The 143358-nt window shown below is 42.4% G+C and overlaps 1 protein-coding gene across 1 annotated transcript; it reads left to right on the forward strand.

Moving 5' to 3' along the window:
• The first annotated feature begins 64252 nt into the window (after nt 1-64252).
• On the forward strand, nt 64253-107732 carry SLF2 (SMC5-SMC6 complex localization factor 2). Its single transcript, XM_063433767.1, has 20 exons — nt 64253-64386; nt 70627-70670; nt 82490-83115; nt 85973-86018; nt 89041-89711; nt 91561-91649; nt 92237-92344; nt 93156-93323; nt 93567-93669; nt 94043-94118; nt 94475-94616; nt 96776-96878; nt 97239-97415; nt 97500-97597; nt 99819-99906; nt 100785-100889; nt 104516-104593; nt 105585-105671; nt 105854-105922; nt 107002-107732. The coding sequence occupies exons 1-20, from the start codon at nt 64310-64312 to the stop codon at nt 107059-107061; spliced, it is 3015 nt and encodes a 1004-aa protein (XP_063289837.1). The 5' UTR covers nt 64253-64309; the 3' UTR covers nt 107062-107732.
• The last annotated feature ends 35626 nt before the right edge of the window (nt 107733-143358 follow it).

Raw genomic sequence — 143358 nt, forward strand, 5'->3', positions numbered from 1 at the left:
ACATCCCTTTGGGGACAATCGGGGGTTTGGCGGGCTTTCTGTGCCTGGGAGCTCAGGAGACTTTCCCACGCTGGGACTCCCAAGTATAGAGGATCCTGGGAAGAAGACCCCCCTGTCCCGGGAAATGGGAAACCCTGTATTTGAGTGGAAGGAACTGGGGACAAAGGGACTGGAGTTCCTGTCACACGCAAAGGCCCCTAAAAGGGGGAGGACCCTGGCAGGGGACATTGTCTGTGTCTGGTGTCCTCCCCTTGCGTGGGGAAAAGTATAAAACAGAGGGTGGCCAATAAAGTTGTTATTGTATCCCTGGAACTGTATGTCGGCTAGTTACTGTGGGAAGACTGGGGTCTCTTCATTCTGTATTAGCTGAGGTAACCAGTCGGGTTACCATCGGCCCGCTACAGTATCTACTTCATTAACAATTTGTTAACAACGAATTTATGTTTTTACCTGATTCCAAGAAAAGTTAAATCACATTTTTTCTTTCAATTTAAAGATCACATTTTAGCCTTTGATAATTTCTTGGGAAGAAGATCACAGAAAGATGTTGTCAGGATGACCTTAGGATCCTACATGCAGAATATGAATCAGTACTTGCGGGTTGTTCACTAAAGTCTAAAGCAATCCGGCATACGCGGCCTAATGCTGGTGCAACTCTAGATTACTGGAACATTAACATGTACATGACTTTTGTAAATTTAGCTCAAGTGAATTGCTAGCACATTTCTTCCACAGTACACAGTTTCTTATATAGGACCAACCTGCAAGTAGTCCTAAAGACTTCTTAAAGGAACTCTAAAACAAGAATACAAACTAGATGGTTCTCTTCAGCACTTAGATTCAGCCCACCACCAATCTAATTTTAAAAAATGAAAAAAGGGTATTATTTACCTCTCTTCTCAGGGCCAACGCCGAGTCCTTGCAGCCACTCAATCCACCAGCAATTATGTCATGTCTACTCTTTGTCTTCTCATCCAATCCAATGCTCTTAATATTGGAGCATTGGGGATGAAAACTGGAAGTGACTTTAGTGGCAGTTGGGAAGCCAGCCACTAGAGGTGTGTTAAGCCCCGCAACTGAAATATTGCCGTATCTGCTAAATGACAATGTTTTAGATTACGGAGTTAAAACTCGGATGCACACAGACAACTTCCTTGAGATGACGTGGTGTTGGTACCTTTAATGGTCCTTTAAATTGGCGCACAGCTCCTTCCAAAAAGCTGCACAGCCAATCACATTGCTTTCAGTGAAGAGTTGAATAGTTAATAATAGTTTTTATGTTTTATTTTGTTTTCAGTTTGCATTTTTTTTCTGTTTTGTTTTAAGAATGTGTCATTAAACAAAGTTGGGCATTAAGAAAACTGCTATGTGTTTTTATTATAATATAATAGATAGAATATTTACTTACAATTAAAAAAAAAAACAGACAGACAATGTAGTAATAATTGCAATGAGCACATATCATTCTAAACTGACAAAGTGTTCCCAGTGGCATATGACAGCCAATTCCCAGGTCAAGGCGCACACACCAGCTCAAACAAAACAATCCCAGTCTCGGGAGATATGTCATTTGGAATCTTGTTAAAAATTGATTTTATTCCAAGAAGCAGAGTTTTATGTCATAATTAACTCATTCCTTACTATCTCTCATCAGCAAAGTATAGTGACATGCAATATGAACACACTTAATAAAATAATGATTAGTTTGAAAGCACAACCTTCCACGGTCAATCCACTTCTAGGACAGATGACCAATAATAACACCGGCATTGTGAATTCCTCTTTCTTTTTTGCTGCTTCAGATGGGTATATGTCTTTCCTTTGTGGTGATTTTTATTCCACCTTTATAGGCATACTTTTATTTGGTTTTACAGGTATTGCAGTTTCATGAATATTTAAACTTGTTTTCAAGTAGCACAGGAAAAATAAGATCACAAACCGAGCCCTAACATTGCTATGCAAAGGTTAAGGTGCTGATGTTGAAGAGTGGACTTCCTTGATGCGATCCTGAAAAGATTGCAGGGCCGATGTTCATGGAGACGCTGAACATTCCCAATACAGATGTATTGAGTTAATGCATTTCTAATGCACAGCTAGCCCCCTAATGCTCTTTGGGGAAGCATTGGATTGGCTGAGATCATCAGTTTTGATCATCTCAGCCAGGGGATGAGTGGCAGCCAGGGGAAAGAAGTTAAAAAATTATCTTAACTTCTGGTTGATGCTGAATCTAACTAACTAGCATAACAAGCACTCTAGAGTTAGGAATACATAGTTGCATATCTAACGTTTTAAATAATATTATAATTATAAATGTATGTTTTTTGTTATATATCTAATGGTTATATAGTTATCCTCTCACAAGTCTCTGTTGTGTAATTATTTTCCCCATTTTGGTTTTAATTTTTCTCTTTTTTACGGATCTCTATTTGTACTTTTTCAACTTCTAAATATGACCACCGAAGACAGCTGTCAGCCATTTTATCTGCTTCTCTTCTCCTCCTTCATATCCCATCTTTACCTTCTTTGTTACTATTATTTCATATTTTTTCATTGTATTAAACTGCTGCTAAATACAGTTGTCAGCCATATTAACTTAAGCAGTAATAAAGTTGCAGCAGTAAATTTAGTTTATTCCATTTAGAACACCCACTGGTCCACATCTTGTAGAATTCTTTATTTGAAAAACTGCTGCTAACTATAACTTCATTACTATGTTTGCAATTGCTGAGGACCAGAAGGAACATTTTGAAGTTTGCACACGGCCATCTTCACTGGAGTGCAGGCCATCCATACTGCTTCTACTTTCGTCACATTAAAGGACAATGACTTGTTTTATATAATAATAACCCTTACATTTTTTTTTTTAAATGAAGCATAAATGAAATATATATAAAACAAATGAGAAAAGCAAATCCTTACATTTGGTATATGACAGGATCCTTCAGCCATATACATACACCGTCGGCCAGAGTATGAAAACCGACAATTTATAACAACGCAGGACGATCATATTATGCATTAACTTTTTTTTTACTAAACTTCAGCAGCAAAGACATTTACAATAAAGTTTTAATAACAGAAAAAAGAGTCAATAACTGAAATGAAACACTCAATGCAGTGGCGTACACACAACCCATGGGGCCCCGGTGCGAAAACTGATCCGGGGCCCCCCCCTCCCCCCGCGCGAGCTCTTACTCTGCGCGGGCTGGGGCCGCAACACATGGCGGCGGGCACCTGGTCGCAGGGCTGCGACCCGTGCGACCGCGGTATGTATGCCAGTGCATGCATAAACACATACACTTAAAGGACCACTACAGACACCCAGATCACATCAGCTCAATTAAGTGGTCTGGGTGCCAGGTCTCTCTAGTTTTAACCCTGCAGCTGAAAACATAGCAGTTTCCGTTAACGGAGTCCGGCGCTGGAGAAAGGTAAGTGCTTAAGACACACACACACACTCTCATGAACAGACGCACACATTTACTGACAGACACACACTCAGTGACAGACACACACACACTAACACACACACTCTAACACTAACACACACACTAACACACACACACACACTAACACACACACACACTAACACACACTCTAACACTAACACACACACACTCACTAACACACACACTCTAACACTAACACACACACTCACTAACACACACACACTCACTAACACACACACTCTAACACTAACACACACTCTAACACACACACACTCTAACACTAACACACACACTCACTAACACTAACACACACACACACTCACTAACACACACACACTCACTAACACTAACACACTCACTAACACACACACTCTAACACTAACACACACACTCACTAACACTAACACACACACTCACTAACACTAACACACACTAACACACACTCTAACACTAACACACACACACACACTCACTAACACACACACTCTAACACTAACACACACACTCACTAACACTAACACACTCACTAACACACACACTCTAACACTAACACACACTCTAACACACACACTCTAACACTAACACACACACTCACTAACACTAACACACACACACACTCACTAACACACACACACTCACTAACACTAACACACTCACTAACACACACACACTCTAACACTAACACACACACTCACTAACACTAACACACACACTCACTAACACACACACTCTAACACTAACACACACACTCACTAACACTAACACACTCACGAACACTAACACACTCACTAACACACACACTCACTAACACACACACTCACTAACACTAACACACACACTCACTAACACACACACTCACTAACACACACACTCACTAACACACTCACTAACACTAACACACACACTCACTAACACACACACTCACTAACACACACACTCACTAACACACTCACTAACACTAACACACTCACTAACACACTCATTAACACACACACACACACACTCACTAACACACACACTCACTAACACTAACACACTCACTAACACTCACTAACACTAACACACTCACTAACACACACACTCACTAACACACACACTCACTAACACTAACACACACACTCACTAACACACTCAAACGTTTTTGTTTTTTTATTTAATCCCCCAGCCTCCTTACCTGTGGGAGAGCTGGGGGGGATTCCCTGGGGTCCAGTGGTGTTGCTGGCCAGGCTGTCACCCGGCTGGCTGGCGGGCGCGCGAGGGAGCACTGTCCCCTGGGTGCTCCCTCTTCAGCTCCCTCGCGCGCCGCGTACTGATGCCGGAGCCGGAAGATGACGTCATCTTCCAGCTCCGGTTTCAGTGCGGTGCGCGAGGGAGCTGAAGAGGGAGCACCCAGGGGACAGTGCTCCCTCGCGCGCCCGCCAGCCAGCCAGCCGGGTGACAGCAGGGCCAGCCTCGGGGGGCCCGGAGGTGGCCGGCTCCTGGGCCCCCAGCAGAAGAGGCTGGCCCTGTGGGTACATACCTGGGTCGCAGGAGCGGCCGGGCCCCCTGGTGGGCCGGGCCCGGTCGCAGCCGCGACCCCTGCGACCCTGGTATGTACGCCACTGACTCAATGGCCAATCAGTTTCCAGCGTAGACTATAGGTAGACTACCGAATGACCCCCCAAATCTCTTTCCTCTTTCTTTGTTGCTCCAGTAGAAATAAATATTTAACATATGCTACTGTATTTTTCTCTTTAGAAATTTATATAAGATTTTTTAAACTACTAATAGTATTATTTTCATTATTACCTATAATATGAGGTAATATCTGCAAAAGTATTTGGTTCTAGATATTTATCCATTTTGAGTTCGCTACTTCTAATGTTATCTAGATTTGTATCTGGTATTGTATTTGACCCCCTTTACCTAGTGTTGTGACAGTTGTCTGATTGATTCGTGGCACCATTTGCTGGTGGCGTCACGTGAATTTGGTCGTAATTCGATTGAAATTTGCTTGTTTTTTGGTCCATTTTCCTTCTCACTTATACATAAATTGGGTGGTTTTTGGTTTGCAGTGCACAAATTTTCAGTTAGTCGGCTATTTTAGGGATTTTCTTTTTCTCTTAATTCGGCTGGCATGAGTATCGCAAGATTTCGCAGTTAGCTGGTCCTCAGCTTACTTCACCCATTTTCACTTCAACAGAGTTTTTCTCTCAGACTCATGCAACACTGTTTTAGCATTGTTAGCATTCTGTTTCTTTTTATTAGCTGATTTCTGTCAATAGTTTTCCCCTGTATTATTTGCTCATTTAGTTTGAATTAGTTTATTTAGTTATTTAATTTTCAGTCGGGTTTTATTTTATGAATGATATGATGAGTTTTAAAGAGCACAAATAGCTCCTTCTCAGTCACCAATTGCTAATGATTGTGAAATCCTCACCGAGGACACTTTGCAAAATATTTTGGACCTATCTGTGAATAAGTTTGTTTCCATTGCAACATTCACTGCAATATCCTATATACAGGAAACAATTGCAAAGTCAGTGGCTAAAGCTTTAAGCCATTCTAATAAGTCTAGTAAAAAAAAAAAAAATCATATTGTTAATACTCCTTCAGACCAATTTCTGTCAGCTTTTCCTCAGTGCCCCTGGTTCAGCACTTTCTCGTTGGACAAATGGAACTGAACGCTAGCTCGCTGGCGACCATTGCTGGCGACCGCTGAGGACCGTTCATGGGTTTGTTCATGCGAACGGCCGCCAGGGAGCTAGCGTTCGGTTCCATTTGTCCAACGACAAAGTGCTGAACCAGGGGCACTGAGGAAAACCTGCTAATGGTGGCTGGGCAGGGTAACTACCGAGCAGAGTCACAGACCTGGACCACAGTTGGTGGGCAGGAGACCAGGTTTCACACTCCTCCAGGAGTTTGTCACAGCCACGTAGAGTCAGACAAAGAGCATTTGTCACAGCCACATAGCGGCCGGTCAGAACTTTGCCCCAGTGGCGTTTCCCATCCACTGCATGGATCTGAGCACTATTTTGGACAACTTGGGCTCTCAGATCAAGGCTGTTTAGGGATGTAGGGCATGTGGGGAATTATATTTTTTTATGATGTTTTGGGGTACTTTTATGTTTTTATGTTTGGCTTTCTGTTCCTGGGAGATAATTAGCTTACTGGTCTTTAACTCTCCAGTTATAATTTCCTAGGCCCAGAGATTCCAGAGAGGAGCTTGTATTGTATTGTTCGGAGCCCCCTGCTGGGATCTGTGCATAAATGGCTGAGTTTGGCTAATTAAAATCAGTTGTACTCCCAGAACTATGTGTCAACTAATTAGTTGGAGGGGAAAGGGCTATTCACTACTCAGCATTTGGTTCCAGCTCGTGGAGGATTCAGCGGGGAAAGTCCTTGTAAGGACTATAGCTCCCAGGATTGTGTGTCGTCCAGTACATGAGATGGAATAGAGCTAGACCCCTAGCTAGTCCCCTGTTCCAGGACTGATAGGCTCCAGGAGGACTTCAGTCGAGCCACGGCAACTGAGACAGAAGCGCTGAGGTTTTCCCCGGTTCCAGCTAGAAAGCAATCCTTTGCAGAGGTACCCAGCCAGGGAACAGGGAGCTCCAAAACAGTGGCAAACCATGGAGATCCAGAGGTCAACAAGGCATGTCCTGCTTCAGATTACAGTCTCCCCTTCTTCCCCCAAAAAAGTTAGAAGGCACACTTACACTTACACATTATTTCCATATTTGGAGTCAGATTATAAATGATGCTTGGGTACTAGACATAGTACTTGGATACAAAATACAATTCACATCAAATCACGTACAAATAAATTTACCTTTCCCAATAAAATTTTCCACTCAAAACCAGACTCTAGTACATCAAGAAATATCAGATATATATTCAAAAAATACCATCATTCGAGTTCTTGGTGTTTTGCCAAGCTGCTCAAACAGGTAATATCCCTTCCTCAGAGCAGCTAATCTATTTGGACAACATTTTCATTATGTCACAGAGACTAGATACTCTTCAACTTCTTTCTCAATGGATGTTAAATCTTTTAACAAGTCTTGGTTTCGTAATAAACTATGAAAAATCAATTTTAACACGGACTTTCATGGAGAAAGAGTTTCTGGGCTTTTTAGTAAATTCCAATTTGGTTACATCTACGCAATGGTCTTTGTTATTTCAGATGAGATCACTCTTACTCCAGATAGAACTCTGGTGGCTAGACTATGTACAGACATGGAATGGGAAGGCCATCTTTCACATGGTTCCCATATCTGATTATAGAGTCCAATCTGAGTTGTATTGGTTGGGGAGCTCATTGCAGGATAAATTTCACGGGAGGAAGATGGTCTCTAGAAGAGATCTGTATGCATATAAACTGACTAAAACTTGTGGCAGGATTTTTTTGCTCTACACCATTTTGCAAAATAAGAGTCCCATTTTTGTGTCTTCCTCAAGATTGACAATATTTCAGCAGTTCAATATGTGAAGCATTTAGGAGGATCAAAATCCAAATAACTGGCAGAATTGTGGCAGTTTTGATTAGATTGGGACATTAGTTTTAGAGCAGAATATCTTCCCAATCTATCCACTACTGTAGCAGACTGGAAGTCCTGATTTCTAGTGGATTACAGTGATTGGATGTTGGATTCTACCAAACCTCCTTCGAGTTCTTCTCAAAACATTACACAGAAAACCACCCAAGTGTTAGTGACACCTCTTTGGCCATCACAACCTTGGTACCCTTAACTTCTCAGCATGTTTATAGATTACCAGATGTGTCAGGATTCTCTTTGTGAGCTGGAGGTGAATTTTCATACTCTGGTAGTATCAGACCAATTATCTCTCACAGCATTACTTATTTCAGGTAACACAAATCTCATAGAGAGTTTTCAAATTCAACTAAGCATGGGAACCAAGTACCCCTGCAAATTACAGATCAACCTGGACAATTTAGCCCCTATTGACTTTGACCTCTAGTCTTCAGACTTATGAAAGATATTATATTTTAACACCCTCCATGCCCTTAATATCAATATACATTGGATGTTACTCTGGTCCTACAATTAATTAAACCCTGGAGCTACAGTGATTCAAGTGATTCATTATCCCTTAAATTCCTTTTGTTTAAACTTACAATTTTACTTTGCAGCATTTAATTTTTAAAGAGTTTCTTATGTTAAAGCTTTAGACCTAAATAATAGACAATATACTCCAGATGGTGGTCTTTTTCCTCAATTTTTAGATGTACTAAACTAATCTCCGATCTGTGTTCTATCCTTCTCTTCCTCCGTGTTCTATCCTTCTCTTCCTCAGTGTTCTATCCTTCTCTTCCTCCATGTTCTATCCTTCTATTCCTCAGTGTTCTATCCTTCTCTTCCTCAGTGTTCTATCCTTCTCTTCCTGGTCATTCTCTTTCATGTGTTGTCAATTGTTTACAAATGTAAGAGCTCAAAATCTCATCTGTTAGAAATTCTAATTTCTCTCAATTACTAATTTTTGTTGTAAAATTTTTCATCCTATCTCTTCTACATCTTTAACCAGATGGGTAAGACAAACTATGTGTAACAGAGCTCCGTGTACTCCGACCGAGTACCCTCAGTTGATGGACGCTTCCTAGCTTGCGCCGAGGACCACAAGCACCGCACCGGACACCACAGCCACCGCAGACTCCACAACTGCCGAAGCTTAACTGGAGCCTCGCCGTTTCCTTCCACCCTGGATTGGCTCAGCATACATCAAACATAAACACTTCAAAAAATCAGCCAAATCCCTCCAGTGGATCAAAAGTTAAGTGCAAGTCCTTTATGACCGACCGCAAGCACAATTTCCTGCCCAAAACAGTTCCATAGATTTGGGCTGTGCGGTCGGTCAATTTCATGCAGAAAAACGAACGAACGTCTTCGAACGGGACTTGGTCTCTGGAGCTGCAAGTTCAGTATGGAAGAAGGTAAGGGTCAGCGGTGTTCGTGTAGTTGCGCATCCGATTTTAGTTCCACAGAATCTTTAGCATACACCGCTGACCGCGTTCGAATGAACAAAGATGGCCACCGCCACGTGTTCGACTGTCGAATGGCGGCCACCCAGCGGTCGGCAATTAAACTGCAGTAACCTCACAGCCTGGGAGGTAAATTGCCTGCACACTTTAACTTCTGGGTGGTCTGCCTGTGTGGTACTTGGTTCAGGAAGCCCTATTTACTGAACCAAGAGGGAGAAAGCCAGTAACAAGTTATTTTACAGGTCTGGGGACATAGTCTTAAAGGGACATTGTTCACCAAAGTTACAAGATGTCCCCAGATGGTTCTTAAAGGGCCATACACACCCAATAAAAGTTCATAAGTTTGCAGGGGCACAATCTTCCAGGGGCCATAGTCATGAGGAAGGAGCCTGGCAAACAGGCTTCTCCACAATCCAGGAAAGCAGGGCAATTTATAATTTACAGGGCCAGTTACAAATAGCAATTTGTAACATATCTCCCCTTTGGGGGGAAGACTAACCAGGCACCTGACCTTCTGTCGGTCAGTGCCTCCATTAGTCGATCCACCAACCCACAATAACCAAATGCCAGAGTAGCCCACCCACAACAAACAGGTACAAGGGTGACCCACCCACAAGAAACAGTTACTGCACCTGGGTATTTTGCTGTGGTGATGAGGTAACATGCTGTGGGGACTTGAGGGAGGGCAGAGGCCGACTGCACTCTGCCCAGCTGCCAGCTCTTCTGCTGGGGTGCTGGGACCATAGTCCGGCTCAGTAGCCAGGGGAGCATTGGAGTCAGTGGGGGTTAATGTCGCCTCTGTTAACCTTGGTGCCACGCTAGGAGTTAGCTGGGGAGGGGAATTGGTACTTACCCCCTCCTCCTGTTGTCCCGGTTAGGGTAGTTGGGGATCTGGATAAGCTGTCCAGGTCAGGCACAGGTCAGGCACAGGTCAGGCACAGAGACCACGGTCCCATCTGCGCCATCTGGGAGATTGGTGTCTCCCCTTGTTATGGTAAGCTGCCGCTGGGGAGAGAGGTTGCTGCGCTCCTCTCCCTGAAACACAGGCTGCTGCTGGGGAGGAAGGATGACACCTTCAGCTCCCTGGGGTTCACACTGCCGCTGGGGGGGAAGGACGACACCTTCGGCCCCTTGGGGTACACACTGCCGCTGGGGAGGAAGGACGACACCTTCAGCTCCCTGTAACACACACTGCCGCTGGGGAGGAAGGACGACACCTTCAGCTCCCTGGGGTTCACACTGCCACTGGGGAGGAAGGACGACACCTTCAGCTCCCTGTAACACACACTGCCGCTGAGGAGGAAGGACGACACATTCAGCTCCCTGGGGTTCACACTGTCGCAGGGGGGGGAAGGACGACACCTTCGGCCCCCTGGGGTACACACTGCCGCTGGGGGGGAAGGACGACACCTTCGGCCCCCTGTAACTCACGCTGTTGCTGGGGCGCAGGGACGGAATACCTCTATCTCTGCCCGATATTCTGCTTCCTTCTGCAGATCATCCGCCAGTTCTCTCCTTATGTGCTGTACAAGTTCCTCTGTTAGGTAGGGCCCATAGAGAGCCAACCGCCTCTTCAGTATAGCGTCAAACCGTACGTGACTATACCAATACTCCAGGTTTGCTTGGTGTTCCCAGGATGCTGCTCCTCGCACTAGGGAAGCCATCCCGCCGCTGCCACCACTGTAACGGAGCTCCGTGTACTCCGACCGAGTACCCTCCGTTGATGGACGCTTCCTAGCTTGCGCCGAGGACCACAAGCACCGCACCGGACACCACAGCCACCGCAGACTCCACAACCGCCGAAGCTTAACTGGAGCCTCGCCGTCTTCCTTCCACCCTGGATCGGCTTCTGTCCTCCAGGACCGTGTGGAGAAGACCTCTCCTCCAGGAGAGCGTATCCGGAACAAGCTCTTAAAAGAGCTAAGTGATTAAAGCTCAGGGGAATATGCAGAGCATAGCAATCCCCAGTGTGATATAGCAGTTCCCTCCAATAACCAGACAAGGCTACGTATTGAGGGTCATAAGGGGTCTGAGGTGCTGGCACACCCAGTCTGGTTTTTATTACGGTTGTGCACATACAGAACACACCCAGGGGGAGGAACAAGTTATTTTACAGGTCTGGGGACATAGTCTTAAAGGGACATTGTTCACCAAAGTTACAAGATGTCCCTAGATGGTTCTTAAAGGGCCATACACACCCAATAAAAGTTCATAAGTTTTCAGGGGCACAATCTTCCAGGGGCCATAGTCATGAGGAAGGAGGCTGGCAAACAGGCTTCTCCACAATCCAGGAAAGCAGGGCAATTTATAATTTACAGGGCCAGTTACAAATAGCAATTTGTAACACTATGACTTTAGCAGGTATTGACATTTCTATTTTGGTGGCTCACTCTTCAATGGAGGATCTATCTACCAAAGTTTTTCAGGCTCATATTATTTTACAGTTAATTTGTATTCAGGGCTGGTGCAAGTATTTTTGGGTACACAGGTGAAGATGATTTTGCCCTCCCCCCCTCAAAAAAAATTAAGCATCTTCACCTGGGTGCCTCTTAAAGGGATACTCCAGGCACCCATACCACTTCTGCCCATTGGAGTGGTCTGGGTGCCAACTCCCACTACCCTTAACCCTGCAAATGTAATTATTGCAGTTTTTATAAACTGCAATATTTACATTGCAGGGTTAAGTACTCCTCTAGTGGCTGTCTGCTAGACAGCCACTAGAGGATACTTCCACGTTCTTAGAACACGAAAAGTGGTTTAAAACAACGATGGACGTCCTCACGCTATGTGAGGACCTTCAGCATCGCCGAAATCTTTCTCCCCACTAAGCCCCCCTCCCCCCCCCTCGCCTGTGTGCCACTCTCCCCTTTATGTCCCTTAGTGTTCCTCTCCCCTCCCCTCCATTTCCCCTACTGGTGCTCTCCCCTTCCTGTCCCTTAGTGGTTCCCTCCCTATCCCTTAGTGTTCATCTCCCATCCCCTTCCTGTCCCTTAGTGGTCCTCTCCACTCCCCATCCATTAGTTGTCCTCTCCCTCTCTTGCATGTCCCTTAGTGTTCCTCTCCTCTCCATGTCCCTTAAGTGTTCCTCTCCCCTCCCTTCCTTGTCCCTTAAGAGTTAATTTCCCTTCCCACCATGTCCCTTAGTGTTCATCTCCCCTCCTTCCCCTGTCCCTTAGTGTTCCTTCCCTCCCCCCCCCCCCTTAGTGGTCCTCTTCCCTGTCCCTTAGTGTTACTCTTCACTCCCCTCCATGTCCCTTTGTGTTCCTCTCCCCTCCCCTTCCTGTCTCTAAGTGATCTTTTTCCCTCGCCGTCCCTTAGTGTCCCTCTCCCCTCCCTTCTTTGTCCCAGAGTGTTTATCTCCCCTCCCTCCCCTGTCCCTTAGTGTTCCTTCCTTACCCCCTCCCTTAGTGGTCCTCTTCCCTCTTCCTTAGTGTTCCTCTTCCCTCCCCTCCATGTCCCTTAGTTGCCCCCCCCGTCCTCCTTAGTGTTCCTCCCCCCGCTTAGTGTTCCTCTCCTCTCCCTTCCTTTTACTGGTCTCCCTCCCCCCCTTAGTGTTCCCTGTCCCTTAGTGTTTCTCCCCCCCCCCCTTTAGTGGTCCTGTCCCCTCTCTTCCCTATCTCTTAGTGTCCACCCATCCCCCCTTAGTGCTCATTTTAGTGGTCCACCCCCCTTAGTGTTCCTTTTCCCTTCCCTCTTCTGTCTTTTAGTGTTCCCCCACTTAGTGTTCCTATATCCCCAACCCCCCTCCCCCACTTTGGGGTCCACTCCCCTCCCGACTTATGGACGCACCGGCCCTGGGTGTAGTCTGCATTGTTATTCAGATTTTAACATGCATAATATGAGCCTCCTGTCTTGTTTTAAAATTCAAGATTTGCCTATTCTTGAAGTCAGAAACTATAGATTTTTACAGGAGGCATGTATTATCCCTTTCATTAATCCAACCTTATTCTTTATTTTTCAGTTTAATCCTGGTTGGAGATCAAAGTTCGGAATGGTTCTTATCCTTGGAGTTTTCAGTTGGGTCCCCCTTCAGCCACTTACCTTAATTCAGGGCCGGGCTCCCTCGGCACTAGTGACCTCTCTTCCACCGTCAACGTCAGCTCCCGAGTGGAGCCGAATGCGCATGCGCGGCAAGAGCCGTGCGCGCGCATTCAAAAGTCGACAGGCAAGCATTTCTCAATGCTTTCCTATGGACGTTCTGCACGCTGGATGCGATTTTCGCATCCAGCGTCGCAGAAGCGCCTCTAGCGGCTGTCAGGAAGACAGCCACTAGAGCTTGTATTAACCCTAAAGTAAACATAGCAGTTTATCTGAAACTGCTATGTTTTCAGCTGCAGTGTTAAAACCTGGGGGACCTTACACCCAGACCACTTCATTGAGCTGAAGTGGTCTGGGTGACTATAGTATCCCTTTAACCCCTTAAGGACCAAACTTCTGGAATAAAAGGGAATCATGACATGTCACACATGTCATCTGTCCTTAAGGGGTTAAGTCTTGCTTTGGCCCCTATTCTTTGCCTTTTTGTGGTTTCTAAATAGATCATCGCTTCGTGCTCCTAGTGATTCCCATGTGATTTTCTATGTTATTGCTTTGTATTGACTTCATGATTTCTGGTATTCTGACCCGGCTTCGAAATGACCTTGTGCTTGACTTATCTTGACCTTGTTTCTTGTTGTATAGTTGTGTTAAGTCCAGCCGTTCTAAGGCTCAGTAATACGTCTTTTGGATCCACCTTTTGTGGGTTTCCACTTTCCTGCATGTTGGGATACGACTCACGTGACAGTATATATACAGCTGTCATATACTAAAGGCATGGATGGGTTTTTCAAATTTTTTACATATAATTAATTTATTTTAAAAAGATCTGTTTGGCCTTTTTATTCAATCTAAAATCTTCCATGTTTTCAACATTGATATTTGCTTGCTTTCCCTTTCTATGCCCTTCCTATTGTGTTTTTATACCCTGCCTACTGTAAACAGGGTCCTCACCCACTTATTGTTAATGTAACATTTTGTAATTGTCTCATTTATTGTTAAATTTCACCCTTTTTGTAAAATTGTGCAAAGAAGTGCTTTGGAGTAAGTTAGCACTATATAAATGCATACATAATAATAATAATGTCCTTACAATATAGACTTACAAACATACAAACAAAATACTTTACAAACATAATAATAATAATAGCTTACAAGTAAAGTTGAGTGGACACCTGGATGTTCGGGTTCGCCGGGTTCGGCTGAACTTCGGCAAAAAGTTTGAGTTCAGGACTCGAACTTGACCCGATCTTGACCCCGAACCCGAACCCTATTGAAGTCAATGGGGACCCGAACTTTTGGGCACGAAAATGGCTCTAAAAAGTCCTGGAAAGGGCTAGAGGGCTGCAAAAGGAAGTAAAATGTGTTGCCTAAGTACTAATATACTCACCCAGTGGAAGAAGAAGAATGTTACACTGTATACAATTTTAAATAAAAAGTATACAAACATAGCAAGAATTCAGCAGTAAGCATTTGCAACACTTACAACAATCAAGTAACACACATTCATATAAAATATAGGTTACTTGGCCAGTCAATATAATGACAGGAATGAATAAGTAGATAACTCCCTAATTCCCACGGTATTAGAGAGCTATCTACTAAAAGGCTGAAAGACCTGAATTGGTCTTTCAGGCAAATTTACTAATACTAAGTAAAGATTAGGTCCTCCCCCCCTAATTGGTATTTAGGGCCCCCACCCACCACTCAGGGGTGGGGGCCGGGCTGGAGGACAATAGGTCCCCCCCCCCATTATTTTACTTTAGAGTCCCTATCCCTGCCTCCACTACTAATTAAGAGAGCCAGAAGCTCCTAATCTGTAGCCTCTGTTAGCTCTCCTGAGCTAAGTACTGCAGTGTAAGGCTAGCTCAATGGCTGAGAGTACCAGCTAATCACTCCCAACCAGTGAGCTTAGCCCAACCCTGCACAGCTTACATCTGGCAATTAGCGTTGGGCCCCTGTCATTAGTAGTTAGGGCAGAAAGCACACCCCAGCATTCCCTGATCTAAAATGATTTGATAACTTACAATGTTTGGCGGGCACCATAACCACTACAGCTAGTTACATAACTATTTTATTTATGCGTGTACTTGATTATTTATTTATTTTATTTCTTACTACTTTTTAATAAAGATAATCTAAAGGCAACTTTCTCTGCTTTTCAGGTATGTTACTTTGCTATTAAACTATTTGTCATATATTATATGAGATTAAAAAAAGTATATTTTTCATAATTACTGTTGCATGTCAATTCATTTTGCCATGGAAACAGTCATCCAGTAATATGAAGTGTGCACACCAGGGATCTGACTTTCTGTTATAAAACTGTCTTCATACAAAGAGCTTATGTAAACTCCCGAAGAGCTGTGTCTGAAGCAAAGTTATATATTGCTGAAGGCCTTGATGGTAAGGTATGTATTTTTGCTGATGATACTAAGATATGTAACAGGGTTGATGTTCCAGGAGGGATAAGCCAAATGGAAAGGATTTAGTTAAACTAGAAAAATGGTCAGAGTTGTGGCAGCTGACATTTAATGTGGATAAGTGCAAGATAATGCATCTTGGACGTAAAAATCCAGAGTACAGAATATTTGATAGAGTCCTAACGTCAACATCTGAGGAAAGGGATTTAGGGGTGATTATTTCTGATGACTTAAAGGTAGGCAGACAATGTAATAGAGCAGCAGGAAATGCTAGCAGAATGCTTGGTTGTATAGGGAGAGGTATTAGCAGTAGAAAGAGGGAAGTGCTCATGCCATTGTACAGAACACTGGTGAGACCTCACTTGGAGTATTGTACGCAGTACTGGAGACCGTATCTTCAGAAGGATGTTGATACCTTAGAGAGAGTTCAGAGAAGGGCTACTAAACTGGTTCATGGATTGCAGGATAAAACTTACCAGGAAAGGTTAAAGGAACTTAACATGCATAGCTTGGAGGGAAGACGAGACAGGGGGGATATGATAGAAACATTTAAATACATAAAGGGAATCAACACAGTAAAGGAGGAGACTATATTTAAAAGAAAAATAACTACCAAGAGGACATAGCCTTAAATTAGAGGGCAAAGGTTTAAAAATAATATCAGGAAGTATTACTTTACTGAGAGGGTAGTGGATGCATGGAACAGCCTTCCAGCTGAAGTGGTAGAGGTTAACACAGTAAAGGAGTTTAAGCATGCGTGGGATAGGCATAAGGCTATCCTAACTATAAGATAAGGCCAGGGACTAATTAAAGTATTTAGAAAATTGGGCAGACTAGATGGGCCGAATGGTTCTTATCTGCCGTCACATTCTATGTTTCTATGTTTAAAGAGATCGTGTTTTACATAACATTTGGATTCAAGAATTATATTTAAACAAAGTGAGTAGTTAATTCTGCATTCTGCATCTAGGGCACTATGTTATATTATGATATTATTATATGATAACTACACTAAGCTTTTTTTGTATTGCTACATTAAAATCCCTTATAAGCATGGTTCATTTAATATTCTTTATTATTTCATGAACAAAGTCATACATTTACAAAATCTAAAAAACAAAAAAATCATCAGTGAACGGGTTAATAAACGGTATAATGTCCTTAGCATAGTTCTACTTTAGGGGAACTGATTTAATAAATAAAATATATTTAATTTACTGTCAAACATTGTAATGTTTGTAGTTGTGCTATTTGGATACAATCAGTTGAGTTGAGGCTTTATATTTAATGTTATATTTTTTTGTTTACTATTTTACACTTTTATTTTACTCAATAAATGAAGCACAAAACTGTAGTTTGCTGGATTGCTGCCCTAGAGGTTTAAACAAATGTAGCAACACGGCTGAGTTAATAAATATTCCATCTGTCTAATTCGAATTTAATAAATCGCCTCCAGGTATTATCATTTTATAGGAATTTATTATATTGAAAAATTTGGCATTATGTATGTCTGTTATTATTCTTTTAAAAAACAACCTTTCACCTGCTTTTTTTTTTTTTTTAATTCTTTATTTTATCGTGCATCGTTAAGACAAGGTACATTTATACCGGCAAGTGCCACAACAGCCTTCTGCCAGAGTTTACACGTTCATATAAAGACTGGTATGTGGCATGAATAGACAGTGCACTTTTTTTTATATTTAAGATGAAACAAGCTTATAAAACAGGCTTAGAGGATTTGTCTAGGGCTGTGTAAGGTGTTATAGTTATGCATGTCATATCTCAGTATGTGATTAGTCCTATAGGAGCAACATGAACATTCAGGTTGTTTGCTAAGATTACACAGGCTAAGGGACTACGGATGCTGGGCATTACTTAAAGAGAGGAGACCACCAGGTCTTTTAATAACTGGGTACCAAATAGTAGTGGGATCAGGTGAATTAGGGGGTATAAGCATAAAACAATATATTAAAACACATGCTGCTATTATATATCAGTGCTGCGTGTGTGAGAGGGAACAGCAGATTATAGCTCTGTCATCTCTAGTGTCCCCTTGTGCTTGTTCTTCTCAGCCTATGCCCATGGCTGTCAGACCCAGTCCAGACCCATTTGCAGGGTAGCTCAAGCCTCCCATCTCCTGTCTTGTCATGTGGGCTCGGTCGGTCCCTTGGGTTGTAGTTGCTGGGAGTACCGGAGGTCTTCGGCGCTGTGCAGAGGTAGGTCCCTTGTGGGTCCGACTTTGCTTTTTCTTTTGTTTGTGCAGGGGTGATGCGTGGAGCCCAATCCGCCCTCCCCAAGGGATGTTCTTCTCTGCGGGAGCTGCGGGTGGTTTCTTTACACTTTGGTGTGTGTGGTGACTCAGGCGTTTCTTGGTGCTCGTGTGGGCTAGAGGCCGGGAGGGTTTTTGCTTGCCTGAAGCGCCGTTTGCTGCTGGGTGCACCTGGCGAAGTCTGCCCGGTGGGAGGGGGGGTCTGTTTTTGCGACGCCATTTCTGTGCTCGCTTTCCAGCTTGGCTTGCGCCCTGAGGGCGTGGGCTTGTAGGTGCCGTTACTCGTGAGTGTGCCTCTGGGCCTTGTGCCATAGCATGTCGGTCCTCTATCTTGCACCAGAAAGCCTCAAATATGGCATTGAGCTGTGCCAGTGTATCTAGTCCATCTGTAAGGTTAGGTGGACCGGTTACTGTCGGCATCAGTTTGGTGTTGGTGGGTCTCTTTTGGAGGCGCTGCTCCGTTGCTTGGGCTGATCCTCTTGGGGCCAGGATGACCCCCGCCGGCCCATGGTGGGGGAACAGGAGCCCTTGTACGTGTTTGCTTCCGTGGCGCGTCGCGGAAAAGCGGCCGTCTCCCCTGCGTCCGCCATGCTTGAAGGCCACAGGCCTCATTTTGCCGGGTTATGTCCAATGGGATTTTCGTTTATTGTCAGCCTGTGCCCCACCATGTCACCTCTCTGGTGGTGGCACTTCTGCTTCGATTTGGTGCCTTTTGTGCCTAGTTTTGGCTTTATTTCAGTTGCCGATGCAGGAGCTGCTCTATCTCGCATCCACTTGGCATTGCGGTCAGGCCCCGCCCCCCCATTCACCTTGTTTAAAGTGAATGATGTGTATTTACATTAATAAAGTCATTAGGAATATGGAACTGATAGTGGGCACTGTCAAATATAACAAATAGGTTAATTTCACTGGGAGATGTTCCCATTCATTTTTTTTCTTTTTGTCAATCGATTTTTATTGAAGCCTAAGTGTAACAGGTAATAACAATATAATAGTGATATTTGCACAAGAAAAGGTAGTACACACCATGGTGGGAAACATATCCATGCACAAACATTGTAATAAGCACAACTCAAAGAATAATAAAATGTTAGCGGGGCATGACGTTGTCACTAACTCAAGATACAAGCACCTTTTTTTCTTTTATTTTTAGAAAAATACAGTGTGAATGTCTCTTATGAGATAACGAAAGCTAGTTCTAACATCCTCATACTGAGCATCGATAAAGCAGGAGTCTAGAACATGTAAAGTAATCACACAAGGAATCTGCTCTTTATGCGACCTGGTTCAGATAAGAATTGTTTACTTTCGAGATCTTTGGGCAACCAGAGGGACTAGTAAGTTTCGGTACTTGTCTAAATAAGCCTGGAGATTTTTCATAACCCCTGGACTCAAGGGAAGAGATGAGTAGTCAACGTGTGACTGTGGGTGAACATGGGCGCCTACAAGACACAACCAAAGCCTACAGTAGCTCATGTATATATTACCGGAACAGCAATTGGTATTCCAGAACCAACCCCTTATGCTTATGGCTAGCATTTTTCTATTAACAGAGTCATATTGTATTTATTAAATACTATTATATTATATATATCCTATTATATCATATACTATATTGCAGTATTTATATATTAAGATATGCAATGTATATTCCAGCTGAAAGTGACAGGGAAAACAATAATTATTTTTTGCATTCTTACCATTTCATTAATTCTTGTTTCATTTCATTTTTATATAAACTTTCATGTGCTTGATTGGATGTAAATGTAAATATATGAGGCCATGTTTGTCATAAACCTAAACAACAATTTTTAATAATGAAGTTTAAATACGATTACCATTTAGTGAATAGGTACCTTTGTACTAAGGCTGGAAGAGTTTTGAAAATGTTTAACAGGAACATCTTCATTAGTATAATCTTTCATTTACAGGATGATTTAAGTATGAAACAATAGACAGATAAAGGTTTTTTTTTTAATTGAGCATGCTGGAAAATGAGGTGATACATTCACACTGTGAATTCCGTGGTTTGACAGATGGAGATTTCTGTTTACATTCTAAATGATTTTTTGGGGTATTTTCAGAAACTAACCACATGAGGCTATGCAAACTAAGAACACTACGTGTGCCACATATCTGTACATTTTGGGTTTCCATCACCCTTCAGGCTCTCGGCTGCTCCTTTTCCTTGTGTTCTCCGTGGCCTATCTGCAGATCGTCTTGGCGAATATCTTGATAATCTATCTTGGATGCTTTGACGCTCATTTGCGGAAACCCATGTTCTTTTTCCTTGCCAATCTCTCCCTTGTTGACATTTGTTTTAGCTCCGTCACCATGCCATGGACAATGAGTACTTTCTTAACCAACAACAGGATTTTATCACTACGCGCATGTGCAACACAAATGTATGGGTTTTTGGCCTTCACAAGCACTGAGTTTCTTCTCCTCTCTGTTATGGGGTATGATCGCTTTGTGGCCATCTGTGACCCTTTGCACTACTTATTGTCCATGAACCAGAGAGTTTGTGTCTTCCTGGTATTTTTGTCATGGCTCATCGGCTTCTTAGACACAGCTCCTCATGCAGGGTTTGTTCTTTTGGCTTGCTACTGTGGGTCAAACAAGGTCAACCATTTTTTCTGTGATCTCACAGCTCTCATGAAATTATCTTGTTCAGAAACCAAACTCATAGAAATCGTCACATACGTAGAAGGAATGTTTCTGGGCTTTGGCCCTTTCTTATCTACTTTAATTTCTTATATTTTCATCATTAATACTATCCTCAAAATAAAGTCCTCGGAGGGAAGATTTAAAGCCTTTTCTACTTGCTCCTCGCATCTCACAGTCGTGATTATTTTTTACGGTACAACTTTAAGTATGTACATGCGTCCAGCCTCTGTATTTTCCTTGGAAGATAACAAAATTATTACTTTGGTATATGTCATGGTTATTCCGTTACTCAACCCAATCATATATAGTTTAAGAAATAAAGAGTTGAAAAATGCCCTGTGGAGGACGTTTCAAGTAAACCTTTTATAAACATAACTTAATAAAACTTCCTGTAAAGAAATATGCATTTCAACTGGGGGGAATGAGAATTCTTTTTAAAAAAAAAAAAAATTAAAAGTATACTCAACGAGCCAACACAATATTTACAAATTGTATTTATTTTATTCTAAACAATTAACTGGACTTTTGTTTGCACACTTTTATATAGTTTTGTAGTAAAAAAAATGTTGAATCTTCACTCTGCCTCCTATCCCACCTCCTCCATTTTACAATATTTTTCTTGCTGGTTCCTGAACCTGTGTACAATTCCTTTTCTGTTCTTTCCTCGTTGCTGTGTAAAATACACGGTCATGCATGCCATCAGGAAGCACTGCTGTAGATCAACTTTCATAGAAGAAAGTTGAAAGTCTCACAAACCTTTTTGCTCAAGCATAACTGAGTCTGTGCACTTTGAAACCTCCATACACTTTAACCCTTGATGTACAGAATTAAACCACCCCAGCAGTTCAGATCCAGAAGTTCAGATTCCATAGCCAAGAAGGAGAGGCTCCCAATTGGCCAAGACCCTTGCAGGACCAGACAAAGATTTAGACAAAGATGTCATGTATGACGATTTGCACACATCAATTACCTCTAAAAAGTGAATTTCTATTTTTGAAAGAATCAATATATCTGCCTAGATCTTCTTATAGATTGTAAGCTTGTTTGTACAGGGCCTTATTTCGTATCCCCTATCAAAATGTTATGCTCTGTGGATTCACACTTATATCAGATCCTAATTAAAACCTTGTCTTTTGAGTCAGATGACTATTGACAAAATTAATCACTTTTGTTTGTTGTACTTTGAAAGCACTCCATTTTCCTAATTCCTTAAACAATGTGGTGATGAGATGATGTGAGATAAAGGACCAGTGGTGTTGTTTAGTATACTATTTACTGAGTTAATATAATGGTATACACACCTCTCCAGGATTTATCTGCTGTATGTATAGCACTATATTTATAAATGCATAATATTTATATTCTTTAGAAATCTGTTATGCTCAGCTCTACAAGTAATCTGATTATCTGGATGACATCGGCAAAGCTTGTATTATAGCTTGTAATTGTGTGTTACAAATAAAGTAATGATACAGAGAAGAGATATAGAAAGAACAGATTTAAAAAAAAAAATACTTCTAACTTAATAAGAATAGAATATGCACATAGAGTATGTCAAAACCTAACTTTTATAGAATTATCAAAATTACAAAATAAATTGAAAAACAAATCAAAAAAGACCCAAAAATAAGGTGTGTAAAACTAGAGAGTGTTTGACAAAAAGGATCCAAAGCAAATTGTACAGAATTAATGTCAGAGGTTTATAAACACAAACTAATAATTATAATAATGATAATGTGTCCTAACAGTGTATATTTACAATGCAAAGTTATTAACTAAAGTGACAATTGCCAGGATTTCAAACTGAATTCAAAGTAAATTTAAAATTTAATGTGCACCTGAGAAAATAAATAAATCAGGGATTTTTTCTAATTTGGCTAATTCGGCCTAATTTTTTTTAATTCACTTTGAAAACATTAAGAATTTACAAAACTTTTCTCTACAGTAAATAATACTGATAAAGTACCAGAAGATTAGGGTGTAATCATGTGATTCAACCACTAGAGTGTGCTAATGGTGAATGCACTGGATGGTGCTCTGTAATGTCTTTCCTAATAGAGATTACACACGGATTACTGACACTACTGGTCTAAAAAGGGTTCGGGAGCAAGGCAACCAATGCATTTCACCGGATTTTGGGGATTAGGATTATTATGGAGTCCACAATAAATGTGTAGTAACATTATAATCCCTTGTTCCACAGCCCAGAAAATGGGAATAGGTCACACACAGCCTCCATTTAGTTGCAATATTCATCCATGTACATTTATTTATTTACACAAATGTATATGCTGCTCTTATGCAGAGAATTATCCAAGAATTGATCATAGGAATTGCTACAGACAGAGGGATATACAGTGGAACCTTGGAACTAGAACGCTCCCTTACCTGAACAATTCGATATTCAAACACAATATTAGAGAAAGAAATGTCTCAGTACCGAGCAAAACTCAGTATTAGAACAAAATGACACGACATTAACCTCGTTGGAAGCTGGTTGGTATGATGCTTCGGCCTCCTAGCACTAGACAAGGCGAACAGAGCTCCATTCTGTCTGCGAAAAGAGCTTCATTCTGTCTGGGAACAGAGCTCCAGTCTGTCTGCAAACAGAGCTCCAGTCTGTCTACGAAAAGAGCTTCATTCTGTCTGGGAACAGAGCTCCATTCTGTCAGCAAGCAGAGCTCCAGTCTGTCAGCAAACAGAGCTCCATTCTGTCAGCAAACAGAGCTCCAGTCTGTCAGCAAACAGAGCTTCATTCTGTCAGCACACAGAGCTCCAGTCTGTCAGCAAACAGAGCTCCATTCTGTCAGCAAACAGAGCTCCAGTCTGTCTGCAAACAGAGCTCCATTCTGTCAGCAAACAGAGCTCCAGTCTGTCTGCAAACAGAGCTCCATTCTGTCAGCACACAGAGCTCCATTCTGTCAGCACACAGAGCTCCAGTTTGTCAGCACACAGAGCTCCAGTCTGTCTGCAAACAGAGCTCCATATTCTGTCAGCAGAGCTTCATTCTGTCAGCAAACAGAGCTCCAGTCTGTCAGCACACAGAGCTTCATTCTGTCAGCACACAGAGCTCCAGTCTGTCAGCAAACGGAGCTCCAGTCTGTCTGCAAACAGAGCTCCATTCTGTCAGCAAACAGAGCTCCAGTCTGTCAGCAAACAGAGCTCCAGTCTGTCTGCAAACAGAGCTCCATTCTGTCAGCAAACAGAGATCCAGTCTGTCTGCAAACAGAGCTCCATTCTGTCAGCACACAGAGCTCCATTCTGTCAGCACACAGAGCTCCAGTCTGTCAGCACACAGAGCTTCATTCTGTCAGCAAACAGAGCTTCATTCTGTCAGCAAACAGAGCATCATTCTGTCAGCACACAGAGCTCCAGTCTGTCTGCAAACAGAGCTTCATTCTGTCAGCACACAGAGCTCCAGTATGTCTGCAAACAGAGCTCCATTCTGTCAGCAAACAGAGCTCCATTCTGTCAGCACACAGAGCTCCATTCTGTCAGCACACAGAGCTCCAGTCTGTCAGCAAACAGAGCTTCATTCTGTCAGCACACAGGCTCCATTCTGTCAGCACACAGAGCTCCATTCTGTCAGCACACAGAGCTCCAGTCTGTCAGCACACAGAGCTCCAGTCTGTCTGCAAACAGAGCTCCATTCTGTCAGCAAACAGAGCTTCATTCTGTCAGCAAACAGAGCTCCAATCTGTCAGCACACAGAGCTTCATTCTGTCAGCACACAGAGCTCCAGTCTGTCAGCAAACAGAGCTCCAATCTGTCAGCAAACAGAGCTTCATTCTGTCAGCACACAGAGCTCCAGTCTGTCTGCAAACAGAGCTCCATTCTGTCAGCAAACAGAGCTCCAGTCTGTCAGCAAACAGAGCTCCAGTCTGTCTGCAAACAGAGCTCCATTCTGTCAGCAAACAGAGCTCCAGTCTGTCTGCAAACAGAGCTCCATTCTGTCAGCACACAGAGCTCCATTCTGTCAGCACACAGAGCTCCAGTCTGTCAGCACACAGAGCTCCAGTCTGTCAGCAAACAGAGCTTCATTCTGTCAGCAAACAGAGCTCCAGTCTGTCAGCACACAGAGCTTCATTCTGTCAGCACACAGAGCTCCAGTCTGTCAGCAAACAGAGCTCCAGTCTGTCTGCAAACAGAGCTCCATTCTGTCAGCAAACAGAGCTCCAGTCTGTCAGCAAACAGAGCTCCAGTCTGTCTGCAAACAGAGCTCCATTCTGTCAGCAAACAGAGCTCCAGTCTGTCTGCAAACAGAGCTCCATTCTGTCAGCACACAGAGCTCCATTCTGTCAGCACACAGAGCTCCAGTCTGTCAGCACACAGAGCTTCATTCTGTCAGCAAACAGAGCTTCATTCTGTCAGCAAACAGAGCTTCATTCTGTCAGCACACAGAGCTCCAGTCTGTCTGCAAACAGAGCTTCATTCTGTCAGCACACAGAGCTCCAGTATGTCTGCAAACAGAGCTCCATTCTGTCAGCAAGCAGAGCTCCATTCTGTCAGCACACAGAGCTCCATTCTGTCAGCACACAGAGCTCCAGTCTGTCAGCAAACAGAGCTTCATTCTGTCAGCACACAGAGCTCCATTCTGTCAGCACACAGAGCTCCATTCTGTCAGCACATAGAGCTCCATTCTGTCAGCACACAGAGCTCCATTCTGTCAGCACACAGAGCTCCAGTCTGTCAGCACACAGAGCTCCAGTCTGTCTGCAAACAGAGCTCCATTCTGTCAGCAAACAGAGCTTCATTCTGTCAGCAAACAGAGCTCCAGTCTGTCAGCACACAGAGCTTCATTCTGTCAGCACACAGAGCTCCAGTCTGTCAGCAAACAGAGCTCCAGTCTGTCTGCAAACAGAGCTTCATTCTGTCAGCACACAGAGCTCCATTCTGTCAGCACACAGAGCTCCATTCTGTCAGCAAACAGAGCTTCATTCTGTCAGCAAACAGAGCTCCAGTCTGTCAGCACACAGAGCTTCATTCTGTCAGCACACAGAGCTCCAGTCTGTCAGCACACAGAGCTCCAGTCTGTCTGCAAACAGAGCTCCATTCTGTCAGCAAACAGAGCTTCATTCTGTCAGCAAACAGAGCTCCAGTCTGTCAGCACACAGAGCTTCATTCTGTCAGCACACAGAGCTCCATTCTGTCAGCACACAGAGCTCCATTCTGTCAGCACACAGAGCTCCATTCTGTCAGCACACAGAGCTGACAGGTAAAGTTACATTTTCATTGAATTTACATTGTGTTTATTCATTTTCTGTATGACTTTATGAATGTAGGGAATTATTAAACTGTAAAATATGTGTTAAAATGCTGTAATTGGGGGAGGGGGGTCTGAAACTGATTAATCTAATTTACATTAATTCTTATGGAAAGTTTGATTTGCTTTTTAAACAAATTGTTTCAGCTTTCTGGAACAGATTAAGTTTGAGTTCCGAGGTTCCACTGTATCCCAAAACATAGGAATTCCTGTCCGTGCACTAAGATTCATAGAACTTCTATACAAAGTGATTAGTACAGTATAACAATAAGGGGGCATGGGTAATTCAGTTCAAAATAACACAAATCATGGCCTAATGAATATAGCTCAGGATCCACACATTGCAATAGACCCGACCTGTCCGACATTTCTTTATATGGATTTATTTTGCACCCAGGTAGGTACAGATATCCTTCCTGACCTGGCTGAGCTACATGGCATGCTAAATAAAGTGCACGGTTTATCTCCATGCCCAGTGTACAAAGTCTCTTAGTGCCCCACAACTGACAGGATGAATTGGTATGGCGCGAGGCAGAACATAACGCCACCCTTGCTACCTCATTGTGAGGGACTGGGCTGCAGCATGCTGGAACCAAGCATCTCTGCTAAATGGTGAGGAAACTGTTTAAAGGACCACTCTAGTGCCAGGAAAGCATACTCGTTTTCCTGGCACTAGAGTGCCCTGAGGGTGCCCCCACCCTCAGGGACCCCCTCCCGCCCGGCTCTGGAAAGGGGAAAGGGGTTAAATCTTACCTTTTTCCAGCGCTGGGCGGAGAGATCTCCTTCTGCTCTCCTCCTCCGATCCTCCTCTTCTCCTCCCCGTCGGCTGAATGCGCACGCGCGGCAAGAGCTGCGCGCATTCAGCCGGTCACATAGGAAAGCATTCATAATGCTTTCCTATGGACGCTGGCGTGCTCTCACTGTGAAAATCACAGTGAGAATCACGCAAGCGCCTCTAGCGGCTGTCAATGAGACAGCCACTAGAGGACATAGGGGGAAGGCTTAACCCATTCATAAACATAGCAGTTTCTCTGAAACTGCTATGTTTATGAAAAAATGGGTTAACCCTAGAAGGACCTGGCACCCAGACCACCTCATTAAGCTGAAGTGGTCCGGGTGCCTAGAGTGGTCCTTTAACATTGATGTGGGACCAGACAGCTGCTGAATACAGGCACCATAACCACTTAAATCAATTGGGCATCATAACCACTTCAATAAGTTGAAGTACATATGGTGTCTACAGTATTCCTTTAAAGGCTCAATTGAAAATGTATAGGTTTTTTGTTTTTTTTACAGTTTAGTAGATGTACCCCCAAAGAAAACATGCATGTATTTATTTCTTTGGGCTTATATTAAGAAACAGCTTGCAATAAGTTCAGACTTTCAGGGACTTTCAGGGAACGCTCCAATCAGAGGCGGCTCATTGAGAAACCTCTGTGCTAGAGCCACAAGTGCACACTCAATTTCAGCTTTTCTATGTTTCTCAGTGAGTAGTACAGGTTATTGAGGAGGAGGAAAAGCAAGCGTGCACTAGGCCAGCAAGGCGGCCACTTCTGTTAGCTCAGCGGTGCTAACAGATTCCAAAGAAAACCTCCATGGCTGTTAGTGTCTGAGTGGCTGTTAGTGTCTGAGTGACTGTTAGTGTCTGAGTGGCTGTTAGTGTCTGAGTAGCTGTTAGTGTCTGAGGGACTGTTAGTGTCTGAGTAGCTGTTAGTGTCTGAGTGACTGTTAGTGTCTGAGTGACTGTTAGTGTCTGAGTGGCTGTTAGTGTCTGAGTGACTGTTAGTGTTTGAGTAGCTGTTAGAGTCTGAGTGACTGTTAGTGTTTGAGTGGCTGTTAGTGTCTGAGTGACTGTTAGTGTCTGAGTGGCTGTTAGTAGCTGAGTGACTGTTAGTGTCTGAGTGGCTGTTAGTGTCTGAGTAGCTGTTAGTGTCTGAGGGACTGTTAGTGTCTGAGTGGATGTTAGTGTCTGAGTAGCTGTTAGTGTCTGAGTGACTGTTAGTGTCTGAGTGACTGTTAGTGTCTGAGTGGCTGTTAGTGTCTGAGTAGCAGTTAGTGTCTGAGTGACTGTTAGTGTCTGAGTAGCTGTTAGTGTCTGAGTGACTGTTAGTGTCTGAGTGACTGTTAGTGTCTGAGTGGCTGTTTGTGTCTGAGTTGCTGTTAGTGTCTGATTGACTGTTAGTATCTGAGTGGCTGTTAGTGTCTGAGTGACTGTTAGTGTCTGAGTGACTGTTAGTGTCTCTGTGGCTGTTAGTGTCTGAGTGGATGTTATTGTCTGAGTGGCTGTTATTGTCTGAGTGACTGTTTGTGTCTGAGTGGCTGTTAGTGGCTGAATGACTGTTAGTGTCTAAATGACTGTTAGTGTCTGAGTGGCTGTTAGTGTCTGAGTGACTGTGAGTGTCTGAGTGACTGTGAGTGTCTGAGTGACTGTTAGTGTCTGAGTGGCTTCTAGTGTCTGATTGACTGTTAGTGTCTGAGTAGCTGTTTGTGTCTGAGTGGCTCTTAGTGTTTGAGTGGCTTTTAGTGTCTGAATGATTGTTAGTGTCTGAGTGACTGTTAGTGTCTGAGTGGCTTTTAGTGGCTGAGTGACTGTTAGTGTCTAAATGACTGTTAGTGTTTGAGTGGCTGTTATTGTCTGAGTGACTGTTAGTGTCTGAGTGGCTGTTAGTGTCTGAGTGACCGTTAGTGTCTGAGTGACTGTGAGTGTCTGAGTGGCTTCTAGTGTCTGATTCACTGTTAGTGTCTGAGTAGCTGTTTGTGTCTGAGTGGCTCTTAGTGTTTGAGTGACTTTTAGTGTCTTAATGATTGTCAGTGTCTGAGTAGCTGTTTGTGTCTGAGTGGTTCTTAGTGTTTGAGTGACTTTTAGTGTCTGAATGATTGTTAGTGTCTGAGTGACTGTTAGTGTCTGAGTGGCTGTTAGCGGCTGAGTGACTGTTAGTGTCTAAATGACTGTTAGTGTCTGAGTGGCTGTTAGTGTCTGAGTGACCATTAGTGTCTGAGTGGCTTCTAGTGTCTGATTGACTGTTAGTGTCTGATTGACTGTTAGTGTCTAAGTGGCTCTTAGTGTCTGAGTGAATTTTAGTGTCTGAGTGGCTGTTAGTGTCTGAGTGGCTTCTAGTGTCTGATTCACTGTTAGTGTCTGAGTGACTGTTGGTGTCTGAGTGGCTGTTAGTGTCTGAATGACCGTTACTGTCTGAGTGACTGTTAGTGTCTGAGTGGCTGTTAGTGTCTGAATGACCGTTACTGTCTGAGTGACTGTTAGTGGCTGAGTGGCTGTTAGTGTCTGATTCACTGTTAGTGTCTGAGTGACTGTTAGTGGCTGAGTGGCTGTTAGTGTCTGATTCACTGTTAGTGTCTGAGTGACTGTTAGTGTCTGAGTGCTTTATGTGTGCAAAGTGTTTCTTTAATCTTCCATTTCAGGCCATGTATATCAGGACATTATGAGCAATAAAAAAAAAAGTTTAATCAATATAATTTTCCTCTAATTTAATTTTTTCCAAGTATTAGAGATGTAATGACGTTTTCAGGGTTTTTCCCCATAGGCTCCACTGCTTTGCTTCATGTGGAAGAATTGAACGCACACCCACTCACATACACACACTGTATATATTATGAATCACTTTATTGGTTCTTTATTGCTCATTACAGATTATTGCAGCACGTTACTCAGAATAATATATCAGAATTAAATATAGCTTGTATAAATGAGAAGAAAGTTAAGAAAAAGCACTGTGATCTATTTTTTTCTCAATTATTTTACTAAAAAGGTTTCATTGACAGTTTTCTAGGACACCGTGGAGAGCACGTACAAATACATTGTTACACTTACAATAAGCAACATATACAGTATAATTCACACATACAATACAAATTATAAATTACACGTAAGTGCCGTTACTTTTTATTTGAAAGTAGATGGTTGGAGGAACGTTTTCACATTGGTGGCAGATTGTTCCACATATACAGAGCTTTATAGCATAATGCTATTCTCCACTACTTCAAGGTGATGAATGAAAAACAAGCAATAGAAGTGACATATTGAATTATACCGAGTGCTTGATTTATTGAGGTGTGTTTGTAAAATAACAGGATGTATGTATGCTCAATATCAGACGGTCTATGGCAGCAAATCTCCAACAAGGGGGTTCTCTCACCCTTGTGAAATACATAGCGAGATAAAAAATAGAAGATGATCAGCATAAAGAAAAAAATAGAATATACATACGATATAAGGGCAATTCCTAGTATATAAATCAATAAAAAATAAAAGACAAATTATGGTGCAGTACAGTAAATAAGTTAAGAGGAATATGAACAAGTCAAGTGCAAACTCACACCTCATTGTCATTCACTACACATTGAATTGATGGGAATTAATTACAAAGGTAAGTGTGTGTTTTAGACCCAAATAATCACATTGGAAACATTTGTCAACGCAGCTATATTTTCAGCCAGGCTTAAATTTGGGCCTTAAATTTGATATATTTCAAAGTTTTGTGAAATACGCTGTAAGTAAAATAAAATGCAAATGAGAAAGCTTTGGCGAAACGCGTAAACTGAGGACTTGTTCATTTTATTTACCTACAGAATTGTTTTCATAGCACATTTTACTAGCTGTTATGTTCAACCTTTTCATTTAAAAATAAAGTACCTTTTAAACATACCTATCTGTGAGGTATCCACCCATACAGCTGCCACAACTTATCTGGTTTCTACATATATCCCTGGGTGGGGATTGTTCCACCTCACGTTCTCCATACCAGAGCAGGACTTTGCTCTGGGATACGTAAGTAGGATTATTTCCTCCATTTCTACCACTGTAGTTTATGCACCATACCATTGGACTTTATTCCTGTGTTTTCTTACATGATGTCTCCATAATTTTGGAATCAAGCTGAGAATACTTTCCACATATATCCATAGACGGGGATTATTCCATCCAGGCCTGCTAAACAGAGCTGGTACAGCTCTAAAAAGTGTGAGTTTGCACTTGACATTCATATTCCTCTTAACTTATTTACTGTACTGCACTATAATTTGTATTTTATTTTTCATAGATTTAAATACTAGGAATTGCCCTTATAATGAGGTGTGTTTGCACTGCAGATGCTCTCACTACGTACCCATAATCAGAATGTCATTAACATCTGCTGTAAAATCTATTTTCATATTGACAGATCTTTGTATTTCTGTACAAAGCACATTTGTCTATTATCGATATTTATTATAGTAACAGAAATTGTGAGCCAAGTTTGAAATATTAAAAATACAGATCTGGATGCATTTGCATTTCACAAAACTTTGAAATATATCAAATTTAAGGCCAAAATTTAAGCCTGGCTAAAAATATAGCTGAGTTGACAAATGTTTCGAATGTGATTATTTGGGTCTAAAACACACACTTACCTTAGTAATTAATCCCCATCAATTCAATGTGTAGTGAATGACAATAAGAATGTTTTTCGAAAGGCCTCTTTCACATCATTGTTTCTCAGACTATAGATGAGCGGATTGAGCATGGGTATGACAGCTACATTAAAGAGAGAAATCACTTTCCCATCACTCAGCAGCTTCATTGACGGGGGTCGTAAATACAAACAGAAGAGAATCACATACAGTAGGATTACCACGGTGAGATGTGAGGAGCACGTAGAGAAAGCCTTAGACCGCCCTTTTGTCGAGCTAATTTTCATGATACTGTTAACAATAAAGACATAGGAGGCCAAGGTCAACAGGAAACACGGAATCCCCACAAGCACCGCTGCTGTAAATACAACAAATTGAATCTTCCAGATGGTGGAACACGATAACTCAAGCAGTAACATAATGTCACAGTAGAAATGGTTAATTTCACAAGATTTGCAGAAGTGCAGTTCAGACATTAGAACAGTTAGCGGTACGGTGAACATGTAAATTGTCAACCATGATAAAGCGGCCAGGAGAAGGCAGATTGTTTTACTCATCGTCATCAAGTAGTAAAGAGGGTGACATATAGCAACGTAACGATCATAAGCCATTGCTGTCAAAAGCAAGTATTCATTGCTTTGCAAGGTAAGAACAAAGTGAGATTGTAACATACAGCCTACGAAGGAAATCAACTTTCCAGAACTGGCAAGGAGTTTGGGTAGAGTAACGGACGTATAGGACATATCTAGAAAGGAAAGATTACTCAGAAAGAAATACATTGGATTGTGCAGGTGAGGGTTGAGGTAAATGAGAATCATTATCATGGCGTTACCAGATTGGCAGATAAAGTAAATTAGCCCAACAGAAAGACACACAATCAGATGCATCTCTGGATCATCCGACAGGCCGAACAATATGAATCCGTGTTCTACAGACTGGTTTCCATCACAAGATTTCATGTTTTGGCAGGTGGCCCTTGGATAAAAAAAACAATATGCTTATTATAATAATCAAATAAGGTTCATTTTAGTAACTCCTTTATATTTCAAATGCACATGTATAAATTCCAAAATAATTTAAATATGAATTATTAGGCTTTTCTCATCAAGATTTGTATTGGACAAAACTGCAGTTCGGGTGTATTTGGGCATATGAAGCATTCGGCTAAAATCCAGAGCTGAAATATATAATTAATGTTTGCGCAATGCTGAACATGTTAGAAGGGGGCTAATATTCTGACTACTGCCCATGGCATCGAATAAAGAGATGATTGATGGGAAAGAAAGTTTACCAATGGAGGACCATCACTATAGGTTGGTTTTATTCTCCGATCATGTGAGAAGTGAGCAGTCAAAGAAAAAATAGAAGGAGTAGTAAGAAAAATCTATATTATTATTATTATTATTAAATATAATAAATACCTAATATATTTCTGTACTTCTCCCCCTGTTTTTTCCTCTGTTGATTACTTTTTCTCAGTTGATCTATGAACCAGATGGCAGGAAAATGCTCATATTAGAGTACGGCAAATTATATACATAATATTTTTTGTTATACATTTTGCACCATAGTGATTGAACCAATTTCGCATATTTTTTTGTTTGCTCTTCGGTTTCCAAATTGATATTAACCTGAGCCAAACCAACATCCGTCCAAATTTGGAATTCTGGTGCCCAGAAAAAATTTCTATCTAAAGAAAAATGTATTTTGCAGAACTGAATTACCTCACCATACACACGTCTAGTTTGTAGAAGCTGTCAGACAGACTGACACTACAGTCATTGGATCCTTAAGACAGATTTTCAAAGGTCTTCCAATTCACTGTCATATATTGTTAATGCTTCTAATAGGAAAACCTTAGGTCCAGTGATTCTCTATAATACACACTGAATTGGAGGATCTCAGCAATTGCTGCACGAACACGGCCCCTGAATGCTTCCTTAGGAGAAGCAAGGAACCTGAGATCATGAATGTTGCAGCAGGGAGACTCTTCTAGCACTAGATAACTGGTAAGTTTAATGACTTACACCTTGGGAGGGCCAGTAATCAAAAGTAAAAATAATAAGAAAAGAAACCAGAAAACACTCAAACACTAAAAATGAATATATTTATATTTAACATTAGTGTGCTATTTAAATAGCAGAGTCTCAGATTCATTAGAATTCATTACTCTAAGTAATTGGTTTTTGCATTTTCTTTTTAATTTATTTTTTAAACAGCTGTAAGCTCGTGCCAAGCACCATATCATTTTACTTCCACTTCCGAAGAAAGGTTCTTCTAGCTATATACTAATCACAGCCCTATAAACTCTTTTCATTTCTTAACGTCCCTCTATTAATGATTGTTTTGGGTTCTCTGAAGCAGGTTTGCTCTGTGCATTTTATTATAGTTTTATTTGATGTGTTTTAAGTTATTTTGTGTTTGTAAAAATAACAACTACTAATAGAAAATAGAAAACTTGTGTTGGGCTCCATCCAGATCATATGAAAAACTGCAAATAAACACAGAGATGAAAGCGCCCTTGAGTTTATAAATTTGTTTAGTATTTCATTTTATTTTGTGCACTTACCTTAAAGGGTTACTCCAAGCACCATAACCACAAGAGCCGCCGCCCGCCGTAGAGTGTATGGCACCACGAGTGTCCTGGTCCAATTCCCTGGTAACAGGAAAACTGTTTAGTAATGGTTTGCTGACATGCCTGGGTTACCGCCAGACTCCAAACGTATCTTCTTTCTGGGTAATCCAGAGTCACTATTGATTGGCTAAGTGTCAGCTCATCACTCTCAGGTAAAAAAAATATATACAGAATTGACATTAGCCGGCACTGAACTGAACAGGTTGGCTAATGATGCCCCTATGATGCTGTCGGAGGTGGAGTTACAGCTCCGGCAACCAAGGGGTTAAACATGGTATGTGCAGAGTTTCACAATTAGAAAAATAGTTTGCCCTAGGACTTTCAACTTCTTGCAGCAAGTTTTCCTGAGACTAGGAAATAGCTGGCATATGTAAGATAAACCAGTGTTAAAATCGTCTTTCTCTTCATCTCTCAAAGGAGTTCTAGACTGACATCTGGTTGTATTGTGTGTTCTGGTGAAAGGTTTGCGTGCTCTGTCTGTGAAATTTACCTTGCCTCTGCTTTCCATCCACCTGTTACATGTGCAAATATACCGTCTGAAATGAAGTCTGTAGCTATAAAAACACAGAGCATTTTCACTTAATTTTAGAGTAGATAATAAAAACCTCTCCCACGTACCTCCCAGGTGTCACTTTTTTTAAGAGGGACAGTCCCTATTTTAGGCCCAAATGCCTCTGTCCCTCTTTTCTATCCTAATATTCTAGAAGCTCCATATTGTTAGTGTATCTGAGAGTGTAACAGATCTCCACAGTAACAATGCTCCCAGTAATGTGTCATTGAACTACAATAAATGTATTTAGAAATCAGTCTGTGGAAATTAGATACACTGCTCTTATTCTAAATTACATGTTAGTTTTATAAGTTATTAGTAAATCACACAACATTTCCCAGAACAGCCGCACCCCTGGCAAACCTCCGCTCACAGCACTAAAATTAAAGTGTTCCTCTATGTCCATTTTAAAAGTTAGGATGCATGCTCACAGAATGTTCCTGCAATTTAGAGTTTGTTCTCATGTTGCACAATTTTGACACAAAGTTCAAAACAATTTCATGCGAAATCCAAGGAGGTGGTTCTGACTTTTGTTTAAAAAATGCACAATTGCTGCTAACCGCCGCAGAGAAGCAGTGTTGTTATGCATTGTGAGAAGTATTTGTTAGAGCAACCAGCGGGGCCAATGGCACATTTCTTGGGCATAGCGGCTGTTCATTTTATGCCATGCTACACTTCCTGGGCACAATGGGTTATCTGGCAAACAAGGCTGCTGTGCAGGGCAGTGGGAACAAACATGTGACTATGACTTGTAAACCATGGCAAACCGGCAGGGCACATTGAGAAACAGAAAAGGGCAAACAATTCATAACTGTAGGAGACTGTCTTGGTTTTTTATAATCTCATATACATTTTTTTTACTGCCAATAATTCTATAGCTGGCATTAATGCTTTTTTCTATGTAATTTGTGAGATATCTGGGAAAATTGAGTTAATTCATTTTTCACTTTTTATGCATATTCCAAACTCTGGGGTGTTGTGGGGATGGGGCTGACCTGGGCTGCTACCCCAACTCCAGCGTCTAATTCTGGCACTGTTAATTATTAATTCTGAGTCTTCTTAAAATCTGCAATGCGAGTAGATAGTTTTCTCTCAATACTACACCTAAACTGCACGTCAAGCCTTCTACTGATCCTCTTAGCCATACCCAGTAGTGCTCAAAAGATTGCATAACCTTGTAGAATTGTTAATATATGTACCATTTTTAACCCCTTAAGTACCAAACTTCTGGAATAAAAGGGAATCATGACATGTCACACATGTCATGTGTCCTTAAGGGGTTAAAGAAAACATGAGTGAGCGGGCAAAATACATTTCTTTTATTTCTTATGGGATTCATATTCAACTATAGGTTATAGCAGAATGGAACAATCATAAAACTCAACATGGCAACCAAGAAAAAGATGAAATGACCCCCGTTCAAAAGTCTGCATACCTTTTTTTTCTTAATACTGTGTATTGACCCTTTGGCATCAATGACAGCGTGAAGTTTTTTGTCATAGTTGTCTATGAGGCCCCTAATTCTTGCAGGTGGTATAGCTGTCCATTCGTCTTGGTAAAAAAATTTTTTGCAACTCGACCCTGCGGCTCATAATTGTTCAAGCATCGTCATATTATGCTCCTTGAAACAACCACACAGTCTTTTTCCAGAGCAGCCTGTATTTCTCCTGAGTTTACCTGTGGGTTTTTCTTTGTGTCCCGAACAATTCTTCTGGCAGTTGTGGCTGAAATCTTTCTTGGTCTACCTTGGCTTGGCTTGGTATTAAGAGATACTGCATTTTCCACTTCTCAGGATCTAGCCTGCTCTTGTGCATCCATGTGAGAGCTAACAAACTCATTGACTATTTATACACAGACACTAATTACAATTTAAAAAGTCACTGGTGTGAGAAATTAACCTTTAATTGTCATTTTAACCTGTGTGTGTCACGTTGTGTGTCTGTAGCAAAGTCAAACATTCAAGGGTATGTAAACTTTTGATTAGGGCCATATGGGTGATTTCTGTTATCATGATGATTTAAACGGGAGGCCAACAACTATGTGATAATAAATGGCTTCATATGAACATTATCCTTCAATAAAATACATTTTCAAAATCAATGCCAACATTTCACATAGCGTTATCAACAGCAAAATAATAATGGATGGAAAGGGCCATGCAATGTACTCTTGGGCTGAAATCCCTGTTTTCTTTTTGCTACCTCTCAATTCTCCTCCACAAATGTCATTTTTGACCTAAAAACCATGGTGGGGAAATTAATGAATCAGTGTCTGGGTTGTAGCAGTGAAGGGAGCATTGTAAGGGATGTAATAGCTAAGGGAGTATTGTATAGGGTGTAGCAGTGAAAGGAGTATTATGTGGGGTGTAGCAGTGAAGGGAGTATTGTATGGGGTGTATCAGTGAAGGGAGCATTGTAAGGGATGTAATAGCTAAGGGGGTATTGTATTGTGTGTAGCAGTGAAGGGTGTATTATATAAGGTGTAGCAGTGACGGGAGCATTGTATGGGGTGTAGCAGTGAAGGGTGTATTGTATGGGGTGTAGCAGTAAAGGGAGCATTGTATGGGGTGTAGCAGTGAAGGGAGCATTGTGTGTTGTGTAATAATAAAGGTAGTATTGTATGGGGTGTAGTAGTGAAGGGAGTATTGAATGGGGTGTAGTAGTGAAGGAAGCATTGTATAAGGCTTATCAGTGAAGGAAGCATTGTATATAGGGTGTAGCGGTGAAGGAAGCATTGTATACGGTTTATCAGTGAAGGGAGCATTGTATATGGGGTATAGCGGTGAAGGAGCATTGTATAAGGTTTATCAGTGAAGGGAGCATTGCATATGGGGTGTAGCAGTGAAGGAAGCATTGTATGGGGTGTAGCAGTGAAGGAAGCATTGTATGGGGTGTAGCAGTGAAGGATGCTTTGTACATGGGGTGTAGAGGTGAAGGGAGCATTGTATACGGTTTATCAGTGAAGGGAGCATTGTATGGGGTGTAGCAGTGAAGGGAGCATTGTATGGGGTGTAGGAGTGAAGGGAGCATTGTATGGGGTGTAGGAGTGAAGGGAGCATTGTATACAGTTTATCAGTGAAGGGAGCATTGTATATGGGGTGTAGAGGTGAAGGAAGCATTGTATGGGGTGTAGAGGTGAAGGAAACATTATATAAGGTTTATCAGTGAAGGGAGCATTGTATTTGGGGTGTAGAGGTGAAGAAAGCATTGTATAAGGTTTATAAGTGAAGGAAGCATTGTATATGGGGTGTACCTGTGAAGGGAGCATTGTATATGGGGTGTAGCTGTGAAGGGAGCATTGTATAAGGTTTATCAGTGAAGGGAGCATTGTATGGGGTGTAGCGGTGAAGGAAGCATTGTATGGGGTGTAGGAGTGAAGGGAGCATTGTATGGGGTGTACCTGTGAAGGAAGCATTGTATGGGGTGTAGGAGTGAAGGGAGCATTGTATAAGGTTTATCAGTGAAGGGAGCATTGTATAAGGCTTATCAGTGAAGGGAGCATTGTATGGGGTGTAGGAGTGAAGGAAGCATTGTATAAGGTTTATCAGTGAAGGGAGCATTGTATGGGGTGTAGCGGTGAAGGAAGCATTGTATGGGGTGTAGGAGTGAAGGGAGCATTGTATGGGGTGTACCTGTGAAGGGAGCATTGTATGGGGTGTAGGAGTGAAGGGAGCATTGTATGGGGTGTACCTGTGAAGGAAGCATTGTATGGGGTGTAGGAGTGAAGGGAGCATTGTATAAGGTTTATCAGTGAAGGGAGCATTGTATGGGGTGTAGTAGTGAAATATGATTTATATGTGGTGTGTTGGTTGCAGCTGCAGAGATGATACAGTGGAACAGTGAAATAAGACGTTTATTACACTTAAAAATGTCTATTTGTAAGGATAACACTTACCTCTTAGTGGGAAGCAATATTAACCATCATGCTTACTGGTTCTTTAAAAATTTTATAAAAACAGAAAATTTTTACCGACAGGAAATGTACAAATTCAATGTGTCACTAAACAGTTAGCTCTAAAAGCTATGTGACCCATGAAGAGGTACCTGGAGCCGGGACAAGTTAAGACACTGGGATAACCCAACTCTGTATAATCTGACTGCTATCTGTGTGTATACTGCTCCTTTACCGGCCTGTACACACCTGATATATATATATATATATATATATATATACACACGTCTAGCTACACATGTGAATATTAAACAGCCTGTATGATAAACAATATAATGAATTCCCACTGGGAGCCAGTCTCTCTGTGCCACTTTATTATTATTTTTTTGTAATGTAAAAAAAAAAACATCATTATTATTATCCCTTTATGTCCCAGAGAGAAGAGATACAATTCCAAGTTGCAGTTAGAAAATGTTGCTTTTTGATATCAAATAAGTCCCTCAATGTGTGCTGTGGCTGTGCCCAGACTGAACTGGATTGTGATGTCACTAAAAAGGACACAGTATTAACTATAACCATCTCATCTAATTGTATAGCCCCAGTGTCTGACTCCTAAGCTTCAGAGCCAAGAAATTCCGGGTAAGGTTTTTACTAAGGGAACTCTGGAATAACCAGCAGGAGAAGAAGAATGAAATAGATGTGTTATTCACACTGAGACAGTTTTTTTTTTTATGTAAGGAGGAAGGTTAGAGATATTAATCTCTGTGACAAACAGAACCTTGTCCTGGGAGTTTGGAGGGGCCTGCTGGCTAGCCTCTTACCAAAAGACTATGGGCCCTTTAAAAAAACTATGTGAACAGTTTTGGGATTTTATATTTGGTTCGGGAACCGAACATCAGGCAGCAGTGATTGGTCGTCGAGTTCATGGAACTATTTTCGGACACTGAAACTCCAGAACACCGCTGGACTTCCATGACCAGCTGTGTTCGGTTTTATAGCACTTAGGAAGACATTGTTCAGTGGAAACGTTCCAACAAACAAGTGGAACAATCTCCAGGGTAAGAACATTGACTATGTTCGGTAGTTTGTTCAGTTTTTAAACTACTGAACTAGACCAACTGCAAGCCCTGATTCTCTGAAACTGTTTTGGGCATGGGACCATGCGTGCGGTCGGTCAAATTATGACTTCCAGAAAATTCCTGAACCCCTGAACCGATCTGGGTGATTTTTGGATATATTGGTCACCCAGATCGGGGCTACTTGTAACATTTGTGGGGACTTGGGGGGTTTAAATGTATTTTGGGGATTTGTAAAAATTTATGCTTTCTGTGCCTGGAGATAATTGAGTGTAATACAGTGCTGACTCAATTATTTCCCAGGCACAGGGGAGAGATTGACCTATTTTGTATGGGATTGTCCTGGACCTGAGAGCCAATGTAATCATGTGCATGTTTTTACTGTAGTCTACTCTCAGATCAAGGGGGTAGTGCCCCTTGCATAGGGACCAGCATATTAGGCCAGCTGTGGCTGCCATTAAACAGATTTGTTTTACACTTCATGTTTGGGGATAAGAGAGCTATATTTACACTCTGGGGATTGCTATAATCACTATACCCCCTTGGCTTACAACGATTGCTCTTGTAAGAGCAGCCTGCTTTGCTCTCTGGACTAGGAGAGGTCTACCCACTGGAAGCTGGATCCTGGTTTTGGGTCCAGGGTGGGTGGAGGACAGTGACGGTTTGTGGGGTTTACAGTGGTTATGGTGTCCGATGCAATGCTCATGGTACTCCAGGATTACTAGTAAGCAGTGACTGACGAAGGTGCGCGGTTGGGGTGCCAGGCGGTCCGTCACAAAAAAATTTCATAGTTCGGACCCTTTAAATGGACATCCTGTGAGGAGAAAGGTCTTACTTCTATATTTCAGTAATAATTCGTTTTTTGTTGTATTTTGTTTTTATTGAAATATTTTTCTTAAGACATTTTATACAAATAGACAGACAAAGAGAGTAACAACGATTCTTACTTAGAATCAAATCATACCATAATCACGAAAGGATACCTTATTTGTATTCTTATATCTATACATTTCATTGCCTTATGTCATTATTGCCAGTTTTCTTCAGGTTTGATTTCTACTATTACTACAATTACACATATTATTGATCCATTATGGCTTTGTTAAGTATATCTTAGAGTTATTATCCCTAACGTATCCTCCTTTTTTTTTTCTTTTATTCTTTCCCTTTTTCCCTTCCCTTTTTCTTCTTTTTTATATTAACCTCCTATTTCTCCTTTCTATCCTTTTTTTCCTTTCCTATAAGTCAACTGTATAGACCTTTTCCTGCTGTGTATTTCCTTTCTATGATTATAACACATTCATTCAAACTCCTACATACATTAAAATATAGATTGGGTTAACTCTTTAGTCATCAAACAAATCATTTTTCTCTTATCTTTCTTTTTCTTCCATTTTCCTCTTATTCTTCCCCTTTCACTTTCCCTTTTTTCTTCCCTTTTTCCTTTTCTTTTCCCTCCTATTCTTTGTTTTTGGTATTTACAGCAGTTATAGCATTTAAATATACATTATTTACATTTAATTGATATTATTTTTAACCTTCTATATGATTAATATCTGCTATTAGGGTATTGTATAACTCTCTTGTTATATTTTTATTTCAGTAATAATTCTTATAAAATATTTTTCTATTTTTATTTATTTTTATCTGAAATATAGATTTTGGAGTAAGAAAAATAATGTTCATAACCCTTTAGCACTATACAGCAGGGCAACATACCCAGAGATACATTAGGAGGTCTTTTCAGACCCAACAGATCGAACTCAGGGCCGGACTGGCCCACCGGGATACCGGGAAATCTCCCGGTGGGCCGTCGGCACCTGGGGCCGGGCAGACAGCTGGGTCTGCTGGCGGCCGCTGGCTGGGGGAGGTCTGCTGGCGGCCGCTGGGGGAGCTGGCTGTTCTGTCTCTGCTCCCCTGCCCTCGCGCGCTAGAAAGAGACCGGGGCCAGAATATGATGTCATATTCCGGCCCAGGTCTCATTAAGCTGCACGCGAGGGCGGGGGAGCAGAGACAAAACAGCCAGCTCCCCCTGCGGCCGCCAGCAGACCTCCCCCAGCAAGCGGCCGCCAGCAGACCTCCCCCAGCCAGCGGCTGCCAGCAGACCTCCCCCTGCGGCCACTAGCCCACCCAGCCGGTCACCCACAGGTAAAATGTGTAATTCTGTCAGTGTGAGTGTATGTGTGTGTGTGTCTGTGTCATGGTGTGTGTGTCTGTGTCATTGTGTGTGTGTGTGTCTGTGTCATGGTGTGTGTGTGTGTCTGTGTCATGGTGTGTGTGTGTCATGGTGTGTGTGTCTGTGTCATGGTGTGTGTGTCTGTGTCATTGTGTGTGTGTCTGTGTCATGGTGTGTGTGTCTGTCATGGTGTGTGTGTCTGTGTCATGGTGTGTCTGTGTCATGGTGTGTGTCTGTGTCATGGTGTGTGTGTGTCATGGTGTGTGTGTCTGTGTCATGGTGTGTGTGTCTGTGTCATTGTGTGTGTGTCTGTGTCATGGTGTGTGTGTCTGTCATGCTGTGTATGTCTGTGTCATGGTGTGTCTGTGTCATGGTGTGTGTCTGTGTCATGGTGTGTGTCTGTAATGGTGTGTGTGTCTGTGCCATGGTGTGTGTGTGTCTGTGTCATGGTGTGTGTGTGTCTGTGTCATGGTGTATCTGTGTGTCTGTGTGTATTTAAAAAGTGTTTTTACTCATCTTTTTTTTTCTCCCCACGCCGTGCTGGTCTCCCCTCGACTGGCCCTGCCTCTATGGCTGAGATCATCAAGCATGATGATCTGAGGCAATCCAATGCTCTGCCATAGGATTGGCTGCAAAGGCCCTGATAGGTGCTGCACACTGTGCAATCACGCTGTGCAGCACTGACACAGGAAGCACCTCTACTGACTGTCTGAGTGACTGTCACTAGAGGTGTCACTAGGAAGCAATGCAAACACTGCATGTGAGTATGCTTAATGTATAATTAAACATTTTACTCTAAAAGGACCAATATTATATATTAGAAAAAGCAATATATATATATATATATATTATATATTAGAAAAAGCAATATATATATTGCCACTCTTGCCACTCTTGTCTTGCCACTCCAGATGGTTGAGTAATATATATATATATATATATATATATATTGCTTTTTCTAATATATAATATATATATATATATATATATATATATATATATATATATATTACTCAACCATCTGGAGTGGCAAGACATTGCCTTACATATTACATGCGACAATATATGGCGCAATGACTTATGGGGCTGGCATAGATTTATTTTTCCAGGGCTGCTTTGTATCTCAGTCCGGCCCTGATCGAACTAGTAGTGGATACTTTGTAATGACGTTGCCAGGGCCTCCCTGCAGCCTGTACTGAGTCTGTACTGAACATGTACCATTATAACAACTCTGAATTCTAAACTGCAAGAAAGTTGTGTTCCCTCACGCAAGCTGTGGATAGATCTCATTGCTCAGACCTTACTCCATGACCAACACACGTCTCCACTCAGACACTGTATATCAAAATTACCCCAACGATAATGTTATACGCATGCACAAAACACCAATATAGAGAACTGAGAATTATAAGCACCAATACGAAAGTGTAGAAAAACTCACACTAATCCATTATTATAGTAGAATTTCATTTAATTAAACAAAGAAAATGTATACCACGTGGAAGAAACAAAAATTACTCAAATATAAAAACTGCTTACATACCCAAAATGTGCAATTAGCAAGTTTACCATTAGAGGGCCTTCACATTCAGTCCTATAATTAAATGCGAGATAGAAGAGAACACTTCTGTGGAAACGAGCCCGAGTAAGTAGCTAAAATGTATCCTCACCAAAATCATTCTGAGGGACCTAAAAGTATGTAAAACAATAGCAGAGAAACACATCTCTCTCAAGAATGAATGAATTAATTAATTAATATTTTGTTTGTAAATATTTTATTTCTTTGATTCAATAGCATTTGACAAGACAGTCCGTCCAGTGTTTTGAGCTCTCGTCAAAGCAAATACATAATAGGAACTGCTCCATGTTCTAAAGCTTCCCAGCAATTCAGTTTTTCATTACTATTAGTAATTTTACAAGTGGCATGCCCCCTTGCTGGCTCTGCCCATCCTGTCACATGTCCCACCTTGTAAATAAATAAATATATAGGTAGAACCTATCCATACATCGTAATGGGGGGAAAAAAGATCAATCACTTTAAAACAGTGGTTTCCAAATCAGTCCTCAGGTCATGCCTACCAGTCCAGGATTTAGGGATCACTCAATTATATCAAGGTGTTTTTTTTTCTTTTTCTAAAAACACTTTAGACACAACTAGGTAATCCCTAAATCCTGGACTGGTAGCAGGGACGTTTTAGCTGCGAGGCAAACAAGGCATTTGCCTTGGGCGGCATTTTCAAGGGGGCGGCAAAAAAAACCGCCCCCAAATGCCCAGGGCAAATGCCTTGTTAGCCTTGCGGCTAACTGACAAGCCGGCTGGGCGTGCGGGCTGCTAGTTGGTTGGGCGGCGCTGGCGAGGGAGCACTTGACGTCATATTCCAGCTCCCAGCCTCACTCTGCGGGCAGCGCGTGAGGGAGCTGAGCAGACAGCTCAGAGGAAAGTGCTCCCTAGATCCCACAAAGTCCCATGCTGGTTACCGGTTTGGGGGGCCACTTTCATTTTTCACATAGGGAACAGATCCCAGTACTCTGGCTGACTACCTCCCTTAATAGTTCTTCATCGCTGGAAAATATTACGTTGTAGTGATTATAGGTTACCCCCAAGCACTAGACGCCACATAGTGAAAAGAACAACAGTTTATTTTCACCAAACAGGCAAATGTAGAGGGACAATAACAACATTAACTGGGTTATAACCCAGGCATCACTGTGTCTGGGAGAGAATTCCATTATTTATTGCTGACTTTATTAATCACCAGACATTGGGGTGCCGAATAACAAAACATTAAAAAATCATAGTTTTAATTAACATTATTAATACAGTTTAGACATTCCTGGACAGGGCTAACTCTCCCCAGCAACATATCAAAGAAACGCCCAGATTGGATGTTTGCAGCCCGAGAAATTGTCAAATGAAGTTTGACCAGACTGGGACTACTTTCCAATCCAGAGTTCCAGGTTGTCATGGCTAAGTGCCGGTCCCCGAAAACAAGTGTCTCTGGCTTTGGAAAAAGTGGCTCTCCTCTGCACTCAGTAAGCGTTGATAGTTGGTCCTCTTCTCCATTTCTCCTCCAAAAAGTGCTCGTTCGAATATAGGCCCGTCGCACCTACAACATGCTGTTTATCATCCCCGCCTTTGAATGTGCCGCTGGTGACGCAGACGTGTGTGTGACATCAGGCCCTCGACGGACACATACTTTTTGGCACCACAGGGTCAATTCTGACCAATCCTTGCCCTCCTAGGGCTATTTATACTCACTAGTTCATTTCTATAGTACCCTGTCGTGGTTTCCTTCATGAGGTAAATCCGAGAGCGTGTATCTTCTTATATTCTTTGGCCTATCTGACTTGCATTTTGCATTTTGTCCTTGACCTTTAAATATTCTATCATTTATTCATTTATTCTGTCTTCTGGAACTCTGACCTCAGCTAGTCCAGTACTATTCTACTTTGATTTCAGTCTGGCCACTCTAAGGCCCAGTAATACTCTTTTCCCTGTCTAGTGTCTATTTTGTGGCTTGGTGAATGGTGTCGGGAGCAAGGATTTGGCTTTATTTCTCATGGTAGCTCAGTTTGGAATGGAAATAAACAGTACAAAAAAGATGGTTTGCATCTTTCTCAAAAGGGAACAAATGTTCTCAGTAAGCAGTTCAGAGGTTTTGCTAGGATGTATTTAAACTGGGGGGAGAGGGCAAAAGGGTCATAAAACATCAATCCAATTGTCCCCCACAACAAGGACAGATGGTGCATGTAGCAAGTGTGTTAAAAAATGATAAGCTTAGAGTCATATCTACAAATGCTCGCAGTTTAGGGAATAAGATCCATGAACTTGTGGCAATAATGGCAACTGATAGTGTAGATTTAGTCGCTGTTACTGAGACATGGTATAATGAAAAAAATGACTGGGACATAGCAATACCAGGGTACTCTTTATATAGAAAAGACAGGGAAGGCAGGAAAGGGGGAGGGGTGGCCCTGTATGTGAAGGATAGCATAACATCTAGCCTAATAAAAGTTAGTGAGGCGAACATAGAGTCCGTTTGGGTTACGTTAGAATTTGGTAATCACACAGTAACTCGTGTAGGTGTGATTTATAGGTTCCCAGGACAAATTGAAGAGTTAGATAATCTACTAGTTGAGGAAATAGCTAAAATGACAATGAAGGGGGAAGTTATCATGATGGGTGACTTTAATCTTCCTGATGTGAATTGGAAAACAAAAATAGCTGCTTGTGCCAGGAGCACACATATTCTAAACTCCCTACTGGGATTGTCTCTAAAACAAGTCGTTGAGGAGCCAACTTGTAAAGAGGCCATACTAGATTTAGTGTTAACAAATGGAGATTTGGTATCCGATATTTCTGTAGGTGAAAGTTTAGGATCCAGTGATCATCAGTCAGTGTGGTTTAATATAAGAACAGTGACTGAGTCACACCACACAAAAACAAAAGTTTTAGACTTTAGAAAAACAGACTTTTCTAAAATTAGAATATGTGTAAAGGACTCATTATCAGACTGGAGCAATTTAAATGGAGTCCAAGAGAAATGGGATTATTTGAAAGTTGCACTACTGAAGGCAACATAAAATTGCATTAGGCTTGTCAGTAAAAGCAAAAAATTCAAGAAACCACTGTGGTACTCCGCAGATATGGCCAAAATAGTAAAAAACAAAAAGTTAGCATTTAGTAATTATAAAAAAAAACCAGAGTGAGGAAGACAGAATGATCTATAAGATTAGGCAGAAAGAGGCTAAGCAAGTTATAAGAGCTTCCAAATCACACACAGAAGAGAAAATAGCACAGGCAGTAAAAAAGGGGGACAAAACTTTTTTTAGATACATAAATGAGAAAAGAAAAGTAAAACAAGGATTAGTTAGACTAAAAACAAAGGAAGGAAGGTATGTAGCAGAGGATTAAGGTCTAGCTGACTGCCTCAATGAATATTTTTGTTCGGTATTTACAGATGAAAATGAAGGAAAGGGACCTCAGTTAAGAAAAAGGATAAATGAGTCATTTATTACACGTGAGTTTACAGAGGGAGAGGTTCTATTTCAACTGTCAAAAGTAAAGACAAATAAGTCAATGGGACCTGATGGAATACACCCAAAGCTATTAAAATAACTTAGTGGTGTATTAGCAAAATTATTAACAGATTTATTTAACCAATCAGTGTTAACAGGAGTAGTCCCAGAAGATTGGAAGTTAGTTAATGTTGTGCCCATTCACAAGAAAGGTAATAGGGAGGAGTCGGGCAACTATAGGCCAGTAAGCCTTACTTCAGTAGTGGGGAAAGTGATGGAAACCATGTTTAAGGATATGATTGTTGAACATCTAAAAACACATGGATTTCAAGATCAGAGACAACATGGGTTTACTTCAGGGAGATCATGCTAAACTAATCTTATTGATTGTTTTGATTGTGTAACTAAAATTATAGCTCAGGGTGGTGCAGTAGACATTGCTTATCTAGATTTCAGTAAGGCTTTTGACACTGTTGCACATAGAAGGCTTATCAATAAACTACAATCTTTGAGTTTGGATTCCAATATTGTTGAATGGGTGAGGCAGTGGCTGAGTGACAGGCAACAGAGGGTTGTAGTCAATGTAGTATATTCGAAGCTTGGGCTTGTCACCAGTGGGGTACCTCAGGGATCTGTACTTGAACCCATTCTCTTTAATATTTTTATTAGTGATATTGCAGAAGGTCTTGATGGTAAGGTATGTTTTTTGCTGATGATACTACGATATGTAACAGGGTTGATGTTCCAGGAGGGATAAGCCAAATGGCTAATGATTTAGGTAAACTAGAAAAATGGTCAGAGTTGTGGCAACTGATATTTAATGTGGATAAGTGCAAGATAATGCATCTAGGACGGAAAAACCCTAGGGCAGAGTACAGAATATTTGATCAAGTCCTAACCTCAACATCTGAGGAAAGGGATTTAGGGGTGATTATTTCTGATGACTTAAAGGTAGGCAGACTGTAACGGACCGTTTCACTTACAAGAGGATAAAACCCAGTTTAGGCGATATCCCCCTTTTCCATAGACCAGCAGCTACTGCAAGCACCAATCTCCCGGACTGGAAACACACGAACCCTGGAATAGCTGAACAGGAAAAGCAGATAATCCGCTTACACTCCTGGCAGTCAGCATACAATCCAATTCCCCCAAAAACGAGACGACACATCGGTTTGAGGGTCAAGCAGAATCTGAGGTCTGGAACACCCAGCCTGGTTTTTATTACAGTTGTGCACATACAGGACACACCCAGGGGGAGGCATAAAACAACCAATCAAGCAACAGTACAACCCACACATCCCCTCCCCTCAGATAAGCAACTAACATAATTATTACATACAGTAAAAATACAGTTTCCACACATACTCTGTAACTTTAAAACCATACATCGCATTCTCATAAAAATACATATCCACAATCAATCCATTCAGGGGAACAACATATTGAAAAATGGCATGAATCAGACCAGGGGTTCAAAAGTTAGTAAAAGTATCTTTTGTTCCCCCTGGCTGGCAGTATTTTAATCTGCTCAAACAGGAAAAGTAAAACATCCCCACAATGCATCCTGGTTTCCTCCCTTCTGCCCTGGAGATAATTGGAGAAGTAATCCAATTATCTCCCAGGTCAAAGACAAAACTCCATTACACATGTGGGGACCTAAATACAGGATTATGTTTTAAAATATATAAAGTTACTTTCTATACCTTAAACACAGACATGTAACATATCCCCAGATAGCTCAGGTCTGCGTGCACATTATTAGGTGAATGGCACGCAGACCACACAAATACAGTTTAATTGCCATGGAGCCAAAGTCTTTCCCATAGTCTTTCATTATATGAATAGGCTCCACGGCATAGCTATCTGGGGGTATCACTGCTCACACAGGGCAAGTACCGAATGGCCCCACTGTGTTTAAAGGGCCAGAATGAGTGACATGCACTCTGTTAGGGCCGAATACGTTTTGTAAAAGGGCCCAATCTCCCAGGGCCATAGTCCAAAGGCAAGAGGCGGGCAAGCAGCCCCCTCCAAGCACACGTGGCGAGGTCGGTTTCGCCACACAGACAATATAATAGAGCAGCAGGAAATGCTAGCAGAATGCTTGGTTGTATAGGGAGAGGTATTAGCAGTAGAAAGAGGGAAGTGCTCATGCCATTGTACAGAACACTGATGAGACCTCACTTGGAGTATTGTATGCAGTACTGGAGACCGTATCTTCAGAAGGATATTGATACCTTAGAGAGAGTTCAGAGAAGGGCTACTAAACTGGTTCATGGATTGCAGGATAAAACTTACCAAGAAAGGTTAAAGGATCTTAACATGTATAGCTTGGAGGAAAGACGAGACAGGGGAGATATGATAGAAACATTTAAATACATAAAGGGAAACAACACAGTAAAGGAGGAGACTATATTTAAAAGAAGAAAAACTACCACAACAAGAGGACATAGTCTTAAATTAGAGGGACAAAGGTTTAAAAATAATATCAGGAAGTATTACTTTACTGTGAGGGTAGTGGATGCATGGAATAGCCTTCCAGCTGACGTGGTAGAGGTTAACACAGTAAAGGAGTTTAGGCACGCGTGGGATAGGCATAAGGCTATCCTAACTATAAGATAAGGCTAGGGACTAATTAAAGTATTTTTAAAAATTGGACAGACTAGATGGGCCGAATGGTTCTTATCTGCCGTCACATTCTATGTTTCTATGTTTCTATGTTGTTTTTCTTACATTTTGCTGTTTGGGTCCTAGTTATCCGTGACACAGAGATGGTGAACTGTCACAGTTAAAGAGGTGATTTTTGCAAAGACAAGGGGTCCAAACTATTGACCTATAAAATAAAGTAAAATAAGATTTTGTTAAATTAAAAAAAAAAATCATGTTTCAATACTTGTAACCTCTGTGCACCATAATCACAACACACTGTTTGCATGTGCTTTGAAAGGCCTGTTAGAGGAACAATAACATTATGGTACCTTTATGCAAAGAACAAAAAAATATATTTTAGTTCTGCAAATATTCAGCTTCACTATATGGATTCGCTATTAAAATAATGTTATAAGTACCAGGGGATAAAGCAGCTTCACACTGCAGTGACAGACCATGTATTAGTTTAACTTGGGAATCAATGGCAGCTGTTTGTAAGTGAAAAGAGAACGGTCACTTGCCAGGATATTCAATATTATGTTTACTTATCCCCTTTAACTAAAGCGTTTGCTTTTATAAAGTGGTCGTGGTGGAAGGAGTCTGTATGTGCATCATTTCTGCTTGAGGTTTGCCTGCTGGAGGCAGTCACAATGTCCCCCAGAGAAGTAGTATCACCCCAGTGCTTTGGTATATTCCCTCTCCTGTTCCTCTTGTAAGCCCTTACCACCTCCCTGCAACTTTCAATTTTCTGTTGTTTTATTTATCCACTCCCCCTTGTCTTATGGAATCGTGAGGTGAGCAGGTGTTTTTTGTTTTGTTTTGTGTTAATAAAAAAAAATTTATTGGTCACTGTGCGTGAAGCAGAACAATTGCTGAATAAGCAAAAATTCACAGATAAACCGTGTTTCATAAATTACATTTAAAATCAGACAGCCACGCAGGGGTGCGTAAGCATATAACATGAAGATAAACAAGGACTCCAACATTCGTAATCCAATTACATAGCGCATTGTACAGATTAAGTGCTCTTATATATTCGAAAGTAGTGCCACGTTCCGGTGAATCTTTCCCTAAAAGTTATAATAAGGTACTTGTGGCGAAACCAACCTCGCCACTGTGAACTGGAGAAGCCTGGTTGCTCGCCTGCTCCCTTTGGACTATGGCCCTGCATGTTAAACTGTTTATTTTCCCTGCAGAAAGGCTTATTCGTGTGATCTGAGTGCCATTCATCTAATAATGTGCACTCAGATCAAAGCTATCTGGGGATATGTAGAAATGTGTGTTTTATGTACTAAATGTATCAGTATGTAATTTTATGTCTTTTACTGTCTTTTTGTCTGCCATGTGGGTAATGGAGTTTTGCCTCTGTCCTGGGAGATAATTAGATCCTTCCCCAATTATCTCCAGGCCAGAGGGGAGGGATTGTGAGGCATTGTGGGAGGTAACTCATGTGTGATTGGTGTATTGTGTAATTGTTGTAAATCTCTCCCTTGCATGGGAGAAGCCTTTATAGCCTGTTGTGTGAATAAATCAGTGTTGTTGCTGTTTAAACCTGAAGCTGAAGTGTTGTCTCTTTCTTGGGGGGAATTTGACTGTATGCCAATTGCCAGGAGTGAAAGCTGTTCGTATTGCTTTTCCTGTTCAGCTGCTTCCAGGGTTCGTGTGTCTGCTGTTCGAGAGTTGGTGAATACGTGCAGTTTGGAGTTCGGGAGGTTGGTGATTGCAGTAGCTGCTGTTCTATGGGAAAGGGGATTATTGCCTAAATGGTTTTTATCCTCTTGTGAGAGAAACGGTCCGTTACAATTGGTGGCAGCGGTGGGATCGTTCCTACAACCAGAAGGACAGCTACAGGTAACACCATCCCCTGGATTTACAAACTGAGGGCAACGTTAGTACCCGTACAGCGACCCTATCTACAAAGGAACCAACGTTGTCAGAGCAAGCATGGCGCCCGGCTACACTCAGGAGGAGTTTGACAGAGAGGTTGCCATGCGGCTGGCTTACTTTGGACCCAACCCAGAGGAGAAATACGTACAGTTCGTAAGGAGCCAGGTAGACGAGTACCTGCAGTTCATGGCAGATCCAGCCAAAGGTATCGGTCGCCCTATCCGGGGGCAGAGTGCGTTACGGGGACTCAAAAGGGTACCCCAGGGAGCAGAAGGTGCTGTCCTTCCTCCCCAGCGGCAGTGTGTGTCCCAGGGAGCAAAAGGTGCAGTCCTTCCTCCCCAGCGGCAGTGTGTGTCCCACGGAGCAGAAGGTGCCGTCCTTCCTCCCCAGCGGCAGTGTGTATCCCAGGGAGCAGAAGGTGCAGTCCTTCCTCCCCAGCGGCAGTGTGTGTCCCAGGGAGCTGAAGGTGTCATCCTTCCTCCCCAGTGGCAGTGTGTACCCCAGGGAGCTGAAGGTGTCGTCCTTCCTCCCCAGCGGTAGTGTGTGTCCCACGGAGCAGAAGGTGCCGTCCTTCCTCCCCAGCGGCAGTGTGTATCCCAGGGAGCAGAAGGTGCAGTCCTTCCTCCCCAGCGGCAGTGTGTGTCCCAGGGAGCTGAAGGTGACGTCCTTCCTACCCAGTGGCAGTGTGTACCCCAGGGAGCTGAAGGTGTCGTCCTTCCTCCCCAGCGGCAGTGTGTATCCCAGGGAGCTGAAGGTGCAGTCCTTCCTCCCCAGCGGCAGTGTGTATCCCAGGGAGCTGAAGGTGCAGTCCTTCCTCCCCAGCGGCAGAGTAAGTCCCAGGGAGCGGAAGGTGTAGTCCTTCCTCCCCAGTGGCAGTGTGTACCCCAGGGAGCTGAAGGTGCCGTCCTTCCTCCCCAGCGGCAGTGTGTGTCCCAGGGAGCTGAAGGTGCCATCCTTCCTCCCCAGCGGCAGTGTGCACCCCAGGGAGCTGAAGGTGTCGTCCTTCCTCCCCAGCGGCAGTGTATATCCCAGGGAGCAGAAGGTGCAGTCCTTCATCCCCAGCGGCAGTGTGTACCCCAGGGAGCTGAAGGTGTTGTCCTTCCTCCCCAGTGGCTGTGTGTACCCCATGGGGGTAAGGTGCCGTTCTTCCTCCCAGCGGCAGAATGTCCTGCAGGGAGCAGGGACGGTCAGTCTTGCCCCCCCAGCCGCAGGACAAGATAATGAAAGGGGAGACAGCTGGTTCCCCCCTCCACCAGCAGAGAGAGTGTCAGGGAGAGGAGCCTGATACCCCCTCTCCCCAGCGGCAGTTTACAGTCCAGAGAGAGGAGCTTGTTACACCCTCTCTCCAGCGGCAGCCTAACCCACCAAGGGGAGATGTTACACCCCCCAACGGTGCAGATGGGACCGTAGTCTCTGTACTTGCAGCACAAGGGGTAAGGACGGTCGGTCCTGTCCCCCAGCCACAGAGCGGTATATCCAGAGGGGAGACGGTCGGTCTCTCCGTCCCACAATCAGGCTCCAACCAGGCTACTTCCGCGGTAGTACTGGCACCAGGGCAGAGTACCGCTGGTCTCTGCCCACTCAGTAACCCACCAAGGCAGCCTAACAGTTCCCCACACAGTCATGGTGAGGCACCTGGACATGGACAAAGCTCTCCTCTACCCAGGTGTAGTAACCAGTTATTGTGGGTGGCTGTACTGCTGTTTCTGTTTTGTGGGTGGGTTGCTGGACCAACCAGGGCACTGACCAGCAGGAGGTCAGATACCCTGTTAGTCTAGTTGGTAAGGGGGAGAAGTGTGGCGAAACCAACCTCGCCACTGTGAACTGGAGAAGCCTGGTTGCTCGCCTGCTCCCTTTGGACTATGGCCCTGCATGTTAAACTGTTTATTTTCCCTGCAGAAAGGCTTATTCGTGTGATCTGAGTGCCATTCACCTAATGTGCACTCAGATCAAAGCTATCTGGGGATATGTAGAAATGTGTGTTTTATGTACTAAATGTATCAGTATGTAATTTTATGTCTTTTACTGTCATTTTGTCTGCCATGTGGGTAATGGAGTTTTGCCTCTGTCCTGGGAGATAATTAGATTCCTTCCCCAATTATCTCCAGGCCAGAGGGGAGGGATTGTGAGGCATTGTGGGAGGTAACTCATGTGTGATTGGTGTATTGTGTAATTGTTGTAAATCTCTCCCTTGCATGGGAGAAGCCTTTATAGCCTGTTGTGTGAATAAATCAGTGTTGTTGCAGTTTAACCCTGAAGCTGAAGTGTTGTCTCTTTCTTGGGGGGAATTTGACTGTATCCCAATTGCCAGGAGTGAAAGCTGTTCGTATTGCTTTTCCTGTTCGGCTGCTTCCAGGGTTCGTGTGTCTGCTGTTCGAGAGTTGGTGAATACGTGCAGTTTGGAGTTCGGGAGGTTGGTGATTGCAGTAGCTGCTGGTCTATGGGAAAGGGGATTATCGCCTAAATGGTTTTTATCCTCTTGTGAGAGAAACGGTCCGTTACAGTACTTCTATCCATGCGTCTACCTGGCTAATCCCCTAACCACAAGGTCAGCCCATGGTAGGGGTGTCCCTTGCTGCCCCCATGGCTTGGGCTCCCCTCCAAAGTGAAGATTGGAGTGTTTGAATAGAAGGACCTTGTAGCGGAATGGATGCTCTAGTTACACTTTTATTCCCTTTTGTTTGGCTGTCCATACACCCCCTGTTCGTTTACCGAACAAACTATGTGTGGATCCCCATATTTCTTTTGTATTTTGGTCACCCTGTGCCCATTATTGGTGCAGGGTATGTTATTATTATTTTATTATATTGATATAGCGCTAGGGTAGGACTAGCCCACCGGGATACTGGGAATTTTGCCAGTGGGCTGCGGTACCTGGGGCTGGCAGGAAGCCCTAATATTTTATTTAAATAATTTTTCCCTCAGGCGGTCAGTCGGAGGGAATTCAGGAGGCAGGTGCTGGGGTCTGGTGCAGCCGCATTAAGGCTGCTGACGGCTGGAGGGAGCACTGAGTCTCCCTTCCTGATTCCCAGCACCTTCCTTAGCACTTATGCCCCAGCCCAGCATGTAAGCTCTGCCGTCGCATGGAAGCGCCGCCCCCCGTTCTGAAGCCACAGCTCTGCACCTAAGCTCTGCCTCCCGAACTCAAGCAGGGGACCTTGCTGCAGGAAAATGCCTGAAAAAAGCCTTCCAGAGAAAACTATTGATGTTCACTAAATAACAAACATTGTTATATAGGGGAATATTCACTAAATACCAAACATTGTTATATAGGGGAATATTCACTAAATGCCAAACATTGTTATATAGGGGAATATTCACTAAATTCCAAACATTGTTATATAGGGAAATGTTCACTAAATACCAAACATTGTTATACAATTGTTATACAATGGCTGGTTTAAGCCAATCAGAGTGCTCTTTGTCATTTTACACAGCGTGGGAAAATTCCAAAGAACTTTCCCACGCTGTGTAAAATGACACAAAGCACTCTGATTGGGTGGCTTGAAATCCATCCAATCACAGTGCTCTGTGTAATTTTACACAGCGTGGGAAAATTCCACAGAACTTTCCCACGCTGTGTAAAATTACACAGAGCACTGTGATTGGATGGATTTCAAGCCCACCAATCAGAGTGCTTTGTCATTTTACAGTAGGTCCCCCCCCCTTATTGTTTTTTTAGGGCCCCTCCCCACCATAATTATCTAGGGCCCACACCCACTGCTCAGGGATGAGGGCCAGGGGGAGCAGAGTAGTTTCCCCCCCCCTCTTTATTTAGGGCCCCCACCCACCACTCAGGGGTGGGGGCCGGGGGGGAGAACGGTAGGTTCCCCCCCACCTTTATTATCTAGGGCCCCCACCCACTGCTCAGGGGTGAGGGCCGGGGAGAGGACAGTAGGTCCCCCCCCTCTCTTTATTTAGAGCCCCCACCCACAGCTCAGGGGTGGGGGCCTTTAGGGCTTTTTTGTGGGTTTTAAAATTCGCCTGCCTATTGAAGTCTATGGCGGTTCGCCACGTTCGCGAACATTTGCGGAAGTTCGCGTTCGCCGTTCGCGAACCGAAAATGTTATGTTCGCGACATCACTATATACACACAAATACACATTACATGGTACAAGGACTTATGGGGCTGGTATACGTTTTTTTTCCACGGCTGCTTTGAATTCCCAGTTCGGCCCTGTATAGTGCCAACAAATTCTGAAGCGCTTTACAATGTGTGGACTAACAAACATGTAATTGTCACCAGGCAAGTTTGACGCACAGAAACAGAGGGGTTGAGGGCCCTGCTGAATGAGCTTACATGCTAGAGGGAGTAGGGTAAAGTGACAGAAAAGGTAAGGGAAGTATTTGGGAAGTAGATTGGTAGAATAGTATTCAATGAAAACTTAGTGTGGGGTTTTGCAGCCATTAACAGTTTGTGAAAAAGTGGAGAGTGGAGACTAGGTGAGCATCTAACGGAAAAGGAAGGGAGTTCCACAGGAATGGTGCAGCCCTGGAGAAGTCTTGAAGGCAAGCATTGGAGGTGGGAGTACAAACAGAGGATAGACGCAGGTCTTCGGCAGAGTGTAGGGGCCTAGACGGGACATATTTGTGTATAAGGGAGGATAGATAGGTGAGAGCAGCATTATGTAGAGATTTGAAAGCAGGAACCAGAATTTTATATTGAGCTCTATATTTTATAGGAAGCCAATGCAAGGACTGACAGAAGGATGATGCGTGGGACATGCGGGTGGACAGGAAATTGAGCCTCGCTACCGCATTCATTATAGACTGCAGTGTGGCAAGTTGAAAACATGTAAGACCACTGAGAAGCAGATTGTAGTAGTCAAGGCCAAAACGGACAGTGGCATGGACCAGTACCTTAGCCGCATCTGGCGTTAAGTGGCGTTAAGGGGCGGATGCACGCAATGTTTTTAAGATGGAAGCGGCAGGTTTTGGCGATCGACTGGACATGAGGGGTGAAGGAGAGGTCGAAGTCAAACAGAACACCTAGGCAGCAAGCCTGTGTTGTGGAGCTGATGGTAGCACCATTAACGTGGAGGGAGACATAAACGAGAGTAGCAACGCTTGAGGGAGGAAAAACCAGACGTTCTGTTTTGGACAAGTTGAGCTTAAAGGATCACTATAGTGTCAGGAAAACAAACTTGTTTTCCTGACACTATAGCATCCTTAGGACCGCCTCACCCTCAGGGTCCCCCTCCCTTGGCGCTGAAGAGGTTAAAACCCCTTCAGCTACTTACCTTTATCCAACGCTGGGCTCCCTGGGCGCTGGTGACCTCTCCTCCCCCGCCGACGTCAGCTACCCAGTGGAGCCGCGTGCGCATTTAAACAGTCCATAGGAAAGCATTTCTCAATGCTTTCCTATGGACGTTCTACATGCTGGATGCGAATTTCGCATCCAGCGTCGCAGATGCGCCTCTAGCGGCTGTCAGGAAGTTTCTCTTAAACTGCTATGTTCACATCTGAAGGGTTAAATTCTGGGGGACCTGGCACCCAGACCACTTAATAGAGCTGAAGTGGTCTGGGTGACTATTGTGTCCCAGGACACATGACATGACACATGACCCTTTTATTCCAGAAGTTTGGTCCTTAAGGGGTTAAGGAAGTGGGCAGACATCCAGTTAGAAATAGCGGCCCTGAACCAGTTGTGGACCAGTTATCTACTAAACTCCAAGTGGCAGCGGATTCCATTCTGAAAGGCAAAACTGAGGCTCAAATAGCTGCGAGATGAAAAGGAGAGTCTTTCCAGATCTGCTGTTTTACTCTCAATTCTGCCACTTAGTAAATAATAACCTTGTATTCTCAGCCAGCATCAAGTTGATTCAATCAGTCAGTGAGTGCGGTAATGGAATCAACATTCACACATTAAAACAACATTTAAAACAAAAATTGATATCAGAAACTCTAAAGAAACAACTTTTTGAATTCGGTACTTTTAGATGGAAATGCCTGGTTACAGTAAGGATGTTCTGTCTCCATGGTAACCTGAAAAAGTACCTGTAAGAGCAGTTGGCAGGTTACACGAAGGATGCTCTGTCTCCATGGTAACCTGGAAAGTACCTGTAAGAGCAGTTGACAGGTTACAGTAAGGATGCTCTGTCTCCATGGTAACATGGAAAGTACCTGTAAGATGAGTTGGCAGGTTACAGTAAGGACGCTCCATGGTAACCAGGAAAATACCTGTAAGAGCAGTTTGCAGGTTACAGTAAGGATGCTCTGTCTCCATGGTAACCTGGAAAGTACCTGTAAAAGCAGTTTGCAGGTTACAGGAAGGATGCTGTCTCCATGGTAACCTGGAAAGTACCTGTAAGATGAGTTGGCAGGTTACAGTAAGGATGCTCTGTCTCCATGGTAACCTAGAAAGTACCTGTAAGAGCAATTGCAAGGTTACAGGAAGGATGCTTTATCGCCATGGTAACCTAGAAAGTACCTGTAAGAGCAGTTGACAGGTTACAGGAAGGATGCTCTGTCTCCATGGTAACCTGGAAAATACCTGTAAGAGCAATTGCAAGGTTACAGGAAGGATGCTTTATCGCCATGGTAACCTAGAAAGTACCTGTAAGAGCAGTTGACAGGTTACAGGAAGGATGCTCTGTCTCCATGGTAACCTGGAAAATACCTGAAAGAGCAGTTGACAGGTTACAGGAAGGATGCTCTGTCTCCATGGTAACCTGGAAAGTACCTGTATCAGCAGCTGGCAGGTTACAGGAAGGATGCTCTGTCTCCATGGTAACCTAGAAAGTACCTGTAAGAGAAGTTGGCAGGTTACAGTAAGAATGTGTACCCCAGGAGAGTGTGTACCCCAGGGAGCTGAAGGTGTTGTCCTTCCTCCCCAGTGGCTGTGTGTACCCCATGGGGGTAAGGTGCCGTCCTTCCTCCCCAGCGGCAGAATGTCCTGCAGGGAGCAGGGACCGTCAGTCTTGCCCCCCAGCCGCAGGACAAGATAATGAAAGGGGAGACAGCTGGTCCCCCCCTCCACCAGCAGAGAGAGTGTCAGGGAGAGGAGCCTGATACCCCCTCTCCCCAGCGGCAGTTTACAGTCCAGAGAGAGGAGCTTGTTACACCCTCTCTCCAGAGGCAGCCTAACCCACCAAGGGGAGATGTTACACCCCCCAACGGTGCAGATGGGACCGTAGTCTCTGTACTTGCAGCACAAGGGGTAAGGACGGTCGGTCCTGTCCCCCAGCCACAGAGCGGTATATCCAGAGGGGAGACGGTCGGTCTCTCCCTCCCACAACCAGGCTCCAACTAGGCTACTTCCGCGGTAGTACTGGCACCAGGGCAGAGTACCGCTGGTCTCTGCCCACTCAGCAACCCACCAAGGCAGCCTAACAGTTCCCCACACAGTCGTGGTGAGGCACCTGGACATGGACAAAGCTCTCCTCTACCCAGGTGTAGTAACCAGTATTTGTGGGTGGCTGTACTGCGGTTTCTGTTTTGTGGGTGGGTTGCTGGACTAACCAGGGCACTGACCGGCAGGAGGTCAGATACCCTGTTAGTCTAGTTGGTAAAGGGGAGAAGTGTGGCGAAACCAACCTCGCCACTGTGAACTGGAGAAGCCTGGTTGCTCGCCTGCTCCCTTTGGACTATGGCCCTGCATGTTAAACTGTTTATTTTCCCTGCAGAAAGGCTTATTCGTGTGATCTGAGTGCCATTCACCTAATGTGCACTCAGATCAAAGCTATCTTGGGATATGTAGAAATGTGTGTTTTATGTACTAAATGTATCAGTATGTAATTTTATGTCTTTTACTGTCATTTTGTCTGCCATGTGGTTAATGGAGTTTTGCCTCTGTCCTGGGATATAATTAGATTCCTTCCCCAATTATCTCCAGGCCAGAGGGGAGGGATTGTGAGGCATTGTGGGAGGTAACTCATGTGTGATTGGTGTATTGTGTAATTGTTGTAAATCTCTCCCTTGCATGGGAGAAGCCTTTATAGCCTGTTGTGTGAATAAATCAGTGTTGTTGCTGTTTAACCCTGAAGCTGAAGTGTTGTCTCTTTCTTGGGGGGAATTTGACTGTATGGAACTCTAAAGAAACAACTTTTTGAATTTGGTACTTTTAGATGGAAATGCCTGGTTACAGTAAGGATGTTCTGTCTCCATGGTAACCTGGAAAGTATCTGTAAAAGAAGTTGTCAGGTAACAGGAAGGATGCTCTGTCTCCATGGTAACCTGAAAAAGTACCTGTAAGAGCAGTTGGCAGGTTACACGAAGGATGCTCTGTCTCCATGGTAACCTGGAAAGTACCTGTAAGAGCAGTTGGCAGGTTACAGTAAGGATGCTCTGTCTCCATGGTAACATGGAAAGTACCTGTAAGAGCAGTTGGCAGGTTACAGGAAGGATGCTCTGTCTCCATGGTAACATGGAAAGTACCTTTAAGATGAGTTGGCATGTTACAGTAAGGACGCTCCATGGTAACCAGGAAAATACCTGTAAGAGCAGTTTGCAGGTTACAGTAAGGATGCTCTGTCTCCATGGTAACCTGGAAAGTACCTGTATCAGCAGCTGGCAGGTTACAGGAAGGATGCTCTGTCTCCATGGTAACCTAGAAAGTACCTGTAAGAGAAGTTGGCAGGTTACAGTAAGAATGCTCTGTCTCCATGGTAACCTGGAAAGTACCTGTATCAACAGCTTGCAGGCTACAGGAAGGATGCTCTGTCTCCATGGTAACCTGGAAAGTACCTGTATTAGCAGCTGGCAGGTAACAGGAAGGATGCTCTGTCTCAATGGTAACCTGGAAAGTACCTGTAAGATGAGTTGGCAGGTTACAGTAAGCATGCTCTGTCTCCATGGTAACCTGGAAAGAACCTGTAAGATGAGTTGGCAGGTCACAGTAAGGACGCTCCATGGTAACCAGGAAAATACCTGAAAGAGCAGTTTGCAGGTTACAGTAAGGGTGCTCTGTCTCCATGGTAACCTGGAAAGTACCTGTAAAAGCAGTTTGCAGGTTACAGGAAGGATGCTGTCTCCATGGTAACCTGGAAAGTACCTGTAAGAGCAGTTGGCAGGTTACAGGAAGGATGCTCTATCGCCATGGTAACCTAGAAAGTACCTGTAAGAGCAGTTGACAGGTTACAGTAAGGATGCTCTGTCTCCATGGTAACATGGAAAGCACCTGTAAGATGAGTTGGCAGGTTACAGTAAGGACGCTCCATGGTAACCAGGAAAATACCTGTAAGAGCAGTTTGCAGGTTACAGTAAGGATGCTCTGTCTCCATGGTAACCTGGAAAGTACATGTAAAAGCAGTTTGCAGGTTACAGGAAGGATGCTGTCTCCATGGTAACCTGGAAAGTACCTGTAAGATGAGTTGGCAGATTACAGTAAGGATGTTCTGTCTCCATGGTAACCTAGAAAGTACCTGTAAGAGCAGTTGACAGGTTACAGGAAGGATGCTCTGTCTCCATGGTAACCTAGAAAGTACCTGTAAGAGAAGTTGGCAGGTTACAGTAAGAATGCTCTGTCTCCATGGTAACCTGGAAAGTACCTGTATCAACAGCTGGCAGGCTAAAGGAAGGATGCTCTGTCTCCATGGTAACCTGGAAAGTACCTGTATTAGCAGCTGGCAGGTAACAGGAAGGATGCTCTGTCTCAATGGTAACCTGGAAAGTACCTGTAAGATGAGTTGGCAGGTTACAGTAAGCATGCTCTGTCTCCATGGTAACCTGGAAAGAACCTGTAAGATGAGTTGGCAGGTCACAGTAAGGACGCTCCACGGTAACCAGGAAAATACTTGAAAGAGCAGTTTGCAGGTTACAGGAAGGATGCTGTCTCCATGGTAACCTGGAAAGTACCTGTAAAAGCAGTTTGCAGGTTACAGGAAGGATGCTGTCTCCATGGTAACCTGGAAAGTACCTGTAAGAGCAGTTGGCAGGTTACAGGAAGGATGCTCTATCGCCATGGTAACCTAGAAAGTACCTGTAAGAGCAGTTGACAGGTTACAGGAAGGATGCTCTGTCTCCATGGTAACCTGAAAAGTACCTTTAAGATGAGTTGGCATGTTACAGTAAGGACGCTCCATGGTAACCAGGAAAATACCTGTAAGAGCAGTTTGCAGGTTACAGTAAGGATGCTCTGTCTCCATGGTAACCTGGAAAGTACCTGTATCAGCAGCTGGCAGGTTACAGGAAGGATGCTCTGTCTCCATGGTAACCTAGAAAGTACCTGTAAGAGAAGTTGGCAGGTTACAGTAAGAATGCTCTGTCTCCATGGTAACCTGGAAAGTACCTGTATCAACAGCTTGCAGGCTACAGGAAGGATGCTCTGTCTCCATGGTAACCTGGAAAGTACCTGTATTAGCAGCTGGCAGGTAACAGGAAGGATGCTCTGTCTCAATGGTAACCTGGAAAGTACCTGTAAGATGAGTTGGCAGGTTACAGTAAGCATGCTCTGTCTCCATGGTAACCTGGAAAGAACCTGTAAGATGAGTTGGCAGGTCACAGTAAGGACGCTCCATGGTAACCAGGAAAATACCTGAAAGAGCAGTTTGCAGGTTACAGTAAGGGTGCTCTGTCTCCATGGTAACCTGGAAAGTACCTGTAAAAGCAGTTTGCAGGTTACAGGAAGGATGCTGTCTCCATGGTAACCTGGAAAGTACCTGTAAGAGCAGTTGGCAGGTTACAGGAAGGATGCTCTATCGCCATGGTAACCTAGAAAGTACCTGTAAGAGCAGTTGACAGGTTACAGTAAGGATGCTCTGTCTCCATGGTAACATGGAAAGCACCTGTAAGATGAGTTGGCAGGTTACAGTAAGGACGCTCCATGGTAACCAGGAAAATACCTGTAAGAGCAGTTTGCAGGTTACAGTAAGGATGCTCTGTCTCCATGGTAACCTGGAAAGTACATGTAAAAGCAGTTTGCAGGTTACAGGAAGGATGCTGTCTCCATGGTAACCTGGAAAGTACCTGTAAGATGAGTTGGCAGATTACAGTAAGGATGTTCTGTCTCCATGGTAACCTAGAAAGTACCTGTAAGAGCAGTTGACAGGTTACAGGAAGGATGCTCTGTCTCCATGGTAACCTAGAAAGTACCTGTAAGAGAAGTTGGCAGGTTACAGTAAGAATGCTCTGTCTCCATGGTAACCTGGAAAGTACCTGTATCAACAGCTGGCAGGCTAAAGGAAGGATGCTCTGTCTCCATGGTAACCTGGAAAGTACCTGTATTAGCAGCTGGCAGGTAACAGGAAGGATGCTCTGTCTCAATGGTAACCTGGAAAGTACCTGTAAGATGAGTTGGCAGGTTACAGTAAGCATGCTCTGTCTCCATGGTAACCTGGAAAGAACCTGTAAGATGAGTTGGCAGGTCACAGTAAGGACGCTCCACGGTAACCAGGAAAATACTTGAAAGAGCAGTTTGCAGGTTACAGGAAGGATGCTGTCTCCATGGTAACCTGGAAAGTACCTGTAAAAGCAGTTTGCAGGTTACAGGAAGGATGCTGTCTCCATGGTAACCTGGAAAGTACCTGTAAGAGCAGTTGGCAGGTTACAGGAAGGATGCTCTATCGCCATGGTAACCTAGAAAGTACCTGTAAGAGCAGTTGACAGGTTACAGGAAGGATGCTCTGTCTCCATGGTAACCTGAAAAGTACCTGTATCAGCAGCTGGCAGGTTACAGGAAGGATGCTCTGTCTCCATGGTAACCTGGAAAGTACCTGTCAGATGAGTTGGCAGGTTACAGTAAGCATGCTCTGTCTCCATGGTAACCTGGAAAGTACATGTAAAAGCAGTTTGCAGGTTACAGGAAGGATGCTCTGTCTCCATGGTAACATGGAAAGTACCTGTAAGAGAAGTTGGCAGGTTACAGTAAGGATGCTCTGTCTCCATGGTAACCTGGAAAGTATCTGTAAGAGCAGTTGGCAGGTTACAGTAAGGATGCTCTGTCTCCATGGTAACCTGGAAAGTACCTGTAAAAGAAGTTGTCAGGTAACAGGAAGGATGCTCTGTGTCCATGGTAACCTGGAAAGTACCTGTAAAAGAAGTTGTCAGGTTACAGGAAGGATGCTCTGTCTCCATGGTAACCTGAAAAAGTACCTGTAAGAGCAGTTGGCAGGTTACACGAAGGATGCTCTGTCTCCATGGTAACCTGGAAAGTACCTGTAAAAGCAGTTTGCAGGTTACAGGAAGGATGCTCTGTCTCCATGGTAACCTGGAAAGTACCTGTAAGAGAAGTTGGCAGGTTACAATAAGGATGCTCTGTCTCCATGGAAACCTGGAAAGTACCTGTATCAGCAGCTGGCAGGTTACAGGAAGAATGCTATGTCTCCATGGTAACCTAGAAAGTACCTGTAAGAGCAGTTTGCAGGTTACAGGAAGGATGCTCTGTCTCCATGGTAACCTGGAAAGTACCTGTAAAAGCAGTTTGCAGGTTACAGGAAGGATGCTCTGTCTCCATGGTAACCTGGAAAGTACCTGTAAGAGCAGTTGGCAGGTTACAGTAAGGATGCTCTGTCTCCATGGAAACCTGGAAAGTACCTGTATCAGCAGCTGGCAGGGTACAGGAAGGATGCTCTGTCTCCATGGAAACCTGGAAAGTACCTGTATCAGCAGCTGGCAGGGTACAGGAAGGATGCTCTGTCTCCATGGTAACCTGGAAAGTACATGTAAGAGCAGTTGACAGGTTACAGTAAGGATGCTCTGTCTCCATGGAAACCTGGAAAGTACCTGTATCAGCAGCTGGCAGGTTACAGTAAGGATGCTCTGTCTCCATGGTAACCTGGAAAGTGATAGAACTCCGGTAGAACACAGGTGACAGTTTCAGTGTTCGGTCTCCATGGTAACCGGGAGCTCTGGGACTCGGCGTTCGGCTGGTTTCCCTTCGCGCACGCGCAGTGCTGATACCCGGAAGTGCGGTTCACGTTTTCTGGTTTCGCTTTGAGAAAATTGGCGGCAAAACAGAAGTTCGGGTGATGAGCCGGGTCCTGCCCCCCGCACCTCAGCCATGCTCCAACGGCAGAGAAAGGGCGGGAGCCAGGGGCAGCCCCCCCTAAACCCGGGAGAGGGGACTTCCGGCGGCAGGTAACGGGAGCACCATTAATACCGGGCCAGGGGGGGACAAAATAGCCGGACATCCCCCCCCCGGGTTACTCCCATCAGGACAGCCCCCCCCCCGGGTTACTCCCATCAGGAGAGCCATGCCCCCCCCCCCCCCCCCCCCCCCCCACTGGGTAACCTACAACTCCCATCAGGACAGCCATGGCAATATGATCCACCGCACCACTGGGTAACCAACAAATCCCATCAGGACAGCCATGGCAATATGATCCCCCCCCCCACTGGGTAACCTACAACTCCCATCAGGACAGCCATGGCAATTTGATCCCCCCCCCCCCACTGGGTAACCTACAACTCCCATCAGGACAGCCATGGCAATATGATCCACCCCACCACTGGGTAACCTACAACTCCCATCAGGACAGCCATGGCAATATGATCCACCACCCCCACTGGGTAACCTACAACTCCCATCAGGACAGCCATGGCAATATGATCCACCCCACCACTGGGTAACCTACAACTCCCATCAGGACAGCCATGGCAATGTGCTTCATACTTCTCCATCCCCATAGACCTCTTGTGGAGTTACCCTGATAATGCAGAAATTACATTTTGTAAGCGCTAATTATCTCCTGTCAAGCAATAAGTGGACATTTGTATTGCATATCAAATATCTATGGATGCGTGGAATGCATTATTTGAGACTACATTTCTCTTTTACAATTTTTTGGTTTTAAAGGGATACTTACTCTAAGCATGCTGTAATGATTATGATGTCAGGGGTCTCTGACTGGCCAATGCAATAGTAAGTTGGCTTTGTCAGGTGCCTGTAGTCTGCACTGCTGGGCTAAAGCAAACGTTGAAGGGACACTGTAGGTAACCAAACCACAATTTCAATCTCATAGCCACCATTTGATTGGTGCAAGCGCATTAGCCTCTAAATGCTCGATCATCTCAGCCAAGGAGGTGGGAAGGCAGCATGGAGACCAGTTCTGTGGAAAGAAAAGGGAAGTAAATTACTTTCCTTTTTTTTTTTTTTTTTTCTTCTTACTGCAAGTGGGGACCGGGGATCTAAATGCATTTGTATAACTAATGCTATAGGGGTTATTTAATATCTTCACTTTAACATACCAACCCTAGGCATTTTAGTTGGGTGGGCGTCAGCCAATTAAATGTCCAAAATTAGTGTGAGACCCCAAAAGGGATAGGAGTCTAGTATTTAAAAACAAAAAAACAGTGGTTTGTAGAACATTGCATATACCAATGCATATCAGGGTCGTCATAGCATTAAAATGTTCATGGAAATAATTCATTAAATTGTCATTTGTTTGTATTCCTTCAAAATGTTAAAAGAAAAAAAATCTTGACAATGTATGAGATAAAATGTATGAGCTCTGAATAGGATACTATATGAATTTATCCTTAATGACAATAAAAAACTATCTTTGAACTAATAAACTAACAACAAATATTTTGGAATGGTACATCGTTGGGGTATCAACCTGCCCTGTGTTTTTTGTTTTATATTTTGAAAGTACTTATTTCAAAACGAGGAAAGATCTTCAGGTATGCCCGTGTGGAACTTTTTATTTTTTTATGCAGTAGCCTCTAAATGTCTTCAAACCAGTTGTCTTTAGTAAGTCCCCTGACTGAAGTTGGACTACTGGTGCTACTACGCGCTCTCAAGTCTTAATATATTTCTAAAATTAGTTTGTGATGATTTAAATCTGTTCATTCTTAATAAGTTATTTTTAATGTGTTTTAGGGAGAATCGGTTTAACTTCAGTGAATTTATGACCATTCAGGCATTAATATGGTGGATGTCAACAGTTTTAAAGTTGTATCATTTTATTAGTGAAGTGAAGCTTTCAAATGATTAAAGAACCACTAAAGAAAATGCTTCTTCTCAATGAAGTGGTCTGGGTAAAGTGGTCCTTTGGTTTTAACCCTGCAATGTAAAGCATTGCCATTTAGTAGATACTGCAATACTTACGTTACATGTTTAAATACGCCTATAATGGCAGTCTGCCTAACAGCCACAAGGGGCACCTCCGCTGTGAGATCAGAATCACAAGCTTGCGCTTATATTCCTCTATAAGGAGGATTGGATTGGTAGAAGAGATGTCTTGACGTCACGGGAGGCAGTTCGAGTGGCTGCTAAGTCTCTATCTTGGTTCTGAAAAAAAGGTAAGTACCGTAAATCCTTTTCCCCAATTTTTATTTAGGTTAGTTGGTGGTTTAAATATATCAGTGAGCACCATAGCGTTAGCAATACAGGTTTCTATTCCTGTTCCTTTAAAGAGAGAAAAAATACAAGTGCATATATCAACAAGACTAAAAGAGTAGGAGGATGTCTGTTGTTTTACTAAGTATAAGGATGTCTAAAAGGGATGATAGTACCTTAATGTCACTTGTCTGTTCATTAAATCTATCTGGTCCACCATCTCCAACTGACACTCCTCTCGGGTTGACGGATATTTTGTAACGCTGTGCACCTGCATACTGAGTTGAGTGAGTCTCGTTGCCTTTTCCTGTTTAACTGCTGAAGCACGTATGCATGCTCGCTGCTTCTTGAAATAATATGATGAAGAAGAAAATGGAAAAAAACAATACTAACCACAAAGGTTAGTATTGTAAATAAGTCCTCACGCAAATGAAATGGTCAAAATAAACATTATTAATTAACTTAAACTTATATCCGACACACAGAACCCATGATGGACCTATCCAACACACAGAACCCATGATGGACCTAATCTTGTAAAAATCAATCCTTTGAATCTATATTTATCATAGGGGTATTCAATTAGCCTATATAATTATATTGGTTTCATTTTGGTGGTAATCCCTAGGTAACGCTCTACATGTAGTTTAATAATTCACTTTAGGAAACATATCCCTATTATGGAAAGTAATGGCAACCCAATAAATCAGGGACATATGGTGCGCTAGCTCCTGAATATTTATCTGTTTTCGGCTGCTCAACCCACCCAACCAGCAACAATTTTTGCTAAAAGTACACTGCCACAGTCGGGGATACCCGGGCAAGCAAATACAACTATTGTTCGACTTCTGACTCCACTGGGAGCCATAGAATCATTATTGCGGCTTATTGGGGACAAGGCGGGGGGGGGGGTGCAACCTATCTCCCTGCTCTTCAGTCTGCTAGTTGGCTCCTAGCCGCCCCTCCTTTTGGAATGGTGGGGGTTCTCACGGTCCCCAATAGGTTCCACAAGCCAGTTTACCGCACACTCAGTTATGCTCCAACCGCATCTCATTTACCTCAATCACCCAAGAGGGAGTCGGAGAGCCTGGGCCCATCCCAACTGCCTCACTACAGTATCTATCGTGGCTTCAGGCGCAAGCTTTGGTACCATGTGGGAGCCTTCCTGATCAAGCCGCATGGAGATCAGCAATGTGCCGGGGATAGGTGGACCCCCTCAGGGCACACGCAGCGTACCAGCGCACATCGATCCATTTGCCTGCCTTCCTGGGTAGAGAGCCTCATAACGACACATACATCTGCATCAAGCACACATGCCGACGATCGCCCGCAAACTGTGGCACCTACCATCCTGATCCTTTGGCAGCCCCAGTGGGAAAAAGACCTGGCACCTGTGCAACAAGTCTGTGCAGTATGGATGCTGGCTCCCACACAGGCCTGGGGGCTTGAAGGGAGTTCTACCCTGGTGCTGCGGCTAACCTGTCTCCATCACCTACTGTGCCAACCTTGCCACTGATGGGGATTGGCTGAAATGGGCCCTGGGACTACTACGTAGACTGTTGTGGTGCAGTGATTGTGGCGGCACCCCGGTTAAGGGGTTAACGCCGCCAAATGATGTTCTTTCCCCCAAGTACGAAGTCTGCTACCAAATAATCCCAAGCGCTAAACAGGAACCTTGAAGATATGTCCCCCTCAAGCACGAGACAAGGCTCTGTGTTGAGGGTCAAGCATGAACTGGTTTAATGACAGCCACAGGCTGGCTTTTATGTAAGTCCCCATGCAAGGAGTTTCCTGACATTTTCCAGGGGCATTCCCCACTGGACCTGAAGGGGCACCGCAGTATGAACACAGACATAATCACATTACCCTTCAGGTCCTGGAAATACAATCTTACAAAACCCCTCAAAATACATATAACAGTGGGTTACCCCTTTGAGTCCTATATCACCGGGTAGCTGGGATCTGAGCGCCCAACATATGTTGAATGCACTCCGATTCCACGAAAGGAGCCGAAACGCCACCAAGGTATAGATTTGACTGACCGCACACAAGGTTCCTGCCCAGGATAGTTCCATGAAGTCAGGCTGTGCGGGCGGACTCTTTTGAGGATACCAATTTACACGAAACACACAATACAACTGGTCGAGGAATAGTTTGTTCCTTTTCTTTAGTTCGTGTGGTTAAAACTACCGAACAGCACCGTGTTCGTGCGGTTCAAAATCGACCTGCTCGTGGGATGGAAGTCTCAGCGGTGTTCGTGCAATTGCATGTCCGACAACAGTTCCAGACGCTCAACGACAAAACACCGCTGGGTAGTTCGACTTCCAAGATGGCCGCCACCTCGTGTTCACACATACAAACGGCGACCACCCAGCCGACCGGGAGATGGAAGTGGCTGCGGTTGACACAGTGTCAAGGCGATCAGGTTAAAAAGCAGCACACTTCCCTGCTGGGTGGCCAGCCATTCGGTAGTTCGTTTTAGTGAATGAAACCAGGGAAATAGACGAGCAACCGGAAACTGACGAACAAATAGACAAAACAAGTTTTTCAGTGATAATCTAGAGACAGGGAGGTCTGTCACAGTGATATGCAGCTTTTAGGAGCCTCCGTAGTAATTTTTAGGCAAAACCTATTTTAATCTCCATGTCTAGCGACTGTCTGTTTAGCCTGCAATAGTAACAAGACATGTTTGTTTTACTAGTACTCTACCCGTGTTTCCCCGACAATAAGTCCTAGCTCACTTTCGGGGGATGCTCCGAAAATAAGCCCTAGTCTTTCGCTAATGTAACAGATTTGCGGGATTCCATTCGTGAGTAAGCGAATCCATGTTTGGGGAAATATACCTAATCATAGATTCGCGGGATTCTATTTGCGAGTAAAATAGTCTATGTTCTGGGAAGTTTCCCCGAACATAGATATGCAGTATTCCATTGGCGAGTAAGCTAATCTATGTTCGGGAAAGTTTCCCAGAACATAGATTTGCAGGATTCCATGCCCTAGTGAACTGGTCTATGTTTGGGGGAATTCTCCCGAACGTAGACCTGCTTTCTAGCACACGTATTCCTCCCCCAAAATAAGCCTTAGTGCCCTGCCTTATTTTCGGGGAAAGATGGTCTTTACTTGTTTTTCTTTTAAAATTAGGCCTTAACAATATAAACGTGACATATTAACTAACTGTGAATAATAACCACTTCTGATTTGTATCTGTAATGTCTATTTACTAACTGCCTCAATAAAAATACAGATTGACTTAAAAAGAAAACTATATATACAGCAGGGCTTGACAAATTTGCTTTCAATCTAGGAGCCAGCTAAAAAAGTTAGGAGCCATTTTTTTCCCCAACGACAAAAATACAATTCTTAAAGGGACACTATAGTCACCAGAACTACTACAGCTTAATTTAGTGTTCTGATGTCTATAGATTCTCTGCAGGCTTTTCAAAGTAAACTCTTTAGAGAAAAGGCAGTGTTTACATTGAGTGACCGTCACCAGAGGCGTTACTAGGCAGCAAATGGCCATTAAAGTATCTCCTATCTCAGTGTTGCACAATGTGAAGCACCTACATTCAGTGTCTCCACGCTCTCCATGGAGCCCTTCAAGTTGGCAGAGGAAGGAGGGAGGGAACGGGCCGACCAATCCCAGACGCCCGGGCAAAATTTGTAGTCACCATGGAGACCTGGTGCCTGGGATTTGCCCAGTCCTGATATACAGGCAGGGTGTTCCTGGGTGATTACCTCCAGATTCTATTTATTTAACCTTTGAAACTTCCTTTATTATAATTTTGGCTTTTTATTTTTTTTATCCGCCCTGGAAGCTGCTGTGTTTGAACCTATTTTGTGGCTTGTTAGTTTATTTAATTTCAAAGTTGACTCTTCTGAATTTTTGATTTTTATTTTTTTTTCTATATTGATGTTTTATTTTATTTTAATCTAGACTCATTATAAGTTAATCTTATGCGCAATTTGCTTTTTGTGTACCTTGTTGTTTACCTACCATGCATATGGCATCTAATTCCAAAACCTGTTCTTTTTTCCAGAAATCAAACAATAACCACATTTTTTAAACCATCTCAAAAGCCAGGTATGTCAGAACTTATTCGGGTTTTTTTTTTGGGGGGGGGGGTTGTTTTATATTAAGTTAATACTGATTTTATCATTCTTTCCTTTTATTGTATTGTAGAGATCTTAAACTCTGGGTCTTTAAATGGTTTAACTTCCAGCAGAATGTGGCTGTAATCTAGTCAGATCATCTCTCTCTCTCTCCCACTCACCATCTTTTTTTTTTTTTTTTTTTTTTTTTTTTTTTAGTGTATTTTTTTATTTAGGAAAGAGAAGACAAGCTATGAGTGCCCTTAGTGGATCAAAATATCATTAAAATTTAACTTTTAATAGTACGAAAAATATAAAACAATTGGAGGAAAAAATAAAAAATGTTTGTTACGGACCGTTTCAGCATAAAAGGGAATAAAATCGGTTTAGGCGATAATCCCCTTTTTACAGAAAGGCACAGCTACTGCAGAACATCAAAACTCACGAACTGGATATAGGTGAATAAGGTAGCACTCCAACTGGAACCTCACGAATAGCTGCTAGCAGATAAATAGGAAAAGCAGACATCAGCTTACACTCCTTAGCAATCAATCTCCAACAGCATACAGTGAATCCCCCCCAAGAACGAGACAAGGCTCCGTGTTGAGGGTCAAGCAGTGGTCTGAGGTGCTGGGCACCCAGCCTGGTTTTTATTACATGAGTACACATACAGGCCACACCCAGGGGGAGGCATAAAATAACCAATAACATAGATGTACTCCCACACATCCCCTCCCCTTAGTGTGACACTTAATCCCATTATGTGTACAGTTCAAAATATACTTTTACACAACTTTCATAACTTTACAACCATACATCACATTCACATAAAAATTCATATCCTCAATCAATCCATTCAGGGGAACAACATATTAAAAAATGGCATGAATCAGACCAGGGGTTCAAAAGTTAGTAAAAGTATATTTTATTCCCCCTGGCTCAAACAGTAAAAGTAAAACATCCCCACAATGCATCCTGGCTTCCTCCCTTCTGCCCTGGAGATAATTGGAGAAGGAATCTAATTATCCAGGAAAAGAGGCAGACTCCATTAACCACATGGTTGCAAAACAACATAAAACTCTTTAAAATACATAAAGTCACATTTTATACATTAAACACAGACATTTAACATATCCCCAGATAGCTCAGGTCTGCGTGCACATTATTAGGTGAATGGCACGCAGACCACACAAATACAGTTTAATTGCCATGGAGCCAAAGTCTTTCATTATATGAATAGGCTCCATGGCATAGCTATCTGGGGGGTATCACTGCTCACACAGGGCAAGTACCAAAGGACCCCACTGTATTTAAAGGGCCAGAATGAGTGACATGCACTCTGTTAGGGCCGAATACTGTTTGTAAAGGGCCCAATCTCCCAGGGCCATAGTCCAAAGGCAGCAGGCAGGCAACCAGGCTCCTCCAATACAATGTGGCGAGATTGGTTTCGTCACATCTCTCCCCCTTTCCAAAAAGACTAACAGGGTACCTGACCTCCTGCCGGTCAGTGCCCTTGTTAGTCCAGCAACCCACCCACAAAGCAAAAAAAACAGTACAGCCCACCCACAATAAATAGTTACTACACCTGGGTAGAGGAGAAGTTTGTCCATGGCCAGGTGCCTCACCACGGCTGTGTAGGGGACTGGTAGGCTGCCTTGGTGGGTTGCTGAGTGGGCAGAGACCAGCGGTACTCTGTCCTGGTGCCAGCACTACCACCGGAGTAGTCTGGTTGGAGCCTGGTTGCTGGAGACGGACTGTCTCCCCCTTAGTTGCATAGCTCTGCTGCTGAGGGGGGAGACCGGTTGTCTCCCCCTTGGATCCACAGCTCTGTCGTGGGGGGTTAGGACCGACCATCCCTACCCCCTGTGTGGTAAGTGCAGAGACCACGGTCCCATCTGCACTGGTGGGGGGTTTACAGTCTCCCCCTGGTACATTAAGCTGCCGCTGGGGAGAGGGGGTAACAAGCTCCTCTCCCGATAGAACACTCTGCCCATTAATGATCCGCCGCTGGGGAGAGGTGGTAACAAGCTCCTCTCCCATACATATTTCTAGTCTTTGCGGAGGGAGACCGACTGTCTCTCCTCCCAATACAGAATCCTGCCGCTGGGGAAAGGAGACAGGGCTCTCTATTCCCTGCGGGATACTCTGCCGCTGGAGAATGGAGACTGGGCTCCCAATTCCCGAAAAATCACGCTGCCGCTGGGGAGGGAGGACGCTGCTCTCCTCTCCCTGTATTCCACATTGCCCTCCTGGCATATCACTCTGCTGCTGGGGGGCAGGAACAACTACCTCTGCCCCCTGTAACTCAGCCTGCCGCTGGGGAGGGAGGACGCTGCTCTCCTCTCCCTGTATTCCACATTGCCCTCCTGGCATATCACTCTGCTGCTGGGGGGCAGGAACAACTACCTCTGCCCCCTGTAACTCAGCCTGCCGCTGGGGAGGGAGGAGGCTGCTCTCCTCTCCCTGCACTTCACATTGCCCTCCTGGCATATCACTCTGCTGCTGGGGGGCAGGAACAACTACCTCTGCCCCCTGTAACTCAGCCTGCCGCTGGGCAGGGAGGACACTGCTCTCCTCTCCCTGCACTTCACATTGCCCTCCTGGCATATCACTCTGCTGCTGGGGGGCAGGAACAACTACCTCTGCCCCCTGTAACTCAGCCTGCCGCTGGGGAGGGAGGACGCTGCTCTCCTCTCCCTGCACTTCACATTGCCCTCCTGGCATATCACTCTGCTGCTGGGGGGCAGGAACAACTACCTCTGCCCCCTGTAACTCAGCCTGCCGCTGGGGAGGGAGGATACTGCTCTCCACTCCCTGCACTTTACACTGCCGCTGGGGAATGGAGACTGGGCTCCCAATTCCCTGCAGGCTCGGTGGAGAGACCTCGGTCCCATCTCCACTGGCCACCTGGGGTTCTTCCCAGTAAAATTGTACCATCTCGTCCTCTCTGAATGGGTCTGGCTCTGGGTCTGTCCTGCTGCTGTCCTGCTGAGCTTTCTCATAATATTGGAACAGCTGTTGGTAGTCCTGTTCTAGTTCCATCTCCCGGGTTACCAGGTGGACCAGGTCTTGCTCAATTTCATGAGTGTCGTCCCAGTCATACCTGCTCTCCCTCCACTCAAAGAGATCACTGAACCGGGCTTGTGTGGGGCTCCCAAATTCAGGCTCTGAGAAAGACTCCCATAACAAGCCAGGACCATCAAACTCCTCTCCCTCTGGCTTGTCATGCTCGGCTGTCCAGGTCAGGTGCTGTGCAACATACCACCAAAGCGCCTGGTAGGCATCCTCCAGCCACATCTCCTGCCATACCCGGAGCTCCAATTCTTTTACCCATTCCTCCCTGGGCTGCTCTCCCAGGAAGGGCATCCGCAGGGCTAGTCGCTCCTGCAAACGCTGATCCTCCTTGGGAAGTCTCTCACCTCGTTGGTATTCCACAATGCCCAGTGCCTGGTACCAGATGCCTTTCCTTAATGCATCCCGGTCATCCATGTCACCCTCATCGTACTCCACTGCTGGTTCCATGCTGTTGCTTTTAGGGTCGCTGTACTGGGACATGCGTTGCCCTCAAATTGTAAAAATCCAAAGCAATGGTGTTCTGTAGCTGTCCTTCTGGCTGTAGGAACGATCCCGCCGCTTGCCACCAATTGTTACGGACCGTTTCAGCATAAAAGGGAATAAAATCGGTTTAGGCGATAATCCCCTTTTTACAGAAAGGCACAGCTACTGCAGAACATCAAAACTCACGAACTGGATATAGGTGAATAAGGTAGCACTCCAACTGGAACCTCACGAATAGCTGCTAGCAGATGAATAGGAAAAGCAGACATCAGCTTAGACTCCTTAGCAATCAATCTCCAACAGCATACAGTGAATCCCCCCAAGAACGAGACAAGGCTCCGTGTTGAGGGTCAAGCAGTGGTCTGAGGTGCTGGGCACCCAGCCTGGTTTTTATTACATGAGTACACATACAGGCCACACCCAGGGGGAGGCATAAAATAACCAATAACATAGATGTTACCTCCCACACATCCCCTCCCCTTAGTGTGACACTTAATCCCATTATGTGTACAGTTCAAAATATACTTTTACACAACTTTCATAACTTTACAACCATACATCACATTCACATAAAAATACATATCCTCAATCAATCCATTCAGGGGAACAACATATTAAAAAATGGCATGAATCAGACCAGGGGTTCAAAAGTTAGTAAAAGTATATTTTATTCCCCCTGGCTCAAACAGTAAAAGTAAAACATCCCCACAATGCATCCTGGCTTCCTCCCTTCTGCCCTGGAGATAATTGGAGAAGGAATCTAATTATCCAGGAAAAGAGGCAGACTCCATTAACCACATGGTTGCAAAACAACATTAAACTCTTTAAAATACATAAAGTCACATTTTATACATTAAACACAGACATTTAACATATCCCCAGATAGCTCAGGTCTGTGTGCACATTATTAGGTGAATGGCACGCAGACCACACAAATACAGTTTAATTGCCATGGAGCCAAAGTCTTTCCCATAGTCTTTCATTATATGAATAGGCTCCATGGCATAGCTATCTGGGGGGTATCACTGCTCACACAGGGCAAGTACCAAAGGACCCCACTGTATTTAAAGGGCCAGAATGAGTGACATGCACTCTGTTAGGGCCGAATACTGTTTGTAAAGGGCCCAATCTCCCAGGGCCATAGTCCAAAGGCAGCAGGCAGGCAACCAGGCTCCTCCAATACAATGTGGCGAGATTGGTTTCGTCACAATGTTGAAAATAACTTTTAGTGAATTTACAGTAAGTGTAAACGTATGTACAGCAAAACAAAAGAAAAGAACCAAAAAATAAGTGCTAATCAAAATCTGTAAGCTAGATGGTGAATACACGTATACCTATATTATAATGGTATATTTGTGCACATAGTATCGCGGCACATCTACCCCAAATTGCAATGTGGGTGACATTCGATACTTCAAGTAGTTTGCAATTCGGAGAACACTGAATTGGGGTCTAATGGGCAGCTGCTGCCGAGTTTCTGAGCATGAATCAGCCCTGTGACCTATGTAAAGAGAGACCTTCAATCGCTGATAAAATGTCCAGCGTATTTGACAGGTGTGTTAAACGATCACAGTCAAGATGAGGATTAATCTTTCTAGTGATAAATCATAATTAAATGAAGTGCTGTACAAATATACACAGAAGATATGGTAGCTGTATGCAACTGATAGTTCAATAGCAATCAGTGTAACGTGTGAGCGACCAATTAGACAAAAAAATCGAACACCTTTTGTCCTCCCCGGCCCCCACCCCTGCGGGGCCCTAATAAAACAATAAGGGGGGGGGGCCTACTGTCCTCCCCCCGGCCCCCACCCCTGCGCGGTGGGTGGGGGCCCTAATAAAACAATAAGGGGGGGACCTACTGGCCCCCACCCCTGGCCCCCACCCTTGAGCGGTGGGTGGGGGCCCTAATAAAACAATAAGGGGGGGACCTATTGTCCTCACCCCCGGCCCCCACCCCTGAGCGGTGGGTGAGGGCCCTAATAAAACAATAGGGGGGGACACCTATTGTCCTCCCCGGCCCCCACCCCTGCGCGGTGGGTGGGGGCCTTAATAAAACAATAAGGAGGGGGACCTACTGTCCTCCCCCCGGCCCCCAACCCTGAGCGGTGGGTGGGGGCCCTAATAAAACAATAGGGGGGGCACCTATTGTCCTCCCCCCCCCCTGGCCCCCACCCCTGCGCAGTGGGTGGGGGCCCTAATAAAACAATAAGGGGGGGACCTATTGTCCTCCCCCCCCGGCCCCCACCCCTGAGCGGTGGGTGAGGGCCCTAATAAAACAATAGGGGGGACACCTATTGTCCTCCCCGGCCCCCACCCCTGCGCGGTGGGTGGGAGCCTTAATAAAACAATAAGGAGGGGGACCTACTGTCCTCCCCCCGGCCCCCAACCCTGAGCGGTGGGTGGGGGCCCTAATAAAACAATAGGGGGGGCACCTATTGTCCTTCCCCCCCCCCTGGCCCCCACCCCTGCGCAGTGGGTGGGGGCCCTAATAAAACAATAATGGGGGGGGGACCTATTGTCCGGCCCCCACCCCTGTGCGGTGGGTGGGGGCCCTAATAAAACAACAAGGGGGGGGACACCTATTGTCCTCCCCGGCCCCCACCCCTGCGCGGTGGGTGGGGGCCCTAATAAAACAATAAGGAGGGGGACCTACTGTCCTCCCCCCGGCCCCCAACCCTGAGCGGTGGGTGGGGGCCCTAATAAAACAATAGGGGGGGGCACCTATTGTCCTCCCCCCCCTGGCCCCCACCCCTGCGCAGTGGGTGGGGGCCCTAATAAAACAATAATGGGGGGGGACCTATTGTCCTCCCCCCCGGCCTCCACCCCTGCGTGGTGGGTGGGGGCCCTAATAAAACAATAAGGGGGGGACCTATTGTCCTCCCCCCCCTGGCCCCCACCCCTGGGCAGTGGGTGGGGGCCCTAATAAAACAATAAGGGGGGGGGACCTACTGGCCCCCACCCCTGAGCGGTGGGTGGGGGCCCTAATAAAACAATAAGGGGGGGGGACCTACTGTCCTCCCCCCTGGCCCCCACCCCTGCGCGGTGGGTGGGGGCCCTAATAAAACAATAAGGGGGGGGACCTCCTGTCCTCCCCCTTCCCCCACCCCTAAATGAACCCCCCCCATCAAGGTGACTAGGGGTCCCAAGCCCCTAGTCACCCCCCTCACCCAAAACATTCTATCCCCTACCTACCCCCCTCACCCTAAAAATAGTGAGGGGGGAATAAAATAACTAACCTGTAAAAAAAAAAAATTAAACTTACCATTTGACGTCTTCTTTTTTTCTAAATTCTTCTTTCTTCAGCCCCCCAAAAGGCCAAATAAAAATCCATCATACCCGTCGCACTTTAAAAAAAAAAAAAAAAACGAGCGCAAACAAAAATTAATCCATGTTCACCCATGGAGGGCACGCCGCGTACTGAGCTCCGCAGGGCGGGTCAAGGCTTATAAAGCCTTGCCCCGCCCTGCAATTAGGCTTAGAACACACTGATTGGTTGGCTTAAGCCAATCAGAGTGCTCTGTGTCATTTTACACAGCATGGGAAAATTCAAAAGAACTTTCCCACGCTGTGTAAAATGACACAGAGCACTGTGATTGGATGGATTTCAAACCATCCAAATCACAGTGCTCTGTGTCATTTTACAAGCGTGGGAAAGTTCTTTGGAATTTTCCCACGCTTGTAAAATGACATAGAGCACTGTGATTGGATGGCTTGAAATCCATCCAATCACAGTGCTCTGTGTCATTTTACACAGCGTGGGAAAGTTCTTTTGAACAGGATCCTTCAGAGAGTGCGGTCATGTCGATCTGAGGACCACACACTGAGCTGTTGCACTGAATCAGAGTTGGTGTGACGAAACACGCACATCAGGGGCCATCGGATTCAGTGCAACAGCTCAGTGTGTGGTCCTCAGATCGACATGACCGCACTCTCTGAAGGATACTGTTCACCACTCCTGCTGTTATGACCGGAGCAGACTATATTGTGGGGTAGATCTATGCTACTGTGCATTATTCTTTCACCTTCAGTACACATTCGATCGTGATACTATCCCCTCCCTCTTTGTCTGCTGGCTATAACAGTTATTGTGGTTTAGTTTGGGCTATTTTAGCTCCATTCATACAAAACAATAGGTGGAACCGCTTGAACCTTTGACAATCTGTAAAAATTTACAGATTGTCAAAGGTTCAAGCGGTTCCACCTATTGTTTTGTATGTATGCTTTTATTGTTATGGTGGTGTAGGGGATACCACATATTAGGTGTTTAGAGCTGCTTACCTTCTAATTTTCCCACAGAGTGTATTATTTCACTATTTACTATTTTAGCTCCATTACTTATATGCAGTTGGTGGCAACATTCCACTCCGTTTACCAAGTAAATTATTACTGTTACTATTTCAGTTCTTACTGCAACTTTGTCTTGTTGCAAGCTAACTGCAACTTTGTTTTGTTGCAAGTTACTTATACCAGAGGTATCCTGAAAACTTATGAACAGGTCCTCTGTGTTTTTATGTATCTAATGTAGCTATATCTTTAGTGAACATTTGTATAGCACCTCATTTATGTATAATTTGTCACTATAAAGAAGGAACCATATCTGCGCTGTGACCATTGTAGACCTGTCAATAAGTATGCTGGATATCAGCGAGTATAGGTCTCTCTCTACATAGGTCACAGGGTTGATTACCAGCACTTTCAGTGTTCGATTTTTTTTGTCTAATTGGTCGCTCACACGTTACACTGATTGCTATTGAACTATCAGTTGCATACAGCTACCATATCTTCTGTGTATATTTGTACAGCACTTCATTTAATTATGATTTATCACTAGAAAGATTAATCCTCATCTTGACTGTGATCGTTTAACACACCTGTCAAATACGCTGGACATTTTATCAGCGATTGAAGGTCTCTCTTTACATAGGTCACAGGGCTGATTCATGCTCAGAAACTCGGCAGCAGCTGCCCATTAGACCCCAATTCAGTGTTCTCCGAATTGCAAACTACTTGAAGTATCGAATGTCACCCACATTGCAATTTGGGGTAGATGTGCCGCGATACTATGTGCACAAATATACCATTATAATATAGGTATACGTGTATTCACCATCTAGCTTACAGATTTTGATTAGCACTTATTTTTTGGTTCTTTTCTTTTGTTTTGCTGTACATACGTTTACACTTACTGTAAATTCACTAAAAGTTATTTTCAACATTTTTTATTTTTTCCTCCAATTGTTTTATATTTTTCGTACTATTAAAAGTTAAATTTTAATGATATTTTGATCCACTAAGGGCACTCATAGCTTGTCTTCTCTTTCTTGTTACTACCTTGGTAGTCCATTGTGGGTTAACCCCATCTTTTGAGTGTCTTTCCTGTAGCTTCCACCTTTTTTTTTCTTTTCTTCTATTTTTTTATTTACTTTTAAAAAGAGCATTTACTAAAGATAAAATCTTTATCCCCAGGAGGTGACAGAGCCGCTTTAATGAAACAGATTGGATAACCATGGTACATGGCTACTGCTGTGTATCCTCTATATGAATGCTTATTTTAACCAGTTGATTTGCTGTTTGAGTGGCTTCTCTTAGTGTATGTGAACCCTCTCACATTCATATCCGTTATAGTAAGCTCTACTCTCAATGCAATGTTTCTCTGATGAAACTTTGGTTGAGATCTTAAAATGTAATAATCTTAGCCAATCCAATGCTTTCCCATAGGAAAAAGCATTGGGAGGCTATTGCGCATGCGCAGCAAAACACAGTGCTACACCAATCCGTATCTCCTCATAGAGAGATGCATTACCGCAGTGTGTAATAGAGCAGCAGGAAATGCTAGCAGAATGCTTGGTTGTATAGGGAGAGGTATTAGCAGTAGAAAGAGGGAAGTGCTCATGCCATTGTGCAGAACACTGGTGAGACCTCACTTGGAGTATTGTACGCAGTACTGGAAACCGTATCTTCAGAAGGATATTGATACCTTAGAGAGAGTTCAGAGAAGGGCTACTAAACTGGTTCATGGATTGCAGGATAAAACTTACCAGGAAAGGTTAAAGGATCTTAACATGTATAGCTTGGAGGGAAGATGAGACAGGGGGGATATGATAGAAACATTTAAATACATAAAGGGAATCAACACGGTAAAGGAGGAGACTATATTTAAAAGAGAAAAAACTACCACAACAAGAGGACATAGTCTTACATTAGAGGGACAAAGGTTTAAAAATAATATCAGGAAATATTACTTTACTGAGAGGATAGTGGATGCATGGAATAGCCTTCCAACTGAAGTGGTAGAGGTTAACACAGTAAAGGAGTTTAAGCATGCGTGGGATAGGCAATAGGCTATCCTAACTATAAGATAAGGCTAGGGACTAATGAAAGTATTTAGAAAATTGGGTATACTAGATGGGCCGAATGGTTCTTATCTGCCGTCACATTCTATGTTTCTATGTGTCTCTATGGGGAAAGTTCACCACCTCCAAGCAGAATGTGCAGATGCTACACATTGTGCAGCACTGGCTAAGGAAGCATCTCTAGTTGCCGTGTGAGTGGCCACTGGAGGTGTCCCTAGGCAGTAATGTAAACACTGCCTTTTCTCTTACATTCAAAAGCCTGCAGGGACATGCTATACTTGCCAGAATAACTAAAAGCTGTAGTTGTTCTGGTGACTATAGCGTCCCTTTAAAGAAAATGTAATCATAAGCAGTTGGAGAAAACAAACTTACTAGCATGCAATTAGTTTACATAATATGGGAAAAATTTATTTATTTAAGAAGAAGAAGAATGCTTGCAAGTGATCCACAGCAGCATATGAAAATTTAGATTTCGTATGTTCATACATGCTGCAGAGGGCATGTATTTAAAGATATACATGGATTCGGGTTGGTAATATCAACTTGGCATATCATTGTATGAAATGAATACACAAGCCATTGACCAGGCTAAAAATGTGCTTTTCCTATTTCAATGAGTTCCAAAACTTTCCGTGAAGTGTGTACCGGTACAAATTTCAAGACAAAACACACATGTTGTAACTTATTGTTTTTCATCTGTGTAAAATTAAACTGAAATTATAGCAAACAAAATCGAGTGTCTCTTGTAAAGCAATAGATCACGCTGCAATCCTGTGTAGCTCAAACCCTGGATTATTTTATTCACTACAGGACTTGGTTCTCACTCCTATTTAGACCTTAAACCAGTTCTGTCGCCCAAATGGCTGGCATCTCAATACAGAGTATATGTAAAGGGATAATTGGTTCATCTATTTTAGGAAAGTTTCCAAAGGTTATTCAGCAGTATATTAAAAGGATACTCTAAGTTCCAAAAACATAACATCTTAAATGAACACGGTAGCATTGGGAATACAAAACTGTATTCTTAACGCTATGGTGTGCGTGTTCCTATTTATTCAGGTACACCCTGGGTGTTGGAAGGGTTAAATACCCTTAACTTACCGCTTTCCAGCGCCGAGGTTCCTCTTCCTGCAACGTCACGTCGATGGGGGAACCTAATGCGCTTGCATGACAAGTGCCATGCATGCATTAGAGCTTCCCTGTAGGAAAGCATTAAATCCTATGGAAAAATTTGAAAACCAGGAAACGCCTCTAGTGGCTGTGTGGGAAAACAGCCACTAGAGGTTGTCTTAACCCCCACAATCCATGTAAATATTGCAGGGATACTCCATATCACTTCAATGAGATGAACTTGTCTGGGTGCCTCTAGTGTATTGGGAAGGAGGGAAGGCTACCAAACTTAAGAATCCTGTGAAGCGGTATTGCCTTTGGAAAGGATAAAAGGGGTTGAGCAAGGGAGGCAATTTACATCACTGGGTCCACCCATAGAATTGACAAATCGTCGACAAGTAATCCAGCCCACCAAGGTCAGGCCATCCAGGGAGCACTATTTCAGTGTTCTCTGTGCATAGCATGCACGCGTCTAATGATGTGCTTGCGCTAAAGGCTTGTTGAGGACAGTTCCCTGTTGTCCCCAAAAGCAGGACGATGGGACAGGACCCAGTTATCGGGACTATCCCACCGAAATCAGGATAGTTAGGAGTCCTGTGTTTAGCTTTGAACGCTCTGTACAGCCATGTTTCGAAAGAGATTTACCCAAATTGACCTATATACAATGACTGTAAACATTGTCTCCTGGTCTGCTGTCATGTGTCATGTTCTGTGTGTGTTATCGTCCATTTTCAACTTAGATAAAAGTTTATCGTGTAAAACACACTTATTTTATTTTCTTTGTCAGGAACATGTCTGCTCAAAACCCCACCAAGAGGAAGTTCTCAGAATGAATCCTTTAACTTGCTCTCTCCACCAATGTCTTGCGGTAAAAGTTCAACTCCGAAAAGACGTCGGAATTTACCAATGCAGTCTCCGAGTAAGAGTCCCATCATGGAAGCTTTCCTGCGGAGGGGAAAGATGGAAACCGATACAATTGTAAGCGGTTTACAAACGCGCTGTGCAAACTGTAACGTGAGTTTACTTTCGCCAAAGGTAGTACTCAACAGACTAAGTTTACCCTTTACTCAACTTTATGTTGATTTAAAATGCAAAGAGGAGGTGAGGAAACTAATTAGAAAGCCCGAGGACCGTCTTATTCGCTCTGTTAATAAGATTTGCAAAGGTAGACCTGAACGTAAATGTTTGAGGGAAAGTGGTGCTTCACAAGTGTCCGTATGTTTTGATAAGATGGAAACGCCACTATGTAAGGCTAAAATATGCTCTCCTCAGTTACTTGTCACCTCCGTAGCCCCCAAACTTCTGGTAGCTCATGAAAAGTCGCAGAAGAGATGGAAACAGAAGAAAGACATGGTCCAGCAGACTTTTTATCCCGGACAGACAAGCTCAGGGTCAGATGAGGTTATGTTTCAGGTATGGTCTGTTTTCTGTCTAGATTAGTCAATGCGTGTATTTATTTATTTTTTTATTAATTTATATATATATGGATATTTTGGCAACATCTTGTGGCATTGATTATTTGGCATGTTTTGTATATTGCTTCCCCACACCACCACAAGCATGTTTAACTCCTTAGTTACCAGTTCCCCTGCAATAAAAAAAGAAAATATGACCACCGTTTGTGGGTTTTGAAGACTCGTTAGGTCACCTAAAATGTCTCTAATTTAATGACCGATAAGAACAGCTTGCTAACAGACCATAAAACTGCTATTTTAAATAAACCATTTGGTTTTTTTTTGTGTTTTAATATTTTGAAAGGAAGAGTATAAGATTGACGGTGTACATATGTATGCATTATTTGCAACATGTTAATGCCTTTAGAAAGAAAAACACATAGAGCAAAACTTGAAACCATTTTTCTCTACCCAGTAGGTAAATGTACTGTTTAGAACATACAGCCTTCGTTTATTGTCAACATTAAGCAGTCTTTCTGAATCCTTTTCTGAAGCTGTTTTAGTTTTGTTTCTTTTTTTTGTTTTATGACACATTTTGTTAGAACCATAAAGAAGAATATATAAAATACAACACACATGCTCCCCGGTGGGAAAACAAATATAAAATTAATTTACCCTAATCGAGATTGTAAGAAGATCCCTTGAGTCTTCAAATCCAATACATACAGAATACAATCTACAAAAGAGGTAGATAAAACCAAACAATGGTGTAGAATGTTTAAAACACCATAAAGTGCGCTAGTATAAAATGCACTCACAGAGTGGAATTAAATTGCAGACATATAGAGGTCTTTAGGATTGAATGAAAAATACCTTTATGTTACATTCTGCTGCAATAAAACTGCCTGCGGCTTGAATTTGGAGTGCCTGTGAGTTTTTCTTCTCTACCTATTATTCTGGGATTGCTGGTCCTGCTCTGGAGCACCCTTGGCCGTTGGGAATGAGTGCGGTTCTCACCATTTACTCTGCTTATTAGGATTCAATGAAGATCAAATGTTCTTCTTTTTAAACAAGATATGTAGTAAATTCAAGCGTATCAAAAACTCAGATGAGTCCAACTCCAGTCACACTTCCTGGTCTTGAAGATGTAGCCTTAACAAAATAAAAACTGCACAGGTACAAAAAACAATAAACATTAAAAATAAAAAATAATAATAAAATCCAATTATAGGTATAGCCTTTGTCTCTCTGCCCGACGCGTTTCGTCCTGGATTAGGACTTCCTCAGGGGGCTAATCCAGGACGCGTTTCGTCCTGGATTAGGACTTCCTCATGGGGCAATCAAGTATACTTGATTGCCCCTGCGGAAGTCCTAATCCAGGATGAAACGCGTCGGGCAGAGACAAGGGCTATACCTATAATTGGATTTTATTATTTTTAATGTTTATTGTTTTTTGTACCTGTGCAGTTTTTATTTTGTTCCGGCTACATATTCAAGACCAGGAAGTGTGACTGGCGTTGGACTCATCTGAGTTTTTGATACGCTTGAATTTACTACATATCTTGTTTAAAAAGAAGAACATTTGATCTTCATTGAATCCTAAAGACCTCTATATGTCTGCAATTTAATTCAACTCTGTGAGTGCATTTTTACTAGCGCACTTTATGGTGTTTTAAACATTCTACACCATTTTTTGGTTTTATCTACCTATTTGTAGATTGTATTCTGTGTGTACAGTTTGTAAGAAGCATTTTAAGCCATTCACTACCAACTAAATCCAAATGTAAATATATTTCACCCACTCTCCCTAGCTTATAATTAAAGGACCACTACACACCCCACAAGCACTTTAGCTTGCTGAAGTGCAATATCCTAATTGAATCCCAGTTTATAAAAGTACTGATTTCTATGAGAAATTAATTATGGAACACCTGGCTGTCAGTCAAACGGCAAGGGATGTTTGCAGCCTTCTTCCGTTGGCTCCCCTGCATGTGAGATTGTAAGTTTGCGATTCAGAGACTTTTGATGGATATTTCCCTATTAAAAAAAAAAAATGGGGGGGGAGGGGGGGGCTGCAGTTCATAAGATCTGCAGCCTTTGCAAGCTCTTTTAAATGGACTCTTAACAGTGCCCCTCTCCCTTCCATCCCATGTTGCTGAAGGGGTTAAAACCCCTTCAGCGACTAACAGAATCCAGCGCCGATGTCACTTGGTGCTGGGTCAGGCTCCTCACCCGCCAAAGTCAGCCGGCGGGGGAGACCTAATGCGCATGCGCAGCAATTGCCGCGCGTGCATTAGACCTCCTCATAGGAAAACATTATTTAAAGCTTTACTATGGGGATTCCAGTGACGCTGGAAGGCATCCAGCGTTGTTTAAAACACTTTTCGTGTTCGAAGAACCCGGAAGTCCCTCTAGTGGCTGTCTGTTAGACAGCCACTAGAGGAGGACTTAACACTGCAAGGTAAATAATTGTAATTATTTTATAAAACCTATAATAATTACACTTGCAGGGTTAAGAGTTGGCACCCAGACCACTCCAATGGGCAAAAGTGGACTGGGTGCCTGGAGTGCCCCTTTTAAGATATATCCCCAATGGCTACATGCATGAATAATTTGTGCGTGCACTCATTGGGGGTATATCTACTAAACGGTGACTTTATTTTTCCCACTCAGCAACTGAGTGTTCCTTTTAATTGAATCCCTAGGTGCAGTTTGTAAATACGGTCAGTGGTCTGTAACTGCATGCCTGTTGTTTTTGTCTTGAAGTGTTTGTTGTGTGTTTTGGGGGGGGGGGGGGGGGGGGTTTGTGGTTTTTTTTTTTCCACTTCTTATAAATGTTGTATGCAATTAATTAACTCTGCCTTTTCATTTTATAGGTCAATGGAAATAGTAAATGGTTAACTCTTGCAGCACAAAATTCAGGTAAATAAATGTACATTTTAGATATTTTGTTCTTTTCTTTAATGGAGTGAATGTGCTTTTTGTAACTTTTTTTTTTTTTTCTTTTCAAATATGCAATATTGTCTGTTCAGGCATGACTAGAAATGGTATTGGACTTATGGCATGCGCATATTTATGGAATCAAATGGATACTTTTACTAAACATTTTATTGAAAAAATTAGGCATTTAGCTAAAGATATATTCGCTTTTGTATTCTCATTTTTGTATTCCACTTTTTCTTGGTTATCGTCTGGACTTCTTCCTGCTTTTTGGTTTTTGTTTATTTGTTAGTTTATTTGAGCACTTGCTGTAAAACAGTGAGGCCTTCTAAAATGTAGAAACTTAAAAGAACACTATAGGTTCAGGAACACACACATATCCCTGAGCCTGTAGTTTTAAAACCACCATCTAGCCCCCCGTTGCCTCCTAAATATAGTAAAATCGTACTTGTATTCAAGTCTGCAGCTGCTGGCTCTGCCCCTGTTTGCCTCTAAACTGTCTGATATCATCAGAAGTGGTGGTCTGAGCCAATCACAATACTTTCCCATGGGATTGGCTGAGACTGTCAATGAGGCCGATCAGGGGTAAAGTCAGCACAAGTCAAGCACAGCCCTGGCAAACCAGCATCTTCTCAGAGAGACAAATTGAATCAATGCATCTCTATGAGGAAAGTTCAGTGTCTCCATGCAGTGGGTAGAGACACTGAATGTCAATCACACTGTGCAGCACTGCCCCAGGAAGTCAGTGTGTGTGTGTGTGTGTCGGTCAGTGTTGCGATGACCGCGGCTGGACAGTGGAGGACCTGGAGGTGCACAGGGGCACGCCACGTCACGTCGACGTGCTTCACCTTCACAGGGTTTCAAGAAGTAGCACGAGAATCCGTTTCTGCACAGGGTGCGGACGCCGCCATTGGGGGTATACCAGAGGCTGGACTCCAGAGTCGCATACTGGCAGCGGCAATGTGAGTGAGGTCTGCTTGTTGGCTAGAGAGGGGTGCTGGGAGTTAGTAAATGGGGGGGGGCACTGGGATTTAGTATATGGGGACGAGGGGGCTGGGATTTAGAATATGGGGAGGAGGGGATTTAGTAGAGGAGAATGCTGTTTTTTTTATTTTATACTGTACTTTTCAAAATAAACATACTTTTCTATGAAAATTTTAGTTTGGGGTTGTTTTTTTTTGCGGGCCACATAAGCTTAAACCTTGTTTATTTGGCCCGTGGTAGACTTTGAGTTTGACATGCTTGACTTAAAGGATCACATGCCTGATATGATCACATGATATATTTGTTTATTTGCTAAAGTGAGAATTTACATTTTATTTTTAAAATTCTATTTGAATTCTCACATTGGTAAATAAACCTATATTGCAGCTAAAAACTGCCAGTATGTATGGGTATTGCAGTATAATCTTATATTATTTATGGATAATCACAGTAAAAACTTAATCATGGTTTGTCCTGTGGAACAGCCCACATTCAGAAAAGCAATATTATTATATTTTTTTTTTTTTAAAGTTAAAGGGACACTTATACAGCTTATTGTATTTGTTCTGGTGAGTAGAATCATTCCCTTCAAGCTTTTTTCAGTAAATGCTGTGTTTTCACAGAAATTAAAGTGTTCATTACAGCCCAAGGATAACTCCAGTGGCCACTCCTCAGATGGCTATCAAAGGTGCTTCCTGGGGTAGTGCTGCACAATGTGGATGCGATTCCGTGTCTACACCCTCTGCATCGAGACACTGAACTTTCCTCATAGAGATGCATTGATTCTATTCATCTCTATGTGGAGATGCTGATTGGTCAGGGTGTTTGGCTACACCCGCTGCCCCACCACCTTGGCAATCTCAGCCAATGCAATGCTCTTCTATGTGAAAGTATTGTGATTGGTTTAGATCATCACTTCTGATGATGTCCACCAAGGAGGCAGATCAGGGGCAGAAACAGCACCAGCAGACTGAAATAAAGTTATGATTTTACTATATTTAGGGGAGGCAGGGGGGCTGGATAGTGATTTTAAACCTACACAGTCAGGAATATGAATCCATATTCAGGAACATCACTTGATGGTGAATTTAAATTATTGCCCACCATCCCAAGGCAAATTCGACACGTTTAATGAATTAACAAGCAGTTTATAAGTAGCCACGACCCAGCCGCAGTACTATGGCAAACTAATATTCAGTGGACACATTTCAATGAAGACCTACAGACGCGTTAAGAGAAATAAGTAGAAAATAATTACAGACACACACAGTCTAGCATTAAATGCATTTATAAAAAGAGAGGTATATCATACTGTCTCATAGTTTTTGTATATTTCTGCCACACGCTGTGTAAATCTTGTGCTATGACATAGGAGGAACGAACTGTATATAAAAAATATGCTAAACTGATTGGTAAATTTGAGATCCAATGTGGAGACGGTGGTTCCATAGAAACGGTGCAGCCCTAGAAAAGTCTTGAATGAGAGCATCAGAGGTGGGAGTACGAACAGAGGTTAGACTTAGGTCTTCGGCGGAGCATAGGGGCCTGGACTGGGGACATATTTGTGTATTAGGGAGGATAGATAGGTGGGAGTAGCATTTGTCATATTTACAAGTGAATCGGTACAGAAAAGTGGCAAAACAAACTACTGTGTGTCTTATACAGCTGAAAAAAATGGTCTGAAGGTGTGTACACATGTGCGTATGCTTTACCACAAAGCAGTTTGAAGACTAGGTGGAGATATGCAAATAACAATGTAGATGTATCCTACATTAAATGTGACATCATGTGTGCTGCTATTTGCATCTCAATCTGTAATCTGAACACTTAAGCTTTACGTTTTATGCATGATCTGCTGTACACGCAAGTCTAATAGCTCAGATTGAAATGTAGGACTAAAGGGAGTTGAATGCTGTAAGTTTCATTATTTATGTGGACTGTTTTATAATGCCCATATAGAGATTTTAATAGTTGTTTTATGCTAACTATTTCTATTCTGTAACCTGCATATTTCCTCTAGGTAAAAATTCAGAAAAGGTCTGTGCAGCTCGTAAAAGCATGTTTTCATCAAATGATTTGAACAAAACCAGCTCTCCAACCAGTCTTTCGAACTATTTCACCTCTTCTGAATCTACTGGAGCCAGTTATACCTGCACATTGAATGGTCGGGATGGTGAACTGTCCAATGGCTTGTCTATGTCACAGGCCGAACAAAGAACAAATTTGCTGGCAGGAGCTTTTACAATTGGCACCAACTCCTCTTGCCATTCACCTCACAATACAGATCCTTTTTCTTTTTCCAATGGCTCCACTTGCATAGTTGGCAGTGCTGAAAGTACAGAAGGAATTTTGGAGGAGTTGAACTCTTGTACCGATAACGTTAACGTGCCAACGAATTGTAACTCTAAATATTCGCTGCTTATAAACTCCGATTCATTATCTGAAGCTGAAATGTCATCGGATCGCACATCAGGTAGCCAAAGGAAGAGACGCAGGAAACGTAATTCGAGTTTGGATAGTGATGAGAGTTTTTACTGTCCACTTCCAAGCAGTGATGAAGAGGAGGAAAGTCTGCAACCCCTGGATGAAATAATGAGGCTTGTATCAAAGCCTGTGGCTGCTACACCAGAAAAGCCATCTCTCAATCAGTCTCAGCTTTCGTATTCTCAATCTCCTGTGAAGAAAATAAGTGTAAGTGTAGTTGGATGAAGTTGCCATGCTTAACAAAATGGTATTGTTTATGATGGGGCAACTATATTATCGTATAATTGGGACATACCCAACTTGAATAGTGTAGCTTCATGCTTGTGGAAACTGTCTGAATACCAATGGTAGAACATTGCTGAGATACAAAGGGTTAAACTAGAGGTAGTGTTTTGATAATACTTTTAATAAGCTATGAAATAGTTTTTTTCTTATTTGCTTCTAAGCTGTTAAATCTGAAATAACCTACTACTGCACCACTCCATGTAAAGACGCAGTCCTGGAAAAAAATTACTAACGTGATGTGGAGTATTCAAAGTGTAATAATTGTGATTGTTGTAAAAACAAAAATTATTAATATTTTTTCCCCCTCCCTCTTGTGTCTTTTTCCCCAAGCCACTAGTCTCATAACGTCAATTCAGTTTTCTTTTCTTTGTTGTTAGAGTACCGCTGGGCAGAACATGTACAGCCAATCCCCATAACTTATTGTAACCCTTTAAGGTCATACAATCATCACTCCTCCCTCACGGTACTAAGCACCACAACCACTATATGCCAATGCTTGTATTGGGCTCCAGGCACCCCCTCCCCCCTGTTTGTTGTCAAGCTGTTTGCGTGAAGGGAGGACCAGGTATTCCTCTAATCATGTGTGTGTCTGTGCTTCCTCTCCAAATAAACATATCAAAAGGCAAGGCTGTCTAACTGACACACCTCTGAAAAAAGTATATTTTTCTCATAGCACATGGAAGGAAGGTTCTATATGGTGTGTAGCTGTTCATGTACTGACATAGAATAGCTGAATCACCAATAATCTGGAGGGTGTTCAGCAATGTTTAACGTCAATGCATGCTTTGTCATTGTGGGTCTTTTTATAATTACATTTATAGAGTGTGTGCGCACTATTAGCAGTTTATTTTAAGGAGTACTTGCTCAGATGGCTCACAATCCATGCGGTACAGGAATATAAACTGATCTGCTCTGTAAAGAACAGGCAGATCATATAATATTGCTATTCAATCATTCACTTTGCAGTCCTGCATGCTTAATACATAGTTATTGGAAATCTGCCTTCTCTGTATGCTGGGGCAGTGGCTCTATCTTCATAGGTTTTGTGTACTTCTTCCTCACCATTAAAGTGTATCTATTTTGGAGAGGGATTCTTTGAACTGTGAGAGAAGTGATTAGAAGATGTTTTCGAAGCAAGCTCTGATGACTTGCATCCTGCTCTATAGCACCAAAGACAAAGTTCATGTCTGTAGACAGACTATTTGCTTCATTGTGTTGAGCTGGTTATAGTGCCTGGAGTCCCTTGGTGTCATCCTTTCATACAGTGTTAAACAGTTTTTAATGCTGAATGAGTTTCTTCAGCAGCCCATCCCCTCTGTGTTGCTTTGTCTAATGAGCAGCATGCAGCTGTGATTGGCTGATTGTTGGTTACTGCATTTAGCCCATCAGAGCTCCTATTGCCGTATGAATGGTTATGGCTATAAATAAGTGTGCAATCTCTGCATTAGCCTGCCTGAAGGGTTGCCAAGGACCCTTATTTAGTGTTAAACTTCTCACAAATGGTTTAAGTCTGATTGGAGGGACTATAACTAATTCAAAAAGATGATCTGGTTATAGTGCCTACAGTGTCCCTTTAATAATGTGCACATGGCTAAATATTACATTTGTATAAATCATTTTGTATAATGCTTCTTGTAATTTATAGTTTATAGATCTTTATTACTGTACAATGTTATGTAAATATTTTATTGTTTTGACCTGCTTTGACTATTAAATACAAATAGGCTGATGTGATTATTATTTTTTATTTTTTTTTTTTTCTATTTGTTAGTCCAGAGCCACTCTTCCTGTGTCATATGTGAACAGTCTGGACAATCTCTTAAAGGAAAAGATGGAGAGAGAAAGGCTAGTATCCAATAATTATTTCACTTTTTGAAATTTATTTAATGCAGTGTCTGTTGAGAACAATAAATGACTGACAGTAGCCAATCAATGCCTACCATTGCGTTCAATGAGAGAGCTGTAGCAACCCACACTTTTCTGTAGTATAATGAGATACATACGGAAGCAGTTGTAATGGCAGATTCTATCTTCTGGGTCCATACAGCAACGTGCACACTCCCACTCTGCTTGCTTCTTTCTTAAAAGAAATAAAGGAACCTATTGCATCTTCATGTGTGCACCTGTGTGTTCTACCATTGAAACTCATGGAAGATTTTGCAGTTGTATTTTGTCTGCCGTGCTTTTATGATTTCTTCTTGGAAGTGGTGAAAAGGCTGGGTGGAACAGCTACACACTCCCTCTTCGTATCTAATTCTATGCTAACACCAGCTTTTTTTTTTTTCTCAGTAGTTTCATGGATATAATTATGTAGGATTATTCACTAAAGTGAGATGTGAGCCACAATAGCCAAACTTGAAAATGTCTCCAAGTCCTTTGTTTCCAGCAATTCCCTGCCAGTGTTACATGCATCCATTGATTGGTTTTCTTCTACTTTTTCATGATAGATTATGTGAAATTGAAAAGAAGCTGTGTGACGATCTGGAGCAAGGAATGGGCTTACCACCAGAATACACCAGCAGTTTTGAAGAAGGAGAGCTTGCAGAGGAACACCAGTAAGCTCATTTACTCCTTTTTTTTTTTTTTAAAGAATACTTTGTAGTCCTTGCCACATTTGTGGTATAACGTTGTACGTGGTTAATACTGAAACCTGAAATACAGTTAACAACGTACCTTTTTGGCATAGATTTACAATTTAGAAAGAATCCGTTTCTGGCGTATACAAGTAGCCTAATTAGAGGACTGTTTGGGGGGTTTTATAGTGTATTAATCCAGTAAACACTGCTACTGCATATAATTTTGTCAAGTAGGAAGCAAGCATGTTTTAAAAAAAAAAAAAAACCTTTCGTTGAAGAGGGGGGATTACATTCAGATAGCTTCAGTGAATTGTGAGTCAAAATGGTTTAATTGAGGGATAAACAAATTTGTCAATCACACTCATGTTGCTTCTACAGTTCCTCTAAAACTCAAATGATGGGTGCAGCTGGATCAAGATTGTAGATTGCATAAAATGTACAGTTTATCACAGTTCCATGGTTAACTGACACTGTTAATGCAATGTTTATTTATGTAAATCCTGTTTGTTCGTATTCCAATAAAGCTGAATCCCCTTGAGTTCACTAGGATTCTTGCTTAAATGGTTATTCCTAGCAGGAATACCCTGGTGATGTTTGCTGGTCAGGGGGCAAATCGTTTTTACATCAGTTTGCTTTTTTCCTGGGCTCTGAAGAGCGCTGAGCTGCAATGAATGTCGGCTTTGCCACATCAGCTTCTGCCGATATCACTACTGTACAGTAGGAAGGAGCAATGAGTAACCATGCAAGGTGTCATTGTTGTCTAATTCCGTGCCATTTGTTTTCTCTACAGGGAGTTTGTGAACAAGTATTCTGTAGTCACAAACGTTATTCCAGATGAAAACCCCGGTGAAGACATATTTCAGTTGGATATGTCTAGAAAAATCTTCAACCACTCCACACTCGATTTGAGGACTTCTAGCTTCTCTTCTCAAAGCCCAGAAGAAATTCTAATCTTTAAGTAAGGTGATTTTCATGCATGCTTAATCACAGGCCAGTAAATCTGTAGAACTGAGAATTGAAATACAATGTTTTACTGCAAACCGAATTTGTTCTTTTTACCTAGCATTTGCAATTATTTTATTAATTACGCACGTCCTGATGTATTGACTTGTGCAATTTGAAATGACAAATATTTCATTTTCTGTTTGTGTCACACTGGACAGACCAGGTAGATGATCTTTCATCTTTTTCTTTCATTTAGATGCGATCTGGAGAATCAACTCCTATTGGCCACTCAAGGATTCTTCGGCCATGTGTATAGATTTAAAAAATGCCCAGCTCTTCTAATGAAATGGTTGTTTCAGGTAAGCTTAATAAATACCTTATGTTCATGTAACAGCCCCATATGAAATTCGAAAAGTGTGTATCCACAATATTGCTTTTCCTGCAAGGGACATCTTATATTATAATTTTATCATCGTGTGCATAAATTCTTCACCTAGAGAAAATATAATTCAGAAGACCAGTATACCTGTTTGGGAGATTTGTTTGTGTGCATGCTCCTGATTCAGTTTGATTTGTTTCCAAAAGTTGTTAAAAGAAACACTCTAAGCAACATGACTGTTCCCGTGAGCTGTAGTGGGAGTATGTATATGGTTACCATTCGTTGCAATACAACATCTTTATTATTCAGACGCATTGTGTTGATTTAACAGAACATAACCAATCTCTTTCCAGATGTCTTCTGTTCATCCTTCATACATAGTTTCAATGAAAATTCTAAATACGTTGATGGAAATTACATGCAACAATAGTAAGTATCTGCACTGTAGCAAATTGCCTTCCAGAGTTTCTGGGGATGTACGTTCACAACCACATTTACATCTCCAGAATCCAAAGCTGACTACTCGGAGTGAATATATTAAAAAGCCTGGTGCGGGGCAAAAGCACAGAGTCAGGTGGTCATAGAAGAATTATCTATACAAAGTAAACTTATACAAATCAATCGCTCCTTCATCTCGTCTAAAAATGGGACGCACTTGGTAGTAAACTCCAGTTTCAAGTAGATTTCTTCTCTCCAGTGCGTTTCTGTATGTTTTGTCGCCGCATTGATGCACATGATTTTTTTGAGATTTACATTTTTAAGAGATGCTTTGTCTGTCTCACCAGTTTCCTATTCTGAAGCGCACGGCAGTCTCTGGACTCCTTCAGTGCTGGATGTGGCTACGGTGTTTGCCAATATGGGAATTAGTTTCCAAACACTTTTTCCTCTTCCTCAACTTCAGCCAACCTTCACTGGTAGAGACTTAGTGTAAGTACCGTCTCGGCGTATTACGGGGTCCAGAAATGCAGGATACAGCAATAAAGGGAACTGTGCTCGGCCAGTCAGTGAAAATAAAAAAAGTGATTGCCGTGTAATTGTTATCATTCATACAGTAAATGCTTTGTGTTATCGTGGATACCCGTGTGATGTAATGCATATTAATGTAATAGCAGGTTTGGAAAAGTATATTGGCAGAGTAAAATATTTTATTGTATCACTTGTGAGCTTTGGCATCTTGTTAAATAAACACACACATTGAGCTTTATCTTCTTTTCACACCGAGCACCATAACCACTGCAGCCTGCTGTAATGGGTATGGTACCAGGAGTGCTCTGGCCCCCTCCCAGTCTGAGTAATCCGTTAAGTAGTAGTCTGTTAAGAACTGTTGAAGTGGTTATAGTACTTGGAGAGTTCTTGTAAAGTAAACAAGAAAGCTTTAAATCTTTATACAGTCACCAAGCTTTGCTGTCTTGCTTTGCCAAAACAAGGCATTTTACCAGGGTTACTCCAAGCACCATCAGCACTTCAGTGATTTTATGTGGTCATGGTGCCTGGAATCTGTATGTGCAGCGTTTTTCTTTAATATGCTACATATTCTGAAATAAGCCCCTTATCTCAGTGGAGGTGTACCTCCAGTTACACCTCCAGCAGCGTCATAGGTATGTCATCAGCCATGAAAAAAGGGAGAAAATAAGACAGTGTGTACTATCACAGACGCTACACCCTAGGGTAATATCGCCTGGTGTAACCTCTAGTCTTAGGTACCGAAATGAGACTCCGGGGGGCTTGACCCCAGTGTAAATTATAAACAGAAACAGAAGAATAGATGCTAGTAGTCTCAGTGCGGACAAAGCCCTGAGGCTAGATGCATATCCTGGAAATAAAGATAGTGTTGTAGATGATGTTGTTATCAAGATCCTGTCAAAAAATATATTAATAAGTAAAAGCTGTCCAGACCAATAGATCTACTAAAATGAAGCTTTATTAGAAATGCCTTGTTTAAAGAGAATTAATCCCAATTAGCAGACAATCTATAGACTGTATCATTCGATATCATAGATGCCATCATCATCCTATAGAGACAAGGATTGGGGTTCTAAACTACAAGTATTAGTGATGCTGAGAGGTGTGTTTTTAGTATACTACGGATAGGGTAATATTGGGATTGATTCTCTTTAAACAAGCCATTTCTAATAAAGCTTTGTCCGCACTGAGACTACTAGCATCTATTCTTCTGTTTCTGTTTATGTCCTCAGCAATCCCAGAAGTAAAGTTAGTCACTGTTTTATCGCAGTCAGACAAAGATTGTCGACCACCCTGGCAGCATTATAGGGGTGTCATCAGCCAGCTCATAACTAGAGTCAGCTATGCAGAAGCTGGAAGCTTATCAGTGGGCCTCCAGATAGCATAGGAGTCCAACGGAGACCCACATAATGGGACTAAACTAATTACCCTTTTACCAGGGAACTAGGCCAGGCTATAGTAGATCTGATGCTTGGAGTAACCCTTTAATTCGGTTTTATTTTCTGCCACTTTCTTCCTATCCCAGTGGCGAGTGTTTACCATCTTAACCCCTTAAGGACCAAACTTCTGGAATAAAAGGGAATCATGACATGTCATGTGTCCTTAAGGGGTTAATGCATAGCCTGTCTAGTGTACTGCATTCTCTTTCACACTGTGAGGAAGTGATTTACCACATGCAGTTTGTAGAAGGTTAAAGTCCCTGGCTCATTGATGTTCTCTGATGCATATCTGGTATATGATAAGCTCCCTTGCTTTGCATATTTAATGAATCTTTATTGCTATGTTTTGTAAATGAATCTATATTCTTTTTTTATTATTCAAATTGCAAGTTCTTATTCTTTTAATATAGGAATCAAACCTCTACACTATACAAGCTTTTCAATAAGCATAGGCAAAGAAAATCTAGATGTCAAGATTTTGCAAGTGTGTCCTTCAAACCAGGAATGTTAAAATTGGGGCTTTTTAGACGTTACTGAATTACAACTCCCAAAAATACTCTTTAGTTACGCAGCTAGCAGAGAATTATGGAAGTTGGTGTCCAACAAAATCCATGGGGCTGAAATTTAAACTGCACTTTTACTGTACAATAAAAAATAATCTTGACGATTTGTTTTTCATCTTAGATCTGCAGTTCCCTCCTCATCCATACCAGAGGAAAACCCATGTAACGATTCTAAACAAGTATATAATCACATTCCAGTAATGCACTTAACCCACGTGATCAAGGTAAGGAAGGCTTCACACCTACCTCTATTGTAATAGGAAATATTAGGAATACGTAAGAGTATGTATACAAAAGATACTTGGTGTGTCCTTGCAAATAAAAACTGTGGGAGCCCTTTAATTTAGACAAGGATCTTCTTAATGTAGCATGTTACATTTATCAGTTGTTTATTGACACCTAGCTCACTGATTGAGATCCTAAAATGTGTAATCCCATTGTAAATTCGCAACAAGTCCTGGTGTAGTGCATGAACTCCGGCACGGCTTTTGCTTGAGGTTAACAGTTATTTTAAAACGTAATAGTGGATCAGCATATATTTCACTAACAATATAATAAAGGAAATCTTGTTTGTCTTTCTACAGTTTCTTGGTTTCTGTACAACCGTTCACCCAGAAAGTTTTGATGACCAGGAGACGCTATTGCTATTAGTCATGTTATTGAAAATGTATTTGGAGAAACGTTTAAGACACACTTCTGTTGTAGACTTGCATAGTCTGGTAAAAAACTTGCTTCGAGGCATCAAAGAGTGGGATGTCAAGGTGAGCAGCGATCCTTGTGATCTTTGGACTGTGCTGTCAAATCTGAAGTTGCACATCCTGACTCACAACTTGTTTTGTTTTAAGATGCCCGAGCTCTGCACGGCAATTTGTCAACTTTCCAATCATCACCATAATTATGTCAAACTTGTACAACTCGTTCCAGCATCAGATCTTCGTGGAAGGTAACTTTTATTAATTTATAAATATACTTTACAATATGCCTGAATATGGTCTCAGAACTGGGATTTGTTTGTTCTTTTGAAAGCATAGAGTTTGTTACAACTGGGATATATGGGTTTTTGCCCAATAAAAAGAGATTTGAAAAAAAAATTAAAACACCAATCCTTAACAGCAAGAGACTACTTGGGTAGCTCTGGGACCATCTACAAATTAGTGAGCTTCAAACAGCTTAATATACTCTTTCCAATTGATTTATATCCATTATAATACATTATCTAAGGCTTAGAGTGACCATTTAACGCTAAACCTGGTCCAAAGTGTAATTGACATTTACATCACTGTACATGTCAGTTTTTGTTTTTTGTCTACTATACAGCCCAGTAGGTCCAGGGCTGAGATGAAATGACTTGATATTACTATAAATAAATGGCAATGCCCAGAAAAAGACCTTGGAGCTAATGGCGTGCGTTTTGTCTTTGGCTTCCCTCCCAGATCTCCTGGACTTTTTCTTGCCTTGCTCTGATTCTTGGTGGGATAGTACATATGCTAGAATCATTTCATATCCATGCCTTTTCTGTCTGAAACATGTAATAGTGAGAAAAATAAATAAATAAAATATGCTCTAGTCCAGGGGTAGGCAACCTTTTAGCAGCACCGTGCCGATATAGGATTGTGAAGTCCCGTAGCGTGCCGTCCTATTTTTTTTTTTTTTTTAAATTGAGGTGTGTATACTGCCGTATTCTGCTTGTTATTTTTACTGTAATTGCTTTGTATCGTTGTATATGTGCGTATATGCAGGGCCGTCTTTAATATTGACTGGACCCTGGGCAAAGCATTTGCTTGGGGCCCCCTGGACCCTGTCCCCCCTTCCTCCTCCCCAGGCATGCAATCACGTCCTCCACCCCAACGCTGACACACACAGACATACACACACACAGATATGCTGACACTCACACACAGACATGCTGACACACACCCCGATATACTGACACACACACACACACCGATATACTGACACACACACTGACAGACACAGACACACAGACATACAAATACTGACACACACAAAATTTACACTTTAAAACCCACCCTCCAGTTTCCTACCTTTCCTGCTGGTGGCTGAAGGTGTTGAGAGTTGGGGGTCTGGCTCTCTTGGCCAGCCAATCTCCACTCTGCCTACTCTTCTTTCCCACGCGCTCCTCTCTTTGTGGGAGGAAGTGATGCACGGCCGTCCCTTCCTCCCAGCCTGCTGCCAAAAATCAAGGGGTCCACTCGCGCTGTTAAAGCGCCCCAGCGCGCGACCAGACCCCTGCTGACAGAAGCCCACCGAGTGGCCCTTTGTGCATGGGCCAGCCGGTGGGCCTCCTTAGTGTGCGGATTACCGGCCGGGGGGTGAGAAATAGTTGAGGCCAGCAGGGCTCACGGTGCAGCTGCCCCATTTGCCCCGAGTTAAAGACGGCCCTGCGTATATGAGCTATTATATTGTATATGTTCATGAGTAGTTTATGGTATTGTGTATGATACATATGAATGTAAGCTGTGTATGAGGGCTGCTTGTGAAATTGTGTGTGTGGATGGATATGTCACATTGTGTGTTTGTTAGTGTGTGGGGGTTGTTTGGGGTATTGCATGTGAGAGGCTGCATGTGGGGTTGTGTGCATGTATGTGGATTGTTAGTGGTGTTGCGTTTGTTCGGATTGTGTGTATGTTTGTGTGTGGGCTGTCTGTATTATTTGTATGGTGGGAAGGGTTATTCTGCATTTCTGTGTATATCTAGCAGTGTGGGTGACTTCCCTGGGTTCCAGTGGGGACCAGGCCGGCCAGGTACATGTCAAAGACAGGAGCTGCAACTGCGTGCTGCTCTACTACTGTGTGGATTCCCATTCACAAGTGCAGGGAGGAAGTGATTTGAGATCACTTCCTCTATGTGCTGCTATGCATAAATTGAGGATTGTCCTTCACCACCTTTTCGGATTATCAGATATCTGCAGTTTTACTGGGACTCCTGATAGGCCAGAGCCTGTTTGGCTCTAGCAGCCTTGAGTGCCGTGCAAAGGCACCTCGAGTGCCGTGCATGGCACTAGTGCCGTAGGTTGCCTACCCCTGCTCTAGTCAATCACTTGTACAAATTTTTTTAAAGTGCAGTTAACATAAAAAAAGAAAATTAATTTTTTTTTCATTTGCATGTACATGTCATCAGTTTGATTTGTTTACATTTTTCAGACAACTTAGAAGACATCTTGGTCTGATGTGCATTTCAAAACTCCTTGATCAAGACTATACATCTATACCCACAAATTATGACTCACAGGTTTGTTTGTATGTATGTATGTATGTGTATGTGTGTGTAAACTCCCAGCCCCTACTCACCTCTGACGTTCCAGTGTTCCCACCCACCTGCACCCTTAAAACAATACAATTCTCCTTGGTGGGCCATCTTTTATTTACAGGCCCACTGGGACGTTGGTTTCGGGACGCTATCCATTACATACTAAATTCCGAGCACAAATAAATATATATATATATATATATATATATATATATATATATATATATATATATATATATTTAACCTAGTACAGTACTTGAGTTTTTCCATGCTAGCTCCCCAAACCTTCAGTTTTTAGACTACAGCTTTTCACTGATTGAGCAGATGTTGCATCATTCCTGCTTATCAGACATCTCAAACTCTGGCCCCCGAGATGGTGTAGAACTATAACTCCCATTATTCTCTGGTTGTGGCGTACATTCAAAGAATTGGTAGGCCATCAACTTCTGGGGTGCCAGAATTGGAGATCCCTGATATACATGGTTCTACAAAATAGCATTCAGGTCAGATGCCTTGAAATTACACATGAGTCTATTCTGCCTTGTCAGAAAATATTCCTTTGGCTGCCTCAATACCGCACAGATCACACTGCAGGTCCTATCCAATATTATGCATAGAACATAGAATTTAAATTTACCATGTTTTGAGAATCAAGCGTTATTGAATAATGTGCTCAGTATGGTGTAAACGGTACTGTATGTGAAATGCACTGTTGGTGTGTAGCAGCTAGTTACCACCAATGATCCCTCACACATCTCTGGTCAAACTGGCCTCCAGAAATATGGAATGTAGGATTGTCCTGTTGCTACCAGTAGGCCTTTTTATTTTATTTTTTTTGCTCATTTATTTTCTTTTCCTAGATGATATTTTTGTGCAACAGTATGGAAAAAATGAAGCCATCTACTCTGATTAAGAAAATGCAGAGCAACCCTGAGAGTGATTGCACATCTGATCTGGAGCAAGAGGTAATCAATTGCCCATTTACATTGAAGGTTCATTCTTCTAAAGCTTGGTTTAGCACTTCACTGCAGATAATAAATTGGTAGTTGTATTATGGTGACCAGCTAAATACAAAAGAATGGCCAGAGCCAATGCCTGAGTGAGGACATGATGTAGAGTTTGTTAATAACAAACTCTTAATTCAATCATTAATTGACTATTTAGATTTTTGTGCAGGACCACCACTACTGCTCACTGGAATCTTGACCCGGTGGGCAATGTTGGTGGAATTATAACCAAACTGGGAACGTTGTAGTTGTCGTATTATCTGTCATTATTTTTTTTTATTAAAAATGGCACGACTGGCATTCTTCCTGAAATAATATTAGACAAATATCTTGGGCCTGGCACCGTTGGCTTAAGGTTGGAGAGTTTTTATGTAGCAGGGTGTCAGAGCCTATGTCTGTAGTGGAGATGCTGCACGACATCTTGAGAATATGTATCAGTAATCGTTTACTTTTTTATATGTACCTAATTTATGTAAATTACATTAGCGGATTATTACATTAAAGAAAATAAAAATCCCAGTTACCCTTTATACAAATGGTTTTTACTGTTGAACAAACTTAATTCTTCGCACCCCTTTATAAGCCTTCTGTTCGTATATGAAGGATTCTCACAGCATGTAAAACCCCACTAGAAAAACAAGTTTATTTTGGAGATTTGCTGATGAATATGATATTAGGGATCGACCGATATTGATTTTTTAGAGCCGATACCGATACCGATATTCTGTAAACTTTTAGGCCGATAGCCGATATAATTTGCCGATATTCTGTACATTTACCATTTTGGAAAATAAAAACTATTTCTAAAGGTAAATGCACAAAATATACATGCCACGTGTAGTGGATGCAGTGTGCTTAGACAGGGGAGCTGTGTATGTTTGTGTAGTGTGTGTGTAGTGGATGTAGTGTTTGTGTAGTGTGTGTGTGTGTAGTGGATGCAGTGTGTGTGTGTGTGTGTGTAGTGGATGCAGTGTGTGTGTGTGTAGTGGATACAGTGTGTATTTGTCTAGTGTGTGTAGTGGATGCAGTGTGTATTGTGTATTTGTCTAGTGTGTATATAATGAAAGCAGAGTGTTTGTGTAGTGTGTAGTTAGTGTGCGTAAAGTGAATGCAGTGTGTGTGTAAAGTGAATGCTGTATATACTAAATGCAAAGTGTGCGTGTTTGTGTAGTGTGTGTGTATATAAGGAATGCAGAGTGTGTGTATTTGTGTAGTGTGTGTATAGTGAATGTAGTGTGTTTATATAATGCAGAGTGTGTGTGTTTGTATAGTGTATGTATATAATGCAGAGTGTGTGTGTAGTGTGCATTATATATAAACACACTACACAAACACACACTGAATTATATAAACAAACTACACAAAGACACTGAATTATATAAACACACTACACAAACACACTGTGTATATAATGCAGTGTTTATATAATGCAGTGTTTGTATAGTGTGTGTATAATGCAGTATGTTTGTATAATGTGTGTATATAATGCAGTGTGTTTGTAGTGTGTGTATATAATGCAGTGTGTGTTTGTATAGTGTGTGTGTATATAATGCAGTGTGTGTTTGTATAGTGTGTGTGTATATAATGCAGTGTGTGTTTGTATAGTGTGTGTGTATATAATGCAGTGTGTGTTTGTATAGTGTGTGTGTATATAATGCAGTGTGTATATAATGCAGTGTGTGTTTGTATAGTGTGTGTGTATATAATGCAGTGTGTGTTTGTATAGTGTGTGTGTATATAATGCAGTGTGTGTTTGTATAGTGTGTGTGTATATAATGCAGTGTGTGTTTGTATAGTGTGTGTGTGTATCTAATGCAGTGTGTTTGTATAGTGTGTGTGTGTATCTAATGCAGTGTGTTTGTATAGTGTGTGTGTGTGTTTATAATGCAGTGTGTTTGTGTAGTGTGCATTATACACACACACTATACAAACACACACTGCATTATTATAAACACACACTATACAAACACACTACATTATTATACACACACTATACAAACACACTGAATTATATACACAGTGTGTTTGTGTAGTGCATGTGTATAATAAGAGTGTATGTGTGAGGGGGCATTTTATTAAATTATTTTTTTTATTTTTATATTAATTTTTTTTATATATATATATTTAATTATTATTATTAGTTTTTTGTTGTCCCCCTCCCTGCTTGTTGCCTTGCCAGGGAGGGGGGATATGTTAATCCCTGGTGGTCCAGTGGCATTGGCTTAGCTGTGGGAGGAGGGGCAGCAAGCGTTTACTCACCTCCCAGCAGCTCCTCCAGCTCCCATGTGTAAATCTCGCGAGACCCGCGGCCGTGAGAGCTGGCCGCGGGTCTCGCGAGATTTACACTGGGGAGCTGGAGGAGCTGCTGGGAGGTGAGTAAACGCTTGCTGCCCGCCCCCACCAGGACCGCCGGGCTTGTAATGAGCCTGGCGGTCCTGGGAGGTATTATCGGCAATATCGGTATCCCTATTGGCCGATACCGATATTGCCGAAAATACCGAATATCGGCCGATTATATCGGTAAAACCGATAATCGGTCGATCCCTATATGATATACATTTCTGATACATTGGAGGTGCAGAGAAGAAGCTCAGGAGCAAATTTTTAATCTTACCACAATGATTAAAGGAACACTATAGTGTCAGTAATACAAATTCTTATTCCTGACACTAAAGGTCTAAATAGCTGTTTAGGCCCTCGCCCCCCCAATTACCTCTGGTTTAAAAGGTGATTTTACTTCTATTTTTTTTTTGTGTAGTCTGGTAGTTGCTGGCTTCTCTGAGGGTGATGATCTCTGCCAATTAAATTATTTTCCATAGGAAAGCACTTGGAGGCAATCGCGCATGCGCAGCAAAACACCGCTCTACGCCAAACACCATCTCCTTATAGGCAGTGTTTACATTAAAAAGCCTACAAGGACATACTACACATACCATAACAACTACATTAAGCTATAGTTTTTCTGGTAACTATAGTGTCATTTTAAAGGGATACCCTAAGCAGCAACATATAACCATCAGCATAATAAATGTTATAATGTACAGATCATGTCTCTCACTTCTTCACTTCTCTGCCATTTAGGAGTTAAATCACTTTTGTTTCTGTTCATGCAGCCCATGACACGCCTCTTCTGACTCCCAAAGCTTCTTTGAAAAAAATTTTTTCATTTTACATCGAATCTGAGAGCAATTTGTTTATTTTAGAAGTTTTATCTCCTGCTTGTGTAATTATACTTTAATCCCACACAAGGCTCGTGCAGGCTTTAGCATGCCATCAGCAGAGCAGGACATAAGATAATAAACGAAGTTTAAACCTTAGGTCTCATTTTATAAGTAATGTGTTTGGAGACTGTGTAAGTCACATGCAGGGAGGTGAGTAGAGTTGCATAAACAAAGGAATTTAACTCTTAAATGGCAGAAAATTGAGCAGTGAGCCTAGAGCATGATCTATACACTAAAACCACTACATTAAGCTAAAGTTGTTTTGGTGCTTCTAGTGTCCCTTTTAAGTACCACTGATGTGTGTGCGTATATTCCTGCAAGTCCCATGGGTACTGAAAGAAACGTAATTCTAATTAATTTCAGGCATACTACCTGACATTCAGTCTACTCAATTTAACCAACGATGCCAGCTCTTCTGATGAACATATTTCTAAGCAGAGGGTAAGTTTTATTCTAGATTTGTCTTTATGTTGCTTTTTCTGGAATATCTTTGAAATGCTTTATCTAATGCACCAGAATCAAAGGATTTCACTGGTGTAAGAACGAGTGTAACAGCATGCTGACAAGAATGTGGCTTTGTTTTCTCTTTACGCCAAATAAATATAAATTCAACCAAAATTGCAGTTTTAGAGATCTTAAGAGCTATGGCCTTGACTTAATATTCTTGGAAAGCTTTACAAATGATAGAGATAGAATGAGTGTGAGTGTGTCAGTCTCCAGATAGAAAGAGGAAGTCATAAGGTTCCGCCCTGTGTCCCCTCCCCGCGTTTTAGGGGGAAAGGAACAATTTCCTCTTTCGTGCAAAATGGAATGATGGGAGTAATATATGTCATCAATTACAATCTCATGGTTTGATTGGCTGTTAACTCTGATCAGCTAGCCTTGTCTGAGTTAGTCACAAAAGTGTGACATGCAGGGAATTTAAACCGACTCAAATCTTGGGCCTGAATGCGTTCTAATAAATAAAAATACTCTTGGGTTTTCAAAATGACTCTGAAGCATGCTAACACAAACCAGTAAAGTAAATGAATTACGCTATAAGCAATAAGATGATTGATGGCAGTCGGTGGGTTTCTTAAAATCAGGATGCTAGTTCCCCTTTAGAACCCTTTAGAATCTTATTGGTTAATATAACTTAATATGTAATTGAGACACGAGAGGATTTTACTTTCTATCATCCAAATAAATGACTCGTATAATTCTTTACTATAACTTGTTGAGTTCCTTTTAAAGCTTTCAAGGCATGTATGTAGACCAGCATGCAGAGTACACTGAGCCACAACTTCACAGCCTCGAGTCGGTTTAGCACCCTGGAAAAGAAGGAAAACCGCTTTTTTTTTTTTGGACCACTTCTATTCCATCTTGGCCGAGTGAACAAACCATGTCTGCTATTATGTAGTGTTTATTTTCAGTATTTTATTTTTCTTTACAGAACTATCTGCTTAAACTTTGCATAGCCCTGGAGAAGCATATTAAATGTGACATTCGAGAGAATGCAAGGCTGTTCTACAGAACAAAGGTAAGTTGCCGAAAAATTCTGTACATTTTATATATTCTAGAAACATTTTCTTTTCATAGCTCCCTAATTGTATGTCTATGGGACATGCAGCAGTTGTTGAATGCAAATAAGTTTTAAACACGTTTCTCAGTCTGTTTTAGAGTCTGTGTGAAAATGAATTTACTATGTTTTTTCGTTTGTAGGTGAAAGATTTGGTTGCAAGAATTTATGGCAAATGGCAGGAATTATTACAAAGCACTCGTCCTGATCAGGTAACGTAAATGCTTTGAGGGGAGACTGTATTCTCAATCAGAACAGCAAGACCTGGACATGGTATCTCACACTTCTTTCACAAGAAAAGGCTATTTTGTAAAGAGTCTGTTCTTGTGGTACAGCCATATGTTTTTTTGTGACTATCTTTTTATTTATTTTTTTAAATTTACATATGTGTACATTTAGTAGGCAATGCGAATATTTGAGACGTGCAGGTCTCTGATAGACAGTGATGTGAGACATGCAGGTCTCGGATTTGAAGAACCCATAGCAGAAATGAAAAATAACATGTTACAGTTAACATTTCAAATAAGCCATGTGGAGCAGGTGGTGAATACGATTAGGCAAGCCGGTAATAGTTCTTTCAAATTCTATTCCCTGTAATTAGCATTGGGATATGACTCATGAGTTGGTATTTCGTGTGGTCTGGGAGTTGAGCTTGCCTTTTTGGGAAGTCATAAGGTTCCGCCCTGTGTCCCCCTCTCTGCGTTAACAAGCAGTTTATCATCCCAGTTTGTTACATATCACACAGTGTGTGTGTGTCTCATGACCTCCAGTAGTTGGGACAAGGTGTTCGGCCTAACATAGGAGGTGTTGGAAGTCGGCTGATGCCATATTGAGTATCCAGTGGGCCAGCCAGATGTTTACTTCAGAGAAAGGTGCAAGGACTGTTGGAACTAAGGTGTTTTACTACTGTTTGCACACAGCACTAGCAGAAACTGGCTGCTGTATGGCCATAATAGACAGATTATATAGACTTGATTGGATGAAATTAAGACACATTCTTGGCATGTGTTTAGTTATCCTTAAGATAAATAGTTTGGAAGATTGTTGTGCATTGCTAGTTGGACAGTATTTTAGCTTTTTACCAAAATATATAACACTCGGATTGTACTCTTGCTCTGAAACGCAGAGGCTACCCAGATTTTACATATGTAATTCAAAGTTCTGGCTTTAAATAACCTAAAGCTAGTTAATTTTAAGAGTGTTTGGAGTATGTGGCTGCTTTCTACTTCAATGTATTAACAACAGGTCTTTTCATAATGCCTTAAACTTCAACACATCTCTTTTTTTGTAGGGGAAACTGCATGATTATTGGGAGCCTGTAGGTTCCAGCCCAGGCAGTTCACAGGAATAGAAGATTGGAATTTCTGTGAATATGTGATTGAACGGACACTGTGATCATCAGGACCGTGCAATAAAAATATCATCAATAAAAAGATTCTGCAAAGAAACCTACGTGACAATCCAATAAAAAGTGCTCCATGCTCTGTCATTGGCTGCGACAAATGCAATGCTGTCATGTTGTGCGGTTTAAGTTGCAAACATTGGCATATGGAAGGGAATATTTCTGCTTCCTAAATCCAATTGGGTTTGAGGAAGGCCTCAAACTGCACTAAGCATGTACTTTTTTATATTTTTGTTTTTCTCTCTTACTAAAGTATTTGACTATAATTTTTTTTTATATATGTATATATATATTTTGTATATGTTGAACTTTTTTGTACACATTGTACAGGTCAATGAAACAAAATCTAAATTTGTTTTAATATTTTTCTCTTTTTCCTCTTTACGCATTAGAAGTGGTCTGACATTTAAACCAGAACCAATACAGTTTGTACAAGTTTGTTTTATATGAAAAGAGAATATTAAAGTGAAAACTTCTAAGACAATAAACGCACTTTTCTCATAATAATGAAAAAACAAAAACCCTTTTGGTTTCAGTGAATGAAACTTCTCGTTTCTGTTATCTGTGCACTTAATTATATCGTGTTTCTCAAAAAGTTAAAACGGTTATTTATTTTCCCTCTTTAACCCCTTAAGGACCAAACTTCTTGAATAAAAGGGAATCATGACATGTCACACATGTCATGTGTCCTTAAGGGGTTAAATCTCTACCATGTCAAATGTTCTCTTCCATCGTCTACCTTTAATGACTGAGGTCAGTAACTGTTAACATACTGCCTAGTGCTCAATCTACTTATTAAATCAGTGGAGGGGAACAGACACAAACAAAACAGAACTAAATACAGCTTTAAATTTACATTTGGGAATTGTTTTTTTATTTTGTGAGATTCACTCCATTTTTCTATTGCAGCCCACTGTTTCTGATCTGATTTTACTCTCTATACTTGTGATTATTTTGTAAAGGAATCATTTCTTCCTTTTTAGCTTGTGTAAATGTGTATATTTGTCTGTCTACTTGCGTATATAACTTGTCTAGCTAATATAGAGCTATGAAATGATCCTTGGCTTGCTTTTGGTCTTGTCTAGAAAATGATTACAAATCTCCAAGGGATTATTAATACCTTGATTCTTTTGAAGTGAGTCAGATATGCAGCTAATTGGGTCAGATTGAAATTATTCTCAAATATTATTTAACCCCTTAAGGACACATGACTTGTGTGACATGTCATAATCCCCTTTTATTCCAGAAGTTTGGTCCTTAAGGGGTTAAACAATAAACATTTGGGCGTTTATTCATTTAACTGTGAATTGTGGAGAATTGACAAGGTGTTGCAGATTATAGACGTAAATAGTCAAATTTGAAAAGAGAAGTGGCCCTCACCACGGTTTATACAGCTTGCACATTTTTAACCTAGAATATGAAATGACCTTGTCAGATCACCATGTAGCCGTTTAGTAAATAAACTCCTTAGTTTACAGCGATGGTAAAGAGTGCATCAGGCTGTGTCTGAAATCTGTTTGTTTTAAGAGACGTTGACACATTTGCTTAATGTTTTTTTGAAATTAACATTTCCACGCAGGTTCCGAGTATACTGACACGATGCCTTGGTCTGTGCAGCTCCTGAAATCAAACTCAGCTGGAAGATTTTGCCATTCAGCCATGCAACACATAAAACTAATCTAAGGCAATATTATTTATACCTGCCATCATCTTGCATTTCATAAACTTAAACACATTTTAAAAATGCTGCGGGCTGTAAGAGTTGAACTAGTCAAGACAATATTGACCTACCCAGAATAATTAATAATCAGTAAATTATACCGTGAAAGGGTGTCTTTAAGCACCATAACCACTAAAACTTTGTTGCATTTAGACTTGCAGTTTCTCCACTATTTTTGTGAGACCCGACTTGTCCCACCAAATCCCTGCCCCTCAGGTACCACCAGGTAATGCTGAAGGTTCGCTTCTGTAGAATCCAGTCCAAGTTTAGATCACAATGATGTCTAAACATAGTTATAGTGCTCAATGTCCCTTTAAGAGGAATTCACATTACTATCTAACTATCTAGATGTTCATGTATTTATCTTTTATCGCTTACACTTTTGCACTTTGATACCTAATTTTTATGTTAAAATTAAAATGTTTAGTAAAAAGCAAAACACTTTGTTTTTTTTATTTCCCCCGCCTTCTCTTCTTAATACTTAAACGATCCCCCTAGGCACTGTCACAACTTTGCAAAATTGCAAGTGTGATTGTGTATAGAGCAACGTGTACCTTACTCTCAGTTCAACTCCAGTGTTGTTTGGGGCGGGGGGGGAGGTTTAGTACAAGTTTTGCATGAAGTGTCTGCAAAATCTGGACTGCGCTGTCTGCCTGCTGCCGATAACTGCACATAACCCATGTAACCCAGGAACTGTACTATGCGTATACTGGAAGCTTATGGCTGGTATCATTTTACTTCGCAGCTATGCTTATGATAAGGGATAAGTGTGGCTGCTCTGTAGAATAAACTGCTTATTCTATGGTTTCCTCCCTGTGCAAAGATTTTGTGGTATTAGAGTCTCTTCCTGATAAGGAAAGACTGACCGACTAAACAGTACATTGAGGGAAAATTTGAAGGCATGTAAAGTTAGGTTTTTGTGTTTACTTGAATTATCTTTAATGCACAACATATAGTAATCTATTTCTTAGTAGACCGATACCCAGTGGGGCCATATTATAGAAATTTACATGAATGTCTCTATAACAACCAAAGCAGAAAGGCTGTTACAAATTAGGTCAAATGTGTTTCTGTGTACAAAGCACATGTATCATTTTTCTTTTTTTGGGGGGGGGGGGGGTCATGGGCATGTGAAACCATGGTAAATAAATGTTCCTTGTATGCTGCTACTGTACAGAGACCAACATAGAATCATTCTAGAAATTCTGGATATGACAGAGCAATACTGCACAAACTTAATGAACACCAAATTATACTTTCAGACAATTGTTTCTATATCATAAACACAATCCAGTAAATGTATTAACCAAGATAAATTACTACGGAGTTCAGTTATGCTTGGAAGTCCTATTTAAGTTTTGTGATATTAACTTTTGGACATCCAAGAGTAACTCACCTCAGCAGTTTTATTTCCCTAGCGGGAGTGCCAAGAAAGACCCACTCAGGGGAATAAAGCAAGTGCAAGTGTGCAACCTCTTTGTTGCGGTTTGCAGCTATGAACTGTTAAAATAACAAAACAAGACACACTAAGGTATGACAGAATGTAACCCCTATAGGACACAGACACATGGCATCTGCTGGGCCCTAATCCTGTTATATAATTACCCAGTGTGGGCATTAGCCAGGAGAGCAATTCCAACTTTCTGATTGACAGCCCAAGGAGGCGGCCCTATACACAGAAATAAAAGTATTTATCTCTGGAATTAAACCTGTTTAAAAAGAAAGGGGACAGGGCTTTTGTACTGCAACCACTTTATTATTAAAGTAAAATTGCTATCGTGCTTAATGTTTTAACTCCCATTTGCTTTTCTTCACTTCTGTTTGCCCTTTCTGATTGGCTGTATTGTCAGTCACATTATTTTTTTTTATTAAAATTGTGCTGACATATTATGAAATGTATATCTCCAAGTTTGTTCATTTCTGTTAATGTTGCTAAATTATATTCTCGTGGTTGTTTTGGCAGATCTGCTGATTTAAAAGATTTTCATCTTGAAACACTGTTATTATGTTAAAACTGCTGCTTGTTTCATTTTATTTAAAACAAAAATATGTTCTTATATTCTTTTTCTGTATGATGTAGTTTGTAATGCAGTTCAGTAAATGATAAACAATCCTGCCAAGTCATGTTGATTTGTTTGTATCTTGTTTACATGTAATATTTCAGTTTCTTGAATTTTTACTTTTGGTTTTTACGATGATAGGTCGTTTTCTGTTCAATACAACATTCAGCTATTGACAGCATATGGTTTATCTAAAAATCTTTGTATAATTGACTATAGCTGAAACTTTGATATTTAATTTAGGCATTTTAGTCTCTTTCATTCATATAGGTTTAGAACAGTTTGGTTTTACTCAGCCCTTATTGTTTCCTTTTTATTTTTGTACAATGTACATTTTTGCACCTATTAAGATTTGTGGCATTTGAGAATGCAGAGTATTTTTTATTGTATAATAAAAGCAAATTATCTTTACGGTGTACAGTGTTTTATCAGTTCGTTAGACTTTCACCCAGGCTCCATTCCTTCTAAAAAAAAAAAAAAAATGTAAAAATTGATTTCTGGAAAACATATTAACTAAACTGTCAACTTTCCCTCCCCGCACCCTGATTCCTCTCTTGCAAGAAAACAAAGCCCTCAATGAATGCTATTCTAGAAATCTACTTTTCTACCCTGCCCTTACCTTTTGTGTCACTTTACCCACTGCCTCTAGCATGTAAGCTAATTGAGCAGGGCCCTCAATCCCTCTCTTCCTGTGTGTCCAACTCGTCTGGTTACAAATACATGTCTGTTAGTCCACCCATTTTTACAGCACTGCGGAATTTGTTGGCGCTTTATAAATAAAAATCAAAAACTAGACCGTAGTGGCAGTGCACGATCATTTTAAAGGAACACTATAGTCACCTAAATTACGTTGGCTAAATAAAGCAGTTTTAGTGTATAGATCATTGCCCTGCAATTTCACTGCTCAATTCACGGTCATTTAGGAGTTAAATCACTTTGTTTCTGTTTATGCAGCCTTAGCCACACCTCCCCTGGCTATGATTGACAGAGCCTGCATGGAAAAACAAAACTGGTTTCACTTTCAAACAGATGTAATTTACCTTAAATAATTGTATCTCAATCTCTAAATTGAACTTTCCTGGTCATTCATGGCAGCATCACTAATGGGTTAGCTCCGCCCCTAACAGGAACAGGACAGGAAACAATCAATTAATCAACCAGACTATAGGTATAAAAGGTCCCTCCTCCTTCCAACCCACAGTCTTTTTTTCTGTCCTTAGCAGGACAAACAGGAATTAAACCTATAATAATTTTCTTTTGAGGCCACCTTCCCATGTGTACCATGGGTTCCTTCCAGATCAAGTTCAGCCTCTCTTTATCTGAAGAACTCAGTAATCAGCCTGCAAGAGCGGGACTAACTGAGTTAAGGTACATTATAGTATATGTACCTCTTTAATGGAATAACAGGGATGTTAAATTAAAATGATGTGGGGTCGGTGTATCCTTAAAAATTCCCCTTTAAGCATCAATAACCCCCTCAGAATTGTGGCAGAAGAGAAGCTGGGTAAGTGACTGAAAAGATTCATTGGTCTTACCCTGAGTGTCTATATAGCGTTCCTCTTCTCTTGTGCTTAGTATTTCTCATGCTGGAGAAATTGAGGGCTTGCAGAGTGCTCTCCTTGCTTGTTTGCACCGGCAGGGTGCTGCTCCCGGGTTTGGAGGGCGGGGCATGCGCTGTAGCATCGGTGTTGTGAAGTTACTATTGCGCATGCACGAACCGCCGGGCTCTTAAAGCGATATCGCGCCAAAATGAAAAAAAAAACGGGAATTCTATAAAAGAATGTTTTTTGGGGGTTTCCAATGTTCTGGCTGAAGTTTGGAACAGTTTTGGTGTGTTTAAGGCTGCCCTAGACTGATTTCTGGAGAGATAAGGTAAAGATTTCATCTTTCTTTGTTATATTGGTTTTCTATTGTTAAGTTATTCAGTGTTAGGATAACAAAAAATGTTTTTGTTTAAATAGATGGCTTCTCACTCTGCCTCAAGATCTCTTTCTAGAAAACATAGGTGAGCCTCATATACGTTTATCCCTTAAAGGGGGGGGGGTTAAAAGAGTGCCACTATGGGCCAAAAATATATTATTGTTAATATGGCCTCTTTTACAGCCCGAGTAATCCAAAAGAGGATTCACCAAGAAAGCATAAAGAAAAAACGAATAGGTGTGTTAACTGCAATCAAATTGCACCCAGTGGAAGAAACTTATGTCAGGATTGTCTGACAGAAGCCGCTGAAGTAAGGGAGAGAAGAAAGTCTCCACAAACAGAACTGAAAAGATGGATAGCAGAGGCAATTGCAGAAGGGTTTAAATCCACAAGCAAGATGTCCTCATCTAAACGCCTGAGAAGAGAAGAAATCTCCTCTGAGTCCAATGATAATATGGAGATGGAGGATATGTCGGACGAAGAAGAGGGTGAAGTTAACTATGCCTCTAAAAATCTGGATTCGAAATCGGTTGATAAGCTGATCAACATAATAAGAGAGACCCTGAGATTCCCAGAAGAAGAAACTGAAATTCACAAGAATGGCAGAAACCAGAAAGAAAAGCAACTCTGAAAAACAAAGCATTCAGATTATATTCGTATGCTAAGGAAGATTGCAAAACCTGGAATTCTGTCCCAAGATTGATGCCGCAGTCATTCATATGGCAAAAAAGACAGCCCTTCCTATTACCTCCATGGCTTATTTGAGAGAACCGATGGAGAAAAGACTAGATGCCAGCCTGATAAAATCATACCTAGCCTTAGGATCAGCACTACATCCAGCAGTAGCATTAACAACGTTATCAAGAGCCTTCAAAGTATGGCTAGACAACTTAGAAGAGGATATCACCAAAGGAGTTCGGAGAGATCATCTTCTGGAAGGACTGAGAAATCTGAAGTTGGCAACAGAGTTTTGTTCTGAAGCATCTCTGGATGTTACTAGAAGGGTGGCTAAAAGCATGGGCCTCTCTATAGCAGCAAGAAGAGCATTATGGCTACACTCCTGGGGAGCAGACTACGCTTCAAAAGCGTCCCTGTGTGCCCTTCCATTTCAATCTCCTATTTGAACATAAGGCTGCAGATGGGAAAAAAGCTTTTCTTCCTCAAGTCAGAAAATACGGTTCTACAACATGGAAAGATAGGCAATATAAAGACCGTGCCTTTCATGAAAGTAGGACATATAAACCTGGGAAAGAGGACATATAAACCTGGGAAAGAAGACCAAATTGGAGAAACATTCAGCCGAAATCTTCCAGAGGAAGAGGTGCAAGACAGGGAAAACACTTCTGAACGTGCGCCAGCCCAGCCGGGAATTACAGGAGGAAGACTGCATCTATTTTATCCTGTCTGGGTCAGAAGTGTGACAGACACCTGGGTCCTATCAATATTGGCCGAAGGATACAGGTTAGAATTCGAGACCATTCCAACAAAGGATGTGTTTACCCAGTCTCGGGTAGCAAAAGGAGAAAAAGAGAGAGCTACGAAGGATTGCATCTCGAAACTCCTAAAAGATCATGTAATAGAATACGTTCCAAAAAGAGAACAGAGAAGGGGTCACTATTCTACAGTTTTTCTAGCCCCAAAACCACAAAAGAAGTGGAGACTTATCCTGGACTTGAAGAAATTGAATTCAAAACTAAAAAGAAAATCATTCAAGATGGAATCCATTTCGACTATTATTCCAAACATCAGTGTGGGGGATTGGATGACGTCAATCGATTTAAAAGATGCATACCACCAGATCCCAATCAACATATGGCACCGAAAATTCCTCAGATTTTGTGTATTTGGAAGTCACTACCAGTTCCGGGGACTTCCATTTGGATTAAGCCTGGCTCCGAGAACATTCTCAAAGGTGCTCATCGCATTAGTAGCAGTAATCAGAAAGAAAGGGATAGAGATATACCATTACTTGGACGATTTTCTATTTATAGGTCCATCCAGCCAGATGGTAGCACTCCACACCCAGTTGGTCATAGAAATCCTAGTGAACCATGGTTAAAAACTGAACATGGAGAAAAGTATGAGGGTTCCCTCTCAGAATATTATATTCCTGGGGGCTGCCATAGATATGGTAATCGGTCAAGTGAATTTGTCTACGGAAAGAATGGAGAAGATTCAGATAAATATCAGAAATCTTCACTACAAGAGATTCATTACAGCACGGGAATTCATGAGCCTTATAGGGTCTCTTACATCGACTATAGGCTTGGTGAAATGGGCCCAGTGGAACATGCGTCCCATCCAATTGCAGTTTCTAAAAGAATTCAAGAAACAAGAGGGCGAATTGGATCAAGAAATTCCTATCTGTCAAAAAACTATAGACGACCTGACTTGGTGGGTGAAAACCAAGAACTTATCCATGGGTTTCCTCTGGAGGATCCAACATGGATAACAGATACTACAGACGCAAGTCTACAAGGTTGGGGTGCGCATTTAGAAAAGGATTGGATACAAGGTACATGGGCACAGAGAGAGAGCAAGTTGCACTCAAACCTAAGAGAACTGAGAGCAATATTATATGCACTGCAGGGTTTTCGTCAAGTGGCCTCATATGTAAAGAGACAAGGTGGAACCAGAAGCAAGGCGCTATTGCGAGAAATATTTCCGTTGATGGAATTTGCTCAAAGCAAACTTCAGGGCCTGAAAGCAGTATATCTTCCAGGGAAAGACAATGTTCTGGCAGACTATCTGAGCAAAAAAAAAAAAAAATTCTATCAGGAGAATGGCAATTAAACCCAGAGGTATTTCAGCAGATAACGTTAAGGTGGGACACACCCCAGGTCGACTTGATGGCTTCGTATCGGAATGCTCAAGTCCCGAATTTTTTTTCTCTGAAGGCAGAATATCAATCGGCAGGACAAGATGCCTTTTCCCTTCCTTGGGACTTCGATCTGGGGAATGCATTCCCTCCCCTGCCAATGATTCACAGATTGTTGAGGAAAATTCGGAAGGAAAGAAAGACGGTGATTGCTATACTTCCGAGTTGGCCGAGAAGACCGTGGTTCCCACTCCTGAACAAAATGTGCTTGGGTCCTCCATGGCCTCTTCCTCAGAGAATGGATCTGTTAATACAAGGTCCAGCAATGCATCCCAATCCAAACCAATGGAAACTGGCGGCTTGGCTCTTGAAAAGCAAAGACTTTTAGAGCAAGGATTACCAGAGCCGGTGGTGAATACACTGCTGAAATCCAGGAAAAATTCCACCTCTGCATGTTACCACAGGATATGGGATTTATTTTGATTATGGACAGAAAAGAAATCCAAGAATCTCCTACATCCTTCGAATATAGATATTCTGGAATTTCTAAACGAAGGTCTAGAGAAAGGCCTAAGCTTGAGCACTCTGAAAGTGCAGTCATCAGCTCTGTCGGCCCTGTGTAACACCTCCTGGGCATTAGACCCTATCATTGCGAGGTTCTTTAAGGCAGCTATACGCATAAGACCTCCATCTAGAAACTATGCTCCTCCTTGGGATGCTCCGTTGGATGAGTTGGGTATTATTAATCTGACATACAAGACATTGTTCTTGGTGGCAATCACTACAGCAAAAAGAATGTCTGAAATTCAAGCCTTCTCCAGTGATCCAAATCACGTTCAGGTTTTTCATGATAGAATTATCCTAAGACCTAGAATGGAATGCCTACCTAAGGTGGTTTCTCGTTTTCACTTGGCTCAAGAAAGGATTCTACCATCTTTTTACCAAAACCCCTCTTCTGCGGAAGAAGTTAAACTCCATCAGTTGGATGTGAGAGAATGTGTAATAAAATATATAGAGGTCTCTAACCGATTTAGAAAATCGCAGCAATTATTTCTTATCCCGTCAGGATACAGACAAGGAGAGGCGGCCTCTACAGCTACTTTAAGGCGTTGGGTTTCGAACACCATAAAAATGGCATATAAACTCAAAAATCTATCTCCTCCGGAAAAGATAAAGACCCATTCTACGAGAGCATTGGCCACCTCCTGGGCTAATTGGGCAGAGGTTCCTTCTGACGACATGCAGGGCAGCCACCTGGTCGTCGCTTATAACCTTCATCAAACATTACAAACTGGGTGTGGTCTCTTCCTCCTCATCCTTCGGTAGAGGGGTTTTGTCCTCAGTGAATCTCTCATGAATAAATCTCCTTTGCAGCATATTATTGGAGTCTTGTTTTTATTCACCCTCCCTTTATTACTGAGCTTGGGTATTACCCATTAGTGATGCTGCCATGAATGGCCAGGAATATAGAAATTGTTCTCCATACTTACCGTAAATTTATTTTCCTGGCTATAATTCATGGCAGCATCAGCAACCCTCCCAAAAAAATTATTTAGCTTTATACTAGACTGTGGGTTAGAGGGAGGAGGGACCTTTTATACCTATAGTCTGGTTATAATTGATTAATTGTTTCCTGTACTGTTCCTGTTAGGGGCGGAGCTAACCCATTAGTGATGCTGCCAGGAAAATAAATGTACGGTAAGTATAGAGAAAAATTTCTGAATTAATCACATACAGGAGGCTCTTGCCGGGTCTAGCAAGCTATTAACATAGCAGGGGATAAGAAAATCTTAATTAAACAGAACTTGCAGTAAGAAAGCCTAAATAGGGCTCTCTTTACAGGAAGTGTTTATGGAAGGCTGTGCAAGTCACATGCAGGGAGGTGTGACTAGGGTTCATAAACAAAGGGATTTAACTCCTAAATGGCAGAGGATTGAGCAGTGAGGCTGCAGGGGCATGTTCTATACACCAAAACTGCTTCATTAAGCTAAAGTTGTTCAGGTGACTATAGTGTCCCTTTAACTTTTTTTTTTTAATGTAAACCTTTTGATAATTTTTCACTTTGTTTCAATTTGTTATAAAAAAAATACAAGTTTTTGAACAAAGTTTGCTCACAGAGAATCACAGAAAGTTCAGTGAACCAGCTGTTTTGTGATGGAATGTTGGAAGCTCCTCTATTAATTGCAGCACTTGATTGCCTCCTGGCCTAACGTGATCTCTGTAGCGTTGTTAATTAATAATCTCAGCCTTTAGAGTAATTAACATATGACTGTTCTAAAAAAATAGTTAATCCAAGGTTTTGTTTGCTCTTAAAATTGGAACTACAAAACAATGGAAATTAAGCAATGGCTGACTTCGGGAGAGTTTTCAATGTTGCTGTTTTTAGCCTGAAGTTTGGACTTTTCTTGTAACTTGCCTCTGCAATTCCTTGTTTAAATGAACCTCATTTATGGCTCCATAAAATGTTTGCCCTCGTTGTTATAGATTTTGTTAGAAACCTTTGCACCAATAGTTGATTTTGCCATCACCATATGAGATTAAATGTTCTTAGAAAATTAAAACAACAGAATAACACCTGGTCCACCTGATATAGGGAAGTACTGAGGAGAACATTGCAAAATTACATCTTAAGTATGTTTCCCATGTCCCTGGTTGAAATAGCTGCATAGTGCTAATTGTCCACTAGGTGTCACCACAATCTAAAGAGAAATAATCAATAAATGGAAAATCCGAATGTCAAGATGGCAAACCTTGGGGCAGGCTAGGTTCCCTTGATCCGTAATAAATGCACTAAACCCACACGCACAGGGTTATTTGTTAATGGTTGAATTGCTAGGATTTCAGAGTAACTTCAGAGAATTAAAAAAAAACGTAAGCCAAAATAATTAAACCAAAAACAGAGCTAACGGAGAATTTTTCAAAAACTGCTATTCCAGCCTAGAATTTGGAATTCACTTGTGATTCCTGCCATTTCACACTTTGGTAAGTAACCAGCTGATAGATCAACCGAATATTTACATTCAAATTTAGAGAGTTTCACTTGCCTTATCTCCTTTGCCGCTGCCAGCCTCTATGGTTGACTCTCCATGTTTCGCCAATCAAACACTGCTCTATGTTTTACTTGGTCCCCACAGGGAATTGCTTCTAGTTGCTGTCTGGGAACATTGCATTGCAGGATAACAACCAATGGGAACTGCACCTGAAGTCCTTTAATTCCTTCATCCAGGAGGGAAGATATTGGTCGGAGATAACGGAAGCATCTCTCTAATAGCTGCACTCTACTGAAACTGTTTTTAAGGACAAGACTTCTTGGTTGCTCTCACCGTTGTGTCTATTCTTGTTCATGTACCAATTATTGCATTTATTTATATTACATTGTGTCTAATGATTTCTCTTTAGGGTTGGCTTTAAGGGTTTGTTTGGTTTTTTTTTTTTGGGGGGGGGGGGTTATGTGTGACTGTTTATACTAATACTTTTCCCCTTACAGATAGAACATTATTTCCTTTACCTTGAAATGTATTTATGTGTATACTCTATTCTACAATCTTGCAGATTAGTAAAGGCAAACCCTATATTTCGTCTTCCACTGTTATCCACTACCGTTGCCACCATCACAATCTGATCTTCAAAAACTCTATGCTGGCATGGGATTTACTTATTTACTATCCACGTTCTACAGTCCTGATTATTTTGAAAGGGTGGGATGTCCAATGTTAAATTAAGGCCTCTAAACTTCAAGCAGATCTTTTAAGATTTTTTTTTTGTTTTTCTTCTGCATAACTTTTCAAATGACCTGTGCAAGTATTACATCAGTATGTGCAGATGATCATAACAATGTTGTGATAGTCATAGTTGAGCTACATCAGTTGTCATTCTATTCCAAATAAAGACTATATCTTTTGATTTCTGGCCTGGGACATCTACAGTTAAGCCACTTCACTGTAATCTTCTCTAATACAGGTTTACATCTAATTTAGGGTATTTGCTGCCAAGATAATTCCGCTAATCATCATGAATGGAAAGATGACTGCTCCACTGAAACTTATTTAGCAAAACGTAATGAGTAGATTTGTACATTCTGGTTCTCCCGTATTATAATTTGTGAGAATTATGGTCAATCGGCTGGGTGCCCAAATTCAGAAACTACATGGACAAATTACAAAACCAGGAAACAATGAACAGTTTTGTTTGATTTGTTATTATTTATATGGCACCAATAAATTCTGCAGCGCTATACAATCGGGGGGATGGGGGGTGTGGGGGGGGGGAGGTATTTCAGTGTTGAATTTGTGGTGCAAAAAAAAGGAAAGACAGCCAGTCTGTTGATTTTATTCAAAGATCAAGAATGAGACGATTTATTTTTTTTGCTAAGAATACTATATGCTATATGTGACACAGAAACAACAGTGCTGCCACCTACAAAAAGTGTACCTCACGTACACACATGAATTACCAGCAAAAACAAGATAAAATCTATACACCCCAGTGGGGAAAAGGGTGGTATGGCCCAATAAAATATATAGAGGATACAACCTGCAATAAACAGGATAGAGTATAATGGAGATCGGGAAATATAAAATTACATATAGTGCAGTATATAAAGCTAAATCCAGGAGGTGGAAAACTTACAAAAAGCATGGATGCTCTGCGCATATCTCCCCTCAGGGGCGATCTTATTTATTTATTTTGCTGCTCCTCCTGTTTCATGCTCTATTGGTCACTTTATCTGTGAGTGAAATGGCACAACAATGTGCGTAATCGTGTAATGCACACTATATCATATTTAGATTTTGCAGGGCACGGCCAGTTTTCGCACCCTTTTTATCTGTCTGAATTGTTTTCCCCAAAATGATCCCATGGACAAAATTTGTCAAAACTGAAAAGCCACATGGAAAAATCCCAAATCAACTGAAACAAAACTTCTGAATTAGTCTGGATAACAATGTGTTCAAGTCTATGAATTAGTACAGAATTAATAAATAGAAATAGAATATTAATAAATCAGACTGTGTGTGTGTGTGTGTGTGTGTGTGTGTGTGTGTGTTTTTTTTAATGTTTAGAATTCTGAACGGAATCTTTAGCCATAGCCGGGAAGAGAATACAAGTTCTATTTCCATAAATAATCTTTTATTTTTTTCCTCAATCTATTTACTCCATCGACACATTGATTTCGGATTTATCATGGATTGTTAATTGATATTTTATTGCACTCGGCTGAATAGACAGCCAACGCCAGCCAATGACAAATGAAATGCATTTTTTTATGACCTAATGTGAAACCAGTCACGACAACAAACAATTTCTATCAGAGATCAGGTGAGTTAAAACATGCTGAACTGTCCCATGACATTGTTGTAGGTGCTTTATTTTCTGATCAATCATCTCCCTGGGGGCAGAAAACGATATTGGAACTGTAGGTAAAGGATATGTCTAGATAACTTCTACTTACAATGTCACCAGACCTGCTCTAAAGGATAACAGAAAATCACAGGTTGCTACTTATACAAATATGTCTATTCTGAGGGATAATTTTTAAAAAAAGGGATTGATCCAGGGACGAATGCAAGTGATTTTTATGCAAATCATTATTTGTAATGTGAGTCACAGAATGACCAGGAGTACCCCTCACCCAATAAGCAGCCTGCTAATGGGTAAAAAACAGTGCGTCCTACTCAGTGCCGCGTCCACACTGGTGGAATAAATCTCCTCTTTGATGATATATGGTGTTGCGGCTTCAATTTTTTAGTTTACTGGCTAAGAGATGAAAGGAAGGACACCTCTGGAGTTTTGCACCCAGTTTTCCTTCTGGAGTGCCGGTTCTTCTCATTTGTGGTCTAAGTTTGAATCTGGGAAAAAGGTTCAAATGCCAGTCAGACCAACTCACCAGTAAATGTTCTTGGGCAAGACACCTAACGATATATCCACTTCCCTCAAATCCTCATAGAGTGTAAGCTCTGTTGAGTAGGGAATTCTTTACCTCTGTATTTGTAACGAGCGGCGTAATATAAATACAAAAAGATAAGTCCTGTGCTCACTCCCATCACTCCTGGGTGGCAGCAATGACCACAGTACACAGTACACAGCCAAAATACATATAGTAAAAACCAAATTTTAAAAAAAAGGAGCGGCGTAATATGTTGACACTATAAAAATGGCAATAATTATATGAGACATTTAATAATCAGGACTGATAAGTAAAACTATATTGAGCTATTTTTATTTAGTTGCACGTTTTTCCCATTTTTAACATTTTATTCATATTTAATGTTGTGTTAGGAATACATATGGGATATTGGAAGAAAGCCATTTCTGTCCTTTAAAACCTATATATAGTATGCATGGGTGTACTTAATTATAGTGGGACAAACACAGCAAGATTTCGAGGTTTGGTTTTGGTTTCAGAAGTTGGACAATTGTCTCTGTCCTTAAGGGGTTAAAGGCAAAAGGGGAAACGAGTTCTGAGGTGGCAGTGAAGAGGTTAATCCTAATAGTTTTAAAACTTTTATCCCAGGAACATTATTGAAACAAACCAGTAAAATTCTCCTGACACAAACACCTTACAGATAAAAGAACAGACAGAAAGCAAACATCCCGTTTACGTATTGCTTCAGCCAGGAATCAAGGCTACTTTTAGAAGAATTTCGATTTCCGAATGATGCTCCTATTTAAGGTTAGGTATGCGTACCTTGCCTCACAGATTCTGCACTCACTGAGTGCATCTCCTTATTGGATTTTTTTTGCTCCAAAACCCACAATCAATTAATCTTTGTGAACATATCACTGTTACCTATATTTCTAATATATTTGTTTTAACCCCTTGAGTGCCTGGCTAGTGATCTGTGCATAGTCAAATCTCCGGCACTCTTAGCGTTCTAATGATGTAAGTTAAAGCCTCACTTAAAATTTCTTGGACGAAGTAAAAATGTCCACCTCCCTTTGTGTTCCAGAAACTCCATTCTAATCCGAAGTTAAGGGTTTCGTATAGGACACATTTTTTTGAAAGTGTATAAATAATGATTGTCTTCCTGACAGCCTTTGGCCGACTTTTAGCAAATTCATTTCTCAATTCAGCCCCATGTTTAGCGAATGCATCTCTGAAGTCCGAGTGCGATCGTCTTGCAAAGTCTGAAATGTTCTTAATTTGGCCTCTGAGCTTGTGTCGTCTGTACGGGCTTTAGACATAAAGAAAAACTCAAACACAACCTCTTGTTGTTCTGGTATTTTTGGAACAGACCGGCTGGCATGTAATTGTAATGCAATAAAATGATTTCATGAAATTCCTTTTTTATACATAATTTGTAATGAAGTTCTTATGCAATGATAGGATCAGATTTCTATTTATGGGCAACTGGCACACTCGTTTCTGCTGCAGGTAATCCTTTCTACATGTGCAGACACTTACCATTGTATTTACTAAAGTGAAGATTGTCTGGAATTCAAAGTACATTTTAGCTTTAAGGTCAAAGTAGCAGAGTTGGAATCATAGCTGGCTTACCCCATGGATTGGGTGATGTGACTGCACCAATTGGCACAGGCCTTCTTGTAGCTGCTAAATCAGTCTAAGTTTTGCACAATAATTCGAGATAGTTTCCACCATTTTGCAGAAATCCATAGAATCTCAATTATTGTAAGCTACTTGGAGTCCTTGGTACTTGCATTGCATTGTGGGGCTTCTGTTGTGAACCTGCCATATCCAATGTTACAATACGGCATTATATCTGCAGGTTAAAGGGACACTGTAGGCACCCTGACCACTTCAGCTCATTGAAGTGGTCTTGGTGCAGTGTCCTTATTGCCCTTAGTGCTGCAATTTTAAGCATTATAGTTCCAGAGAAAATGCTATGTTTACATTGCAGCACTAAGTCTGCCCTCAGTGTCTGTCTATCAGACGGTCACTAGAGAAGCTTCCTGGATTGAAACTGACCTTTGGTCAGGTATCTGACTCTGGACGTCCTCGTGCTCTGCATAAGGACACCCAGCATCAGATGTTTCCCTATAGGAAAGCATTGATTCAATACTTTCCTATCGGGCAGTCTAATGCACGCATGGCATTTGCCATGCATGCGCATTAGAGCTGGCTCGTCGTGGGATATTGGAAGGAGCAGAGTATTGGCCCAGCGCCGAGGGCACTGCGATCAGGAAAGTAAATAAAGGGGGCAGGAAGAGGGAGCAATAGTGCCAGGAAGACAGCTTTGTTTTCCTGGCACTACAGTATCCCTTTAAAAAACTTCCAATTTGGCCATATCTCGAGTCAGAGTGAATTATTTAACTGTTGAGGAATTCACAGGTCCCAAGGTAATCCAAAGTAGTTCCAATTAACTAAAGCAGCTGTGCTCAATTAGCCGAAGACAAAATCATGTTGACGAATTCCGTTCATGATAATTATGACCTGCATAGTATAATTTAATATAGAAACTGACTTTAAATAGGGTCTGTTCAATCCCTTTACCCCAACACTTGCATACTTAACCAACTAACAGAAAATATGGTAGATGTGAGACATAAGAGTAAAAAAATTACAAACACATTGTCCAGGTGTCAAACAAAAATGATATATTTAGCTGAAAAACAATTATGTTGATAAACATACTACAAGGCCAGTAACTTCCCCCCCACTACTTGTTTAAACCCATCAGCCTGATAACCCGACACATGATGCAGTTGTAGGGGGTTGCAGTGTCCTTGTGATGGTTAATATGTATATTATGTCCTATTATAGTTACATATGATATAAGGAGGCAGCAATCAAACTGTTTATCCTTCTGAAACACTTTAATTTAACCCACTGAGTGCCAAAGTGAGCTGGTCAGATTAATGGATACATAAACCTTACAAACAAATATTTGTTATGAGATATGAGGGGATGTGACGACAAAATATTAAATGAGAAATCAACATATGTGACGGCAGATAAGAACCATTCGGTCCATCCAGTCTGCAAATATCTCAGCACACGGCAGTCTGGTATAATTATGGTTTATTCACCAAGCATGAAATGGCAACGTTTCGACACACAAGGTTTCTTTCTCAAGTCTTAACGACATGCGCATCATGCATCATCTTATAAAGGTAAATACACAAAGTGAAAACCAATAACGATGCAACATTCACATCACATGTCCACATCAATCACACAAAATGGGAGTTCACTTCTTGCATTTACATAGTTACTATGTATAAATGAAACACTGACAGCCAGGATATTCAGCTAGTTATTCACAGTCTCAGCTGAATGTGGCAAAACAAGTGCGACTTTGGGTGCAGAGTGCCAAACAATGTCTATTAGTTTCCGTGGAGATTAGACCTATTTTAGCACCCGTTTGTGCCTTGGTTATTATCTCCTTTAATTCATAGAATCCTCTTAGTGACATTTAGCGTTATAGTTCGTAGAAGCCTCCGCCAGCCTCATGCCGTGCCTTTAAGGTGCCCTTTACACGATTTCCATTCCATCAAAGCTCGGAGACTCATACAAGGCAATTACTTCATATCTACCCTCTCGTGACCCGCTGCACTTCCATGCAAGACCATTAGAAAACTGAGCAATATTTGGAAATCTTCTTTGCAAAACATTTTCTAGAACGTTTGGCTTTTTTTCAACCTTTACCCGACCAGTGACCCCATTTCTCACGACCTTTATGAAGATTAAACTATGTCAAGAGTTGTTCCTTCCAAGTGCTTATCAGTGTATTATAAATAGCATTTGTTTGTAGAAATAAATAGTTTCTCTTATAACACCCGCGCTGTACACATGCCACCACAATGGTGCATAACAAATACTGAAATGAATAAAGTTGTCTTAAGATAATCTACAGTTAATACTGCATTCTTTTTTACGTGGTAGTTATTATCTGTCTAGACTTACCTGTCTGGCTGTTTATTTCTTACCAGGATTATGATGTCAGTCATTCCTTGCAAGAATACCCAACGCTAGACTTGACAGATTTACTCATCTTCACCATCTTCTCAATTCATTACCAAGACACGTAGTTAAAGGTCACCTTCATTAAGGAATCACATACATTCATACATTTTTATCCCAAAACAATCAGTTAAAGCTCTAACTTTCATACCCCTAGTGTTTAAAAAAACAATAATTCTTTACAGTTTAAACAGGATGTAAATAATGTTCATGACTTTAGAGTCGGAGAAATTGCAATTCAGACCGAATTTTGACCTATCGTGTGTTAAGCTGAATTTCTGAATTCTGAAACAAATTATACCCAAGTCCCAAATCAGCAGAATAGTGTGATAGTGTGATAGTGTGATAGCCAAGGTGTTTCAGTTGGTTTGGAATTTAAGTTTGCTGTGCCTACTGCTAGTAGCCATGGCCACTTAACACGAGTTATGAATCACTAATTTAAAGTTTGTGATTTTTTTGTTCAGGGATTACTATAAGCACTTTTTTTTAGTTCATTTTAGGGCTTTTTTGATTTTTTTCAGACAGAAAAGGAATTTTTGGGGTCTGACAAATTTTCTAATCTGAGCAATCTCCAAATTTTCATTTGAATCTAGTAAGACTTACAGAAAATGTTCACTGTGCATAATTATACAAACAGGCCATTGTCCAAGGAATCTCCATTGTACTGCTACAGTTACCCACTTATAAGATTCATGTGCCTGTTCCACGACATCCGATAAAATATCACGGGAAACGGAAATGATGTCACAACTCTCAACCCAGCGGTTAAGAACTAATGTTCTAAATTATAAAAACATCAAAAGTTACCAAATAATAAGCAGAAAGCGGCTAAAGCCATAAGCACAGGCAGTTCGAAAGAGATTTAGTCCCCAAAAAAACACAAGTTTACAGAAACATGTTAAGGAATCCGCCCCAACAGACCCTCATCTACCAAATGCCTCAACAATTCAAATTCACAATTTTATTGAAATTTTACAGAGACAAACAGCAAAACATCTATGTGGCACTTTTTTCCATTGAGTTTGTGGGTGTGTATTTGGCCTCCTTTGGAGCTGAAGAAAAAAAGACGTTAAAATATAAGTCTGCTTTTTTTATTTCAAGTATTGAATGTATTGCAACCCACACAGTATTTTTAAGGTGATGGGGTTAAAAGGATAGTTTTTTATTTGGGAGGTGGCGAGGGCCTTGGTGGGAGGGTAACAGGGTGGGTATTGGAAAGAATATATATATATATACAAGGGGACCAATCCAGAAGCCCAAAATAAAATAAAGGACTGGTGGATTAGTTCCAGAAATGCCTACTGTCGATCTCCCAGAGGAGGGGGATAACCCACGGATATATGTATAAAAAGATATGTGGACTCGAGAAAAGTCCTAGAGCAACAAAAATGAGAGAGGAGGCCCTACCTTTATTAATTCTAAGGAGTAATGAGAAAAGTAAAAATGAATAGTCTAAGGGAGAGACAAAGTACTTCTCAGGATGCCTGTAGCAAATGGGTCCCACAGCAAAACAGCTAAAATGTAAAACAAAATCGGCAAAAATAAAGGAATCATAATGCAGCGCATCCCTGGCGTAGATACAAATCAGGTATAGCGAGAGGTGAGGGATTTAAGATAGGGATAGAGGGGATTATACCCCAGTGTCAGGAGACCTAGATGCCCCTATTTTTTTCTTTTTTTTAACACTTTATTGGTGAGGCTGGCTGGCTAGCAAGTTCTGACCAGCCACCACATGATTTTTTTTTTGTAAATATAATTTTTATTTTTATTTTTGTTTTGTTTACGTTCAAAGTTTGGAGACTCGCAGGTCTCTAGTCAAGTTAGAATATGCAGACAGGTTTAACGATCAGTATCAAAAAGATCTCGGTCTCGCAGGCCCTCATGGGTAAGTAAACAGGTTGATACAGTGTCACAGGTGTTTGAGCAAGAGCATAATGTGTGCCCTGTCCCTTGTTGAGGGCAGTACTTTTGCATGTTCAGTTGGGCTCGCAGGCCCCTTGTAATGTCTGGCTCGCAGGTCCCGTATAACATGTGGGCATGCAGCGTTATGTTAGTCAAGTTTCGTGTGCTTGGATTATTTGCATCCCTAGTGTGTGTTCGAGGCTCATGGTAGTATGCACCTTCTGGGAGGAGTGTTGCGGTACTTGGTATTGGGTCTCCTTCCCGTTCGGGATCTGTTAGCTATGTGTGCCACAGCGGGGCGTTGCGTGTGACCGCTGTGGTATACTTAAACCTGTGTCTGAAAGCGTGATATGTTGAGTGCTGCTGTGTAGGTAGCAGCGCAGAGTGAACGTGTCTTTATTTTAGTAGAATGGAGGTGCGCATTGGAGCTCCAGGGTGGGCCGGTCCTGGGTTCCAGTCTCGAGTCGCGTTCAGTCTAAGCCGTGGTGGGGGGGGGAGGGGGGGGTCGGGGTCCAGTCGTGTCTCTGTCTTTGAGCTTGTCCAGGAAGGTGTCCTTGGCGGTTTCAAGGAGCCACAATGTCCAGGTCTCAGCGTATGTCTGGGGTTTGTCTGAGGCTGACATGAGCAGGTTTTCTATGGCCCTAAGTTCTTCCATCTTGGCAAACCATACCCTCAGCGGGGGTGCGGTCTTTTGTTTCCAGTAGAGGGGGACTATCTGTTTAGCTACGTTTAGGATCCTAACCGTCATAGACCTCTTGTATTTGGATTTAGATACTGTGGTGTGGTGAAGGAGCATTGCTGCCGGTTCCAGGGGGGGGGGGCGTCCGAGAACATCTTTACAATTTTGTGTATGTCTTCCCAGTATGGTCTAATCATTTCGCATTCCCACCATACGTGGATTGCGGTCCCTGTTTCCTTCTCGCACCTCCAGCAGAGATTGGTGTGTTCTGGGTCTATGTTGTGGAGGAGGTGTGGGGTGCGGTACCAGTTTGTCAGGAGTTTGAATGCTGTCTCCTGGGTCTTGCTGTGTGTCGAGCAGTGGTGGGTGAGGTAGCATATCTGCTCCCATTCTGCGTCTGTGAATGTCGTGTTCAGTGCCGCTTCCCATTTCCCCATGAATAAAGGTTTAGCAGTAGGTGTCCCTGTTAGTAATAATGTGTATATGAGGGAGACCCCGTGTGTCGTTGGGTCTGGGCTATCGCACAGTGTCTCGAACGCTGTCCGGGTCCTGGTGAGTGCGGTGCCTTGCGGTAGGGTGCGTATGAAGGCGGTAAGTTGAGCGTGTTTGAAGCATTGTGTGAAGGTGGGTGTCTCACCTCCTAGCATGGATGTTAGTGGTGTGCATTTGCCGTTGGTGATGACGTGGTGCAGTCTCGGAATCGGGGTCTGGGGGGTGTTTTGAAAGGCTTTCGGGTCGAAGCCCGGTTGGAAGTCTGCGTTATGTACCAGAGGTGTCAGGGGGGATGGGTAGGGTGCCAAGCTATGTGTTTTCGCCGTTTTGCGCCAGATGTCCAGGGTGGATTTAATGTACGGGGACATGGCTCGGGTGTCTGGGTCCTTCCTGCCCCAGGGTATGGTTGCGAGCGGCATGCTCGCTTCCGATTCCTCCGCTATTTTCCACATTTTATGGACTCCGCTTTTCGTCCATTCCATCACCCTCTGGAGATGTGTGGCCGTGTGGTATGAGCGGAAGTCCGGCAGTGCTAGGCCCCCCATGTTTTTTGGTTTCATTAGGGTGGTGGTTTTCATCCTGGGACGTCTACCGTCCCAGATGTATTTGATCATGGCTGTGTTTAGTGTGGCAAAAAACGCCCCGGGGAGTTTAATTGGGATGGTTTGAAAGAGGTATAGTAGGCGTGGGAGGAAATTCATTTTGATGACCTGGACTCTCCCGAGCCAGGATATGTGTGGGTGTGCCCATTCTTTCATGTCTTTCTGGAAGGTGGTGAGTGTGGTGGCGAAGTTGGCTTGGAAGAGGTCTTTGCTGTCCCTAGTCAGCCAGGTTCCTAGGTACCTGATTTTTTGGTCTGCCCATTGGAATGGGAAGCTCTGGCGTAGGGGGTCAGCGCGTCTTTTGGGGATATTGACGTTCAGGATGTGGGATTTAGCATAGTTGATTTTTAAGTTGGAGATCTCTCCGAATTCCTTAAAGGCCTGTTGGATGTTGGGCAAGGTTATTTCTGGGTTGGTGATAAAGAATAACAGGTCGTCTGCGAAGGCGGCCACTTTATGGTGGACGTCGCCCGTCGTGATGCCTGTGATGTCAATGTTGCTTCTGATATGTGTCAGGAATGGTTCTAAGGCTAGGACAAACAAAAGTGGGGATAGGGGGCAGCCCTGTCTGGTGCCGTTGTGTATTGTGAGTTCGGGGGTCAGCGCGCCGTTAACCAGGACGTGTGCCGTCGGCTCATGGTATAGGGCGGTGATCCAGCGCATCATGTGGGTTCCCAGGCCCGCGTGTGTCAGGGTGTCGAAAAGGTATGTCCAACCGACTCTGTCGAAGGCCTTCTCCGCGTCCGTGGACAGCAGGAGAAGGCCCCCGGCTCCCGCCCCCCTGCCGTGCATGAGGGTGAGTGTGCGAATGGTGTTGTCCCTGGCCTCACGACCTCCCACAAACCCGACCTGGTCTGGGTGGACCAGCCCGGGGATGTGCGATTGTAGCCGCGACGCCAGGATCTTTGCAAGGAGTTTGACATCGCAATTGATGAGGGAGATTGGCCTGTAATTCCCGCAGTGTTCCCCATCCTTGCCCTCCTTGGGGATTATGGTGATGTGGGCTGTCAGGGCTTGTTTGGGGATGTGTTGGCCCTCTCTCACCGCGTTAAAGGAGTCTACTAGTGGCTGGTATAAACTGTCCGAGAAGGTCTTGTAGTATTTTAATGGGAGGCCGTCAGGGCCTGGGCTCTTGCCCGGTTTGGTTTGTTTGATCGCCTGTGCCAGCTCTGACAGAGTGATAGGTTCGTCTAGCAGTGCTGCAGTTGTGTCATCTATAGTCGGGGATGTGTGGGTGGTGAGATATGTGCGTATTTTGTCTCGTAGTCGTGTTTTCGCCGTCTCTGTGTGTGGTTGTGGCAGGGAGTAAAGGTCCGCGTAGTACGTCCTTATAGTGGTCAGTATGTCGGTCGGGAGGCGATGGAGTTTACCGCTTTTATCTCTGATTTTGTCGATGTATGTGAGCTGTCTCTTTTTGGTAAGCATCTTGGCCAAAAGTTTTCCGCTCTTGTTCCCGTGTATGGAAAAGAACGCTTTGTGTCTTATCGCGTCCCTGTGGAATTTAGAGTGGAGCAGCGAGGTTAACTCGCGTCTCAGCTGTAGGAGTTTCGTTTGGTGTGTGGAGTGTTGTGAGTGTTTGTTTAGGTCTTCCTCGTGTTGGATGTCCGTCAGGATCTGGGTCAGGCGGGCCTCGGAGCGTTTCTTGAGTAGGGCCCCTTGTTGTATAAAGTGTCCCCGAATCACGCATTTGTGGGCTTCCCATCTAAGCGTCGGGGACGTCTCTGTTGGGGGGTTGTCTAGGAAATAGTCCTTGATTTTTCCTCCGATGTGGTTTGTGAGGTCTGTTCTGGTCAGGAGATACTCATTGAGTCTCCATTTAGTGATGGAGGGGCGGTAGAGCGGGGATTTTAAGCGTAGGGTAACGGGTGCGTGGTCCGACCACGTCGCCACACCAATCGTCGCGTCTTCCACTAGAGGTAACGCGTGTTGTGTGGTGTAGAAGTGATCAATTCTGGAGTATGTCTGGTGGGGGTGGGAGAAGTGTGTGTAGTCTTTTTCGTCGGGATGAGGAGCTCTCCAGCAGTCTACCAGCCGGTGTGATCTAAGGAGTGACTTGAGGGAATGTAGCTGTTGTGGTGGGGTATGGGACGTGCCGGAGGAGCAGTCCCAGGTTGGGTCCAGTGTGATGTTAAAGTCCCCCCCTAGTACCAGTGTCCCCTCAGCGAACGTGTGGAGTTTGCGTAGTGTCTGGAGTAGGAAGCGGCACTGACGTCTGTTAGGGGCGTAGATGGTTGCAAATGTGTAAGTCTGCTCGGCTATCTTGCCCTTGAGGAAAAGGTATCTACCTTCGTCGTCGGTGAGGCACCCCCCCTCCTGGAACGGCACTCGTTTGTTAATGAGGATGGCAGTCCCTCTAGATTTGCCTCCTTGGAAGTCGCTAAAGTATCCGTGCGGGTAGTGGTGGTCCGTCAGTTTCGGTCTGTCACCTTTCCTGAAGTGTGTCTCCTGGATCATGACCACTGAGGCCCTGCGGGCATGGAAGTCCCTCAGGGCTCCAGTCCGTTTTTCGGGCTGGTTGAGTCCCCTGGCGTTGACAGTCATGATAGTGAGGGGGGCGGGGGTCAGTGCCATGTTTTGCCTAGTGGGGTCTCTCCGTCAGTAGTGGGGGGGGGTGCGGGGTGAGGGAGGGGGTATAGGGGCGTGGTGTAGGGGGAGGTGTCAGGGGTAGGGGGGTGTATAGGTCTCGTCACCTTACGGTGGCGTCTGGGTGTAGGCGTCGGGGAGCTGCGGCGCACGGTTCCACTTGAGACCCGTGTGGGCAGCCCACCTTGGATTGACGCCTCGTCCCGTGGGGTAGTGAAAGGAGGTCAGGGCTCACCTAGCGGGCACGTCTGAGTCCGGTCCGTAACCGTCGGATCTCTCCTTGGTCACCTACTGCCGTCACAGACCCGTGTCGATCCCCTGTGGCTCCAATGCGCGTCTCGTATGTGGCTGGTGTCGTAATCCTCGCCCGAGGTTGTGTGGCCTCGTGGCCTGTGTGGGAGTAAAGTCAACGAAATTTAGCAATATCATCGAGAACATCATTAAAACATTAACATTAACATTGCATACATTAGACAACGAGTCTATCAAAACGATAACAAAGTTTTGGCCAACTAGCTGTGGACATCGTGAAGCTTGCCTGTAGAGGCCTATTACTCTATGTCATGACCCGGATCCCTCCCTCGCCTCCCCCTCCCGTTCAATCCCCCCCGTCCATTTGGTCTCTATTTCAGCGGGTAGTGTGTGTTGTGCGCTCCCTGTCTGTCAGTGGTCTGTCCGCTTCGTCTTGGCTCCGGGGTGTGCTTAGTGAGTGGGCTTGAGGTCACCCCCGGTGTCGTCGCCCCTCTGTGTGCGTTGGCCCCGTGGGTCCCTGTCGTCACTCCATCAATGTTTGTCAAGTCTGCGATCTGGCTACCCCGGGTTCCAGTAACTCCGGGCCACCCCGGAACCCTCTCCCCAGGTGTGGCCCGCCGGCACCACCCCTCCCGGTCAGCTCGCCGAGGGTCGTTACTGGCCGGGTGGGTGGCGGCGACAGGCCCCAGCCAGGGAGTCAGGTCCCCCCCCTCCCCCCCTCCTCCCCCCTCCTTAACGGCCCTGGGGTACTTGCGAGCATGTGCTCTCAGCAGTTCTGTATGCCCGGTCTGGCAGTATTAGTAGTAGCCAGGGCTCACAGCAGTTCTGTATGCCAGGTCTGGCAGTGTTAGTATTAGTCCACCAGCGTTAGTCCATCTCAGTTCTCGGTGGTTCCGCTGGTGTGGTGGCTCGGCCCGTCAGGGGGGTCGCTTGCGGTAACAGTTCCACATTGCTGTGCTGGTTCCGTGTGGTAAACAGTTCAGGCAGTGTCTCGGGAAGGCATGTGGTCGGGGGTGTTCAGGAGGGCCGTGCAGGGTTAGGCCAAGTCTTTCACAATGTCCAGTCTCGGGTAATATCCACTTCGGGCCGTTAGTGTGGTGCGCCAGACGGTCTCGTAGCTTGCTGTCGGGGCCTCCTCACTCGTTGCTGTTGGCTTGGGGCTGGGGGGTTCGGCCCCTGTGGAAAGGAGTAAAAGTTCAGAGGGTCTGGCCAGGTCATTTGGACCGGCGTGAGGTGTAGCTCCCTCAGGAGGTCTTCCATGTCCTCTTCGCTTCTCACAGTGAAAGGACCGTTCTGTGTGGTTGCTTGTAGGCCCGTAGGGAAGTTCCATCTGTAACGGACCTTGTTGGTCTGCAGTGCCCGTGTGAGAGGGCGCATCGCTCTCCTGTAGGCAAGTGTCGCTGGTGATAGGTCGGGGAACAGTTGTACCTCTACCCCATTGGAGATCACTTGTTTGGTGTCTCTGGCTTTGTGTAGGATGTCTTCCTTTGTCTGGAAGTGGGCAAGGCAGCAAATGATGTCTCTAGGAGGGGCGTCTCGGGTCCTCTCGGCCTGAGGGCCCGATGTGCCCTAATAAATTCTATGTGGGTGGTTGGCGGTCGGCCGAGGAGGTTGTTAAAGAGCTCTGACAACGTGTCCCTGATAGGGGTGGTTTGGTCTAAGTCCTCTGGCATACCTCTGATCCGTATGTTTTGCCGCCGCCCACGGTTATCAAGGTCTTCAATGTGCTGCGCCATTTGCCGTAGTTGGACCCCCTGCTGTTGTAGTTTGCAGGTGGTTGCGGATTGCGCCGCTGCCATGTGGTCGCAGTCGGCTTCCAATTGGGCCACCTTCTGTTGGGTGCCCTGAATGTCTTCCCGCATGGTGCGCAGTTCCTCTGAGAGGGACTTGTGTAGGGCGGCGTTGGCCTCTTTCAGGTCGGCTTTAGTGGGTAGGTTTCGGATCATCTCGATCCATTCAGGCTGGGGGTGATGGGTGCTGTTTCCCCCTGGGTGCTCGACATGTGGTGAGGTCGGGCGGGAGAGGCCTGAGGCCTCGGAGTCATTTGAGGCCTGGGCTGGCGGCTCGGCCGGCGGCACGAGAAATTGCCTCATGGCTGAGTGTTGTGCCCCCTTCGGGGTGCTGGAGGGCTGACTGGCCTGCGATGTCCGATGGTTTCTTCCCATTTATGCGGTCGTTATCGCTTGTCGGGCGAGGATTTGTGCTGAGCCTTTGGGGAGCTCCCGGTTTACGCCGCCATTAGCCTCGGCGTCCAAGCCACGCCCCAGCCACCACATGATTAACCCCAACGCACCACCAAGGTTTTTTTTTTTACTATTTGCCCCCTGGCTGCTTGTGCTTAAAGTGTGGAAATAGTTCATATTTTTTAAATTTGGGACCTGATTTTAAGCATTAGGGCTGATTCTAAATCATATGAACAGTGTCCAAATGTTTGCAGTCCGAATGGCCTTGCACTGCAGCGAATGGATTTCACCTATTCGGTTTGGGTCCATTTGTTTCTCCCAAATTAAAGAATTATCCCCTAGATATAATGTTTTCTCTTGCGCCACCTAGCTTACACCATGGTAATACACATTTGAAACACTTTTTCGCACAGATATTTTCTCTGTAAAATTTAAATAATGTGTTAAATGTTAATTTGGGGCTTTTGGTAGGTTAGTGTCAAAAGGAGATGTAACAGTTTACGTGACTTGACTGGAGATCGCTTCACTCATACAATCACAAAGAAAAACAAAAACTGTCTTTATAACATTCACCCACTGTTATATGAACATTATTATGAAAATTACAATAAAATGTGCTGGGGAAAATAAACAAAATATAAAAAAATTGTTGCATAGTAACTCTGATGTAGAATTATTTAAAAATCTTTATTGCACCTGTATTGAATTATTGTACTAACTCCATTTTAACCCCTTAATGACACAACTTCTGGAATAAAAGGGAATCATGACGGAATATATCCGTCGTCTGTCCTTAAGGGGTTAATCTCACATAACCTCACATTATGACAGACCCTCCATTTTGTCTACATTACATGACAGAATTTCCTAACAGCATTTAGTATAATGAATAGAGACTGTATTTTCTATAAAGACATGACTAACCCCGGAATTGCTGAATCTCCTGTAATTTGCAACATAGTATAATCTGAAGGCCATGAGAACACTGTACTAATGAAATTTTCTATTCATAAAAAGAACCCTGAGCCTGATCACGAGTCTGACATCACTAACTACCCAAAATGGCTAGCCGCCAGATTCCCCCTCCCATCGATTAAAGACGACATCCCATGATGGGAGGATGCCCCACTAGTCACTCAAATCCCTGAGCCAATTAATAATATTGATGGGTGGACATTGACATAGCCACTTAACATTTAATCCAATTAATGATGTTTATTTGTTATTATCTGATATTCAATGATGATGTCATTTTGGTCTTATAAGGGCCTGCAAGCCTGTTTTTTGCCCAGATGCCATTAAATTTTCTGAAGTGCTTTTAACCTGAACTCCATGTGTCAGTGTGAACTTACTTCTGCGTATACGCAATTTAATCATCTCAGATTTGGCCAGGAACAGATAGACATTTAAACATATTTGTTTATTTCTAAATTAATCTACATCAATTCTACCATTCTACTTATAGTATAATGACAACATAATAGACAATCAGTTAATGACAGTTTATTAAGTATCTGATCTTAAAGCAATCTATCACTAATGTCAGCAACAGACATGATAACATTTAAAAGCAAAGCTGTTATTACTAAACAGTTTAGATTCAAATATATAAAAAAAAAATGGCAAAAGAATTTGAGCAACTTTTCCATTAAAAATAGAAAACAAAAATCTCCAAAAAATATTCATGCACAGTACAGCAGCTTCACAAAAAACGTTCTGTTCTCTCCTTTCTCAATGATTGTTTCCATTACAATAAGTCTTTAATGTGGTGTAATGCTATTCTAAGGACTTCCTGTGCTGCACCCAACCTTTCATGGCTCCATTCATGAGTTCGTCATGTTTACACTCACTTATGAAAGCATCGACCAAGGTGCTGGCAGATAGGAATGGATACAAACTGACTGGGTTTACCTAACACCCTCAATATCACAGCGTGGGTTATTGATTCCAACAACTTGCAGTGCGAGACCTTGTCAGCACAGCATGTTAGTGAATGAGGTGTAACCCGGGTAGACTTACAGAGAATACAAGCAGAGATTAGCCAAAACATTTTTTTCCAAATCTGCTCTTTTAAGCTAGATTTTGCAACTCTCAGTTTTTAGTTCACTACACGGTGTGTTCTCTATTTTCGTTGCAGAGCATTTGCTATGGCTCTCCCCAAGTTAAAAGGATAATCCAGACGTGGACTATAGGGATATTAGCTACACCTCGCTGACGAGGCCCAAAGAAGGCCAAAACGACAGTCCAGGGTTGCTGTATCTCTTGTGCAGAGATAACTTGCCGGTATTTCAGGTTCTAGACTGCCCTTATAGTGGGATCAGCCTGATATGCAAATGGTACAGATTCTGTTTGTAATGGCACAAGTGGGCAAAAACGGAAGGGCAAGCTAAGCTTTTGCCCATTCTCAGAGTTCTCGGTTATCGTGATTGATACAGTTTTATTCCATACTGTATAATGTATAGCTCTGGAATAACTGACCCAAAATGTTACTTTACAACCATAAGCCTCTGTTTTCTATGCATTTCTTAACCTTTTGGACGCCTGGTCTTTACCAAGGAACCTGCAGTTGGCATTTCTGTTTTGTTTTCCTGTTATTTATTAGTCTATTCCTGTTTTTGCAATGTATTTCTATAAAATAAAAAGGTATTTGAAATTAAGAAAACTCTCCATTGAACATTGTGGAAGGGTTTTAACACGTTAGCAGATGAAACCCTACATGTATTTTTTTTTCTGCATTTTATATCTAAATACAGGGCCTTATGTATCGTTTAATACTTGAAAATGATGCATCCTTCCAGGTAACATATTTTATAAATATAAATAAATCTTGAGGTTTTTTTTTTAAAGTAAGCAATACTTAAATAAAACAGACACGTATTGATCCACAAAGGGTTAACAGTCAAATGTACAAAATAAATGTTAACTATGGTTTGAAAATCCTGCCATTTCTCCGGCTAAACGAAAGAACACATTTATGGCAAGTTCCGCTGGCATCAATTAGCAATTCAGTGAGGAAAAACAGCAGGTTTCATTTTCACTCCACTGATTAGTAAATATTATTATATTAGGTGAGATTCTTCCAAAAAAGATAAACGATAGTATGCGGTGTCCATTATCCGTGACCACAAGTAAAAATTATAATGTTATCCTGATAATGAAATGTTTGGGTGTGTTCCGTGTAACTCTCCAACCATTGTGGTGAGTCTATCTCTTGGCACCCTAGGCGTTCAGACACTAAGTTTCCCATGATACCTCACTGCACACAGAACTGTGAACTTGGCTGTGTATAAACTGATAGCAGGCACTGTATAGTTACTATGAAACTATAGAGCAGTTCATTCATCGAGTGTGATACATGAAATTGTTCCACAGGGATAAAATACTCCATAAACTCCCGCTAGACATCGGTTTATGGGATAAGCTCAGATCATATAAAACAGAATGCGAGGCTCCTGATTGGAGGAATATTTTCCTGATGAGGGAGGGATCTCAGGTGTTCAGATTTAGGATAATTTGTCAAGGTAATTTATTTATTTATGTATTTTTGCCATTGTTATTCATTTATTATGTTCATCATTCACTAAAAGATAGAGGCTTTTTAATTACTATCAGCCTTTAACACCATCCCTGGCTTGAGCACAATGTATTCTACCATATTAGCTATAAACTGGTCTCAGTAATCTTTCTCCTGCTTTTATGACAGTAATGATATCTGTAGTAAATCTGATTTGCATCGTTAGTGATTTAGTGTGATTTATAAGAAACACATTACAGTATAGCAGCATATTCCCAAATACGATCATGGGTATGTTAAATGGATTTTCTTGTTCATTTTAGCAGTATCACATCTCAAATATATATTGCTACACAGTGACCACTGTTAGCAAAGAGAGAACATTCCATTCTTGTGCTTTTAGAATAAATTAGATATATTTTAACGCAGATGATTTATAAAAAAAGGGAATTATAGTGCATATAGGAAAACTGAACGGCAGAATTTAGCCTAAGTAGCCGAGCCCAGGGCTGTGGCTGAGACGGAGAATTTTTCAACATTTTATATTTTAACCTAAATTTTAGAATGTGGCTTTCAATCCATTTCAATTCTATATTCAGTGAATACTCCCAAGGAACTGAATGCGATAGAATTATTAATATAGAATTCCGGGCCAGCTGTTGTCAATTCTGTGCATATTTAGATATTCAGTGAATGAACGTCAGAATAAACATTCGTCGTAATCCCTGCCTCATGTAAAACCAGGCGCCGGCACCAGAAATGGCGCCATGGTACAGCGAGCTGTAGTGGTTATGATAGTTGTGGTAACCCTTTAAGGCTGGCAAAGTGTCATAGGAGTTTTAGTTCTACCTTTCTGGTCTGCTCTGCTATTAAAAACACTGTGATCTACACAATGTGTGTTGTAATGATTAATCCACTAGATAAAACGAATAGTAACGGTTTGCGAAACCCGAAGGTTAGACTCGGTATCTGTTATTTTACAGATATCACAAGATCACACAGTCTGTCGCTAACTCCTGCATCTCTCATGCTGATTCAGGATTAGTCACAGGTGTTCCATTTCTAAATATTATGTTGGAGATGAACTCCCAGTTTGAATTTTGGAGAAGTGATGCTGGGAGATTCTGTAAGAAGCAATATTATACCAAGTTGGGGATTTCTTCGTAACATTGTTGTGATAGGCTTTTATTTTATAATTTCAAGGGTGTTTGGGTCCTCGGGTTACAGTATCAATTTAATATCTGGATATTTAATGAAATAAATAGATACAATATATTTACTGCTGCGGAATAAGCATTCTAACTATTTGTCATGTGAGAAGGGTGTGTATAGTTCTGATGAGTCTCTAATAAGTGAGGACAGGAAGCAACAGATAAAAGATGATATTAAATGATAATGAGAAGGAATTGAGGCCAATGACTGCCGGTGGCTATTTCTGCTGAGCACAGAGTAACTAAGCAGCTAAGACCCAGGGCCAATTGGCCACAATTCCAATTTACTCAGAACTGATCCCTGTTAACAATATATAAACACAGATAAAGCCAGTTGACTCCTGTAGATGTCCATTCTACTTCATCTTTTTTTCCCCAACAGCAAAACTTCCCCAAGGCCTTCTCAAAGGCTCCCAATACACACAACGCATTGCAAATATACATAAAAAAATAAAATAAAAACGAGTTCCAACATTTTCTGGAAATGCCCACCCTGTGCAGTATCTGAAGTGAGCTTTCAACACACCTTGTTAATCTATTTTCTTTTTGTAGCAATGCTGAGCTCACAAGTGGTGTTGTATGTGCTATTGTGTAAAGTTAACTGCTGGACTAGAACTCCCAGAAATCTAAGTCATAACATGATGTACAGCATAATTATTGGAGCAATAAATAGGAAAATGACAGTCATCAAATTATTATTTTATAAAAAAAAAAAAAAGGTAAAGCATATTAGTAAATAAACACCCAGTATAAGTTATAGTAGCCTAACGTACAAATCATGCCTAGTGCGTGGGCACCTAGGATGTTCTTTCACTCTTCCACTGAATTAATGTCTACCACCTTAGCTGGGAGTCTAGTACATGCATTAGCAACTCTTTCAGTCAAAATTAATATATCACCCCTGATACCAACTCTAAATGATTCTCTGCCCCTTGCTTTACCCCTTTAGTGATGGAGGGCACTGCCCATTTACTTCAAGTCACAGAATAATCTTGAAAAGCCTCAGTAAAGGAACATGTTAAATCTGTTCATCTCTGCTTGCGTGCCATTGGCAATCAGATGATACAAACACGGGGCATGTAGTTGGGGTATTGGGCCATAGGGTTTAACCAGAAGGAAAACAGGAACTCTTCAGCTGAATGTGTGATATATGTCTCTGTCAATGTGGTGCAGACACATGGTTTGGAAAATAAAACACAAAGATTCATGTGACTGCATTAGAAATGTAAATTCCCCTGCGAGCAAACAGCAGATCAGGATAATAAAATAATGTTGGCAGAAAGGCAAACATGAAATAAGGGTAAGACAAGCAGTTCTACAATATGGGTTCAAGGTCTAGCATCATTCAACAAGGGCACTGCTCATGGTTCAAGGCTGGCACATATAGCAATCCAAAAATATTAATATCCCAGGCCCAGGGTCTGGGCAATAGGGAGTCATGGATGGGAGGAATGCTGACAGATATATATAGTGACCATGGATGATTAAATGATGAATTAAAATGGCTTTGGAAAAAGCTGAAACTGCAGATGGTCCATTGCTTTAGTGCTGGTAAATTAGACAAAGAGGACAACAGGAATCTGGCCAAAGAAGGTGACAGTTTATGTCATGAATGGAAGTGATCTTACATACACCGTCACCCTCACCGAGGACAGTATGTAGTGCTGGTGTGGATTGAAACAGGGCTTGACAAAGTGGAAGAATGGTCAGAAAGATGGATGGACAAACGGCAGGATGGACAGATTTGTATTGATGGGAAAAAAAGACAGAAAGGGGGAAGCTGAGCTTAGGACACAAGGGTTGCACAATATCAGGTAATCAAGAAATGTCAAGGACAAAAATAATGTAGAGAACACAATGAACACACTGAATAGACAAACACAAGAAGAATTCCCGAATTGCATCCTCCGAAGGAAGAAATAATTTCATACGGATAAAGGACAGCACCTCTCATCAAAATTCATGTAAAACGCTGCAGTGTCAAATGGACATTCAGACAAAATGAATCACCTGAACTGACACTTCATTACACTTATATTATACATACACTGATATTATACGTACACTGATATAATGCATACACTGATATAATGCATACGTTGATATTATACATACACTGATATTACACATACACTGATATAATGCATACACTGATATAATGCATACGTTGATATTACACATACACTGATATTATACATACACTGATATAATGCATACGTTGATATTACACATACACTGATATTATACATACACTGATATAATGCATACGTTGATATTACACATACACTGATATAATGCATACATTGATATTACACATAAACTGATATTATACATACAGTGATATAATGCATACATTGTTTCTGGGATTTCAGTCATTTTGCCTAGGATTGTCCAAACCATGATTGAACAAAATCCATCTTCCTTATTAGGAGAAAATTGAAGTGGTTTTGGTATGAGAGTGAAACAATATAGCATTAGAATACAAACATTTATTCCTAACATTATAGCGTTCTAAATAGTGAATATTTGGATCAGGTCTGTCCCAATACTCGTTTTATCTGTAAAAAGAGATTAAAAAAGGTTTTACTTATATTTTTCCAGTGACAAAATTTGCTCGCTTCTGCTGCCCATTCCTCCTCCCATTATGTCATCCTGGAGGCATTACTTGCACAATGAATGTCCAATCCAATGTTTCTCATAGAGCAGCTTTGGGCATGAGGTTATCAAATAGGACAGTGCAGGATGTGCATCCAAGTAAATACTTCTCATTACACTGCATTTGATGACTTTAGACATCCTCATGGAAGCTGAACATCGTGTAACCATTAAAACTCGGTTGTTGCAGGCAGGCCCGTCGCTAGCGGGCAGGCAAACCAAGCAATTGCTTGGGGCCCCGAGCTGGCCCGGGGCCCAAAGCAGAGCCGGTGCTTCCTATAAGGCTGCAGCCGCCTGAGTGCTCTATAGAGGTAACTGAGAAGAACATGGGGGGGGGGGAGTAGTAAAAAGAACAGAGGGAGTGGGGGGGTAAAAAAACATAGGAACATAGGGAGGAGGGGAGTAAAAAAACATAGGATGGGGAGAGGGGGAGTAAAAAAAACATTGGGGAGTAAGAAAACATGGAGAGGGGGGGTAAAAAACATGGGGGGAGTAAAAAAAACATAGGGAGGGGGAGTCAAAAAACATGGGGGGTAAAAAAAAAACATAGTGAGGGGGAGGGAGGAGTAAAAAAAAACATAGGGAGGGGGAGTTAAAAAACATGGAGGGGGAGTAAAAAAATCATGGAGGGGGAGTAAAAAAACATGGGGAGGGGGGAGTAAAAAAACATGGGGAGGGTGGAGTAAAAAAACATGGGATGGGGGGAGTAAAAAAAACAGGGGGGTAAAAAGAACACAGGGAGGGGGAAGGGGAGTAAGAAGGACACAGGGAGGGGGAAGGGGAGTAAGCAGGACACAGGGAGGGGGAAGGGGAGTAAGAAGGACACAGGGAGGGGGGAGGGGAGTAAGAAGGACAAGATGGGGGAGGGGAGTAAGAAGAACATAGGGAGGGGGAGAGAGGAGTAGTAAGAAGAACATAGGGAGGGGGAGAGAGGAGTAATAAGAACAACATAGGGAGGGGGGTGGGGAGGAGTAAGAAGAACATAGGGGGGAGGAGTAAGAAGAAAATGGGGGCAGTATGAAGAACATAGGGAGGGGGAAGGAGTAAGAAAAACACAGGGAGGGGGAGGAGTAAGAAGAACACAGGGAGGGGGGAAGGAGTAAGAAAAACACAGGGAGGGGGAGGAGTAAGAAGAACACAGGGAGAGGGGGGTGAGGAGATGAGGAGAACACGGAGGGGGGAGGTGAGGAGAAGTGGAGATGAGGAGAACACAGGGAGGGGGGTGAGGAGAAGCGGAGATGAGGAGAACACGGGGGGCGGGGGAGGAAAGACCACTAAGGGGCAGGGCAGAGCTCTAAGGGACGGAAGAGAGAGCCCTAAAGGACAGGGGGCAGGACAGGGAGCTCTTTCACACTACGTGCACAGCAGTTTTAGATAATTTGCACATGTTTGTGAAAACTGAAAAATGTGTGTGTATTTTAAGTATGTTGGATTTAGTTATTGTGCACTTTTTTAATGTATATTTGATTTTATGGTACACTGGTGTTTTTTGCAAATGTTAAATAGTTGAAAATGTTAAAATGTTATGCACATTATATGCAACAGCAGTATTTGCACTGTAAACCTTTTTTATTTATATAAAGTGTGGGTGAACTTAAATTGTATGGCTATGCTGGGTTCCTGTAGGCTTTGCGTGCGTGTGGGGGGGAGGGGGTTCGCGGGGCCTCCATGTCCATTTTGCTTGGGGCCCCCAAATTCCTTCAGACGGCCCTGGTTGCAGGTGAAGCACCTCTAGT

This window comes from Pelobates fuscus, chromosome 10 (genome assembly GCF_036172605.1).
Source record: "Pelobates fuscus isolate aPelFus1 chromosome 10, aPelFus1.pri, whole genome shotgun sequence".
Lineage (NCBI taxonomy): Eukaryota > Metazoa > Chordata > Amphibia > Anura > Pelobatidae > Pelobates > Pelobates fuscus.

Coding starts and splice junctions, on each gene's coding strand:
- SLF2 (XM_063433767.1), top strand. CDS start 64,310: ATGCTCCAACGGCAGAGAAAGGGCGGGAGCCAGGGGCAGCCCCCCCTA. Junction 91,650..92,236: donor GAAAGGCTAGTATCCAATAA/TTATTTCACTTT, acceptor TTTTCATGATAG/ATTATGTGAAATTGAAAAGA. Junction 99,907..100,784: donor CCACAAATTATGACTCACAG/GTTTGTTTGTAT, acceptor TTCTTTTCCTAG/ATGATATTTTTGTGCAACAG.